Raw genomic sequence first — 144,179 nt, forward strand, 5'->3', positions numbered from 1 at the left:
CATGGCAAAAGGAAAAGTACTGAGGAAGTCAAGAAAGACTGCTAAACTTCAGAACAAGTCTGATATCACCATATCTGTCTGGGAAGTAAACTGCCCAGCCCATCCAAATAACCAACTCAGATACCTGGGAGAGACAAGACTCTACCAAAAGTACCAGTTAGTCTAAAATTGTTCTACTGGAGCAGTACCTACCTCTGACTACAAGTGCTTTGATACATAGGTGCTATCAGTAAAGCTTACTTCCCTTCCCACATGGGATGAACAACCTGCTGCAAATGAGTCCCCACCATCATGCTCACTGTTGCAGACGGGCAGCCTGCGGATGTTCCCAGATGGGAGATCATGGTCCCAGAAAGTGTTCTAATAGTTACAGGGTTGCTGCTGTTTACCACATCCAAGTCATCTGGAGGTACTGGAAGCAGGTGCATTTGTTTTTTAAATCATAAAACCTTGCTTTCTCACCATGGGTTCATTCTCAGAGAATACTCCTCCTTACGGTTTCTAGCCCCTGCAGACCAGATGGTGAAACTCTGCTCCTGAGAGTGTTTTCTGAACCGTGAAACCAGAGGAGGACCATACCCCAATCACCCCATTTGCTCCAAGCAGTGTCTTACATCACAAGACACTGTAATGAAGTCATTAGGCCTACTGGAAGAGAAAAGAGCTATTTAAAGTAGATCTAGCACCAGAACTGGACTGAAATGGAATTTTCCATTTTATATATATGAAAGATTAGGCTGCAACTGCACCTCCCTGCTGCAGAATAAGCCATGGATCCAATTATGGCTCTTCAGCTTCCTTTCTGAATTCACAGTCAGCAAGAAAGCAGTCAATATTTATCTAAATGCTATAATGCTTCCTTCTCCCTTGTGCTCCTTGTCAGTTTGTCTTTAAATCGCAAGAAAATCTGTTGTTTATTTGCCCTAGAAACATTTTCCAGCTGTCTGGGGAAGACCTTCACACATACCAGGTGCCATTTTTAATGACTAAGGGGTTTAACATTTTCAACTATAGTGTGACTACAAGCAGTGCTGCAGGCTTTCGTTTAAGAGTAAAAAATATCACAATAATAAAAAACACTAACAAGAGTGTCGGCTCAGCACACAGCCTCTCCCTTCCCTGGGCTATCATAGAGCGTAAGTCCTCTGAAGGTTACTTCTCTGCCAGTTTCAAATATCGACCTTGATGTCCTGTCCCTTACAATATTCTTTAAAATCCATCATCTGCAAACTAAGTTTAAATCAGAAAATCTAATTAGTACCAGAGACAATGAATAACAAGCTTAAGAGGAAGGAGAAGAGAACCTCTTGCAGGTGGCCAGCTCTTAGCTGAATAATTCTCTGTGCAACGGTCATGCTTCACAAATTTAATTCTCAGTAATTTCATTTAGGATGAGGAAAACAAAACAAAATGAGTGAAGTGATACAGAATTTCATTTATATTCTGACAGGTACATTCATACAAAGTTTACCTATAACAGCTGCAGTTACTGTACCTTTCTACCAAAGCATTTAATGGTGTGAAACGAGTGGCAATAACAATAAGAAAAAATAAATGCTGAAACACAGGACCTACTTGGCGTTGCTATTTGCTATTTTTATACCAAAAAAAGAAGCCTCCCCACTGTCAGGCTGATTGTATTAATCTGAGATTCCTAAGGTCCTTCAGACTTGATTGCTTTTTGATTCTTGCTTAGTAGAAGTGCTGATAAAGACAGTGAAATCATAATTCCTATTTAGAAGGCAATGGGGAGGCCACTTCAGTTCTATGGTGAGTGGCACATTTTGTTGCTTCAATTAAAAAGTTGTTCTGAGAAGCTTCTGCACTATTCATGCCACAAAAAGGATGGTATTTATGAGACACTCTGTGGATCACCCTTGCAATTTTTCTGAGCTATGTTGACGTTGTTGCTTAAGCATATTAAGGCACAGAAGCAGTCATCAAATTTGAAATATTCCTTTTGTCTCGAAAAAATAAACCAGTTCTCCCAGTGATGGAAATATATTTCCTTTATGTAGTTCTTAAAGTGCTCTCCATATCTATCAAGGCTCCTAAAAGGATGTTTTCAGCAAAAGAGCACCCTCTAAACTAAAAAACACCAAACAAACTTGTAAGTATCAAGCAGTAATTGATGGCATTTAGTCCAGGACTGCAGTGATTTTCAAGTGCCTGCTCCCTTTGAGATGAATGCCCAGAAAACTCTAAGGGCCAAGGTCTTTATTCCCGAAGAGCGAGAATCAATGTGCAACCAACTACCGTTCTTTCCTGAAGACAGCAATGGCTGAGGGATTCATCAGCATAGTATGCAGTTCTCTGAGCTAGTCAGACTCCCTTAGGACTCAATTTTCACCTTTAAAAACCAGTACACTTCACGGATTATTTTAGATTTTCATATAGCAAAAGCATTGAGAAGTAATATTTGACTGAGATTAATAACAGTGCACCAAAGAGCGCATATAAGATTTGGGACCACTTCAGAATGCTGTGAGAGCACTGGTAAGATGCTGTTGGCTTAACAATAGTTCAATCACCTGTAGGAATTTTATGTACTAATACCAGGATACTTCATGTTGACTGGGACTATAAAATCAATTACTCCTTTTGCTCTGGAATCATGACAAAGACTCCTGCTAGCTTTAAATCTGAACTCAATACAAACTACACAGATCTATTTGAGGTGCTGCTATGTACCAGCAGAAATATCTTCCTTATATCGAACAGTAAAATTAGCTGCAGGGGATGTAAATATCCCAACATCCAAAGTTTGTTTCCCAATCTTTGAAACTATTCCTTGATAGAAAACTAAGTTGCATGTTAAACTTGTTCTCACCAAATCTTTTGCAACAGGTTGGAGTTGCTCCAACCTACGGTTTTCACCTGCTGAGACACTGAACAGGAAAGGAAAAACCTCATTCCCACTCAGCTCTTCCCATGGGACCCTCAAGTCCATCTCCTTAAGCAAAAAGGGCAGTAGAAGCTCAGAATCAGTCCTCCTGTCTGCAGATGGCACCTGAGAAGAGGTTAGAGCTGGAGTAACTTCATTTCCTCAAATTACCTAACAAGGGAGGTAATTGGCTTGTAAAAGTTATACCCCTAGGGGTTGGAAAAATCAACACACAGCATATGCAGGCCTTCCGTGAACAAAGCAGCTGATACCTTCCAAAGGAGGACTTCAACTATGAAAGCTTGCTGTGTCCTTGCTACTGAACAAGGGCCCAGCTCTCAAACAATCCACGCAGCACCTTCAGGAGGAACACAGATCTCCATGTTCTGTCAGGCGTGTTCACTCCCCAGTACCCAGCAATGCTTCCAGCTCTCTCCTCTGCTTTTTCAGGGATACTGGTGGTAACTAATGCTAGATAAACGGGACAGCCTGACATCTTTCCATGAGGGGTCTGACCAACTGCTGCTACAGAGGTAGCAAGGATTTGGTTCAAGCTGCCTAGAAGCACAGTAAAAGCTTTGCCCAAGAAGTAGCTTGGTCGCAGGCTCTATAGTCAGCATGGGCACAACTCGGATATGTGCTACCACTCTGTCCTGCTCATGGTAGGCTACCTCCTACCCTTTGGCCATGGTAAGCACACTGAGCGAATGCCTGTGATGTGAGGCAATGACCTTCTAGATATGAACTGAGATCTAGCTTGAAGGGTTTCCCAGCATCTTCAGATGCTAGTTGACCTAGGAGAAGCTGACCCAGTGCTGATTATATTAACTATGTTGGTTATGTCGAACTTTTGCTTTGGAACTCTCTTGTAAAACCTCAACTGAACCCTAGTATATGTGTGCTTTTAAATATCCCCAGCAGCTATCACTTCCCTGAAAACTAACCTTGGCTGAAATTTAGGATCCAGGTTCCTCAGTAAAACACTAGCTGGAAAGGTTGGCAACCTCAGACTGGCACAGGTCTACCTGCACATCCTAAAGCATGTGTGAGGTTACTCCCGCCATACCTGGAACAGGGCAGGAACAGTTCCTCCTTAGGTTTTCAGGTCCCTATAGGCCATGCTCTGTACATTCATGAAGAGGTAAAGGAGACCAAGGTCTCAACAAATCGCCTCTTGTTTTGCTGAGCAGTGAGGGAGTAGTATTATGTCATACTATATGCCGATCTATCAGTGGAAGCCATAAAGGGGAGCTGGATATTTGCTCCCCTCTCCTTGACACATCCTCACTAGCATATCCTATGAAGACCAGGACTGATGCCACAGTAAGCAGGAAAATACACTCCAGCTGGGACCAAGCAGAGCCTTGAAGTGCTGCTGTGGATTTCACTTCCAAGCCATGTCATTCTGCTCCACTCTGTGACACTTGAGACAACATTATTGAATTCCCCATTCTGATACCCTCATTTGAAATAAAGCATCTTCAGCAGCCCTAATGTTTGATCTCAGCCTCACAGCTGGGGAAAACTAACAGCTGTTTTGTGATTCAAAAGGAACAGAACAATAACCCACTGAGGCTACTTCTCCTGTATATGTGGATGGGTGAGTCAGATTAATAATTGGACAATGCAGATCAGTTAAGCTTAATTCACTTAATAGCATTAATTTGCAAATTAGTACACATTAGGTGAATCATCTACAATTCATTTTGACAGCCATGTTGAAAAATATTAAAGTACTTACAATGAAACATAGATAAATATTGCTGCTGAAGAGGTTCTGAAACAGGCAGTTGCTATGTTGACGTTTTTGTCTGTAAAGGTTTGGGATGCATAGGTCTGGGTATTATAAAATCAGTAGAAAGCATATTTTCTTCCAGGCTTGTACAGCTTTTATCACCCTGACAAATCTCAGTGGAGCTTAAATAATCATCAGAGACAGCCTGAAAAAGTTCTGACTGGGATCCAGGCATCGATGTTGCTGGGACTGATGTAGGGGTCTGGTGCAAGGAAAAAAAAACGTTTTCAATCTGAAATCTGGTCTAAGAAAATTAGCTGGTAAAATAATCTGGCCTTCTCACACTCTTCCTAGGAAGGCTTGGAAATACATCTGGGCTATTGTTATTAAGTGGCACACAGGGCAGATGAGCATCTGACATTTGAGCCAGCTTGGTGATGAACACTGGGAGGAAAATGCCAGTATTATTACTATGATATTATTAAAAGGCTGAAAAATTCTTTGGTCAGGTACAGTTAATAGGATCTCCTAAGATCTTACTGCAAAAGTGCTGCAGCTACTGGATCACTAACCTGGTTTAGGAAGATGCTGAGCTCTGAGTTGTATGTGATCAGAGCAAACTGAAGAGACACAGTGAACACAGGAGAACAAATGTGCTACCCCCTCTTTGCTAAAGAAGAAACCCTCCATCACCGTCTTGATTGTGCAATGATGGTAAAACCTCGTGTTGAATATACATTTCTGGAGAAAGATTGAATCACAGCAGCAGCAGTTTAGCAGTTTCATCTCACACCTCCCTGAAACCAACTAGCACCAGAAACACATACTGCTGCAGTGCTCAGTTGCTTCACATTATCAGACCTTTTTCCTTTTGAGCTACAAATACAGGGCTTGCTCCTTAACAGGTATAAATCATGCTCTCTGTAGATTTCAGTACATATCTAGCAGCTTGCACTTGCTCTGGATCTCACTAATCAACACCATGTACACAGGATCTCCTCAGTAGTGCAAAATGGGTAACAGTTTTAATCAATTATTTATTTCTTTTAGTGATGGTCCTTTACACTCTGTTTTACTGACACTTTCCTTCACGGCAAGCATTCACAGGTTTAGAAAACAACTTCGCTGCAATCAATTTGACTTCACATGAAAGCCATGGAGCTGCCAGAAAAGCTAACCTGCTTAAATAAACTATTACCTATAAAACATTTATTCTGTGTGCAAAACTTCAGAGGCATGCTATCGTACATTTTTGGAAGGGTTTAAAGCAGTGAAACAGCTGTAACAGTTACATTGCCCAGCTGCTGAATTATACATTGAGAAAATTGACCTAGCGCTACTTCATGTCTATCAAAGTTAGAGCCTCCCCACTCACAGGCATGGCTTGTCGGGTTTGATGGGGAGCTGGTTAAACACTATGTCAGAAGAGGTTACCTAGGGCAGTGCACAGAAGGCTGCTTGCCAGTCAGCTGGCAGCCCTGTGGTATTTATCAGATCCAGAAAAATACTGGGAAGCAGCTAATGATGTAGATTTCCAGTGAGTGAGTCACGGGTTCTGCTTTTCCATGTTAATGCTTTATAACCATGAATGAGAAACCAGCCACCCTTCCCCAGCTCTGCAAGCTCTTCACAACCTCCTGCTCCTCGGACACAAGCTACGAATCACAGACTGAACACAGTCACAGCTGAAAGCCCCCCAGGTCCAGGCCTCAGACACCACAGCAGCTCACCAGGCTGGCCAGCCCTCATTGTCACTGCTTCTATTACCTGACCCACACCATTGGCTAAATGGCTCTCATGCGATCAAGATTCATACCCCATGGAAAGCATATAGACTGCAGTCCTGCTGAAGAGTCACAGCAAAATGGAACAAGGAAAAGCACTGGATGAACGTCTCACAGAGCTGTGTGCCACTGTGGGAACAGCACTGGAACCTCTTCTGCAGAGCCTGTTCCAGGACAGGCTTAACAAAGACTAAACAGCCTTGAGCTCTGGTAAGCTACATCCAGCTGGAAAGAAGGCCCTGCAGGCCAGAGTTCAGAGAGATCTTTGGGCCCAGAATGTTCATTAGTCCTAGAGCACATTGTTATCATAGCATGGAAAACAGCCAGAAAAATGACTATGTTTTTAGGGCCTTTAACCTGCCACAGCTCTAATGAGATGTTAGAGAAATGTTATGTATAAGATAAGGCATGTATGTGGATAGTAACCAATGTGCTGCAAAAGCCCTTTGTTTGTGTGATCCTGTGTGTAGCTCAGACAGGGGCTTTCTCAATAGGCAGCAGGGAAGCACTGCCAGGCTCCCAGCGCAGAGGTTACCCTCGCTTCCAGGACACCAATTACACAATCCAGCAGTATGGCACACCATAGCCACTGTGGGGTTTTAACCATCTCTTCACCCCAAGTGCCCTGTGCTGTTGAAAATGTCTTAGATCAACACACAGTGAATTGATTCTTTTACTAGGTCAGGCTCGGTAACAGGCACTGATTTAAGCAGCTTACTGCAACAGATGCCTAAACGTTGTTCTTAAACAGCAGCTTTCAATGATCAGATGGGGAATGGTTTCTGCTCCTGGTGACACATCTCCAGACACGTAGCCAGGCTGGGTGCACAGCAGAGCAGGAAAACTGGCCTCTGCTATTTGGTAGCTTTTTCAGGGAACACCAAACGTTGTTTACTTCCCAATCTTCCTACAGAATATAAATTGTTGCTCTGGGCTATTTCAGAGAGATAATATGGGTGACTCACTTGAGTTGTATATTGACCTCCGGCACTGTGAAGATATTAATGCAGATTTCTGTACTTCTGCATATGCCTAGAGTGCACTCAAGAGACTTTCATGAGGTGTTAAACTACACATACCTGGACAAGCCCCCTGTTTTATGTTATTGGTAGTCAAAATATCCCTAATCATTGTTCATGCAATCTTCCAGGCTGCATTCTCTACATCATTTTTGTTCTTTCTTTCCCTTAGCCAGTCAAAAGCTGGAGAAAGAAAATGTTACCCTCATTACCACCATGACAATCTGGGAAGAAGCTGTCCCTTATCAATTCATGCAGGTCTGTGCAATCTCAATTCAGCATGGCAAAAATGAGTGCCTGAAATACTGAGAAATTACAATCTGGTGGATCTCTTAATACTCTTCATATGAAGACATAAAAGTTTTCCAGAAACTAAAAAACTTTGCCGCTCACCTCAAGCAAATACAAGCAAAATTACTTACAATTAAATAGCTTATAATGCATCTTAGATTTTCTTTTGGATATACTGGTCCATACTAAGCTTAGACTCTATTAATGTGTGTATCTGAGAAGGAAGGAAAGCCAAATCAGTTTGTCTCCACTGAAAACACAGAGAGGGGCATCTTTTAAGCAAACTAGCATGTTTTACTGTCATCTGGTTGGCTAGTTAGTTTTGGGGGTGTTGGGGTGTTTTGGTTTGGTTTTAAGACATAATGATACTTCAATGGCCTATCTGCAAACATATGCATTTTTTCTTTAGTAAATGCACTGAGGAAATACTGACCCTTCAAAACAACTAAGCATACTTTACAGATATGCCTTTTCACTTCCATGCCATCAGGGAGGAAAAACATTGATTCTGAGAGTGGTAGTAAAGACTAGGAATTTAATAGCATTCTAGTACACAACTTAAATGTGGGTTTGTTATTCTTCTAATCAGCGCACTACAGGAAAAAATACAGAAAATGCAACTGTGATTGCACAGATTTAAGTATTAATTACAAGAGGTGGTAAATCGTGGTAAATCACGGTCTCTCACAATTTTATATAAAATCCACTGACTTGAGTCTCCTTAGATTCTAATCAGCTTTGGCTGAGTCTCTTAATGATATTAAAATCAATCTGTTATTAAACATCATGCTTAATACAACAGTACGAGAATGCTTTGATTCATAAATATCATTATGAAAAAGTTTAGGTCTAATCACATTCCTCTTGAAGTTTGCAATATAAGTTCTGTAGACATCAAGAATAGGTGTGGGATATCCATTTTTAATTGCACCATTTACAAGTATTGACAGAAGAATACAATACAGTAGTCACAAAATTAAAGAGGCTTCTATGAAACCTACAAAGAAGAGCAGCACGGAATCAATGGAGTAAGTAAAAGCAATATTTCAAAAAATAATAAATCAGACTTGGCAGTTTTGGAAAACAGTACTGAAGAAAAGACAAACAAATCAGCACAGTTTAACAACCTAATTTCTAAGTGCACTTTATAATAACTCTCCTTACAAGCTGCTGTTTTCCCAGAAGATGATGACAAAAAGTCTCATTAGAAGATCACGGTTTTATAGTGACAGGTTTTATTGCATTGCCAGCTGTGAATCTAAAAAAAAGACATACCCCCACAAAAAAAAATCCTCCTATAAAGATTCCTAAAACCCCTGTTTTCTTTTATCATCAAAAAATAGCAACAGAGCACTTCCGTGTTTGTGAATACCCACAATTCTATTAAAAAAAAAGTTAAAGAAAAGTGATTGTTGTCTTAGCTTCAAAAATAATATAAAGAAACATTTCAGAACAAGATATCTTAGTGATCAGATATGTACAATGTGATAGATTTAAGTCCAATGCTGCAAATACATGTTCATGAATGCAGATTTAAGAACCTGTTGATCCTAAGTAAAATCAAAGATTGGCAGGATCAGGCTCTTAGCTTCATCCATTATAAGCTTTTCCACAGTATTTCCTAGGCTAAAAAGTATAGATACAGTATATACTCTGTATACTGATTTATACAAATGGTCTTTTACAGCTCTACCCCTGTTATTGCTTGGCTAAAAGTGAACATTTGGAACAAATTACATGAATCATAAAGGATAAAACTGAGATGCAGCTTCTGACGACTGAATTTCTACTTGAGCCATTTTAAATTGGGTACACTGTAGCCACTTGCGGAGCACAGATGAGCTATTGTTCATTTGTCCTGACCCCTGTAACATCCTTAGGCTGTGATGGTTGACATTGCTCTGGATAGCTTGGAGGCGAAGCTGGAGTCCGGCAGATAAATGCTGTTAAAATAATGCAAAATATTCAGTTTCTTTCCTTCACTACATGAATACAGCAGTCTGAAAGGTACTGGTTGATGGCCAGGGAAAGTTCCTCCACTGCTCCAGTGTCACATTTCATTCTTCAACATCCTGCACTGCAGCATTGCCATGAAAGGTAAATGTGCTTACAGAAACCAGACCAACTCAGAGACCAACTCCAAAGCTTTTATTCTCATCACCAAAATCCTCTTGACTGGCGAACAACACTCATCACCTTGTTCTCTCTTACAAACAGGGCCAGCTGGCACAGTTTTACCCAAGCAAGCAGGCCCAAAATATCGACCTGCTGTAGAAGCCAAATCCACTTCCTAAGTCAAGAGTCCTAATCCTGACTTGACTGGACTCTCAAGCCTAAGACAGCAAGAAAACCACAGCTCAGGGAACAATCAATCTCAATGAACAGGGAGGAAAGGCCCTGCCACAGAACCAGGGTAGGAAAAAGTGTTTCAGAAGGAAAAGCAGTACTGATCCCAGGATAAATATCTTAGCTGATGGTGTTCGTATACGCTCACATTTCAGACTTTTATCTGGATACACTGATATGGTCTGTTTTCAGAGTCTGGAAAGTCTGGATCTTATTTCCACGAATTAGAGAAACGTGTAATACTAAGAATAAAAAGATAAGGTACTAGAAACAACTTACCTTTAGATTTGACTGGATCATTGGCAGCCACATTGGTATGAGCTATAAGAAGAGAGGTACATTTTATTGTTATACAAGCGACTGTAAACATGCTGTGAGACAGAAAAACATTACTGTGAGACAGAAAAGGGTGTATCTAACACATTTAGCTGTCCAAATGGACAAAGCCTGAACCACAAACCTGGAAATGTGGTTATTTTAAAATTATATCCTCTGATGGGGCAGATAACTCTGAGGTAAAGAAGCCAGCTTCCCTTGTGCGTAGCTTGATGAATCACCAATAGTAATTACTGATATCTTGTTTAAAGCAACATTGAAGGTACAACACAAAAACTTACTACAGAAATAACTTCTTATTTTCCTTGTGAGGGTGTTTCTGTATGTGCAGGTAAAAATACTGGAATAAATACAGTGAACATTTTGCATGGTAAAGTATACATCAAGAACTGAAAAAAACCTCCAGTAGAAGCTGCTAAAAATAGAAATAGCCCAGATTTTTAAATGATAACCAGCATTTATAAGCCACTAATCACAACAGTGCTTCACTACAGGCCTGTAGGCCTGGGAGCACAGGTGAAAACTATCTAGAATGACAAGGTGAGGAGGTCTGTGAATCTGTCAACTATGACTGGATTGATATGTATTTCAGTCCTTCAGAGAACCTTTATTTCTGCGTAAGTACAAGCTCATGCCTTACAGAGAGGCATTTCTAGCAGAAGTATTCATGTTCTCCAATACTAATTTAACCACTGATGTTATTGTTCTAAAATGTTCTTCCAAATGGCATTAAAATTTGCAATTTGCCAATTACACTACCAGGAGCTGCAAGTTAAACCTAATCACTATTGACAACATTAGATAAAGTGCTATTTCCCTTGTGCAAGGAATGATAGTTACTTCAATTTCAGTGCCCTTTTGCTGGAGAAGCATATGCAGCCCTGTCAGGACTGATTACTTAGTCTACCACATGAAGAATCATATTCAAACCTCAGCATTTACAGACAGATGAATGCTAAAACAGCTGGAATGCAGCCAGATGCAGCAGATGTGCGAGTTCTTGTACATCCTTCCATAAGCTCTCACACCAAGTGCTTAATAAGACCAGTGACCGCAAGTTCTCATGCTCTTTTTGGAGGAGGGAACAGGTAAGCATATTGAGAAGCCATGTTCCAAGCCCCACTGTTACCAACAAAATGTCACTGAAAATTTCATCCATCAGTAATGAAGTTCCTTTGGAGCTAGGCAGTGATGACAGGACTGGCGTCAGAAGTATGTTAAGCAAGGAAGGAAGCTAGGCAGAAAATTCAGAGTACCTCTCTGCAACTGAATCAACTCAGTAGACATCTTTTACAGTCAGCTGAGAAAATTAAGCACTTCTCACAGCCAGTTCATCTCGCCCCATAGCAGGTATCTAAAATAGATCAAGATGAATCACGTCCAAAAACACCTGTTTCTTTCCACTGACTATAAAGGGCACTCATGGAAACTAGGTCATATTGATATTTATGTTGTAGAGGTCTAAGGTTAGATACAGAGCATTGTCCTCCAGCACCACTTCTGTCTTCCAGGGTGTGGACACATTTAGGGAAATGAAACCTGCTGCAGGAACAAGCAAGCAAACCCTCCACTCTGACATCTGCCAGTTAGATAAATGAGACAAGAAATTTTTATTGAAGCATTTGAGTTTTATTGCCTAACCTCCAGACAGTCTTTTCTTCACAAAGTAAGAATACATACAGCTAGTTGGAAAAAAAACAGCTGGAAGAACAGAACGCCATCACACACTGTTGATAGTTTATATTTTCAACAGAATTATGTTGATTCCAGTGCAAGTTCTGATGGAAATCAGGTGGAGAACAGGTTGAGCACTGTGCTCTTCTGGCTTCCCAACTCTGCTGCCTGCCCAATTCCCTAGAGATCTACCCAGCAGCTGCTGGATCTGCCTAACCCCTTGGCTCTCTGGAAAAAACACTGTGGTTGCTGAGCTGCTCCGTTCTCTGTTCTAGGCTTCCAAATTCCTCAGACATACATCTGATGGTCAGATGGAGAGCTGGAATCAGCAAGGAGCTGGTCTCCATTATCAGTGGCTGTCCTGGGATGGCTAGTTTCCCAGTTCCTTCGATACAGAAAAGCCCAAGGAAAGCTGAACACTTTCATTTCAGCCCTCTTAAAGCAGAATGCTTTTCCTCAAAGGAAAATATAATGAATCAAATATATATGTGGGTTTGTGTGCGTCTGTGAATGTATATACATGTTACTCCAAATTAGAAAAAAATAAATACATAACAGTTGAAATAAACTTTGTTTTCATCACCAAACTGGTAAAGATAATATAACGTAAGATACAAAAAATATCCTCTGAGAAAACAGACTATAGGAAGCAATCAAGACATGTTTCAATGCTATCAACATGAGTTTAATATAATAGCAAAGCCAAACACAGTAACAGGAGGAGGAAAACTCACAGCACTAACACAAGGAGGAGATGAAGGAGTATTTAGGCATAAAGAAAGCTCTTCTTTCAGTGAAGGACAGTTGAATTGTTTACATCTCTTTCTCTTTTGTTTTAGGATCTGTTTTCCCCTCAGTTGTCGTACAGAAAATGGCCACCTAAGATAGCTATCCCATAATCCACTTAGCTACATGTCACATGCAGCACCTTCACATTGTGGTATATTAAAAATATGTGTGTCCTCAGCCATACTATTTCATCAACAAAAGAAGTTTTTGCAACACCTGATTCCTTAGGTGGAATAAAAGGCACTACATTAAGTACAATTCTATAAATGTCAAATGATCAGGCTTTATAAGGCTACTGTGCTCAGTTCCAAGAGGAAGTCATTGGGAATTAATAATTTTGCCAAATTAATTTCTGATAAGAGTATTGAGAATGTTCTGCTAAAAAAAAAGCTCTCTCACTACACTGTCAATGAAAACTAAACCTTGTTTGAAAGGCTTATATCTAAAATAAAATTTAGAAAAAAAAGTTAATGCACAAGATAAAATTGTTTCATTATCAAGGGCAGGCCAACAAAGGTCTAGAACAGAACAAGCTACCCCAAAAACTGTCCAGTCAACTAAATATTCAAAGAATTGTCTTCCTTGCAGACTTCCAAAACAGGAGGAAGAAAGTCCAGATCATCTTCACAGCTACTGAAGAAGAGAGTCTCTCAAAATTGATCTTTTTTGAATCACAGAAATGCTACCCACTTCCTGGTTCCTTCTGCCTCTTTGAGGGACTTTATACATACAGTAAGTCTTTCCCAAAACCAAGACACTTTTCAGCTCTACAATAAATATTCTTACAATTAGTTTTGAAAAAAAAAAATCATAACCTGGGACTAGAAATCCTATAATGCCATCAATGCTATCATGTATGCATATTGTTCTTGCAGGATTTCACATTAAGGCTAAATAGAGGAGATTTTGCTACTCTTCCATGTCCCATCCACTGCACATGAAAGAAAGCTCAACACCTTAACTTTGAATTTCACAGGTTAATGAGCTTGATTTTGTACTATGTTCTTTGATTTAGCATATTATTGATATATAGTAACAAATGTAACTCCCTGAAAGTATTCATTTGAATCATGACAGGAATCTGGCACTAAAGGCCTCTCTTTTCACAGCTTTAAAAACATTCTCTATCCTTGTCAAATTCTGGGCATTCTGGACTGGCTGAAAGAGAAGCCCTGTCTTCCAGGGACGGGCATGATCACTTTAACATCCCTTAGTACCCAAGCTTCTGTAGTGAATCAAGTCATTACTGACTCTAAATCTGTATTTTCACAATGAGCATGAATACTTTCACGCTAGTTGACGCCAAGACCTTCAGTTTTAGCTACTTTATTTTCAATTCCTGCTTGACCATAAAAGACTGTAGTAAAAGGACTCAGAATTTTCCTTCATACCAGCAGCAGAAATAAAACCCAACATATTTCTGTTAGATTCACAGTGTGTTTAACTGCCTGATTTGTTCATATTTTATGTGAAAACTCCCTTCAGAATAATGCAGTGGGAAAACATGTAAAAAAGTCAATGACTGGTCTTTTCACTAGAGAGTTTATTTTTTGTATGCTCTACCAGGTTTTATTTCTGCAACAGCAATCGACCTCAACTTCCTCCACTTAATTTTTTTTCTTTTGAGTGGGAGGGGAAGCAGAGGACAATATGCCTGGAAATCATGACAGACAGGCAACATCATTAACTAAATACTCATGGTGTGGTATGCCTACCTTTACAAAGATAGTAGAGTTGCATTCCTGTAAAGCCTCCATTAAACTGATCACATGCAGGCACACCATTTCCACCATCTGGGAGGGGAAAGGGAAAAATCAAGCATAAAACCAAATTAGTGTCCAGCATAATAGTGTTGCAAGCTAAGCCAACAGTGTCTAAAAAGAATCTCCCTGTATTTGCTTAGCACTTATACTGAATCACTAGATGTGCATTTCTTAGCCACTGGCATATAAAGTTAAATATTACATGAGTACACAAGGGACATTTTTCTTTACTTATTTTCTCCTTGATGCAGCACCTATCTGTTAAATATTCCAAAGTGCTTGAGGTATTTCAATTCAGATCACACATCAAAACAAGTTGCCTTCAGCTTTGTTTTTTTCAGACATCATAAATCCTTTGACGTGCCTTTCTGTGTAGTTCTCATCAATCAGTGTGTAAGAAACAGATATTTTTATTTGCTGAATCTTTGAAAATTAACATATCCACAAAACCCATCTTTTTCCCCCATCAAAAGACAATTTATTGTTCTGAACTGGCAGCAAATCCATAATTCTTCCATTTTGTACCATGAATTATGACAGATGCAAATATTAGTTATTTGGTAGTAGACAGATTTTGTTTTATATTGTGTTAATTCATAGGTGCAATGAATACTTAGACGGCAGTGATATTTACAGCGTCTGTCTGAACTATGTGTAAATTCCCCTTGATAATAATAAACTTGGCTTTTATGTAGTGCATTTCATCTTCAAAGTGCTTTACAAACATGAGCTAATTAACCTTACAATGCCCATGTGAGACAGGCAAGTATTATTATCTACATTACACAGAGCAATAGCTGTGGCAGAGAGTTTAATAACTTGCACTAAGGCCACATCATGAGATACTTTCAGAAAAAAAGAACTGGAACTTGGGACTTCCAGGTCATATTCTTGTCCTAAGGCTTGACAAGAAGCCTTTGTGTCTGACTAAACTACTGCCTAGTTAGAAACGTTATGTACATTTCCTTTTCATTCAAATGGTGCTTCCATGAACTACTGTTCATAAGAGTGGTTTGTCAATCACAGAGACATCCCTAGATATTAGAGGCTAAAATACTATTTAATTACAACTTGGGGAGTCCCTGTCTGATAAGGACAAGACGTAAGGAAACAGTAACAGGTTAAATGACTTCCAAATGCAGCATGCAATTACAGTTCAAAGGGTCCCTACCTGGCTGGGGTGAAAGATGTTTCATGTGGGGAAAGGGGAATTACAGAAAAAAAAAATCCATGTAGGTAGAAAGTCTCCATTTGAAAGAGTAAAACAAAGAATGAAAATCCCAAACCTTAAGAGCACTCAGAGGATTGGGCCATATATAAAGAATCTTTCTCCCTCAAACTAGTATCAGGTTCTCCAGAGTCAGAGCTACTATCTACCATCTCAGTTAAAGTTAAAAAGTTTTGACAAGTCATGACAGAAGTGCCATGGCTTTCTGGGAGTTGGGAATCACAATATGTCTTGCCTATCAGAAACAAGCTCTCAACTTGGGAATCATTTGTCAATGGGAAGCAAAGGTAGCACCTATGAGAAGGGTGCTGGAACTCCTCTGGGTTCTTATGTTATTATGCTGCTCCAACAATAGTGAGTAGTTGAGATATAAGCATTTGTTTATTTCCAGAAAATGGTCTGGACAATTTCTGAACAAACACTTCCTTTTCAAACCTTACCTCCAGAAATACCTCCTTCAAGTCGTTCATTACCCAAAAATCTTTCCAGAGATATTTATATAGACTATTTTTCATGAGTAACCAAGGGGTTATGAATAGTCAAGTGTCAGCATTTGCATATTTTTTCACCATTACATAGTTAAAAAAATATTTAGATAGATATTTACAGAATTATCCTAAAACAGTTGCTCCTGTTAGGCAGAGTCAGATGAAAGAATAGGACCACTGTGACGGGTAGGAAGATATATAAAATGAGACCTTACGCAGGGAGCCTTTAGTACAACAAGCGGTGATCCTAGCTTTTGATTCTGTTTCAGACACATTCTGGCTAGATCCTGTTTCAGACCCATGGCAAGGTTAACCACTATTAATTAGCTTTCCTTGTAATTTCTCAAAAGTATTGAAGTTACTTTATGATGTTATTCATAGTCTGATGTATTCCACTGAAACACTGCCAAGCCCTCTGAGTTTAATCTGTACTAAATCTGTACACAGCACCTAACTCACCACTTTGTTATGTGCCATTAGCTGTAGGATGCTAGGTGTCACTCGGCTCCAGAACTCCAGGGCTGTAAGGATTGCTGTAAAGCTAAATTCGTTCTGATTCTGGACTGTTGGAGCTACCGCTGTTTGTTCACAATACACTGTCCAGAGCTGAGCAAATATAAATGCATGGAAGAGGGAACACATGTGCAGAACAGATGTCTGTAGAAATAGAAAATAGAGGAAAATGTTTATTTAAATAAGTGTATTGCAATACAGTGCACAGGCTTCCATCAAAGCACTGTGCAGTCTTGCCTGTCACTTTCCCACATATTTCCTTCTCGTTAGGAACGGGTAAGTCAAGTGCACTTGATAGTATCTTCCCTATGTTTAAAACCTCTTTTTATGTTTCCAGATTAAAAAATGCATTTGTAAACACACATCCCCGGTAATCTTAGTGTATGGCATTAAAGGGGAGCTGCTTTAAAGGGAAGGTTAGTTTTGCAAAACAGCTAATCAAGACTAGTTCCGAGACTTTATTGATGAAAAACTCCACCACAGCCTGTGGAAAGCCTGGAGGCTCTAGCACATAAGACTCCATGTCAAAACTGTTGCTGGGGTAAGTCATTCAGATCACCTGAAAGAAATGACATTATACACAAAACATCATCTTACATATCTTCTGTTAATCTGTCACCCATTTCTACCTTGCTGGGACAGAACTCTTCACAGTCAAGGGAAGTAAGTTTTGAAAAGCTAACAGAGAATTCATTTTGTGTACTCAAGCATGGCTCTTTGCTAACAAGTGTTATATATAACAGTGTCTGAGCTTCCAGGAGTGCTGGATGTTAACTAATTCATTACAAGAAAGATGTTCCTGGTCCAAGATGTTTTCTCAGTTTACAAATGCAACAGTGATTTATGCTCTGTGGCAGTATGACAGCACCAAACATTGCAAGGGTTGCTTGGTAACTGGGAAGGGGCATTTGAAAGAAGGCCAAATAAATGAATGGGAAGCACCACTGTCTTGGCTGGGTGGGGGGAAAGAAAGGGGGATTTTATGTAGATGATAAATGAGTGATCATTCTGCTTCTGTTGCTAATAAAAACCTGGTTATTGTCAAAGAGTGCTGCTGTATCTGTGTTAAACTACTGTCACAGATGGCTTATGATGTGCAGTAACTCTTGAACCATCACTGCTTGTAATTAACTTTTGATTATAACATTATTTATAGGTTATCCAATTCTACTATACAACTAGAATAAATAATATTCTGAGACATCTGACCCAGAGATGTCCATTGCTAAATCTTCAATTTGGAATTCAGTTTTTTCTTCCTTATTCCTGAGATATTTTGAAATTGTTGAATCTCAAACTTAATTGTAGTTAGTTTTATCACCAGTTTTCTATGCACGAAGCGGCAGCTATGCAAGAAAAAACAGATTTCCTAAATCCTAGGTTTCAATGATGTTTTACCCCTTCTCTTTTCCTTACAAAGACATAAATGTTTGCAATAATAAGGCCAATATATAACACATCTCCGCTTAAAACACAGAATCCCTTACCTTTGATTGCTCTGGAAACCCAATCAGAATGACAATAAGGTGGTCAGCAATTTGTGAACCCGCATCCAGTGGAATAGGCATGCAAGATGATGGAGAATTTGGACAGACAACATTGTGTGTCAGAGACCCCAGAAGTAACCAGGACAGCAAACGAATGTGTGATACACATTCTATGAACTCTTTGGGCCTGTCAAGAAAGAGCGGATTTTACAACGATGCTAAGGTTTTTGGTTTTCCGCAAAATATGGAGAATCCTTGTGCACTCCAGGCAGTCTCAGTGTGCTAGAGGCACAGATCATTGGTACAGCTTGTGGGGAGACTAGAACCACATAGAACTTAAGGCACTTGACATACCACTAGCAAGTCCAACAGAACATATTTGGAGGGTCTAAAACACAGTCTCTATGCAAGCCTAAAACATTCAGATTCAGTGGTTCACTACAAAGTGATTTTTAAGACAAAAATCATCAGATGGGAAGTTTTTTGAAGTGGAGTGCTCCTCTCTGCTTCCCTGGACAGCACATGGCTGACAGCACAAGGGCAGGGAATTCATTCCACAGGAAGCTCCAAGGCAGGCACCATACCATACCTTACTTCCACAGTGTTCCACTTATTCATCAGTAGAGTTAATTTCTCTTTTTCTTAACCTCTCCTTGGAGATTCAGACTGCATGTTTTTTGAGGGCAGGGACTACGTTCTTTTGTGACACTTACATATTCATCCACTATCTAGTAAAATCTCAAATTGTAAAGCAATGCAGTTATATAATCTAAAAAGGAGTAACATTTCTCTGGTGTCATCTTGACTGTCCCCTTGCTACTACCAAGTTCAGATTACACACTTCTGAATTCACAAGCACAGGAAAAAAAAAAGGGTTTCAGTCAATAAATCATTATTTCCTAGGCAACTCTCACTACTGTTTTTAATTCTGAATTTGATGTCATTGTCAAGGACTCATAGAAGCAGAGGCATTAAATTAATTTATTTTTTTTAATAGACTGACACGATGCTTTTCCTCAAGTACCTGTAGGGTCTTAAAGGAATTCACTACCTTCAACTCAGAACACGTAGTCATTTTTTTTTACACATAAGAAACTAAAGCACAAGGAGGTAACAACTCCGTATTTCCAAAGCCAGGTATGCTCTACATGAAAGTACGCAGATGTATTTTGGACTTGATAATCTTAAAAGTCTTCTCCAACCTAGTTGATTCTATGTATCTACAGGACTGAAGCCTAAGCAACTTAGTCCCCAGAATCCTGGTCTGGGCAGGTAGTCTAGGACAAAACCTGAACAAGAATACAGGCTTGTTGAAACACAGTCCAATGATGTACACTCAAAACATCTAACTTGTTGTCATTGCAAGACAAGGAAAAGTATCTCCCCTTTTTTTGAAGATAAAACTGCATATTGGGGCTTCTCATAGTGAAAAGGGACAAAAAAAAAAAACTTGTCTTGAAGAACTGGATTTCTCTCATCTAACTTCAACCAGATGAAGTTAGTAATTTTACCATCATATCAATAGGCTGACACAGTTCTCGCTCATCTGTACTCCATAATTTCAAAGGACTTTTCCCATTGTATTCTTGATAATTCCCAACATATTTTCTATAATTCTAGGACTGATCTAGCACCTGTGTGCTTTTCACTGTCTTCACCTAGATTGAGAATCATGTTAATTTCCAGGGTAACTTCAGTCAAGAAAGTGAAGTTATCGTCACAGTCCCTTTAGCATGTTCTTTAAGTAGTGCATTGATGGATCAAGAAGCTGCTGAACAGCTGTTACAACATTCCACAGCCACCATTCCCTACTGCATGACTTATCTATGGAATCTGACAATAAATGCAGAATTTTGTGAAGTTTTCTAACTAATTTAGTATTCCTTTTTTGTGGAAAAACCATTCTCACCCTTGTTGCATTGCAGAAGGAGGATGGTAAAGCCAAGGCAAATATCGGATCACAGCTTTGTTGTCTCTGTGGTTTCCCCGGGTGATTTCCATAGCAGCAATCTGAGCTAAACCAACTTTCAGATGTCCACCAAATGTGTCTTCATGCAGTGGCTGTGAACAAGTCTTCATGTGGCTCTGCAAAACAAAGATCTGATTTGCTACCCAAAAAGAGCATTTTACTTGAACTAAGTTCTTTGAAGTAACAAGGTGTTCTATTCCATTTCCCTTTTATTACTTTCTCAGGGTCTCTGAGTCTACAAAATTACAGAATAAAGCTCAGAAATATTTTTTTTTTAAATTCCCCAGTCCCTACATAGTGGCAGCAGCTTTATGATGCAAATCTTTCCACAGAGGGACACATTTTCAAGAGCCCACACAAAATACGAATTGTGCAAAGTGTATAGGCATCTTCCGCATCAGCAAACTCAACAGCTGACAAATGTAAACTAAAGGTTTTATATCCAGGCAGCTTAAGTGAACATAAAAGAATCTAACCATTTAACTAGATAGCATCTGGGCAGGAAATGCCTTCCCTGTGCAATATTCCATTTACATGTACAGAAATTAGAAAATTCACCAGCAGTATGACTTTGTTGCATTATTCAGCTACAAATGCCTTTAAGCCCTGGAAATGAAAAGGCCAAACCTTTTACCAAGAAACACACAGATATTTATGCCTGGAAAGATACTTTATTTTCCTGCTTTGTCAGTTCTAATTAATGTGTCATTGGTGCTTCTTGTGATACTTATATATTTCTCATTAAGCTAATTTTACATTACTTTCTTTTACTAGATTAACAGAACACATGCTGAGTGTATTTGCTTGGTTAAAGGAGAGCCATATGGTTTGCACAAGAAAATCCAGGTCATCAGCTATTAAATTACAACAACAGGATAAAAACCGGTGGACCAATAATATCTTATACTTGGTAAGTATCTGACCCCAGAAACTTAAACTCTGAAAAAACACCTACTTGAAGTTTCTTTAAGAGAAAAGGTTATGTACCAGCATGAATATCTAATGACTTTGTCATAGAGCCAGGTAAAAAGGATAGACAGGTATGTAGGCAGATACATTATACATCTTCCAAAATGGGAGAATTTTCTAAGTAGAGCCTTGCTGAGCTTTACCAATTAAAATGCTATCCCAACGGGAAAAGAAATAATAAACTGAAAAAGAAACAATAAACTGGAATGTGATTATCTTGCAAATTAACATTTATACCTTCTTTATAATGCAGTTGCTAATACGCAAGGCTGAAAATACTTAACCTCTTTCAAAGAAGCTATTTTCAGACATGAAAATAAGATTGGAAATGAATAAACAACTTTAACTATTTCTGTTCACTGAATTTCTACAGAGAAGGCATTTCAAAATTTGAAAACCAAAATTAAACTTTCACTGTTGGGATTGTTATTGGTCATATAAATCATACAGTATTCTTTGTGTTGGTTTAGTAGGCCAGATGCTGTTGATAATACATACTTGTAATAAGAAACTGTACAACTGGATAATCTTAAAACTCACTTCCTAGGACACCTCTGTTAAAAAAACCCATGCAACATGAGTAAATATATTAAATGAACTTAAAGGATTGGAATTCAGGTGTTGCAAATTTGTTTAAAGTTCTGACTATCTGTAAAGTGAGAAACACAAACATTTTAAACTATGTTGGAACCACAGAGTAAGTTTATCTGGTCTGATTAAACAAGAACTGCCTTTTCATTTTCCCAAGGCAGGCAAAGCTTATGCTTTACAATGCATAAAATTAGGGTTATATTTGACTCTCTTATTGCATTAATCTTACATGCTCTCAGATTCCTCAGTATTACATGGCTAAATCAAAACAACATAACATTTTAAACCACGTGGTTCTGACTTAATTTTAAATGCCCAGACTACACATTTGGGAAGCTTCTTGTCTAACTTCAAACATAAAACAGAAGAACTGGATAAAGTTTTAGTTCATGTCCCACCTCTATCTGTATATAAAAATTTAAAAAAATAGTCCTACTGAGCATAACAAATTATCACCTTATCAGACTTGAGCATTTTAAGAGCATTTCTAAAGATCTGACTACACTTCAAGGGAGAAGAGGCAGAATAAAAAAATGGAAATGGCAGAGAACTCTATATAGAAGCATTTTGCAAAGACCAGCATATACCTGCAAGTATTTATCAATAAATTTTCCCCATTCCTGGTTTCAGGTAAGTTCATGTTTTATTGTGGAACTGGCAAACCAGATGTATCTCCCTCATTTATGTTTCATTTGCCTACCTGTTCCAAAAGCAGTTCTGAACTGTAAGAGAAATGGGTGAATAACTTTAAAGGATAGAGTGGGAAGGCAATCCAATTCAGCTGAAAATGATTAATTAAGTTTGTGCTTTGAAGTCAATTTCTACTCTGGTACAACAAGCTGCTTCCCTTATTAAAGTATTTTTTTTAAACTCATTGGGATTCAAGGCATATGGCCAACAGGGAAAGAACCTAACAGAAGGTATATTTTGTCCAGTAAAACAAGGTTACAGTGAGTTTCAAAAGACATGAGTTTCAGTTTAGTTGAGATTCTTCTTCCTTTGTGGTATTATTAACTTGCAACAAGGTGTCCCCTCCTGGGGATGAGGTAGGGTGGAGGGTACAGAGGAACAGTGCACAAGAGAGTGTGTGAGAAAATAGTAGGGTAAAAGTTCTCCTTTCATTGCTTCGTAAGTGAACTCCAGTACCTAAATCCATTACACATTATCTTTTTTTCTGTCTTGATTGCCACAGAATGCTTGCATGTACTCCAGTGCATTTCCAGTAACTTTCAGCAGAGGATTGGTGCAGTAGTAGAGAAGCCCTTTCAAGGAAATACTGTACTGACTTATCATGAAAACAGACCAGTACCACCCTTTATTAGCAGATGCACTCTGTTCCAGAAGTACAACGGCTCTTGATGTTAGAAACAAACACAAGACCTTATTCAAAGACCTTCCCTAGAAGCTCACATGCATCAAAGCCCAGGCATGTAAGCAATGTCAATGTGATTCACACTAGTCAGAATAGGACAGCTGTTTTTCTGTATCCAGCAACTGAGCTTTTGATCACATAAAAGCAGCTTAGCAGCTACGTGACTATACCCAGTGACAAAATGACCTCTTTCAGTTGACAAACTTCCCCTTGAATCATCGAGTTGCTGGTTCACAAGGACTAAAACTCTACTGCTAGACTGCAGGATTGCCTGCATCTTTGACAGCAGAGACTCTCCTCTGTAACAGTCCCTCTGCTGCACTCCCACACCATTCTACCTGTCTTGACAGCTCTGCAGAAGAGGCATCAAGAGCAGTCACACCAGTTCCTCCGTTTTATGTGCTGAAGGAAATTCACCCTTGTGCAGGGTACCAGTATCTAGCTAAAAAGACTATGCTCTAACTTTGCCTGATATTGAGAAGTGACAGATGGTTCCACTATAAGACAGGTGTCTTCCCTCTACAAAAACAAGGATTTTAACCAAAGTTTCACCTCCAGCTCACTGCTCACTTAGTATTCAGCTTCAGATGGTACAACAGAACTATCTCATGGGTTGGTGTCATGCTAAATTGAATAAATATTGCCTCTCCACAGCATTATGACTATTACTGTCATATTAGCCGAAATACTACATTCTTCATTTAAGCTATTAACAGTAGATGCTATTTTGCTAGCAACTGAAACAGCAACACTTCTATTATTTCCTATTATACAACAGCAATGTCACTTAGCCTAGTTCTTTTCTGAAACACATTAAAGAATTTCCATTTTGTAGGAAATTTAATAGATACAGACTTCCACTGTGAAACAGAAATTCCAGGTTTTGACCAGCTATGAATGTTTTCATGAAATTCATTCCTAAATAAATTATTTTATGTTGACAGAAGTTATTGTCCTATATTTCCTCTTACAATTTGGCATTGAACTAATGTACAGAAACCAAAAACCAGTTTGGACCACAGAGGTAAGAACTACTCAGTTTCCCCAGCCTGGACAGACTATAACCTGACAATGAAAACAACAGTGTCCATAAGAAAAAGGGCACCATACCCACCAGCCTTTTTTTTTATGTCAATTACTGTATTTTGATAATCTCTGAATTTTCAATTAACTGAAGTATCTGTTTGTGTATATAAGAGGCACACAATTCCCCCAGAGGAGTCTAATTAGTTGTACAGGCAAAGGGGTTTATGTTTCCATGGGTTATATTCAACACAGCTACTTCTTACAGCGATTTCAGGATGACATTAGCATACCCTTAACATTTCAGAAAAACCAAGCACGCATTTTTACTGTATGTTCACGACGTTTGGATCAGCCTGCATTTCAACACTGCATAAGGTACTTTTTACTGATCCCCCAGAAGTATCTAATCTGTAACAATACTAACTTTTTTTTGAAAGAAAAAAAAAAAAACCTGTCAGTCATTCTCAAAGACTTCCTACATTTCTCCCAGGCAGATTCATGTCAGAAAGCATATTTTTTATGAAAAGCACATATACTTTAGATTAATGTATGCACAGAACCAACCTTTAATTTGGTTAAGGTATGCATATCTGCAATGAAATCCAGCACTTCCCCAATATACTGCCTCATGCATTCCATTGCTGCTGTTCCGCACTAGAACATAAAAGAAATAAGTTTAAGTAGCAGGTTTTGAATATGTTCATGTCTTTATCTCAATTTTTTGTTCATCAGAACACAATTTGTATGTATCAAGTTCTTTATTTCACTTTTACTTAGATTACTTCAGCTGGGAATAGGTATTCTTTGATGTTTTCCTTCTCGCTGTAATATGCCCTTCTTATCTGATGATAACATAAAAAGAGCCCAGTCACTGTAGCTTCTTCATGCATCATAAAATATTCTGTGACAGCAAAATAAGATTGACTGATGAAACTCTCACCAGTTGACAAGTCATTCCAGAAAACAAAATTCAGTCATAGGCATAGATGCCCTTATGTTCACATTAATTATGATGTAAAAAGAGATTAAATGACTGGCTTCATGCATGTTATGTGTAAAGCATCAATTAAATAAACATCAATGAAATTCAAGTGTTACCTTTTTTTTTCTGGGATATTTCTGAAGCAAAAGTGTTCAAAATACAGCATTCTAAAAGCATTTAAGCTAGTTACAATTTTCAAAATGGAAAACAAGGACTATAAGGGATAAATTGATTGCTTCATGAACTGCTCCAGTTTGATCAGAAAGGTGTAAGCATTGAGAACCAACCTGTGCCAGGGCAAGAACAACCTCAATAGGGAAACAAAAAGAAATCTGGTACTTCCTGTATTCCCACAGTACTAGTTTTCATAATCCTTTACCTAGTGAGAAATGCAAATCTGGCCTTCAGCTAGTACGGTGTGCAAAGCACTCAACAGAACAAAGCTGTCAGATTAAATGAAGGCTTCAAACAGACAAGAGAACCCTGGAGAGAAGCTTTCAGAAGGTGATATGACTGACCCACTAGGTATCATATAAACTTCTGTTGATGTATTAATAATCTGAAGATAATGCTAGCTAAATTCAAGGAGAACTATAAATGCCTCATTCTGAGGGGCCAAGTAAAAGCAATGCTTAATTTCTGAGGCTAAATGATAGAATCATCTAATTAGGTATCTTTCTGAAGTCACCAAAAGCTACTGCACCTAAAGTCACAGGTTCAGGGCAAAATACAGCAGTAAAGTTTACAGGGAAAAACTACTCTTCTTTGACCTCTATTTAATTACCTGCACTTTGACCCGATTACCCTATCTGACTATACAAAAGAACCAGATTTAGTTTTGATCACAAAATTATTAAGCCATAATTGAGCTTTAGTGGCTGAAATTTGAGAAACTGCTAGCATTCTATTTTTAAGCAACTGACCTGGGCACTTCTCATTATGTATGTTAATATCAATCTACATAGTGCTGAACTATGCCACCTCCTGGCTTTTCAAATGCTATGCCTGTCAGTTCCCTTGACAAAATAACAAACAGTAAAAGAAGGTCATTGACAGCATATGCTCCATCCACTTTATGTGGGCTAAGGGACCTAAAATACTGAATAACAATTATAAAAGATACTATACTCAAACCTCTGAAAATAATGCTCAGTTGCAAAAGAATTTTCACCAACCAAGATTTCCCTCCATCTACTCTGTTTCACTCAAGCAGCAGGCAGCCTGGTTCTCTTTTTCTTCTAAAATGATCACTTTCCTAACGTATCTTCTAACACCAAGGTTAGCCCATCTACTTAAAGCAAGTGTAAATCAAAATATTCTCTCAGGAAAAAAGATATTATTAAAATTTGCACTAAGGAAATCACACACTTCAGAAGATATATGGGAAAGATCCTATTAGGTCACTCCTAAAGCTGACAGACATACATATAGGGAAATAAGTATTCCCCAGCTTGTGAAACAGACCCGGGTTAACCTTCATCCATCCGTTTGGGTACTCAGTCATGTGTGTCATGGAACAAGACCTCCTATTGTGTTACTTTTTAACACATTCACCAGGTGCATATTCTGTGCCTATGTAATTATGAGTACTGGTAATTCAGCTACACTCATCAGCAGGATATAGATGAATGCCTTATACATTATCAGAAAAATATCATTGAACTCCCTTCTTTAACCAGATAGTCTTTTGTGAGATTGAAGGCAATAGCTTGTGGCTTTCTTCCCCCCTGCCATTTTTTGAGGCTTCAGCTGGTCTGTTCCCTACACAGAACCATAGATCTGCAGTTGCTGTCTTGAGCACAGACACTTGGCATTCCATCTAAGTCAGTTACATGGATAAAGATTATCAGTGAAAGCAAAGGAAGCAAAATGAAGTTCAGAACTTTTCCAATGATAATAAAAAGGAAGAAGTATCTCAACCTCTGCTTGAAATACAACTTGCCAATCAGAAAAGAAATGAAAAGGAACAAACATTAGAATGAAGCAAATAGAGCTGAATAAGATACATTGTTTAAGAAACAGAACCAGGGGGTGGAGTTTGATTTAGTACTTACTCCAGGCATAGAAGCAATCATCTGTTTATGCAAGATTGTCGACTCAGCTAGCTTTGTTCCTGCATCTGCACAAACAAACTAAGAAGAAATTAAAGACAAGTTATTTTTAAATTATTTTTGGAGGAACCTGAAGACACTAATAAGTTATTAATTACCTTATTAAAATCAGATCTCTTCTTGCTTTTATTCATGGTAATTTGCCTTTGGAGCTCTCTTTCTTTATAAACAACCTAGTTAACTCATCATTATAAATGAACTAATTTTAATTAAAAAAAAATCTGACTTCAATGTGCTTACTTAACACATATATGCTGTGCAGAAGCAATCTGAAGGATATTATGTAATAAATCAGACTTTCTTTATGAGCAAAAATACGTATCTTTGCTATTGCTTGTATATCAAATGGTCTTCATTCATTATAGAGTAAAACATGACAGAGGATGATGAAGGCAGCATGCCATGTCCTTCACTGATACTACAACATTTTCACTGAAGTTCTATACAAACAATTTTGAAGTATTTGTATTTGAAATACTGGTATTGTGTAGTATAACTTCTGCATAATACAGGTCATAATACTACAGAAATACAAGCTTTTCCTGACAGAAGGTCAGTATCATTCTTTGCTAGTAAAATACGTCTATTTGTTTTTCTTATTTTCCTTGCCTTTTTCTTTTTTCCTTATTTCCAGATCCCTTGACCCAAAATCTCTGATGTCCACATCATGAATATGTTAGACCTACTAATACAGTTACTAAATCATTATAAGCTTCAATAGTGCATCAGACATGCTGCAGACGATTTGCTTGTTCCTGAAACTTGTCCTGATACTCTTATCTTTACTTGAGAAATTTCTGCCCATAGTGATGCAAAGTAACTTTCTGAGAAAGAGCAGACAAGAAGGAACGGTAAAACGAAGGTCTAAGTCTTAATTAATACATGAAAATTAATACAATGGTACCTTCACTGAGACAGACACTGATTACACAGTTTGTTTTACAGTTGTCCAATGCATGTGTGTGTTAGCAGTCCTCTCATTGACTGACTGCTGCTCTTGAAAATATTTCTAAATATCCTTTAGAGAACTAAAATCTACCTTCAAACTTCCACAAGCTTTACTGTTTAATGACAGATTCAATCTCAACTCAGACTGCCTACCAAGACTTGAAAACTACTCAACCTGTGCCTTGACAAAGTGTCTCCTCTTTGAGATAAATATCAGAAAGACATACATGAGTTTAGATTAATAATCTAATTAGGTATCGTCAAGTATAGGCTTGGCTCCAATTGACTCTCTTCTGGTTAGAATTTATTTTACACCAGAATAAGCCAAATTGAAACAAAACAGGAATCTAACCCATTTCAGTTGAGAGATGGCCTGGTCCTCTTTTGTACTGCAGCTCTAATTACATGGGAAGTAGAAGAAAGCCATAGAGTTATGGGCTCTATCAATCCAGTGGACAGCTGAGTCTTAACTCAAAAAACAACCATGACTCTCTACTTCTTTAAAAAGAAGGACCATCAATGGACTGAGGCAAATAGATGACAGATTTTCTCCTAATGCACCCTTTCTCAGGAAGAACGCTTATGATACTGGGTCTGCTGGACAATAGATGTTGTTTTCCTGTGTGATGGATCTCTCAGTTACCGTTCTCTTGTACTACATTAGCTGCAAAAAAGGACCATAATTTTCTGAAGAATCTGGATGAGTTTATTTAGTATCCACCAGTAAGTTCAGTGCACTGCTACAGACATTGTACAGCACTCACTATGTAAGTCAACAAAAACCCTTGCCAAAGAGAAATGTCATTTATTTCAGACAACACTTTCTTTTAAGGCAATAATACGAAGCAGCAGCAGAGCAACCTTTACTGGTCTCCTATAAGCTTTCTACATCTTTTTCACAAAGGAGTTTGGGTTAAATAACAGATATTAATTTGTAGGTGAAAAACAGCTGACAAATCCTACTCCTTTTCTAATTAACAATTACACCTTGTTTAGCTTATCTCTCTCATCATCAAACTGCCAGTTCCAAGTATCCTTCATAAAGTTGCAATACAGTCAAAAAAGAATGAAGAAACCAAACTCAAAATTAAAAATTTCCTACATTTCCAGTCTAATTCACAGTCATTCATGTTGTCTTCCTCTGCAAATACCACAATACATTAAGACGTCACTGGCAACAGATTAAAAATTCTAGCCATACGTAAAAAACAAAAGGAAAAATATCCCCCTAATGCAAAAAGATGAGAAATGGGCAAATAATTGCCATGCCTCTTACTAGTATTTTCTGCTGAGATACAGCTCCAAAATAACATCTAAATGGGAATGTCTGCTAACTGTAGTGAATTATCTAGATACCATAAACTGTAATTATACCTCCATTCATAAACAGTTTTTAAACATCATCTTATAAAATCTTTTATCTTATTAAATATGTTACTTTAATTCCTCCTATTCAGTAATTTATGAATCTGATCTGCACAGAAACATAAAGTGGAACCACTAGATATACCACTGCTTTACAGTGGCTGAAAGTCCAGCCCAGAATAGGAGTCACCTAAACAAAACAGATGAGATACGCTGAACCTTCGAGCCTGAAGGAATAAGCAAATCCTAATGAGACACTAATATAATCTGAAGTCAGTGGAAATCCTGAAGATGTGCGCTGGTGAAAAATGAGTGGGAGAAAAGTACTGGGAAACAAAATGTTGGGTGAAGAAGCAGTTCCTATGGAAACCCATGAACAGCAGCATGTATATCATGACTTTCATTTGCCAGGACAAATCAAGGAGACAGACTTTCTGTGCCCTTTATCATCCAAGTCACCTATGCAAAGATTGGGGTGATCTAGTTAAAATTCTCATTCTTCATAAAGTGGTTAAAATTCGCTCTCATATTAGCACTGATGTCAACAGTGACACTGATCGCACCATGTAACCTGGATGAATGTGGGTGTCAAATGTACATTCCTAGGAACTCCTTTGTTAATCAGCCCACGACTAATCTATCATTAAAGTGCTCCTACCTCCTTTGTTATCCTGAACATTTTTACTGCATCTCTGTTCTCTGTGCGCTGTCTATATAGAATCTTGTACACAGGCCAACATGTCCAGGCGGATGTAATTGTCTTGCAAGTTAAAACCACTTTTGTTTGGTGCTATGTTAACTCTGCTATAGCTTTATGGATTCCTGTTAAATTAACAGCCAGTGTACGCACACTGTCTTTGATGCATACCTCCAAGTTTGCGTACAGGTTTGTACAGGTTTGCAGACCTGTAAGAGGAACTGTCACTATTAAACTTCAAGGCAATCTGAAAAATGAAGATTTGCTTCTGAAATGGCTCACTGTGGGTGCAGAGGCAGAACATAGTGGGGTGAGCAGGATGAAGGCTTTGTACGGAAGATGGGTTCAATGGAAGAACAGGCACCACCTTTAACTTCCCAGTCTTCCTTTGCTTGCCCCATCACTAGTGTCCCCTGACATTCTGTTGCTCTGTATTGATGAGGTGTGTAAAATGCAATAGGGCAGCTATGTGCACAAGAAGTAATAACATAATTCTCTTTTCTTAAGGAGAAAAATTGATAAGAAAGAACTTGGGGGATATTTTTCAAGCACAAAATGATGCTGACAAACTGTTAGCTGAAAGGGAGAGACAGAACAAGGCCGGATTGGGCAAAGCTTTGAGCAGCCTGGTCTAATTGAAGGTGTCTCTGCCCATGGCAGGGGGGTTGGAACTAGATGATCTTTAAGGTCCCTTCCAACCCAAAACATTCTGTAATTCCGTGATTCAAAACCATACAATTTGAATTAACATTGTAGCAGCTTTGTGTGGTAGAGGTAAACCATTCCCTTCATTCTATTCATGATACCAGAAAAAAATAAAATAATCAGATACATATGCGGTTTTTATTACTAGGTTTCTTATATTACAATGGTGCTTAAGATGGGCTTAGTGGTTACTATGGTATTTAAATTCAAGAGGCTTTTGAATGATTCAGACCACACACTACTGAGGGCTGCCAATGTGCACAGTCAATGGGAGATGTACTCATCATGCCTCCAGTCAGCACCATGGCAGATGGTTTGAATACAGCCCCTATTCTTTACCACTGACTGTATAAAACCAGAAGCTGGCTGCTTTGGATAGCAGGAAATATGAATCACTTCAGCCTCTGAAAAAGAGACATCATAAAAGGCATTCAATCCACATTAGATACTGTTGTGTAAGGTACAAATATATCTCAACGTGAATACAGCATATGGGAACAGTGCTAGGAGGAAAACCCAGGCAATTATCGTTTCATCTTTATCCCATAAAGATAATGTAAGAAAGAGTTTTGCTTACTGTGTCTATCAGGCAATTGACTCAATGTGAAGCACAAGTGTTTACCACTTAAATCCCACTACCAAAACTGACGTGGTGTGTTTGTATTTTCAAATGAGGAATTCAGAATTGACTAGACTATGGGATTGTCACCCTTTAGGGTAGCCATAGGACTGAACAATACAGTGGAGCAATGCAGAAAAATTGGTTAATTCTGTAACACAGAATATGTCAGTTCAAGTTAGTTAACACTGATGCACATAGTATCAAGCTGCATCACTGCACCCCTAGGACAGAAAGAGGTTGGTGGTTATTAAGTTATTTGACAGTCATGGATGGGACTGAAAAAAAGAAGTCTGGGCATTAAAAAGAAAAAAATAAAAAAACCAGGCAAATTACTGCTTTTTAGATTAAAATGGATCTAACAAAATCATAATTTACCACCAGAAGAAAATAATCCAAGTGTTATTCTTCCCTGTCCCAACTTCTTCCACTAATACTGATGGCATAATAAATATTTTCAGAGTTATCCTAATTGCTATATAATTTCACTTGTCAGTATTATTTCTCTGTCAAGAGGCAACCACTCACTTACTATGAGTAAACCATGAGTACTCAAAAGAAAATGAGCCCACAGTAAGCTATATGAAGCTTTGACCCCATAATGGGAGGGGAAAGAGTAAATGAAGCTGTGGTGCTGGGAGCATTATGAATATTCAACATAACTAACATATTCCTTGAACCTTATGGAGTTCCCTTATGCTGGTCCCCTACCCTTTAAAGTTACTAAATGCATATAATGGTTAGCTCATCATGAACAAGGAGAACAGACTACTTATGAACAAAATTGATGGACTTCAGTAAATCGTTTTTATGGAACAGATGCCAAACAGTGCCACACTTGGCATTTTGGAGGCAGAAAGCTTTTTCACGGGTTTGTATCTTACTTCCTCAGATTCTCCTATGAAAAAGCTATCTTAACTCCTACCTTCATTACATAGAATCAAAGGTATAGAAATATTGTCTATGTATTCTTTGCTGGAAAACTCCATTTTAAAAGAGAATGGCCGTCAGGGATTGAAGACAGCTTACTCCCTGCCTGAAAAGGCAGAAATTGAGTTTTGTCCCATGATAAACTAGCACCCACTCCCACACAGACTGCTCACTTGTTTTGGGGTAATGATATGAAGACAAGGAAGCAGCTGCCTCACTGGTATAGCTGCTGCCTTATAGAATCATAGAATAGTTCGTGTTGGAAAGGACCTTAAGATCATCTAGTTCCAACCCCCCTGCCATGGGCAGGGACACCTCACACTAAACCATATCACCCAAGGCTTCATCCAACCTGGTCTTGAAAACTGCCAGGGATGGAGCATTCACAACCTCCCTGGGCAACCCATTCCAGTACCTCACCACCCTCACAGGAAAGAATTTCTTCCTTATATCCAATCTAAACCTCTGCTGCTTAAGTTTCAACCCATTACCCCTTGTCCTATCACTACAGTCCCTAACGAATAGTCCCTCACCAGCATCCCTGTAGGCCCCCTTCAGATACTGGAAGGCTGCTATGAGGTCTCCATGCAGCCTTCTCTTCTCCAGGCTGAACAGCCCCAACTCAGCCTGTCAATGGACTTAATAATCCTTATGGGTCCCAACTTAAGATACATTCTGTGATCCTCAAAACATCAGCAACAATGCACAGCCAGGTCAGTATTGCCCTGGGAAATGTAGATTCCAAATTTAGTTTCTGTCCTGGTTTTAGATAGGCTTAAGTTAATTTTCCTCCCAGTAGCTGGTACAGAGCTGTGTTTTGGCTTTAGTCTGAGAATTAGTCTGAGAATAATGTTGACACACTGTTGTTTTAGTTGTTGCTAAGTAGCACTTACCCTGATCAAGGACTTTTCAGTCTTTCATTGTCTGCAGTGAGAAGGGGCACAAGAAGCAAAGAGGGAGCACAGCCAGGGTGCTGACCTGGACTAGCCAAAGGGATGTTCCATATCACAGATCATCATACTTGGTATATAAACTGGGGGGAGTTAGCCAGAAGGATGGTGGGGAGGGGCCAGAGTTTATTCCTTCCTCCTTTTCTGTCTTTATTTCCTATTATTATTATCATTATTGTTGCTGCATTCTTATATTTTACTTTTATTTCTATTATTAAGTTGTTCTTGACCCACGGGCTTTTATGTTTTTTTCCCAGTTTTCCTCCCCATTCCGCTGGGGAGTGGAGGGGAGCGAGCAAGCAACTGTGTAGTACTTAGTTGCTGGCTGGGCTTAAACCAGGACAACTTCATAAATTCTAGTGTTTCCATGTCTAAATGTATGCACCTATGGTTAAAAATATAACTGGATTTTGATTCAAAACATCCTTGCTTCCCTGACATTGCTGATATTTCCTGTAACCGTGGTGGACTTGCTCCTCAACACCCACCCCACTGCCCCCCCTCCCCCGAATTTGGGCCAAGACAGGATCAGTATGAGAATTACATGTAAATCTTCTGTACCTGCACCAACAGCAGCAGATTCATGTCTGGTAATGGTGACTTCAACTTGAGTGCCTGCAATAACTCCAGTATGACACTGCGTGTCAAGTAGAATTTATCCCTTTCCTACAAGAGAAAAACACAGAATTATGAATGTCCTGAAATTCACTGACACCCACCAGTAAACTATAAAGATAGTTTTTATCTAAGTTTGAGAACAAAAAAGTTACAAAAGTGTACTGGTTTCTCCTACCTTACAAAAAAGCACACATCGTTCATCATTTATGTAATTCTACAGACTTGACTGAACAGACATCAATCAGGGTGATTTTCCTTTGATGTACCAGGCACTATATCCAAGATTTTAATATTTCACATGTGAAAAATAGATTTTTATAAAGCAGTTATAAAGCCTAGGCATGCAGCATAGCTTTCACTAAATAAAAAGCAAAAGAGGAAAGCAGTAAGGATTGACACAAGAACAAAACTAGCAATAGTACTTAGCATTACTCTTTCATGAAACCTGCCAGAAATGGTTTATATTTTACTGTACTTTTTTTCTGTTGTCATTCCCCTTAAAATAAGAGTGCCTGCACTAAGGCAGCTTGGCCATCTATTTTCATTTATTAGACTAGTAGTACTTTTCCACTTACACAAAAAAAATCCCTCTTAGCTACAGCTACTACAACAGAAACATTTTAAAGCATAGGGGAAAATCAGTCAGTGGAGATTAGAACTTATATGGACACTTACGTGTCCACTGACCTCTTGGACACATGTCAACTTTTAGCACCCACAGTACTTGGCAAAGAGTCACACACTGTTGAAGAACCACTTCCCTTCATTTGTTTTGACACTAGTTCCTATAAACTTGATACATCCTTGTTCTTTTACTGGAAAGGTATGAAATTATCCATCCCTCTCTGAGTCACTTGTGACCTTACAGACCCCTCACACTCTTACTAGTTTTTGTTTTTTTCAGATTGAAGAGCCATGAATTAGTTGCTCTGTATATGGAACTTCTCCCACTGTTTGATCATTCTTGTTACCATTATCTGAACTTTCTCCAATTCTACTATATTCTGATTGGGAATGGGGAACCAGAATGGTGCACAATACCCAAGGTCCAAACAGAACTGGTTACTTGCTAGAATTCATCAGCAAGACTGATCCTTACCACCATCATACATCTTCACCGTCCTCAGACATGTACATAATGCAGTGCCATGCCCAAACATCTGACTATTACATCCCCCAAAACAATGCACAGAAGTTCTACCAGTAACCCAGTGCAGTCCCCTACACATACTGGAAAAGAAGAGAGGCAAAATACTTTCAAGAGCATGCAGCTATTTTATAGACTAACACCTGTGTTACATCAGATAGGAAGAACAGGCTTCAGGAATCCCAGCTTTCCCTGGCTCTAAGAATAATATGACCCTGAACTAACTCTTTCTCAAAGAAGTCTCCTAGTCTAAATTCTTAATGTTTGTTAAACACATGCAGTGCCAAGAGATGAAGCAAATTCAAGCAAAATGTTTAATTTTGACATCTGACCTCTTGCTTCCTGCACTGTGAATCAAGAGCAATGACACTGAAGTCAATAGCCCAGAGTACCCTTCCTACTGAAGTCTACTTATTCCTATCATTCTGCTGGATATACATATGTATAAACATAGTTTAAACACAAATATGTATAAACATTCTTTAAGAACTTTATACTCTGCCACAGAGCTATCCATGCAAATAACACCCAGGGGAGCCACATGTGTAAACCTGGTAACAAAGAGTCAGGAATACAACTCCTTCAGCCTCTGTTCAGCCAAATTAATCCTCTCAAATGTCTATGCATTCCTAAGAAAAAATGCCTTGCAACCTTCAAACTGTGACTTGCCAGAGGACTATGTGTAGAATATGAAACTACTCAAGTTTTTTTTCTGGCAGTATCTCAGGGCCCAAACTCGGTAATAAGAATAATAAATCTAGTTCTTTAATGGAGTGGTATGCTATGCTCCAAGGAAGCCAGTGTAAAGCAAATTCTTTATTTATCTCTGTTACTACTAGAGTAATTACAAATACCAAAGATCACCCATTTCAAAAAATACAATAGCAAAATCATGTCATGTCCAATTCAGCGATGTTCTGCATTTACGTACTAAGGATAGCAGAATACTAGCAAATGGCTAAGTTTAGGTTCAAGCTTCTACAGCTGCAAGAGATCAGGAAGCCCAAACCGGTCCATTTAGGAACTTAAGATGCTTGAAAAGAAAACTAAAGCTAAGATTACAATCCACAGAAGAGATGCCTCAACTTCCAAAGGCATTGAAAAATCGAATTGCTGACCTGGAACAGACACTCAGACAGGGAAATATCAGATTGACTTGAGTCTTCTGGCTCCAAGACAACAGAAACTGAGATATTCCTGCTGCAGGGTATTAGGAGAATGTTGAATATAAAAAAAAAGATTTGGAATGGTTGTACAGCACTGACCTCTACAGAGTACACGTCAGAGTAACTTGCCTTCAAAAACATAAGAAATCTCCACAGCTTAGATGAAAGTTGTTCTTTGGTTCCAGCCAGAACATTCAAAGTTGCAAAACAAGTAATTAAATTTGAATAGTTTCAATGTTCATAAATTATGTTCCTTCTGGAATTCATTTTTATGTGGTACTCTATCACAAACAACGCTCTTATTTGGCTACAGTGATTTCCACTGTAGAGAAACAGACATCACAACTGATATGCGTTTTTTTCTAACAGCAGTCATTCATTTAATAGTTCTAATGTGAAACCACAGTTAGCTTTCAGAAATAAGATAACATGGTATGGAATTCCACTAAATCAAGCATTTTGTGGCTATAAATTGCAGGAGACCATTCACTTATGATTCCACTTCTGGATTACCAGGTTGCATTAAACTAAATCAAGAAAGAAATTTTACCAAGCGCTATAACCCAAGTTTCCTGCATACAATTAAGTACTCAATAGAACATTAAACCAGGAGGCGTGCAAGAAACACATGGGAGTTTTTAATACCATAATTTTAATAAAATTCTTATTAAATAACTAAAACTGCAAAGCATGAGAGGAGTGAAACACCTCCTGTATTTCACAATTTGCTTTAGCCAGCATACAGGAAACAGCCTTGTCAGACCACAAATGCAAGAGGAATGTCTTTGCTTCAGTTTTATATGGGGCTTTTTTTGTTTCAATGAAAAAAAGCCAGCCAAACCAAACACTGTTGGCCTTCAAGTTAACATTTTTCTCAGTTTACCTTGCTCAAACCCTTAAACATAGATCTAAGTCAAATTACTTCCAAAAGCCAGTCTCTTCTGTATTCATGACTTTTTTCTTTTATAAACTCTTCTCTTTCAAACTAGACAAAAAACCTACTGTTTGCTTACTGTAATTAAACATACTGTTAGCTTCTATTTAACACTTCAAACCATTACAACTAGTAGAAGTTTTTCTTATTTTCTTGTGAGTGTCACTGCTTTTAGAATTTCTTTTTCATGTTTTGTCCAGTGATATTTTAAGTCTTATTAAGACTGAAGCAACACATGTTCAGTTGCACATTATCAATATAGAAATTCTCATAGCTATTTTTGAGAGAATGATTCCTGAGGATTAATTGCTGTTTTGACAAACATATTGAAGATGGAAAACTATGCAGTTAGTAGCTGAAGCAACATTATTGCTTAGTACCTCAACAGTCTACATAATGGAGCATATAGAGCTCCATAGAGAGTAAAAGATTTGATTAGTTTTTCTGGATTTTGTTGTTGTTCAGCTTCTCACTGAAAGATGCAAAATTGAACTTGAATAATAGCTATTATTTGTATAATATACAAGTACCTTTCATCCAGGAATCCTAAAAACTTTTTAAAGGTGCACACATACTGTTCTATTTTCTACACATCTTAGAGTCATACACGCCAAAGTAAGATACTTAATACAGAATGTAATAGGATCCAAGCTGGGAAGTTTCTAACTTTGAGTCTCCCATTTTACTTAGCTATGTTTTGCCTCCCCTCACAGCTGTGCTCTCAAATGGCACTACCAAGAATAAGTTTTATTGCACAAGGTATGCGGCTAAACTTGTGGACTAGGAATGATATAATTGTAAAGATATGTTAAGTCATGCATGAATACCAGTTATCATCTCTATAAGAGGAAAAAAAAAAAATCTCCAAGTCATGAAATCACACCAAGATATTTTTCTGAGCAATGTTTTAAGCAGGTTCCCTTTACCTGTGTTTACACTGTGAGTGTGAAACTTGATATTGTTAAAAGGCACTGAATCATGATCACTGCTTGATTAGCTAAGCTACAATAAAACTGTTGATATGTCTGAAACTTAATTTAATCTTCACAAAACTGATATGTCTGAAACTTGATACTGATTTAAGCTTCACTTACAAATATGCTACTTGAGGGAAGTAGGTGTTTGTCTATCCTATTTTCAGTTGTTCCTAAAGGAAGATAAGAGTCTCACTGTTACCTTAGTGAAGGCCCGGTAGCACAGCCCACACAGTTCCACCAGGTAGGCCAGAGTGAAGACAGCATTCTGAATTATAAAGCTTAGTAATTTTGAAAAAGGCTCCAGGAGACTCTGCAATGACATGATTTAGAAAAATCAATAACTGGTTGCTCAGGAAAGAAAAAGCATTCCAACTCTGAAATGCCTGAATGGAACAGCATTAGGTTTAGCTCAGAGGCTATCTTGCTGGGATTTATACTGTTTTGGTCAAATGACCATTCTTTCTAGCATTTGCCTTCATGCTTGTGTGAGAAATTAGAAGTAAAAAGGCAGAAAATAGTTTCACCTCTCACAGAGTCTTATGAGATATAAGACATTCTGTAGTGTTTATGCATGAAATCCTCACTGACCTCAGTGGAATTGTACTGCAGAACTTCTAAGGAACATCAAATCTTTAAGAAGATACACATTCACACCCACAGGAATGTTATGTGACCTGCACTTTACTGTAACCTAGATTCTAAAGCTCTAATTGCTCTCCAAGGAGTATCAGACTTCACAATTTTATGCTTATATATAACATTTTCCTAGCTAGGGGATAAGAACACATTCATAGAACAACACAGGCTGGATACATCTGAGGTAAGTTTTGTCTTCTTAGAACTTACCCTGGTGGCACTAGTGGTAGGTATCTTTAACAAGCAAATCATGATTCTTAAACTAGAATCTAAAGAACACTGTAAACATATTTAAAGGTAGGAAAGAAAGAAAAAAAAGAAAAAGAAAAAAAAACCAGTTAGTACATTTTTAAACACATCTCACTTTTAGTAGTAGCAACTATAAATAAGTTACCAGTGAAGTCTGAAAAAAAATGATCCCTGATGATTTACCATGACTTCCTTTGCCTAAACCGGTCTATTCCTGACCACACAGTCATACTCCTTCATTGGAATGGCCCTTGAGGTGAGAAAATTGCACTAAGGGGCTACTTCAGAAAAGTTAACTTCACCCGTTTTATGACAAAAAAAAATCCAAGAAATCTATTTTCACTGTAATAGAAATGGATTTGCAAAAGAGACAGATTTTGGCTCCCTCAGCTCATACTCAGCAACACTGCTTTGCACAGGAGAAATTACCCTTCAGTTCATTTGCACCACAGACTAAAGTCAGAATAAGGGCATCAGAATCCCATGTCTACTGGAAAGACTTAGAAAAATTTTTACTGTGTTTACTAAAAAGACATCTGGAAATACACACACTAGAATATAAGACCCCTCTGTATGTCCTCTGAGCACTCAGAAATCAGAGCACAAAGGTTCTAGATTTAGTTTTTGCAACTACATTCTGATTGCAGCCAGAACTACAGCCCAGTCAGCCAAACAGGCTAGGCTCAATTCACAGTTGTGTCAGTTCTCTCTGCCTGTCTTGACTATCATGCACTTTTAGCAACTCAATTAGGTGGTGCTGGTCTTCTTGAGACTTTTGGTTTAACAGTTAATAACAGATGGATTTTTATTGCCAGAATGGCAATTCTCAAATGCAGTATTCTAATCTGACAAGCACTGGGTATGGAAATTATACAGAAAAAAGCCAACTAAGAGGTGAAAAGTACTCTTGTCAGAGTTGCTATTGTTACCCACAGAAAATATAATTAAAGTCATAGATCAAATATACAATATATCCAGTCCTTTGGAGACATTAGTTGAATCGTTAGAATATATTCACAACATCCTGCTCCGATTTCTCATCCACAGCTTTCCCACTCTTTTGGTACATCCTGAGCAATGGTAGTATAGCTCATTTCAGATGTCCATACATCATACCTTAAGTGGCAAAACACAGGGGAGTTTAGTAAGGAAGGTCTGAAACTGATTACTAATTGTGGTCCAGAGGTTGCTGGGTGAATCCATAGGCAAGGCTTCCATGAAGGTAGCAATATTTTCCAAACAGCGTAGCATTGCACCCCCTGCTGGCAGATTCTTTTTGTTGTTTAAACCCTGGGAAGAAAACAATCTTTAAACAAGCGTACACATGCAGAAATGGCCCCTTAGACAGTATTTGGAAATGCAAAGATAAATTTGCCCAGACCAAATACTACATATCTCTTCTACAGTACTAACCATAATACGTTGATTCTGAACTGTGTATGTGACAGTTAAGTCTAGTTTAGTTCCTAAAGTACTGACCAAGCAATTTTGAGCCAAAATGTTATAAGTGGGGTTTTTACTCATAACTTGCTTAGACTGGCATGGCAGTAAAAAAAAAAAAAAAAGGGGCAGAACTCCTAAAAGATTCACCAGCTGACTGTCATTTTCCTTTGGACAATTTCAAAAGAGATATGTTCATTAATGTTTTGGCTTATGCACTAAGGTCAGGCCTGGAAAGACATAAGTAGTTTTAAAGTGATGTCAAAATCTCTGTATAGAGCAACTGCCATGTTTTTGGAAGAGCAGGATACATACAAGTGACTAGTGCTAGTGGGAGAATAAAAGTTACAGTAGAAACAAGCCAAGTGCACAGGATATAATCAGTGAAAGGCAGGAAACAAATCTTTGGTCTACTTGGAGAAGCTGCCACCAGATACAGGGGAGAGGGAGAACTGAGATTTATGAGCAGACATATTCCTTGAAAACACAAACTGCTGGGGGAAGGGATGTCCCACACTACCAATGTGTAGTTTCATGTTTCATTTTCTCCAGCTCCAGGAGCTGAAGAAAATGAATTTTCTGAGAAAATGAAAACAAAAAAAAAAAAACAACCAAAAAAACAAGCAAACAAAACCAACCAAACAAAAAAAGACCCTACATCAGTGACAGCAGAACCCAGAAGGAAAATACCAAAGACAGCCTAGTCCTGCTTCCAGGGACAAAAATTCACATTGCTTTTGGTGATGCGAGTTTGAACTCTTAATGAATGAGGATAAGTGATTCAATATACCTGATAATGCTAATAAAACTATCACCATTAACAGAGCCAACTGCCAACATACCTCTAACAGCTGGCTCAGAGCAGCAATGGAACTCAGCTCACTGAAGTCCATAAGAGACATGGCCAAGGTCCGTAAAAAACTTCCATCTGAAATTCAGATTACATTTTTGCACTGGCTGTCCATACAGATGGAACTGAAATAGTCATAAGTGCACTCAGGTACTGCACATTACCTTTAATATTGCTCTGGAAGAGCTGGGGGAAGATACCATTGGGAGCCAGCTGATGGAACACACAACGGAGGAACTGCTTGGCCACACCTGCAGCATTTCCAGGGATCATCATACTGAAATGAAGGGAAGGAAATGGAAGGGAAAAGAAATTGACTGCAGATGAAAGACTTCTCAAAGCTGACTACAAGGAAAAAATAAAGATGATCCTATTCAATTATGGAAGCGTTCAGCTACGAGTGAGAGAATCAAAAGCAGAACTGTCTTGATCCCAGAACACAATTCAGCATGTTGATTTTATGACTTCAGCTCAACTGTGTAGAGCTGCAAAAGCTGTGTACGCATGCCTAAAGTATTTATGTCTCAATAAATAGTTGCATTTTCTCTGATCTTCCAGACAGTTTTATTTGTGAGTCATCTAAGTTTGAAATATAAACCTGCTCTCATCCTGTGTATTTCAATAATGTAGGATGAGGCTCTTGGCGTTACCATAAAACACATGAAAAACAGGTAAACACACACATTATATTTTTTGCCTCTTGCAGCTTCCTTTAAGAGATGATGTACTTCCTAATTACTTGTAAAATGAATGGTTAAATTAAAAAAGCTAAAGTATTAGCTATTTACTCATAAACTGCACATCTTAACAAGTTTCACAGCTTCTCAAAATGAATTTATCCTATTCAGCATCTGATTTACATAATGAGACATCACTACCAGGAGTTTTCCATGGCCAAGTATGATTCACTTGCTTGAATGCATGGAAATAATTTATCAAGACAAATACTGAACAAAGAACAAGCTAGAAAAATCTGCACTAAAATTGTGGAATCCAGAAGGCATCTTTAAATTTTGCCTGAATCTGAGTTTTATCAAGTTCAACACATATGAATATGGGTTCCTGTTCATCATCAGAACACAAAAGATACTTGAAACAAGTGAAAAAGACAGGTTTTCCCTCTTACTCACAAACCTTTATAAAGTTTTAAGAAGATAAATTTAGGTGATTTCTGTGCCAGAAAGGAGGATACTTCAGATTAATTGTTTCATTTTGCCCAAGGTATCTTTTGCTACCATACCTTTCTGCTTGATTAGAAAAACTGGTACTTGATGCCAACCTGGAATAAAAACATAAAAATGTGAAGCTCACATGTGGGTTTTTTTGGTATTTAATTTCTAAGTAAGCCAATAAAGTATCTTTTTTTTAATAATAAACAAGAACTTCAGAGAACATTCAAAATGTCATCAGAAAGGTCTTCTGAAGAGATCTTCTAAATTCAGTCAAATCATATTTGCACAACATATACACTCTATACAGTCTTGCAGTCTCACAAATATTTAACAGCTTTAAAGACAAATCTACTTGCCTAGCTAGCATGAAGATAATGAAGTAAAGCTATTGCCTTACATAGACATCATGGATAATTACTAACCTGGAGGGATTCGGAGGAAAAACGCATTTGCCAGAAGCTGCCTACTGACTGAATTGTTTCTGATTAACACAGCAACACTTAATTACTTAGAGATTAAGCCAAAATTCTCTACTTGGCAGTCTGAAGTAAGGCTTCCAGTTCCAGATATTGGCACCTAAATAACTGGCTTAATTTCAGAAACATGAAGTACCTATGAGCTCTTACAAGGTCAGATGAGAAATACTGGTTTCTCAAAAAATCAGGTCATTTATTTTAGTACCTAAACATAGACTTTAAAGCCAAATATGGGCATTCAGTGATGAAGATACTGAACACAATCTTAAAGGAAAAACATGCATTTCAATATCCAGGACATGTAAATGAATAGAATCAGGCCTTATATCAAAGCAACACAACTTTAATACTAAAAGTCATTAAAAGCAATTATAAAGACATACACTGGTAGCATCTGTTACACACGAAAGACCACGCAATTTTTTATTTCACCTGCAGCGCATCTCTATTTCAGCTGGTATCAGTTGGTAAGTCTAAATGGAAAGTTCATAGAGCTACACTAATTCAAATCTGCTGATGATCTGCCTTCAACATTTAGCTTTGATTCATGATCCTTTTAGGCTGGATTTAGCTGTTGCTCAATCCTCTGTCAGCCTGTTCTGAAGACAGTTTCCTCTCTAGTCACCACTGCAAAATCCAATAAGGGCCCTAAGGCAGCTCAGCTGAATGCATCAGTATAAACCAAAATGCATGGTGATTTTCATTATGATGCATGACAAGCTAGGGTCACAGTGCAATAATCTCAGGGTGGATTGTGCAGGGGACTGAAAATCACATTATCCTCAGCTGTCCCAGTAAAAAATCGAAAAAAACAATTAGAGTCCCTGACTCCACTGTTTTTAAGAGGAGTCCAAACTAAAATACAACATATTAATTCTGGTATGCAAAGCTAATTTTGGGTGAAAGTAGGTCTGAAGCTACCTTCGAAGAATACAAACCTTGATTCTGGAATAACTATAGCAACATATATACATTAAAGTACATGAGACTTTCTCCAGAATGCAACCACTTATTTTCAAAAAAAATCAATTAAAGCATACAAATAGAACAGCATAAAATATTTCTTCTAAAAGAAATCAAAGTCCTAAGCAATGTTTTTAATCCTTGTGAATACAATAAGGCAAGTGGTGGTTCTATGATAAACAAAAAATTTGATTTCTAACCAGAAAAAAACTTCACGAGATAAGAACTACATTAAATACTTAGGAACATCTGAAATTTGTTGAAATGTCTAGCTTGTATGTATTTATCATTACTACTCTAAATATTTTGTTGCACAAAGGCCATGAACCCCCATCAGTACCTCCACCTGCAGACCACAAAGTAGAACAGTAAATGGACAGTAGACAATAAATGGATGTGTTCAAATTTGTACATGTTAAGAACAGAAGTTAAGCTTTTCAAAGATCCTTACTAACTAAAGAATCTAAATGCCTAAATGGCTTTGAAGCTCTGAAACCTATATCTCATTGTAAATCAATGAAATAGGAACAAATGAGTCAAAAAATATATTCAGGAACTAGAACATAAAGTTAAGTGCATGCCAAAATCTTCTAAAATGTCAAGTTGTCAGGAACTTGAATCCAGAACTTTTTCTGTTCTGAAAACAGATGCCTCTCTGTACCTGTGGGTACCCAAATAACTTAAAAATCTTTCTATGCCTTGTTTAGGTATTCTGAAACACTCTTCCTAACTCCTTGTTTCCTCTTCTAAGCATGAAAGCAGTAGTTCTTTTTCTAAGAATAAAAATGCAGGTCTAATTCATTTTCACCTCTGCTGTCATATTGGTATTCAGATGTAATGATATAGCACTGCTGAATGAAAAACAATGACTTAAGATACACAGATGAAGTTCCTGAATGCCTTTCTGTTTGTATATGCTACTTATTTTGCATATATTCAAAATAATTCCTTTGTGAGGATCCTCTTGTTGGATTTAGAAGTAGGAAAACCACAGGACATTTACCAGGAATATCCCATGTTGAATGCGATCTGCTGCTCTAAAACAATCAGCTGTCTCACTCCAAAGACGCAGCACTCCTTCCTCAAAGCCCAGGACAAGGTAGCCCACTTGACCCTCATCCCTTGATAATTTATCTTCCAAATTATTTCCCCTCTGTGGCTGTAGCACTGTTGTACTTAAAAGAATAACACAGAATGGACAGCAAGTGTCTAGATTAGAAACTTTGCTTCCATCAGAGTTCATTAGCAGTGACAGCAGGGAACTGCAGCCTTGCAACTAATGGAAATGGAGGACCTGGATACCTGCTGTGTTTAAATAGAAGTGGAAGGTAGTGAAGAGGCAGAGCTGTGAAGAGCTGCACTCCTGCAAAAGGTACAGTTAAGCAATTTTACCTTTAGTCATTGAAAAGAACACGAAAAAGGAGAGCAGTATATCATTTCTGCACTACCAGCGCTGTTCAGAAGTTTATTCTGAAATACCCAAAGCATCCATCCCACCTCATACACACAGAATCACACACACCATTAGGGTTGGAAGGGACCTCTAAAGATCAGCTGCCTTTTAGGCAGGAGGTTGTGAAAGTGGCCAAGGCAGCAGTGATAAGTTAATACAGTAGCAATGGTGCACTTCTATTACCCCATGCACACTGAGGAAAGGTCACAAGAGAAAAAGAATAGACACCAAATGTTTAAGACCTGGTCAGAGACTATCTTGTGCAGCAGCTGGTTAGGAAGCCCTCATAAGGAGATGCGACCCTTTACTTAGTCTTAATTAGCATACAAAATATGGTTGAAAAGTCTGAAAAGCTTCGTGTCTGCTAATGAATGATCATACCCAGGAGTCAACAGTCCTCCAGGAGCAACAGAACTCAGAAAAGCTGGCCACATTTCTGCATAACTTTTAAAGCAGGAACTACATAAAAGTGAAAAATTCTGTCAAAGCAGCAAAAAAGGGGTAGCTGAGAGAATTCAGTCTTTACCAGAAGCACAGAGGCTGTTTAAGAACATTACATTGGAAGCACAGGGCCAAGGTACCCCACTTGTAAGAAAAGACTTTAAGAGAACAGAAGAAAGAAGGTGAGGAAGGTTATTAATAAAAAGGAAAACTTGTTCCAAGAAGCTTAAGTTATGTCTCAACTAAAAGCTGAAAAGAGCATGAATTCCAAGAGATCCAATGTAAAAACCACAAGGCGGCAAGCCAAAAAAGGGTTCAAGGAGCAACTAGAAGGAGGAATGAAAACTAAGAGTAATTTTTTCTTCAAATAAAACAGGATCAGAAAGCACACCAATTGCTGCACCAGTTGCTGTTCAGGTAATACACAGGTAACTCAAGTAATATAAGGATACTGCAGAAGACTGAGTTAATTCTTTACATCACTGCTTACAGTGGGACAAGCCAGGAAGAATCTCAAAATGGAACCTCCCTTTGGAGGGTAAAAAGGGGGGACATCAAAGGAGCTGTCCAAAATTGAAGTGACAGGAGAATAAGTTACATAACAAATTAATAAAATGGTGAGTAACAAAGCAAGAGACATAACCGTATGTTATTCACTTAAGGGTTCTAAAATATAGAACTTCATACAGTGATATAAATCCAGTTCAAGGCACAAAATTCTTTCAATCTTATGGGAGAGAGGAAAGTCCTGGATTTACCTTCCTACAGACTGCATGATGTCCAGCAGCAGAGGAGCAGCCAAGTCTGGACTAAGGTGAATGAAGGTTGACAGCACAACTATGGCCAGGCCTAGTGTTTCTTCATCATATTCTTCAAGAATAGCCCCACAGTCATGACACCTGCAAATAACAGTTTTGAAAACTGACATTAACAAATTTTAAATAAAGTGTTACTGTACATACATATATGTATAATTATGTCTTTAAAAAAAAGTATTACTTAGTACATTGTATTCAAAACATGTTTAGAAAAATAACGTAACTGTGATCTTTCTATGATTAATGACAGTCCATGGCTTTCAAACATTAATAAAGCTTCTCAGTAGCTGCACTGGTTTGTTTCTTCACTGTCAAATTAAGCAGGGCCACATGGTTCCCTCACAGTATTGCACTGCTTCAGTTTGCACCATCGAAGAGAAATCTGCAGCAGTGGGGATTAGCCCTCAGCAATGTGAACACCAGCCAATTCATGTGACTTGGGCTCAGGCGAGGACTCAAGTCCCTGGTACTCCTCTATTTAGCACCACAGACATAATGACAATCATAGATGATCTTGGAGATGGAACAATTTCACACTGTCCTTCATGTCAGTCATGAATTATGAACAACAAATTATACAGTCAGGAAACAGTGATCTGACTGGTTCCCACAGCAGTTACAGCTATTAAGAAAGAATTTAAAGGACCTCTCAGGGGTACAGAACCTAAGGTTTCAGAGAAATAGCCTTTCCCAGGGCAGATTTGCTGCTGAGTCACTTGTCCTTCCTGAAATGTTCAGAGACAACTGACTAAGCTCTGAAAGGACTCCATAATGTCTAATTATAAAGGGGATGTCAGATACAAGAGAGATGAGACAGGCTTTCACAATGTATGAAAACTTCAAACCAATGTGGGAAACTTTGTCCAGTAGGAAGGCTTTCTTAGGTTGATCAATTGGTTGCTAATGACTCCAACAGATTGTGGTATTTGAACTCAATGGAATTGTACAGGCAATTTTCTTGCCTTTGTCACTGAACAGAAAGAAAATATGACACCAAAGTCACGAAAGTCAAGCTCAGCTGGTCTGTGTGTTAGGTGGTGTCAGAGTTTTGGTGATCAGCCTGGCGTGTCTGTCTACTAGACGGAGCACAGAAGCACAAACAAGAACTTCTGGTTTCTCTTCACGATTTTTTATCAAATCAATGCATGGCTCCCTGCTGACTGCTCTACTCCTCTACTAAATGAGTACACTTACACTTCGTTTAGAGGCTTTTTAACCAATCAGTTAAGGTTTGCAAAAGTTTGGTACAAGCAAGTATCAGCATTAAAAATGCTGTGCTAATTACACATCAATGGTTACCTATTTCAACAGAAATCCAAAAGAATTTTTTAAAAGGTTTTGGGTTTGGGTTTTTTTCCCTAAGGTGAAAGCAGTTTCTGACGGATCACAATGAACCCTTGATTTAAAATACATATAGAAAGTGCTCCCCATGCTTTCTGTGCACAATTAATAGCCTGAGTCATAATTTTGCCTGTGCAAATTCACATCGGTCCTATTGAATTACAAGCACATCTTGTGGGCAGTGTTTAGAAAATGTTTACCTTGGTGTAAAAAAAAAAAAATTTGAAAACTTAGCATAGAGATAAGGGATAGAATGGAGTTCATTTCCATAAGTTATATCTATACTTTAACCTGTTTGAAGTTCAACTACTTCTTCCAAAGGAACAGAAAAAGAACTTACTTGTCAGTCATCATAATGGGCTGGTCATCAGCAAATTCTTCTGGCGCAGGTACAAACATACTAACTATACTGGGTGCTGACAGCAAGCTAGATTTTGTGGCACCTTAAGGCAATTAGGGGGGGAAAAAGAAAGAAAGAAAATCACTAAAGAGAAATCCAAACTGTTTGAAAAGCAGACTTCTAAAGAGGAGCCATAATGGTTTTACTGTGCATAGGAGTAAGAAATAAAGCATATCTACAAAAGGATATATAGCACATTCTTTGTTTCTGCTAGATTATTCCAACTACCTAGAACTATCAATTAAAAAAAATCCTTAAAGAAAAAGATAAGAGAGAACAAAATTTCCAGTAAGGCAGATGGAATTGTATCTATTCATTTTTTAGGGAGAGAGAATGATTCTATAGTTGCTGTGAGATTGGACACATGAAGATTTTCAGTCTTCCCCTGTACTTCTAGGGAATTACCTTCCCACAGTTCTCACTGACACAGAGAAGGAAACAAGTTCATATGTTTCAAGACCAGGCCATCAATCAATTCGTGCCATCCTTATTAGAGGCATAGCAGAGAAATCGGGAAAGGACAGCTAGAAGTAATTCATATGGAGTTGAGAAACATTAAGAACATTGGACGGATGATGATTAGAAATGCTTTCCACTGAATGTCTTCACAAGTGTCTTTATTCTCCAAACCTGAGTTTTTCAGTTGGTGGCATGCCCACTGTGATCATGCCAACACATGGGGCTCCTTTGCTTCTGGCATATTTGTGCACCTAATTTCTGATAGAGGCTTGTTTTAAGATGCAAAGATGTGTATCATGGAAGAGGCAAACTCTTGGCTTCTCTGAGTGCTGCTTTCCAGAATTACAGCAATATAGGGTAGTCTGACAGTCTAACATCTCTTTAGTATGGTGAAACCTCAAGAATAATCAGACTCCCTCATGAGCCACCAGAAACTTGGATCAAAGCTACTGTGATGTATGACCTATGTCATTCATCTGAGATGCCTTGTGATGATCATTTAAATATTGTTAGCAGTTTTATTCTCCAGGTCATTAAAACAGAAAGAGAGATTCAATTCTTAAAGTATCTCAGTTTTTGTTGCCACATGTAGCCGACATGACAGAGACAGCATTACTCCTGTTCCCATACAGTTCAGCTCCAACACTGAATCCAAGGAGCTCTGCTGGTAGACACTGTCACTGTGTAAGCTGTCCCTAAGGCATCTCATTCAAAAGACCCATCAATGAAAAGCTCCTTTTGGTTTTAGGAGAGCATTAAAGCCCTTTTGATGCCAACTCAACTTCAGATTAAGTAATCCTTTATTCACTGTCTTGCTAGTTGCTTCAATTTACAGATTATTTGTTATCATTTGTTCTGATAAAATTTGGCTATGCAAACAGGAGAAAGCTTCTCCACCTAAGCTAGATGAATTTCTGATGAGATAATACCAGTTATTGCAGAAAAATCAAATTTAATATCAGATCTCAGGCAAAAGAATCTAACATGCTCCACATATTTTATGTGGAGAGATGATGGGTTTGCTTCACAAGAATGAGACAGGTCTTAAACCATCACTTAGTACTAGGTATGAAAGGAAATATTTTTTACATACAGAGTTCAGTACTTCATAATCGTCTGCTGAGATTTTGTTGGATATAAGCAGACACTCCAGGAAATCCAGGATATTCTTCAGTAATGTAGAAATCCATACAGAATGAAAATCTATCAGAGTAGATTTTCACACATTTCTAGCCATTTCTCCTCCACACACAAATGGATAACAATCCTTCTGCAATATCTTTGGAAGTTTCACTGTCATGTTCTCTAGATACAAGACCCGCTGCAGCACACAAATGCTAAAACAGTCATAATGCAGGTTACATTGTTGGAATAAGACTTCACTACTCAAAAATGTCCTCTCTCCTGCACTGAACAGCAGGAAAAAAAGTCATGATTTATGCAAAGAATGTAGGTCAACTGGCCCACTACAAGGCAGTAAGAAAGTCTGGATGTACTTTGGCCATGAGGGAAAAGAGTTCATAAAGAAACGAGATTCAACCACACTGTATCCAGAATCTTTTCTTTCCAGGTTGACAGGCAAAACAAATAGTAGCAAAGCCAGCACTCCTTATCAGTTGCCCCTGTCTTAAATGTGTTGTCTAATAATTTTTCAACAACCTACATTCCGCAGGACTGTTGAGGGGTTTAATACAGCTGAATGGAACATAAAATTCAGCACCATTTGGTACTAAACAAAAAACCTCCTGGCACTCTTAGCAGAGAGATCAGGTCAAATGGGCACTGAACTAACCTCTGATTCTTAGTGGCGGTCCCTCCAAGTCGGGGTTTAGGCAAACAGGGACATTGCACAGCCGCTTTCCATGCTGTGTCTGCTCTGTGAATAAATACAGAACTTCAGTCTCCAGAACTATGAATCCAGCATCTGTCACAAGCACCACAAGTCTTAAACAGTTAAAACAAGAGAAAGACAAACACAACAGGTATTAGAAAAAAAACCTGAAGAGTTAACTTTTTAAATATTGGGAAGGGGGAAGGAGGGTGAGGGAAAGATGAAGTAAGTCCACAAAGGAAAAAGGACATAGATAGCCTAACATCAAAGATGCCATTTTAGAAAAGTGTCATTAAACAAGAAAGGAAGTTGTAGCAGTTAAGATTCAACAAGATATGGAATATAAACCACAAAAAGACAGTGTTTATAAATACCAGCAGACTAGAAGTCAGGTATAGCTTGTGCTGACATAAGCTAGACACAAAATGGTTTTATTTTACAGTTAGCAAGCTTGGGAAGAAGTGGTTTGAAATAATAAATGAAAAAGACACATGCTGCTTACCAATGTTTAAAAAAAAAATCATGCATGAACCAAGCACACATCATATTTATGGGGGATAATGGGGAATAAGACTATTTGCTAGTTGTTATACCTGAGTCTAATGACTCAAATTCTGGTATGACACTGAAATGACAAATTAGTCACACTAACCATTTGTCTTCAAAAAACCTTTTTTCTGTCCAAATATTTTAACTTTGAAGCTAGTGTTTGAAAAGGAGACTCAGAAATGCAAAGCTTTCCAGAAAAAAATGTTTTACTTTGTATCCCCATGCTTGGAGGCCTTTAGCAGGAATGAATGCTGAAGGGAAAAGTCACAGATGTGAGGAACGCTAAAGGTCTTGGAACAAGATTAACAAGACAGAGTTCCTAAGTGGTTTTGAGTACTGACTTGTTCCTCTTGAATAGAGGCTAACTACTTCTTGCAGAATGAAAGCAGTAACTTTTTCATATCTCAACCCCTGCCTAAGAAACTAAGTTCAATAAACAAACTTACCTGCTGATAGGACAAAAAAAACCCCTCACTGTTATCATTGACAAATTTTGACCTTTATGATTTAAGCATTTCATGCTGAGCACATTACTCAGCAGACTGGAGTAGACAGGATAATCCTAAACTATATACCATACCTTTAGCCATTCTTTCACTACAGATGGAACTCAATGCTGAAGACTGAATTAAGCAAAAGTTTTAACAGCTGTCCAGAACTGGTGGCAAAAGATTCATTGAGTGTGCTAAGTTTCATATAACTTTTTAAGCATTCCTTTCCCTGGATGCATCTATATCTGCTGCCAGATTCCTAAGAAGCACAATTCTGTAATGTCACTCACATCAAGATGGGCAATAAAATATCTAGCATTTATGATAAACCAGAATGTATTCATTGTTTAATCACATCTGCAATAAATTTGGTCATAAATTAAAATATTTTCTAGACGAAAAAATACAAATAAAACACTTGAGTAATGAGGAAATTATGTGCTTAATTCAGTTTTCATTGCTTTGCATTCATTTTAAAGGGAGAAAAAAAAACATGTCAATGTGCAAACAGAAACTTCAGGTGTTCAGTCTGAGCTGGCAGAAACTTCTCTAAAGAGAAACAAAACTGTCTGGTATAAGGTACAAGTCCTTGGTGTACCAACACCATTATAAACATACATGCAGATAAATGACTCCATGCACAGCGATGAAACTCTATACCTAATGAAATCAACAGTGATACTTCCATTTCATTCAATGAGGCCAGGAAATAATCCAAGTGATATGCAATACTGTAGGTGCATCATTGATCCAGAGGGACTACCTCCCAAATACATGTAATTATTCCAATTCATACTAGGTGACAATCTGGTACTCACTATAAAATTTTACTTTAGACTTGAGATTGATTACTCATCTGTAATGGTAGAATAGAAATACTCAGTTTTTTAATTAACTGGTACAGAAAATAATTGATTTAGGAGACAGAAATAAAGAGCAATAAACGCAGCTCACCAGTATCCCAAGTGCTGATATTGTGGGGAGCACTAGACTGGTGTTCCAGCTGCCTCTTCATTAGCTGGTTCATTGTCAGAGCTCCCAAAGAGCCTCTTTTCATTTGTCTGAACTGAGCTGCAAGTCAGAAATGCAAAAGGATTTCAGGGGCTCAGACAACACTTAAAACTACTCTTATTTCCTGATCTTATACACCAGCATGAGATACATACTGAAAGGACAATGACTGCTTGCTCTAAGGATCTTGTTCAAGTCAATATGCATTTTCCACACAGTTACACTGGGAGCAATTCTGGCCCCGCTGCTATCAGTTATAAGTGACTTGGATTCAAGATCTTATCTTCTGTATCAACTGTCAGTGTCTTTTTGTCTCCAAATACCATTAAAGCTCTTTAAAACATGTGGTATCTGTGAAGTGTAAGGTACTACCCAAAATTCCCATGCTGACGGATGACAAAGGCATACTTGAATCTCACTTATGTGCAATGTGTGAGGAAGGAACCTCAGTCTCCTCCCAGCAAAATATGAAGGACTGCTCTGTTGATGTTCACTGTAGGAAAACAAATCCACTGTCTGTATTCCACCAGCTCCCTTAATGGGTGACAACAAAAACAGACCTCCTAAATACCAGCCACTCAGGCACAGCACCTGCACATTCTTCCCAAGTGTGAAGCCAGCATGCCTTTGAAGATGGGTCCCTTTTGTAACTTGACTGCCATTCTTCTTACACAAACCTATCAGGCAACAAGCATTTGCTTTTTCTTCATCTGACTATTTACAAACCCTAATGCATATATCATATTATTGTTTGCTTACCGAATAATGCTCACCAAAAAAAAAAAGAAAAATAATTGTGAATTTCAATTTTAAGTCTTTTTGGCCATGTATTTTATAAGTGCTTAAACGGAGGAAGAAACGGATCATATATAACTCCTGCCTTTCTTCCTTTTTTCTCCATTCATAAGAAAATTCAAATTAAATGAGCAAAATACATTCACTTTGACAGCAGAATCTGAGCAAAAATCATGAAAAATCACTGAAACAAAAAAATATGGTTTACAGTATGAAGACAGTTTTAAGACTGCCTGCACAAGGCATGTGAAACTGCTGAAACGCATCTCCATGCAGGAAAGCTTCTAAAAGTTTGCCTTACATGTATGTTTAAGTATTTTCTTCAACAGGGCCTTAAAACGAGGGCAACAAAGCAGTGTCTTCTCCTAATGATTATTTTCATCTACAACTAACATTCAACATCTTAAAAAGAGTATTAACATAGTATCATGCAGTTTTATTCTAAAATTTCAAACAGTACCCAGCTAGACTCTGAAAATAAACCTAATATTTCACATTATTAACTGTGATGAAGAAGTACAGACAAACCGTAAGTTTCAGAAAGCTCTCAGAGGCTGAGTGCCTTTTCCTAAAATGGCTCTGCTCAGTTTCTATCTGAGAGTTTTAAATTCAGAGAAAGCAGAGTAACACCTAACAAAACAAATACAGGCCCTGACTAATACTAAGCACGATGACAACTTCAGTGGGAATCTGCACACTGAAATGATTTTATTAAGTAAAGTATTTCAAGTTTTCCTTCATTATATCCTTTCAATGTACCAGAGTGCATATAAACTCTATTTTGGTCCGAGTACAAACTTCTCCAGCATTGCTACAATGCAGCCATTGTATAACTGAACTTCTGGAGCTGAACCAGACCAAGAGACCATTCCATGCTTCACTTTCAAAAGCTATATTGCAGCTGCCTTTCACAGCAAATTAGGAGAAAAATAGAATTTCCATCGTTCCCAGGGCAAGGATTTTAAACAGATGCTTTATCACTTTATCAAGCATAGAATTTCTTGATGAAAAAGCAGCAATTAACATTAGAACTGACAAGACTGCTTGGAGTGCAGATGACTGTCAAAATACAGAAAATTATCTCTTTGAATTTTCTTAATGGCTTTTGCAATTGTAATTAAAAGAATTCATGCATATTTCACATAATTGGGCTATTACTGAGCATGTTTGGATTTCCAGGGTTATTTACCTGGTTTCACAAGGACAGCTATGATTTCAAGTATTGGTAAGTGAAGAATAAAATCTAAAAACCAAAAAAACCGAGAGAACTATCAGCCTTTGAACAGTGCTGGAGCCAGGCTATTTGCTGTGGACCAGCATATGACTTTTCATGCCTATGACTGTCTAGTGGGATAAGGATGGAAGTTTTCCTTGACTGGGTGTTCTACAACAAACCTAACAATCATGAGATCAGTAACCTTCATGTAATAGCTGGTGCACCTTTCATATGCTAGCTTGTGATCTGGTCAATCATCCCTCCATCACTTTAGACTGCTCTACTCAAGAAAAGAAGTCCAAAGGCAGTATCTTCCTATCACAGTTAATGATGCATGCTTTCTACAGCCAGGCACTGGCTGTACAAGTAATGTTATCTACATTATCTATTTGTGTTACAGAAATGCCTTATGCTAACATTCCTGATAAATACTCACTATACACAGCACTTGTAAAGACAGTAGAAGGTCAAAAATATTTCAGTCTAAATGGATGAAAGACACAATGGAATCATTCATGTCCCTTTTTGCAGCTGGAATCTGAGGCTCACAGAAAGAGGAAAGAAATATTTACAAAAGGGAAAGAAATAATTACAAAGGAAAGTAGGCTCAATCTCACACAGACACTATTCCCAGTTTCATATACTGGAATTTACAGGGACAACTAGCACTCAGTGAAACCACAGACAGACCTTAAGTGGCAGCTTTTTAGCTGCTTTACTAAGTGAAATCTGTATCATTAGGTGGTCAACAAATGTACACTGACTACACAATGCACATGACACAAAATGCTTGTGGCAAAACTGGAGAGGAAACCTGTCACTCAGAGTACTCATCTAGCATGTCTAAAAGAATAGAATCATAGAACAGTTAGGTTTGGAAAGGACCTTAAGATCATACAGTTCCAACCCCCCTGCTATGGGCAGGGACACCTCACACTAAACCATATCACACAAGGCTCTGTCCAACCTGGCCTTGAACACTGCCAGGGGTGGAGCATTCACAACCTCCCTGGGCAAACCCATTCCAGTACCTCACCACCCTCACAGGAAAGAATTTCTTCCTTATATCAAATCTAAACCTCTACTGTTTAAGTTTCAACCTGTTACCCCTTGTCCTATCACTACAGTCCCTAACGAATAGTCCATCCCCAACATCCCTATAGCCCCCATTCAGATACTGGAAGGCTGCTATGAGGTCTCCATGCAGCCTTCTCTTCTCCAGACTGAACAGCCCCAACTTTCTCAGCCTGTCTTCATATGGGAGGTGCTCCAGTCCCCTGATCATCCTCGTGGCCCTCCTCTGGACTTGTTCCAACAGTTCCATGTCCTTTTTATGCTGAGGACACCAGAACTGCACACAATACTCCAAGTGAGGGCTCATGAGAGCAGAGTAGAGGGGCAGGATCACCTCCTTTGACCTGCTGGTCACGCTCCTTTTGATGCAGCCCAGGATACAGTTGGCTTTCTGGGCTGAGAGCGCACACCGCTGGCTCATGTTCATTTTCTCATTGACTAACACCCCCAAGTCCTTCTCTGCAGGGCTGCACCAAATTTCCTTTTTGCCCAACCTGTAGCTGTGCCTGGGATTGCTCCCACCCAGGTGTAGGACCTTGCACTTGGCATGGTTAAACTTCATGAGGTTGCCATCAGCCCACCTCACAAGTGTGTCAGGGTCCCTCTAGATGGCATTCCTTCCCTCTAGCGTATCAACCAAACCACACAGCTTGGTGTCATCAGCAAACTTGCTGAGGGCGCACTCAATACCACTGTCCATGTCAGCAACAAAGATGTTGAATAAGACCAGTCGCAGTACCAATCCCTGAGGGACACCACTCGTTACTGGTCTCCAGCTAGACATTGAGCCGTTGACCACAACTCTTTGCATGCTGCCATCCAGCCAGTTCTTTATTTCATTATCCACCAAGTGGTCCACCTATCAAATTGATGTCTCTCCAATTTAGAGATAAGGATGTCATGTGGGACAGTGTCAAATGCTTTGCACAAGTCCAGGTAGATGACATCAACTGCTCTACCCCTGTCCATCAGTTCTGTACCCCCTTCATGGAAGGCCACCAAATTGGTCAGCCAGGATTTCCCCTTCTCCTTAGTAATGCCATGCTGGCTTCCCTTACTAGGCCAAACACCCCTTCCAATCAAATCAGCAGATGCTGAATTTCAGAAATTAAAATTCAATTTTTCTACAGCAATTTGAAATTGCAGCTTAGCAAGTCAGTTAAGCTGATCTAGCAACTCACTGGAATAATAGCAGGTCATCATTTTGTCGTGGTTTAAACCAAGCTGCACAGCTTGTGCACTCACTCCCCCCCTTGCTACCCCAACTCCCTGAGAGTTAGGAAGAAGAAGCCAAAGAATGTAGTTCCCATGGGTTGAGATAAGAACAGTTTAATAACTAAGGTATAACATAAATCACTACTGCTACTACTACTACTAATAATAATAATAATGATAAAAGAAATAGCAAGTGAAAGTGAAGAGAATACAACACCTCACCAGCCACCGACCCATAACTCACCCCACCCTGCCCAACTGAGCACCGACCGATACCTCCTCCATCCCCCAGAGCCTAGCCCTTCTGGGTAACTCTCGGTTACATGCTGGGCATGACGTGCTGTGGTATGAATACCTCTTTGGCTAGCCTGGGTCAGATGTCCTGCCTCTGCTTCCTCCTGGCCTCCCCTCCTCCCTGGGAGAGCATGAGGCTCAGAAAGTCTTTGGACAAACCAAACATTTGAGCAGAAACTAACAACATACATGCTATCAGCACCGTTCCCAGCCTGAAAGTCAAAACACAGCACTGCACCAGCTACCAAGAAGGAGAAAAAATGACTGCTACTGCTGAACCCAGGACACATTTCCCCTCACTTTTCTACCAATCAGAATCCTGCCCCATTAGCTTTTGGCTTTGTTGTGTGTTACTTAACATTACCTAGAAGGACATGCTAGTCTGGATTTTGTTAGTGTTCTAAGATGTCACTACCTTCCAGTATTATCTACATCTGCTCTGTTAAGCCATGTGCCACTATCTACTTAAACCAACCCAGTTCACTTTCCACTGAAAGTCTCAGACTGATAGTTACCACATTTCAGCAAGCAGCTGAGGAAGTGGCATTTCAAGGCATTTTACAAAAACTGCAAGAGATTTTTTTCTGAAAGTACAGCAAGAAATGTGCTGAAGATCATAGTAAAAGCCCTGTGGAGCTTTCTTCTGCTTCTGTGCACTGACAGTTGGCAACGCTTTCTCTCAGTAGAAAATGAACATCTCACTTTAGAGAAATACTGCTTTTAGCTACCTACACTAATTCAAGAGGGCCACATTTGTCAAATTTGCAAATGTCTTGCAGCCACTAACCACTAAAATCCTGATGATCAAGAGAGATCTAACAGATATGATATTCAACACATCTGTACTTCCAAGAATCAATGAAACTCGGGAAGGCATTTACTATACATAATATGCATCTGACACACAAATACAGCAACCTAGATCTAATTCTCAAACCAAAGGTAAACTTACTTGATATGGAGGAGTGACTACTTGTCTCTGGGACTCCTGCTTCAAGGGTCGGTGCAGATGATGACTCTCTTGGCATTTCCAGTGTTGAAAGTCCCTTGGCAGCAGGGTCTACATGTGAAAATTGTGCTTAAACTCTCAGCATATAGAATCAATAAATATTTTCCATCCACTTTCTCCCCAGATGCCTTTTTCACATCTTTTCAGACATCTGTTCACCATCTGGAATTCCCAGCAGTTTTAAAAAGATTCAGTGTGTGTGTTGTAAGAATTCTTACAGATGCACACAGATCTATGCTTAAAATCACTTTTTAAAGGTGGCTTCTGCCTATGATCTTTAGAGCTCAGACCTAATAAACACACATACAGTTTGATTTTGATCCCACTCAAGAGTGAGTAACAGAATCACCACAAATAAAAGAGGTACCACTGATGTAAAGCTATGTTATGTGATCACTTGGCATCTTTCAAAAGCCTTGTCTCCACTGTTACAAGTATTCATTCAAATACTGCTAATCCAACAGATGATCTTAAATTTTCAAAGAGTTTAAGATTATATCTTTAAAAAGAAAATTAAGCTATTAAAACTATATATTTTTTAATAATATCCAATAATATGGGAGAACAAAGCAAAGAAAGTTTCAAGTGTTGATGGTTGGTTTCAGCATATCTTATAAAAATGAGTACGTATCTGTGTAGTAGAAAGTCTCAGGCAGGAAACTGTAGACCAGCATCATGCACGTGAAGAAACACTCATTTGGATATTTAATTTAGAGATCAGTTACATCAAAAACCTTTTGAAAACATATGGAAGTATAACAAGCTGAAAAACCTTGAGTAAGACTTTGAAATTATAATGAGCCCATTATGATGGCAATACTAAGTCTACTAAATTGAATTATAACACACATGTTCTCAAGTAAACAAATTAATAAGGCTAAACAAAGCAAAATATAATGAGATGTATTAAACTATCAAAGTCACTACATTCCCTAGGTAACTGAATAGCCAGTATCAACCTGTAAGGTAAATAAGTACTTCATGAGTCACTGTGAATGTTTTATGCTCCCCATGGATGACATACCTAGAGGTATTCAGCCAAATGACCACTATGTATGCTATAAGCCTAGGCTCCACATGGTGTTTCAGAACTCGGACAGCTCTTCCTAGCAGTTTCAAGGATGACAGTGTTAAGATACTGAATGAAAACTGCCCCTTACTAATGGTTAACAAAGCACTTCAGACTAATTATGCAATTCTTTCATTGGCAACAAAGAAGATTCTTAAGCTTTAACTTAAAACGTTTAACAAATACAAGCCATATAGATTTTGTGGATACACAACACAAAGAAGGCTACAAAACATTTTAGTGTATAAAAATAAAATACTTGCATATGTCTGATCCTAAATTCAAACTGTGGTTAATTCCAATTGCCCTTATTTCTGAAGTCTATAATCTCCTCAGCTTTACCCTTTGTGACTCAGTCTGTCTGCCACTGCCTTACACTTGCAGAAGAAACAAAGGCCAAAAATCACTACACACAAAAGAGCATCAGTGTAGGTAGGATGGATTGGACTAGCAGGATAGAAGGCATAAAAGTATAACAGTCTTTCTGACTCCCCACATAAAGAGGCCATGGATTTTCACTCCCTAACCTGGATACCAGATCCAGCGTTTCTGTCACTGAGCTCCACCTCCTTTTCAAATGGGCCCTTGCACATACTAACCTGTATGGTTAGCACATTCATTGCAGGAAACACACAACTGAAAGCATTCAGCTAGCTCAGATCACGTCAGATGTTATATATATACATCTCTCCCTATACATATATTTACACATCTCTCTTTACACTGGTCTGCTACTTAAACCTTCACACAGTAATAAGCTTTTTAACTGGGTCAGTAATTGAGCTCACCTGCCTCCTTCTGCTCTCCCAGCTTGTCAAGGATGTTGAAAGAAATGTCCAGGTATTCTCTCTGAATAGCACTCACAGCAATCTTCCTCTGTTTCCTCTGGCGAGGAACAATCTGAATCTTGAATTCTGACTCTTCGATCTCCTCTTCTTGTTTCTGCTCCATGTTTTGTTCAGTGTCAGACTCTGTGTTGGCATCAAGTTTACCACTTTCTGTTTGGTTTTCAGAATCTTCGGGGACTTTAATAAGGACTGTCTTTACATTTGGGCTTGGAATTGCTCCACTAGATCTAATTTCCTCTATGCTGAGCTCAGAGTTATCATCAAGGGACATTTCTGGAAGGGCAAATGACTTCTGCAGCAGGTCTCTTTTCTGTTTCAGTGTTAGTGGGCTCCCACAGGACATGTCCTGAAGTTCTTCTGGCTTAGCTAACTCTGATGAGTCCTTTTGATCTTTAGGAGAAACAGAAAGGATGTCCTCTATTCCTGCTGAAGTACTGTTGCTTGTATCCTTAGAACTAAAGTCTTTGGAGCAATCTTCAATGCTGAACTGGACTAGCGGTGTTGTGCTGAGGCTGAGTGCAGAGACATTGATTGGAGTTGAGGGAAATGATGCAGTAGTTTTCCCAGAGATCTCATCATTCAGCTGGTTTGTTGTTTCTTCTTCATCACTCTCCACTATTCTAAGGGGAGGAAGTGGTTCAAAGACCAAAGAGTCACTGTCTGAAGTGGAGAGTACTGAATGTTTTTCAGGACCTGATGTTGAGTCAGAGGACAAATCTATCAGATCTAAATCTTCCTTAGGACTACCAGATTTAACCGGAGAGTCCACTTTCACTTCATAGGTTTCCATACAGTTTAGCCTAACTTCTGGTATGACAGGTCGTCTTGTTTCCTGGAAACTCTCCGTGCGAGGAAGATTTTCTTGTGTTTCTGTATTTTCAGGTTTAGTAGAAGAATTCTGTCCAGATTGTCCATAATCACTCTGCCGGTGTATGGCGTAAGCAGCAGGGACAGGAGGTTTTTCTAAGTCACACCGGTCTATGCAGGACTTCCTGCGATGTTCATCTAATGAAAACAACAGGGAGTCTGCATTCCCTATATCAAGAGATTTTTGTTTTAGAGAGCGCAGTTTTTTTTTCTGAATGCTTTCTTCTCTCACACAGCGTAGAATACTGTCTTGTAAGGCCCCCGTCTCTCTATATTCAGCCAGCTCTATTTCACCTGATTAAAACAGAAAGAGCTAATACTACCTCAGTTGTAGACTTCTGGCATATATCTTCATCTTTATCTCACAATTCAATATGATAACTTCAGAGCCACTTTACATAGAGTTTTACAACGAACAAGAACAAAAGCTACTATTTGGGTAATAGGGTTTATCTAAATTCTATCCAAATTCTACTTATCCCAGACGGACGCACCCTGAAGATAGACTGTTTAATGTTATGCATTGAAAAGAAAATGTCACAGACAAGTAGTTTCTACAGACACTTGGGACAGCTGCATTAGGCATGAGAGATGAAAGGAGAAATGAACTATGCAGACCACTCTGAAAAGGTTTCAAAATAATTTTGGACTAGAGCACATAATTTTTACATCAGTATATATCAGAATACACCTATGTGTTGTTATTTTCTTCAGCAAACAGGGCTATTTTAAACCATTTTAGGTTTTTGGCATTTTAGGGTGCTTCTAATTCAAGAAGCAAAGGTAGCAATAGCAGTGAGGATGTGGCAGCACAAGCCTGAGATCAGACAGGTGATCACAGAATTTTTCCCCTAGTGATCCTAGATCCCAGCAGAGTCTAGAAACTATCACACTGCAAAGTCATGCCTCCCTGTCCTAGGGAGGAGTAAAGTGCATACAGTTATACCTGCTGGCACTGCCACTGCACTGGCATTTTGCCCTGTTAACACATTAATTGAAAACATTTCAAAAGGTTATCACAGTTGTTATTATGAATTATGTATATTCACATAAAACAGAATATTCCTGGTCATTATTATTGCCATATTTCAAAATGCTCCACATGTGAATCACCATGCAAAAAAAAAGCAGTGAGAAAAGTTAAAGTAGACATTTGCCCTAGTCAGAATCATTATTCCCTCACTCTCCCACCTGCTGAACTGGTGCATATACCTGAAACAAAAAAAGGCAGGTGGGTGGTGGTGGAAATCTGTTCAATTTTTTAGGGTATTCATTTCAGAAACAAAATCCTTCCTATTTTTTGAACTACAAAAATTGACCCTTTTTACCAGTGGAAATCATAATATTTGCAGCAGCAAATCAGCTTGCCCTACAGTCCCACCTCAGCCAAAGAAGAAAATCAATTTCTGGGAAAAAATAAATTTGAGTAAAAATCTTCAGCCCAATGGTGGAAGAAAATTGCAAGAAACCCTCTTAAACATTTTTATATTCAAAGGAGCTTAAAGTTTTAGAAAACAACTGCTGGTTTTAGATATTTTTTAATATGGAGTGCCTACTTTCCTGTAAGAGACTTCATCCAGGGATACCGGCTCTCAAAAGCCAGACAGAGCATTTGGATTCAAATTGGGCAATGAAACAAACTCTACAAAGAAAGGTGGTAGCTTGAAACCAAGAGTGAGAAATTGTATTTCTGCATGAGTTTATACCGACAAAACAATTCATACTTCTCTGAGCATTCATCTCAACTGGTTGATATTTCACCATTTTGCTGCCACCAATTCTTTTCAGTCTTGCAAAGAAAGTTTGAGATTCTTTATTGCAAGGTCCAGTTGGTGTATCATGAATATCAGATTCATCAAAAACACTGTCTTCCTCTGCTGGAGAAAGAAAAATCTTTATTACTCTTTAGAGAGTGCAATTCCTTGAATGAAAAGCTGTCTATGTAACAAAACCTCAGCTAGTTTCAATTAAACTTGAATTGGAAAATGAAGAATCATCTGAAGTTTACAAGAAAACTTATATCCCAGGTATAACTTTGCCATTTTTGCTAAATCTTGAATTAAAGTCAAAAAGGAAAGAGATAAATGAAAAACTGGTTACAATGCAACAAAAGTATACCAAAGCTTTTACCATTCTAAGCTGATCTTTTCTTCTGGTAATAATACAGATTTTTTAGATAGAAGAAATACAATAGATTTGAACATTGACTTGAGTAAATAACTTCTATAGTGCTAAGTGAGAAATGGTTAATTGAAGAATATTGAAATTAGTACAAGAACTGCATAGTCGGGAATAAACCAGCAAAACAGGAAGGTGAAAAAGGAAGAAATCAAACATCTCAGAAACCTGGTAATAGTAACGGAATAAGAACTGAGAGTATGAATCACGAAAATATTGATTGAAGTAGAAATAGTAAAACTTCATGCTCTAATTTGAGCCCTTCTGGCCAAAAATGACAAAGAGAAAGATCCAAATCTATTTATCCATCAAAAAATAACATCACCTGTATGAAAATGACATAAAAAAATTTAAAAAGGAAAAATCCATATCTATCATGTGTAGTGATTCATCTCCAATGAAATCAGAAACACTACTGAGGCAATAAAGAAAATGGAGCACTCAAGAGAAAAAAAAAAGAAGTTTGCTTTGTTTATTCTAGTAAGCAAACATGGAAAGGAAATGTGTTTGGTGTCTAGGAGGCAACTAAGCCAAAGAGTTAGAATGGCCAAAATTGAAGACTTAAACTGGATGTTTGTATCTTTAGCTTTGAACTTGCTGGAAATTCTCTGGGCAAGAAGTTATGAAACTGCAACCTAAAAGCATCAGGGATAAGACAACTTACTGACATGAATCCAGAAAAATCAAAGTTGATAGCATGAATTTCTACAGGGACTGGGTTCAATAAATTAGAAGATCACTTTTAACATCATGTCCTATGTGCCTAACTTCTTCCCTTTGGCAAAAAATGCTTTTTCACGCAAGATTTATCAGCTCTACACCAGCCTGTACACTTGCCATGATCGTCACAGAAGTCTGGCAGAAAAATAAGGAAAAAGTTTCCATAATGGAAAAATCCATCTTCAGCATGGAGTTTTTTGTTGCTTGACAATGAAATCCTCATATGTCCATCATCTAAACACCACCTTTGATGATGACAGCAGTATGCACACTACCTGATCAGAGACTAAAGAAGCCTCCTTAGTAAAGGTGGGAAAGGCTTCAACTTTCCAGGTCCCTCCAGAATTACAATGACTGCTTCTTGCAGGTGGAACAAAACTTTTCTACATCCTCTTTTTTCTGCAGCACTTCAGCAAAGAAGGAGAATTACCGTACAATTAAGTCAGCATCTACAGAATAAAATCAGACCATTTACGGTCCTTTGCCTTTGAGCAGCCCCAAGCACTTCATAACAGCTTTGGAAAGCAAGTAAATATTATTCTCCTTAGTTTAAACATAGTGAAACTATGATGTGAAACACAAGGCCACCCAGGGAATCGATGTTACACATTGGCTATGAACACCAAGTATTCTAAACCTAACTTTGCACTTACTGTGAAGAGCAAGCTGGGTATTTAGGCACCCCACTTTGTCTTAGAAACATCTCAGCATCAATCCAGAAACTGAATGCATTTTATAAATGAGATATTATTACTACCCTCAGCATTACTAAGTCATAAATTAAGTCATTAACTCAGCCCAAAACACAGAAATTCACATTAAGTTCAGTTATCTGAACCCTCTAAGCCCTCCTCTAGCATTACAAAACTTCCAAATGAGTGAGAATATTCAATACATCATTTATATCCATTTTAAGCCTGTTTTAGTTTGCTGAAGCTGAGTAATAGGGTGTTCAAGTAAACAAAGTTTTGTGTCCTTGTTCTGCTGGATTTCTTTTCATGAGCAACAAGCAGCAAAAGAGAAAAAGGTAAGCACACATAAAAAGTGCTTCTTGTATTCTTCTTCAGGAAGACTAGGAAAACTGTTTTAAGAAGGATGTAAATGGGAAATGAGCAGCTAAAAGGCAAAATAGCTGAAAGGTACTACAGATTAATATCAAAAGAACCTGTTAAACTTTGGTCATAAATACTTATAATAAACTTCACAATTGTAAGGAACTACACCCAGCAACATGGTGTCATTTCACACCCCAACCTTACACTAGCTCACACCATCACAGTACCTCCGATACAGCTAGCAGCACATACAGAGTTAGGAATTGGACACAGACTCTAAAGGTAAAACCTTTCTCTTCCAGCTTTAGACATCCACATCATTGCTACTGTGCCATGTTATTATAAAGTATAATCAGAATGCCGTGGCAGGCTTGTTGAAAGTCTTGTCTATGGGCATGGCTGGATAATATTGTCATAGAAGAGGCTAAGGACTATCCAGGCATGATAACAGAACTGCTCAGTCTAAAGTACACTCCCTTGAGATGTTAGACTGCTGTGATATACTTCACCTACAGAAATTGTGAATTTCTTTTATTAGAGATGGCTATAGCCAGTCAGATAAGTCACACCTTGGACTTAATTTTGAGTATTATGTTCTAAAATTCAGACCATTATTTACCAGTTTCTACAACAGCTGCAAGACCTAATGAATTAAATCAATGACAATGACAAAAACGAGAGGATTAAAAGTACCTTTCTCCTTTTCACTGTATCGGCTTATGTTACTGTTGTCACTATACAAAGGACCAGCAGTTGCGTGGGGCTTGCAGCTGTGATATTGAGCGTTGAGGGTATTGACTGTGATGTGGATTAGGTGAAGTACAATCTTGCTGATTTCACAGTCTCTGTAGGGGTACTGTTCAGTGAAAGAGAAGAACTTCAGCTTAAAAACTAACTTTTCTCCTCGGATAAACATTTAGGCAGTAAAACAGAAAAATGACAAGAATACTGTCAGCTGGATGCCCTTTGCCTTCCTTTGATCATACACTTCTAAATATATCATGAGGAGGATTTTTTCAGCTTTGTATATTTTTTACATGGAATTGTTTAAAGATATTAAAAAAATCCTATTACTAACATTTAATATATTGTTCTCTTGACTTTCATATGATAAAACCAACTATTAATAATGTAAAAGATCCCTCATAAGAACTGTTCACCAAATACTCTATTTTAATCAGCACATTATCATTCATTTTAGTATCTCTACTTTCTTGTGTGCCCTACAGAACTGCTAGAAATCTGTTAAGTATAAAGGTATTCTCAGTTCCATTTTAGTGCATGAACATATTACATTTTAACACTACTCTCTAAAAACCATCACTCAACAAAATACAAGTGTTAAACTGACACCCCCTCTTATTTAAAGTCTTTTTTTTTTAACTAATTCCAAGTTACTTGAAATACTCTTCTTTGGAACTTTACATAGCATTTTCCTATTTCCAAAACCATGTTTTTCTTTCTCAGATAGCTATGTAAAAGACAATGTAGACAACAGAAGCAAAGGGTCAGTAGCACAGATGAGAGGCTAACTACTTCGGCCGTTGATATTAAATACAGTAAGCGAACCAGAGAAAAGTATTCTTTACAGTTCCTCTCACTTGCAGTGCAGCTAGGTTTTCCTTGTTATAAATTTCAAATTGAAGTGTAAATTTTCACTATTCACAAAAAAGGTGAGGACACTCACCTTATAGAGAATGACAAGCAGAGCCTTTAGCCACATCTGCCGAATGTGAGGTTTGAGAGACCAGAGGGAGCAGCGAGGAGGCTGCTGAAAGTAATGCCTTAGCTGAGGACAAGTGCAATATTTCAACACCTGCACCACCAAGGGAAGAAGGTGTTTTCCCAGGTTGATGTTATAGTCCATCACCTGAAAAGAATATTAACACAAGAGTTAGCTCACCAAAATCAAATCCAATGATGCTGAAAAGCAGAATAACTAATACAGTTGAGGTATTAGTTAAGTGAAATGAAATAAATGTTTTCAAGGAAGCCTCACTAACAGAAAATTTCTGCCAGCTTGCCATGTTCTCATTTTAGCTGGATAGGTAAAATGAAATTAAATAAGATGGGTTCTGAAAGCCTTTCATCCTACATAGTCAAAATTTTAACATACATTGGCAGGTTCATACAATTAAGTTGGGATAGCCTTGTATTGCAGCCCAAGTTGATCATGCTTCAACTTCAACAATGATCAAAGCCATACTAGGTATATCCCATGTTTAACAGACAGGATGTGATTGAGAGAGGGAGGTGTATTTTGGTTATTTGGAGGGAAGGGGGAATATTAACACTGCGTTACAAATTTTCATTATTCTCTCATCAGGCTTGCAACATTAGCTGTTGGGTTTTTTTTAAGCTCCATGTCTGGAATCAGGTAATGAGACATGAATCCCACTTCTCATTATAGTAAAGGTAAGACTGGGTCTGCCATGCTACACAGAAAGTCTAAGCATGCAAATCTTAAAGGATCTCAGAATAAAGGTAATGAATAATACCTTGATAAAAATAAAATGCTTCTCAATTTTTAGTGGTGGTTTTGCTGTTACTACTGCTTGTCATAAGCCTTGCCTCCACCATGACCTTTGAAAAGCATCATGCTATTTGGTGCTTATCCTAGAGGCTTAAATCCCAGTGGTTAGGTTCAGGGTGGCTATGTATTCCAAATACCCTGAAACAACCATGTTTTCAATTGAAGCTACGCTGCTATTTTTTATTACCTTCCCATCAGCCTTGCAACATTAGCTATTTTTATTTAAATCCATATGTCCTGAAATCAGCAGCTAAACTAGATGATAACAAGGATCCACAAAGTCTTTGCCTCTGATGCTAACATATACTGGTTGACACCTAGAAAAGTAGAATAGCAGGCCAAGCAAAATCCAGCACAGCCCTCAAAATCTAACATGTCCCTGCAGTTCTAGTGTACTTAGTGCACTTTATCAGGAGTCTTGTGCATTTAAACAGAAACAAACATTAGTTTCACCCACATCATCCATTTTCTTCAGACCTGTATTTCTTTTCAGTTTTGTTTTAATTAGAACAAGGGGATGGGCTCAATTTACAAACACAAAACTCATCTCTCAAGTTCCCTCCATGAACAAGCTGACTAGAATTTTTTCCCTGTAAAACTCTCTGGTTTGATACTCAGCTGTCTCAAATTTTTGTGCCCAATGCATATAGCTAAATAGATGAATCCCATGTCTATCCATGTAGGGTTATCCTGTTGGACAGATGATATATAATCACCAAATGCAGTTCTACTGTACAGTGCCTTGTCTTGTCAGGGTGTGATAAAGTTATATAGCATGGTTAGGAAAAATTCATCTGTACAAGAAAGACAAAAGCCCTGCCTTAACACAGCACATGCTGTAATGGAGACATGTCTTAAGCTGAGCAGACCCGTTTTTTAAGTTGTCACAGGAAGGTCTGGAATAAATGATTGTCCTGGTTGGGTTAAAATCCCTGGCTGGGGTTTAAACTACGACAAGGATGTCAAAAATCCTGAGCAGAGCTCAGCCTGGGATGCTGAACAGAGCCCGGCACTGGTGATGTCCTCACTCAGACAGGCTTGTGCAACACTGCCACCATGCGGGTAATACAACAGTAACTGCAAACACCAAAACTCGACCGCTTCTTCTGCTAAGGAGAGAAAAAGGCATTTTATGTTTTCAAGAATTCCAAACACTCATATTTTATAATGCAAAATACAAAGAGGTATTTGATTTGGTTTTAATTTGAACCGGCCATTCCAATCAAGCTCGGCTGATGGGGAAAAGCAAGTATTTATGGCTGGAGAAGTAAGAGATCTCAAATAGATCTCTCAAGAGCTCCATACTAAGTTTTCACTCTGTAAATGCATCTTTGGATTTCAGATAGCATTTATCCTGCAGCAAAGCCAATTCTCAACACAAAGCAACCCCACTGCTTCACAGAAAAATACCCACAAATATGGGGATGTCTGCTACATGGACAAAAATCCTGGCCTAGTGATGTTCTCAGAATCTATTTGACATCAGGGGAGCCAGAATTCAGCTACAAAGCTTTTTAAACACGAATGGTGAATTCAGCCATCATGAGACATTTTAGAGGCAGAATAAAGGCAGGGGCTGCTACTTAGAATTGCAGTAACTGGTACTTCTGAAAATCAGGTCTCTTATGACCACTTAAGTTTGGGAATTCAAACTTGGAAAACATCCAGAAAAACAGGGAAGATGCTGCCCTGTGATATAAACTGCCACTTCCACACTCTCAGTACAATAGTAACAAGCCTGAATCTCCTTTTACATGGTTCAGCTTATAACTGCACAAATGAAAGAATTATTAAAAACACACAGCAGTGGTGCTTTGAGACCATGGATCAGGATGCATTTGCAACTACCCAGCTTGCATTAACCCTTCTGAAACATGAAACATGGATGACTTCTCCATGACTGTGAAGTATCTATATTACAATTGACTTAAAAAAAAAAACCACCCAACATAAACACTGATTCCAGTGTACGAACCAGACAATCTTGACGAGAATTCAGATACAGAAGAGGCCAAGATAGCTTTGCGCAACGCCTGAAGGTTACAGTGGGCATTTTAAGAGCTGGGGCAGGTGGAGTTCTGAAATAACAACATTCTCTCCTGTCAAAGGTAATTCTTTGTGAGAGACTGTGATAAGAAGGAAGTGTGGAAGCGATGATGATGCTTCATTGCAAATAAGACCACTCTGCAAGTGTGAAATGTTTTTCAGCCTAGCACCACCAACTGTTTTATTACTAAGAATTAACTACACGTTTAGAAGAGCCTTGCCAGGTAGGAAATTATGGCTCTCCTTACAAGACGGAGAAAGAAGGCACAAGACAAGGATGTGTTCAGTCATTTATCATAGCAATAGAGGCAGAAGAGCATCACTCCCTAGGAAAGGGAAATCAGGAAATCCTGGCACCTTCTAAGGAAGAAGAGAAAGTCTCCTGCAAAGTAAAGAATGCCAAAGCATTTATGGACCATTCATTCAGGGAAACAAGCAAGAGCATGTGGATCCCAGTTCTTCCAGAATGGGAAAGGAGGGAAGTAATGCATTTACAGACTAGAGGATGAGAGGGCAAAGAGGTTTGGAGCAGTCTCTAATTTTTCATACAGTGGTAATATTTGTGTGTCTCCACGCACATTATTTCCTCCATTATTTCTATTTCAGTTACAGTAGTCGTGAAAAGCTCTAAGTTAGCTTATTTAACTTATTTACTTTTTAACTGCAAAGGAAAAACCTACAGAAAGCAATTGATTAGGCTACACTGAGCCTTCTAAGAGTAAACAACAAGTAGCCATTCTTGTTCCCATTTTTTTATCAACTGAAGAGGTGTTAAGAAGTTTTAAGTAGCATTACCATACTCAGCCATTATTTTGATACAAAGGCAGCTCTGCTACCATTTTAACAACAAGCAATGAGAAACAGCTGCAAGAAGTAGTAAGTGCTTTCACCTACTTGTGCTATTCCAGCAATAAAGGCATTAAAGCATGTTGAAACACGCATTTTTTGTGGTGCAATCATAAAGCATCCTTCCTGCTGATCATAACCAAGCAGCACGTATAGATGGCGCTTGACTGTGTTGAAAGCTTTAGCGCTACTGATGTCCGACTCGGCACTGCTCTCATCCTTTGCCATAAACTTCATTAGCACAGTAATGAGCTGGTGTACTGTTTGGTGATCAATCCCAGCATCCTCTGGCAGCAGGTCTTTTATTGTGTTATCATTCTCTGGGGAGGGTTGTCCTATTGGTACAAGAGACACTGGTTATCAGACACTGGGTAAAGACTGCAATAAGGTACAGAATACACCAGAATCTTTCTCCAAAGTTAATTGAACAATTTCTGCCCAAATACACATGGTGGTCACAGGAGATAAATCTGCATTTCTGAAGGCATTGGTCCTGTTGCCTCAGGTTCAACAGCACAGTAACACCCCATGTACACTAAACACCATTTCTCAGCTTTGCTGTGTTTAATGGACCTGCTTAGCTTTCCATCCCAGTGCATTTCTTCCAAATTGAGTGTCATTATTCCTTCACATCTATGTGTTAAAGAAGAATCAAATAGCACTGTCACCAAATTCTCATCTGGCTTAGTTTTCAGTCTTTCCTCAGCAAACATTAGTGGATAACAAAGGTAGGAGACAGAGAAAATTCTAACAAGTAACAATGAAAGAATGAATGAAGACTTCCCCTTTTAGCATTGAGTCCATATTTCTCTCAAAAACCCTGGGCCAAAATGTAGGCACTATTTTTTGGACACTATGTATTATGTCAAAATTTTGATGACCTTTTTCAGAAAAGAAACCTAAGACTTGGTTGATAAACACTGAATGGGCACAATCAATCACTAAAATTTTGCATGAGAATATGACCATGTGAAAGATGAGAGGCTACTTAAAAAGCACAAGGAAGCCTGGGTGCTGGCTATCACTATCCAAGCAAAACAAACACACTACACTGTTTTTTTTTTTAATACAGTATTTCCAGTTACTTTTAAGACCATTTATCATTTCTAGAATTTTCTGGTAGTTGCCTTTAGAGTTAGTCTCTTTCATTTCACCCTATATGTAAGGCCTTTTTTAGTGCTTAGCAGTTCCTAAAGTTCTATGTTAGGCTAAGAGCAGAAGCTGAATTAATGAAAAGCAAAAGCTACTTCACACATCAGTGTATCAGATTCTTTTTATTAAATAATTCTGAATAAATGCATAGGTAAAGCACAGTAAGTATATTATTCCAACATGTTCTATTTGAAAACAATAGTTTGTTAAATGCTTCTGTAAAAATAAAATGCATTATATATGTATTATACACAAACTAAATTAAAAAATGTCAAAAAATCAAAAAAAAGGAGCAGAAAATATTCTGACAGCATCAAAACAGAGAGATGCTTGAAAACTTTTTATTACACCACACGACAACTGTTAACAAATATTAATAGAATGTATTCAGATGCATCTGATCCATGGTTAAAAATCTGTTTAATAGGGAATAAATGAGATAAAACAAGCTGGTATGAAGCTGAATTACAGAACTATCTAGTTGTTTTCATTTAAAGGATAAATCCTTCCAACTACTGGACACAGTCCTTACACCTTTGCAAGAACACCTGAGGCTGAAGTTTACAGGACAGACCCTACAAGCAATATCAGCTCAAGTATAATAGCAAAATTGTTCTGGCATGTCTGTGTAAGGGTATCTAGTCAGCCATCAATATCCACTTAGTCTGTTAGTTACTTACATACCCTGCAGTCTATGTAAATTCATAGTTATGTATTTATAGCAAATGCTAAAAATTATTTTAATATTATAATTTACCCATATTCTCAATGTAAAATGCTATTCTGACAAGAAACTCCTTTGCTGGTACAACTGCATCTGTCTTAGGTTCTTCACCAGCAAAACTACAGCATTCGTAATCTTTAAAATTTTTAAACATTTCAGGTTTTATTGGTGGGTGAGCAAAGGGTTTTGTTTGCTTGGTTGCTTTGATGAGCATAGGAGAGAGTTGGGTTCTATGACAGGTGAAAATGAAAACTAGAGGCAGAAATTTTCAGAATCACCTCTGTTAAGAATAACTTTAAGTAATAATAATTCTGTTAAGAATGACTGGTCTCATGCTGGTAAAAAGAAATAATGGATTTCACATTACATAGTACTTTTTATTCCCAACTGTTTTCACTGGGATTTTTTATTTACAAAAATATTCCATCAGAATGAAACTTTTGCTAGACCAAGATTTGCAGATGCATAAAAGAAACAATGCATTCTTAAATAATAAGAATCAGAAATACTGCAAGTACCATTTTCAGACGCACATTTAAAGTATATAGAAAATAAGCTTTCTGGACATCAACCGAGAAATCATCTTTACACGTTATACACGCTTAAAACTTTCCATGAAATTGTATCAAAAAGACACCATTTTCATAAAGATGATACTAAACTATCTTCCTCAGCCTACTTATTTTCATCTCCATTATATGTTGTGAGATTTTCAGCAAAACAAAAAAAGACATATGATAAAATGAGTCAAAGCAGCAAGGGGATCTAAAATTCAGGTTCTCCAAATAGATTTCCATAAGTAAATAAACTGAAAAGATTAATTTAATTTACTTTACTTGCTGATCAATATAATTTAGAAGCTCAGTGACAAAATGCTCAGTTTTGCCAAATTTCATAATACTAACACTAGTTAACAGACATTTCACAGGACATTTCCAAGACAGCTCTGTCTTTACAGTGGCTATGGTAGCTTTTAACCCTCAAAATGTGTGTGCAGACATATACAATTCATGCATGTGTATGCCTACATACAAGGTAGGTACACACATACATTCATAATCCCTGCCCAGAAAAACCTTTTTGCATCACCAGACACACAGCCTGCTAGTTAATATACAGCTACTATTCCTGAATTCAGTCTAGTCTTATGCCCACAGATTCATCTATTCATGTGTCACTTCTATCAGACCCATTTAATTTCAAATTACTTTAAGGTATATCACAATATAACATAAAACATCAGATCACAATTTTATCATGCATCATCCCAATTATGATCCCTGTGCCTATCAATTAAACTAAGTGACTCTCCAGGGTACTGCAGAGGATACATGAACAAATCGTGATCCTGGTATTAAATCCATACAGAATGCACATTGGATTCAGCTTGTATTTGTACTGTGCAAGGACTATGGTTTTAGATCTAGAAAGAATGAATGAGCACCAGGACTGGCTCATTTGAGTGGTGTGTATAAAGCAAATGTACAACCTATGTCTAGGAGTCAGCTAGTTCCTTAAATGAATCAGATATGCTCAGTACTGCCAATGCAAAGTGTCAAAGATGAGTCAAACATTAAGAAAAAAAAAACAACTATTTTACAAAGAATTAATATTTTAGAAAGAAATAATCAAAACTGGGCAGGAAGAGAGGGACAGTTATTTGTCTCCTAGTATCCAAAGCATTTGTGATTATTTTGAATCATATTATTGGATTTTTCTTTGTACCAGTGGCTACTAGCTACATGCCATTTTTACATACACATTTTTTGTGGAAACTTAATTTGAAGCTTAGATTAATTACCTGAGCCTGGAAACTGAAGCCTTGAAATACCAAAATACATCTACTAAAATCACAATGGCTAGAAATTCCTACTGTGAGACTGACTCTCCTTAAGTTACAAGTTTCTCACAGCTTAGTATAGGTGAGTGGTGCCATTAAATGATGATCAATCACAGAATGACTGAGGTTGGAAGGGACCACTGGAGGTCATCTAGTCCAACCTCCCTGCTCAAGCAGGGTCACCTAGAGGACATTGCTCAGGATTGTGTCCAGACAGTTCTTGAGCATCTCCAGGGAAGGAGACTCCACAGCCTCTCTGGGCAACCTATTCCAGTGCTCAGTCACCCTCACAGTAAAGTTCTTCCTTGTGTTCAAGTAGAACTTTCTGTGGTTTAGTTTATGCCCATTGCCTTTTGTTCTGTCACCACCAAGAACAGTCTGGACCCACCCTCTTGACACCCTCCCTTCAGATACTTACACCCTTTCATCAGTCCTGTCATTCTTCCTTCTTCCCCACCCCAAGTCTTCTCCAGGCTGAACAGGCCCAGCTTCCTCAGCTTTTCCTCACACAAGGGATGCTCCAGACCCTAAATCATTCCAACCCTTCGTTGGACTTGCTGCAGAAGCTCCATCATTCAGTGACATGTCTGTTCACTGAATCCTTATTTCACTTTTTCCCTCTATGAGCCCGTGACAACCCACACACACATTCTGTATGGAACTTGCTGATCTTCAGCTCTCACTGGGGTAATATGACAGGGCTATATACTGCTTATTCAGCTCTCCTGGTTCATTTCACAGCTTAGTCAGCATTCACGCTGGCAAGGTATTCTCTTTTCTACTGATCACCCAGTAAGTTGATCTGCTCTAATTCTGAATTGTGTCTGATGGTAATATTCCAAGTCATAGAGAAGGAATGTGAAAAAATCTGAATCTGAGATTTTTCACCCTCAAATGTTCAGTCTACACAGGATTCAGCATAAGCACTGTCAGTAGTGACAATTATTTAGAAACTGCTTAGACCCTGATTTGGCTATTCTAAAAATGCCTGACAAAAGAGTGACATCTTCACAAAACTTCAGTAAATACAAAATAAGTGACTTAAGACATCTATAAGCATACAGAAAAGACAAGCATAATTTACAGTACTGACAATCAAAAGCATTCTGTCTCATGTCTCTAAAACCTGAAGGTCAAAGATCAGGCTGAACAGAGGTGACCCATGGAGCCAGCCTACTGAAAAAGTTTACTTGTTCCTGTGAGCAATGAAACACAGGAGGCTGAGGCACCACCAGCATAGCTGAATGCCTCTGAATAACCTCCTCCCAGCCCTGAAGCAGTATTTAGAACTGGAGACAGGTTTCAGTACAGATCAAGAGCAAATCTTCAAATTACACCTTTTGGAACCATGCTGAGATGTGGCTCACCATGCATTTTAGATAAATTCTATCTTGTGCAAGTTCCTTTCTTGAGTCAACAAGAAAGCCAGTGCCTGCCTTCTCCTGTTTATCAAAACACTCCCCCTTGTCAAACCTACCTGGTGTTTGCTCTGGTGTTCCTCCAAGTGCTGGAGCAGACTGCTCATGTCTGGTCAAGCTCAAAGCTTAAAAAATAAACCAAAACAAACAAAAGAAACAAAAAACCAAACAAACAAACACCACAGAAACAAGAGCAACTCTGTTTAATAAGGCAGTACTGACACCTTATACTTCAGCATATATTCAGTGCTAGCATATTTATGTTCGTTTATTCATACGCTCTTGTCAGGCAGCAAGTCTCACATTTAAAACAGGTCACTTGTGTGCCCTACAGATTTCGTGCACCATGTTCTATAACTCTAGTTTTCTCCACTGGTCAGTTTCACTGGTACACATTAGTACCACACAGGACCCCCTATGCAGGATCAGAAAATGGTCAAGAAGGATTAAGAGTCCCCAGATATGGTGATGTTTGTTTTGGAGAAAATACCTTTTAACTTAACAGTTCACGAGCACCCAGGTTTGCACATTTTATCAGTTCTTATTATATGGGTAGGAGCAATGTGTGAGGTCCATTTTGAATATAAAGACTAATCTGCATTTCTGAAACTCTCTAAATGAAGATGGGGATTTCTGCTCTTTCTGCTTGGAAAGATATCTGTTCTGCTCTCCATACAAGCCTATGGTTTTCCAGCACCATGGTCCTCCTATACAAGCTGTCAGGAAGGATGTGTTGCATGGACATCATTTCCCTAAAAAAGGAATTCTGAAGATATCCTAAAGTTCATTTGAGGCATTAACAGTTGTTTTTAATATGCCTAACGTATGCTGCATACACTGATTAATAATTACAATTAATAAATTAGTAACAGGAATTTTTCTGTAAATACTATCTATTTTAGACTAAACCACTACGTATTAGCCACAGATAAAAACCTATCCACAAACTCATCTTGGAGCATTTTGTTCTGGCATTTTAAACAAACACAGCAAAGGCATAATGTTTGCTTATGTTCTCTGTCAAACTCACTAACTTGTCATTATCTAAATAATGCCCAAATCAGACAGAAACCTATTGCTATCCCAACTGGATAAATACTGACAATTCTGATGTGTACCCAACAATAGGATATGATTCTAAGGAAGAAGATACAGGTGTGTCACGAAAACATAAACAGATACTCAACGAATTTTGGTGGTTAAGGTTTCTGGAAGGGAGAGCGCTCTCTTTGACTCCACTGGTCCCTTCACACTGTCCCTCAGGGAACGCACACTCTTCTGACGATTACGTGCGAAACGAGCCCTCTTGATCTTCCACATTGCTGCATCACTGAGGTTGGCGACATTTGTCCGGACAGCAGTGATAGCTTTGCAAATGCAATTGACCAAGTTAGGATTCATTCCACAGCATGGTGAGGCCCTAATGCTGTTAAGTGCCAAATGCACCTGGGCCCCAGGTCCCACTCATGCCAAGAAAGCTCCACATGGGCTCAAGGGTCCATCTGCAAGGTACTCATCTGCATGCTATAATTCTGAAATCCATAAAACCCCAAATGGCAAAACCTTATGCTGTTATTCCTTTCTTTAAAGATAGGACAAAAAGAGGTTCTTGAAACCAAAACCTGAATTTCAGCTTAATCTCACAAGTATGGATCATGTTCAGTGCACTCATACCCAAATGTGGCCTCTAGTTTTGCCTCACTGACCTCCTGTCCTGCCTATACCTACCACCCTGAATTTGAACAGTGCCTCGAAGATCTGTGAGTGTGATTATGCTTTTACAGGGGTGTGACGAGCAGTATCACTGCACAGCTTAATAAAGTCACCAATACTTTCCTATATTCATGTCTATAGTGCATTCAAACCCTTTGAGTTTAATTATGTGACTAACGCTGGTGAGCCCATTCCTTTGCAACACTTATGTTTTTGAAAAGGCAAAGAGAAAGGTTAGAAATGAACATGGAAAATACCTTTTGCATCTTTTAAATTTTAAATCACTCCCAAATACTCAAATGTACGGTCATATCTTTAAATAAGAATATTTGGGAGTGACCTACATCTCTTTCAGACCCTTGCAGGCAACTGAAATTCCAGAAGCTGAAAAAAGGCAATCAGATTGATTTAGACTCTGCTTACTTGTTGGGAAAGGGAATTCTTTGTTGCAGTCCAGATGAAGCTGTGCTTCCAGAGACAAGGTCTCAAAGCGATTCACAAAGAACTCCCAGCTCAAAGCTGGAATATCTGCTTTTAGAAAATGAAGTAGCAAAAGCTTACTAAGAATCGTGGGCCTGTCCTTGACAACTGTGTCAAACTGGAAATCAAGGCAGAGGCAGAGACCCTAGACAAAAAAAAAAAAAAAAAGTGAAAATTTAAAGCATTTTTTTAAAGCAAGGGGAGGTCAAAGCTCCCTTTGTTAATTCTATTAATTAGTACAGGATTAAGGTTTAGGATAAAGATTCAGGATTTAAGATAAAGGTTTAGCTCATTTTTCTTGCCAAGGCCTTTAAATTAGAACTAATGCTACTGAAATGCCTAGAGCAAAAGTGTTATGAGAAACAGACAAGGGAACTGAGGTTGTTTAGTGTGAGGAAGTGAAGGCTCAGAGGGGAGATCATATCGCTCTCTATAACTACCCGAAAGGAGGTTGCAGTGAGGTGAGGGTCAGTCTCTTCTCCCAGGTAACAACTGACAGGATGAGAGGTAACGGCCGCAAGCTGCCCTAGGGGAGGTTTAGATTGGATATTAGGAAAAATTCCTTCACAAAAAGAGTTGTCAAGCATTGGAACAGGCTGCCCAGGGAAGTGGTGGAATCCCTGTCCCTGGAAGTGTCCAAAAAAACATGTAGACAACACCCTCAGTTACATTGTTTAGTGGTGGACTTGGTAGTCCTGTGGTAATGGTTGGAGTTGTTCATCTTAAAGGTCTTCTCCAACCTAGTTAATCCTATTATATCAATGAAGAAGTAAGGCAATTAAGGAGGTAAACAAACATCATATTTAGAATGTACAATGTGCTAAGATTTTGAGGAACACAAAGGTATACATGCAAAGTTCTGTCCTACTGCACATTTGGTACACAAAATCAAAGTATCCTCTTCACAAACCCCTGCCTGAGAAAAAGTTTACATTTGGGCAACTGAATCAAACTCTTTATTACAAAATGAATGAATCACCAAGCCCAAACAGAGGAAGAAAGATTATGTGGCGAAGCGTATCAGAAGTGCTTTGTGTCAAAATGCTTCTGTACTTTATTTACACTAGAATTTTGGGTGCACTGTCAAGACCTATGTTTCAGAAAACCTGCACATTAAATATATAAATGCCATATACTGGTAACAGCTTCAATGAATTCAAGTTCTTGGGAAACTATTTTGAAAAGGCACTCTATGGAATAAAGCTAGCAGGTATTAACAGCTTTTTACAGGCAGTAACACTGAACTTTTTAAAATATATATTTATTCTGATCTCCAGAGAACAAGAACTGGAGTTGTGTACTACCAGAATATTTTTTTCTTCAGTCTTGCTTGTATGCATAGGCTCTGATCCACTTTCATATCTGCTTAGTTTTAGTCATGAGAATTCTGATTAGCAGGGTCTCTGGCATGCTTAAAATTACATGCCTGAGTAAATCTTGAAAAGATAATGACCACGTTTGAAATACATTTTCTCACTATCAGCTCAGCAAGGCATCATAAGACTTTTTTTCTTTTTTTTTATTGAAAAATGTCAATAAATTTTAACATCATAAAAAAACATTTACAGCTTTCTATGATAGCAGTTCAAAGGCAATAGTAATCTTTTTCAGCCATCAAAATTTTTACAGTTGGACTCAATGATCTTAAAGGTCTTTTCCAACCTAAATAATTCTGCGATTCTAAGTTGGGGCTAGGAGAGTACCATTTCCCTTAGCTATTCTGCGAATATGTCAATTACCAAGAACCATATGGCTTGTCTAAAGAAATGTCAACAGTGGCCATGATGCTGTACAGCTGAAAAGCTTTGAACTTTGGGTGAAAACCCAGATTCCTGTTTGAATGTATTTTTTCCCCATATAATGAACTTACCTGTAAAGCTGGCCTCTTTATAGTGTCAAGTAACAGCCCAGCTCTTGTGGCTACTGCTGGGTTGACATCTTCCACAGCAGTCAAGAAACAGCAGAATGCGTGAGCCAAAGAGTACTTCAGTAGGTGGTTTTTTGTCACGGAGTGAATATCCAAAAATCTGCACAATACAGCCACCTTCTCCACTGTAGCAGCCATGTCCCCGACAAAGAAAATATGCATATTAATTTAGGCAGTGGCTTCTTTATGTCCTGATAAATACACCTTGCTTCGAAATACGGACATCTGAGAAAGTACCAACAAAAAAGTTGGCAAGTGTTGTAACTTTGATTTTGATTATCCAAAACGCCTCATGTTCTCTATTTTACTGCACTGTTGTGAATTGTTTTGCAGCAGACTATCTCCAAAACACCCTAAAGCAGCAAAAAGGTAATAATTTATTATGGGTCTCCTCAGTTACAGGAGAGAACTCTCTACCTCTCTAGCAAAGCAACAAAGAGCAAACAGTATACATTTCTCAGGCCTACCTGCTTCAAATCTCATCTTCCAATCTTTGCTGTTGAAATTGCTGTTTATTATTGTCCAGAAAATGTCAGCTCCATGGGGAAGTGAAAGTGCATGGAGAAGAAGGGGGACTGCCAAAGAAGAAAGCTGAGAGAATTCAGACTTCACAACTCCCCATAAGCTAGAAAGACCAAAAGAGCAAAGCTGCTTATAAAAACACCTGACATCCTTTCTTCTAAATATCTACACTGTATTGTTGGTGGGAATATACTTTTCATTAAAATCTGCATGAGCTGTCTCAAGCCTTTATGGGAATATCACTGGGTTGCTGGTAGGAGAACAGAGCTACTTGCACATTTCAAACTACAGCAGTTTTTCTTGAAAATCCAGGTTGAAATATTCCAGATTTTACAAGAGTTGGCCTAATTCAAGGCACAACTGTCATGGAACATAATCTGTGCTGTGATTTAACAATTTTAGTACAACAAGCTTCAGTACATAAGCTACATGAACTGACTTGGCACCATGAATCATGTGCATCCACAAATGACTAAGATGTCGGGTGTTCACAATTTGCTGGTATTTAGCTTCAGGACAGATTCTCCAGTTTGCTAAAACCCTACAGTCTCAGGAGATGTTCAGTGAAATTGATACAGAGCAGATGTAAGCACTGATGAACACCATAGGCTGATGTTAATTCAGTGAGTTTTCTGCAAAAGCCGCTTTCTCCAAAAAGAATCTGAAACAAAAATTTTAATCCAATTCACTCTGATTCTAAATAAAAAAACTTTTACCTCCTAAAAATAAGGTTCAGTACTGTTCTCTCAGCTGTAATGCTAAAGCCCTATAAACAGTGTGCCTGTCTCTACACCACCCTTTCTTATATTTTGTAGAGTCAGGGAAGATACTTCAGTTCCAGCCAATGCTATTTCTCAATATGAGAAACTCTGACACACTACAAAGAGCGGTGCATGACAGAGTAGCCATGATGGACAATGCATGGTACCCTGGTTTCACATGCAACTTCTTAATTAGCCTGTGCAATGTGCCCTTATACAGTTATTTAACCTTTTCACACTTCCCTAGCACCCTTTGTTAATTTTCCATATTAAACCTGCAAATTCTTTGATGCCAACAATGAATGTATAGTTGCAGAACCAACAAAGCATGAAGATAACATGTGTGGTAAAAACCTACCTTGCAATCAGCATGTGATCTTGAATATAGGCAAGAAATTGTGGATGGTCCTTTCTTGCTATATAGAGGCATTCCCCATGAAGACACAGGATCTTCAGACAGTTCAGCATATTAAAAAGAATGTCTGGTTCTTCAAACCTTGACATTTCCTGTGTAAGCAGATGTACTATTCTCAACACAATGACACCACAACAAAAAATTCAAACTAAGGAAACACGAAATCAACGTTACCTGTAATATTGTATATATGAGCTTCAAGGTAACTGGAAGCTGCTGATAACAAAATTTCCTTTCTGTGTCATTCTTTATCGCTGTTAAAAATGTAAGTTACATGAAATGTTGTTAAAAGTCTCTCATTTGTGGATTCAGAAGAAAACAAAAGAATGCTACAGTGATGAGAAAGAAATTAATTCTAGCCACAGTAACCCTGCAGTCAGTAAAGTTACAATAGTACCGAATTTAGCATGTAATGGTTTTGTTACTTTAGATAGGGTGGTGAGGTACTGGAATGGGATGCCCAGGGAGGTAGTGAATGCTCCACCCCTGGCAGTGTTCAAGACCAGGTTGGATGAAGCCTTGGGTGATATGGTTTAGTGTGAGGTGTCCCTGCCCATGGCAGGGGGGTTGGAACTAGATGATCTTGAGGTCCTTTCCAATCCTAACTATTCTATGTTAAAAATGCCAAGATAGCTAATGCCTTTTTGAGAGAGAGTCACAGTTGCCATCAACAAAAATACAGCCTTCCTATTTGAGTAATATGTCAAAAGATTTAAATGCATTAGAAAAAAGTGGCCATGCACTGTTGGACTTGAAAGACTGATCAGAACCTTGTATTCTATATTGAGTAGAATAAAAAATTCATATAAAGCCTTCCTGAAATACCCAACCTCCTCACCCTCCACCTACCAGCATTTTCTGCTGTCTCTGTGTGATTTCCTGGGTTTTCTCCATGCTTTGGTGCTGATTTGTCTTCCTCTTCTCCTTCAGTTCCTATAATAAACTCAGGTCTAGTATACAGAAGACTATCCTCGAGGTTATCTGTGGGCTCCTTTAAGAATATAATAAGTTAAATTTGTTTCTTGATGTTATCTAAATACATAAGGCCACATCCTGCAGTATAAGTTACATCTGGTGTAGTAACCTGAGCTCAAATGAGGCAGAAACTGTCTAGTTCCATGTGCACTTGTGCATTCAAACCAGATGCATATCTAAATTCTGCATCAGCAAATGTATACTGACAAGACTATGTTTCAAACGTGGATCACTTAACAGAAACTATAACCATATTGGAGCAGAGGTGGACCCAATCACAGGGCCATGGTTTCGTGAAACTCAGCATCCTTGCCTCAAAGGAGTAACAGACAGGAGCAGGGCACGTTTCCTACATTACAGGCTTAGATGGAGGAACTATGTCAATCACTTTTACACACTGAAAAAGGGACCAGGCTGGAGTTACTTCTGCCTGTGGCCAGAAGCTCAAGCTTGCAGGTTGACATTGTGGCCTTCATGCTATAAATCACAAGGTGGATCTTAGAAATGGTACCACACCCCAGCACTCAAAAGACTACATCACTTGCACCTCACCTGGCACCACCAAGGCAATAAGATGAGTGGCAATGGGCATACTCAACCATGGGAAGTTCCACCTGAACATGAGGGAGAACTTCACTGTGAGGGTGACTGAGCATTGGAAGAGGTTGCCCAAAGAGGCTGTGGAGTCTCTTTCCCTGGGGATATTCAAGAGCCATCTGGACACAGTCCTGACCAATGTGCTCTCCAGTGACCCAGCTAGAGCAGGAAGGTTGGACTAGATGACCTCCAGCAGTCCCTTCCAACCTCAACCTTTCTGGGATACCTACTATTAGTATACACATTCAAATGGAATTCTGAAACCTTTACACATCAAAAGACATCACTATGCCCCCAGAGAAAAAAAAATTACTAATAAACATCCTGCTATTACCATGCCACAGCAAACGAGCACTCGGAATAAGGGTAACAATGCTGTCGTCAGAACCATCAGATAGCACAGCTATGTAAAACAGACATACAGCTTAAAATAAATTCTTCACACCACAGGTAATGTTTCAATTCCTCTGCAAAGCTACAGAGGATTTCAATTATGACTACTGATTGGAAAGTACATATCTGTGCCTAAGAAAGCTGGATTTTCAACCTGAAGTATATTGTTTGTCAGCAATGCTCAGCATTTTCAACCATCAAGCACCAATCAAGGCTTACTCATTTGACAACTCACTCAAAATCATTAATAATTTCAAAATATCTACACTTAGCTTTTAAGAGGAAAAGCACTAAGTATTATCATTTCCCGTTTGTCTAAGACACAGTCATAGCAGTGTCCTTTCAAAGTGAAACAGCACTTCAGCATTGATGGGGGAAGAGTTCATGCTGTATGAACGCCGTCATCTTCCCTGTGTCCTTTGTATCAATTCAAACTTAGGAAATTATACAATTCAGTTGCATTTTGCTTTACCCTCCTAAATCCTCCACACCAAAAGATCAGCACAGCTTTGCCCCCTTGCGCACAATGTAACAAGAACAATGAAGTAGAGTTTCAGCACACATAATATAGGCCCTTTCCTACTCACCACAAGCCTGATTTCTTCTTTTGGAGCAAGTTGTTCTAGCAGCTCAAAACCCAGCTGGTAACAGAGAATGCTGGACTGACACAGACAACATTCAACTGCTTTTTCATCTTTCTGACAGGTATGAGAACCACCCCAGGGTGCCTGGAACACATTGTTTATGATGGATATTATATCTTTTGAAATGCTGTTCTCTAAGCCCAAAGTGACACCATCATCCTGGAGTTCCATCTGAAACAGAGTGAAAAGAATAAGGATCTACTATTTATTTAAGAGCCAGAGCACTAAGTATTTTGCCCCTGCTAGTGTTATATTACAGGACTGGGAAGAATTTGAGTAAAACTGGAACTCACAATTTTTAACTGCCCCTGGTGTTGAGGCACTAGCTTGAACAGATAAAGCAGACAGACAATTTCAAGTACAGGATCCATGAATTTTACCTGGAGACAGTTATCCAAAATACTTGACCTTAGATTCACAATGTACAATATAGCTATCCAAATATTATGCATCTAACCTAAGCCTATCAACAAGCCTCTGCTTCTAGTCTGTTGTAATAAATGTATCTCCAAGAACAAGTTCCTTTCACTCATACGAGCTATCTAGCATGAAGGTATCCAACCTCTTTTCATTGAACATGGGCCTGTAACTCCTATACAGGTAAAGGCAGGTGACAGTTGTACTGGGATTTAAATGTCTTATACTTCATGACAGTCCCTTAACAGAAAGGGACTCAATACAGGATTAAAGAAAAAAAAAGTGACTACAGAACTTCAGTGCCTGTCTTAATGTGGGTGTTATTCTTCTGCAAGTACCTGCTTCAAGATGAGGTCAAACATCAGAATGAAGCAATTAAGATTCATTTCATCATCTTCACAGTCAAAATCAATTGTCTTTCCACTGGGGTGTCCAAAATTCTTGAAAGGGCTGTGAAAAGGACTACGTATTGGACTCCGAAATGGGCTCTGGAAAGGGCTTGGGAAAGGACTCAGCATGGTGTGCTGAACTCTGCGCCCAGGATCAGAAGCAATGCTTACCTGAAGACATAAAGAATTAAAATGTCAAAAATTACTGTTATGCATTTAAGTAATCTCATTCTATACAAAACTGCAGAAAATGGCAAGAACTTTGACAGCCTTTCTATTCACTTGTGGTTTTTTTGCCAAATCTACATGTATCCCTTAATGCCATTAAATGATAAAACATGATAGAAGCACAGGAATCATATTCTGTACAGTTGTATACATTCTCTTAAGCTAAGTGGCTGACATCAATCATCTTACTCCTACTATGGAGGAATTTTAACATCATAAATTAAGCATACAATTGGTGCAAGCAATAAAGCAGTCATAAAGTTATAATGATCCACTCCATGATGCAGGGACACAAACTTCGATAGTAGGAGGCTAATAAAGGAGGCTACCTCTAGAGAACAGTGTAACTAAGGCTATACCAAGGATTCAAGTATCTGGAAATGAACTAGACACAATGGTAACAAAATGTGCATGTCTGCATTGATTTATGTCCACACCATAACAGGCCCCCTAAAACACCTTGAAAACCTCTCAGTATTGCAGGGAGATACACAGATAGATGACACATGAGGTCTACTTTCAGGACAGCTATGATCTGCAAGACCAGAGAGTGAATTTTCCATTTTTTTTCCTGCTTATTTTAGAAGTAGTCATGAGCTAGGTGTGGGAGTGCTCTTCAGAGAACTACATCATAGAACAAGCAGACTATACATAAAGAATCATCAACTGCTTAGACAGTAGTTTCTTAAATTTAATCTGACCTTTCAAGCACGCTTGTTCCTGCTGTCCTTGAACCAGTTCATCCAAGACTACTGGGAAGTTAGTCTCATCAGCCCAAGTATGTGTAGTGCCTACAGATTTGTACACATTTTCTCCCAGACCATAAGCCTTTGACAGGCAACTTCAGATCAGTTTTTGCATCTCTTGGATGGGAAAAAAATCAGGCAAGGAAACAGAAATAGATTCCGCTTTTTCACCTTCCCAAAACATACCTCAGCTCACCAAATAGAATACAAAAGCTCAGAGTGACCAGTTATCCATACAACTTGTTGTTTATGGTTACTAATAGAAGGTGAAGAGAATGAAAATGGGTGGAAAAGATACCAAGAACTCTCTATACATATCCCAAACAAACCAGTTCACTAAGGAACTGCAGCTCCTATCTGAATTATCTTTACACTGACCACGTGGTAGAATGGTATAAATTGAAGAAGTCATGGCAATTTTCTTCCATTTTCAAAGTTTAGGGTGTTTCCAGCCAAATGCCAATGTCATATTGAAAGATGACTTTTTAATTTTTCGCATGCATTCTATTAGGAAGTCTGTTCTAAGCAAAACAAAAACCAAACCAAAACCAAAAACAAACCAACCAGGATAAATAATAGTTACCCTCCGAGCTGCAATGTTTCCCACGAGTTCACTAACTCTGGATTTTCTTTGATTTGCTAATTCTTTTACAGAATTAACTCCATCAGAAAACATGCTGATTAGTAACTGAAGAGGAACAACAATGTCTAGTTCAGATAACACCTGAGGAAAAACGATAAATAAAAAAGCATGAATTTCAAGTTTAATCAAAAATGGCCATCTACTTTATAAGCATCTTTGTCATCTGATCTTCAATTTCATCAAGTTCAATGAATTTAATGTTGGGATTCAATAAGATCAGCTGCAAGTTTTGATTTCTGTTAGAATCAGGGCAAAAGAGAACTGGCAATAAAAGATATTTTCAAGATACTTCTGGCATCTGCTTGGTGCACCTTGAGATCAATTTTATGTACAAACACATGGGGATATGAGGTTGTTGCACAAAAGTATTTCTGTAAACTAAAACTACCAACACTTGAATGAGTATCTATTTACTGTATTTATTATTAGCTAAAAACTAATGCCTGTATTTGTTCTAAGAATCCAGTCAGAATCACCAGTACTAACATAGGGACAGTATGGTTATCTGCAAATCACTGAGGGAGTGTTCGTCACCCATTTTGTCACCAACACTCAGACAAATATGAGCTCATTTGTATTTGTCTTTAACTGTTAGTAGGTCAAGAAAAACCTAAAAAACTCAGACTTTACTTGAAAACTCTGCAAACCTGAAAATTGCTACAGTCATCACGTAAACTGGTCTTTGCAGAGGCTCAGCCAAAATAATCCTCAGCAGAAAAGAAGTGATACTGAAGAACACTTCAGTGGTGAAGAAGGTATTATTCTGAGGTGCTGTAGAAAATTTCAAACCCTTTTGAATTCACTGCCCCCAGCTGACATGAATGTCCCTGTAGCTTTTGAATATGAACGCTGGGTGAATGCCAGCTCTGTGAGCAAATATAGCACAAAAGGACCAGAGCAGCAAACCTTGGTGTATAGAGAGCTAGTCTAAATCCAGTTCTTCGCATGTGGGAACAACTACAGCTGCTTCTGGCGTCTGGAATTAATTTTGGAATCTACAGACCAAATTCTGTGGAGACTGCTGCTGGCAAAAAGTCAGACAGCCAAATGGTCCTAAAGACACAACTCACATTTAAAGGCAAAAGGAATTTCCAGGCTTCCATTATATTGCCATGATGGGCTAAAAACATAAAACTTCCTGGGATTTGTCTACCAACCATCCTTATGCTGGGGCTAAGTAAAAGGCAGAAAGGGTCCATGATGATTGGAAAAGTGGCTTCCCCGCTCTTCTGAAACCAGGACACACACACCTTTTCTTTTTTCTAAAATCATAAGCTGCTTCAGCATGACTTGTGAACAGAGGACACTTACGTGCAGCCAAAGCAATGCTTGCTCTTGCACAGAGGATGGATACCCTGTGAATCGACAGCTAATGAAGCCAAACATCTCCTCCATAGAGAATGGGAGAGGGCAAAGTTCAGTGTCAAACATTTTGCTGAAAAGCAGAACAGAAATACATCACTGAGTTACCATGGCATACTTTGTGGGAGATATCACACAAAAGTGGTAGCAATCTCTCTACCAGAACTGATGATGCTTCTGTAATCTTACTTGCAGCCTCACTCTCCATAGGAGTTGAGCTAGGCTGCTGATACCACCTGTCCTAACTACACAAGGTCATCTCTGTATTTGGTGATGCACCTAAAGAATTTACCTCACATATTATGCTCAGTTTCATTTGACAGCAGTATCTTTTTCAACATCCAATGTAAAAATTAGAAAATTTCTCATCTTACCACTCTTCCACTATTCCATGTTTACACTAAAAAAGTTTACATCAATACCTACAAATATAAATTTATAAGACAGTGTGAAGTTTTACTGTCAAAGCCATACAGTAGAAATGAAATTATGACTCAGACAGCCACCACTCTTATTCTGGTGTTTGCTTTTCTCAGTGGGGAAAGATATTAACTAAAGCAATACAAATAATCGCTCTTTCAGTGCCAGCTCTATTAAACCTCACCATTTCTCATCAACAGCTGGCCAGGAGAAGAAAGATGCTTCTTCTACCATGTTGCAGAAAACCACTGAAAATATGCCTTGCTCACAGCAAAAAAGCCTGCACGTAGTTGGGTCTTGATACAGATTTGAATATGTCGGGAGCAATAAAAGGAAGCCTCCCCAAAGCTTCAGTGTTTTAGTCTAAATATGTTATAAAAATTTCAGAATCATTCACTCATTGCTGTCTACATTTTTGTTGTCACAATCTTATCAGGCTAAAACTCTCAACAACCAACATATTGAATGACAGAATGGTTCCTACACATGTTTACATACCTCAACACTTCCCGGAACTCTTTCAGTTGATTATCAGGCACTTCCATCCTTATAGCTTCCAACCACTCTGGCATGATACATTCCCACACCGGCTGGTTTATCACATTGTATGGAATCAAGCAAAGGATTCGATTCAGCCCTTCTTTTAATTGGGTCACAGCACTACATGATTTGTCCCAGTATCCGCCAACCTGTGGGCATTTCCAGGAATCATATTGATGAATGATACTTCTAGTCCCTGTAACTTGCTCAGCACCATAAATTCACTCAGTATGTTGTAGCCAGAAAATTAGGGGGAATTTAGAATTCAGCCATGGGGACTGTGTTGGTGTCTTCCTCTCTTAACTGACCCAGAGTACACAAAAGCACTGTCCAAGATTTAGATAAAGTTTGCTCATTTCCAGGCCATAATGCAGTGTAATCTCTCATTACTTACAGTTCTCAACACAGGACAGATCTGTTTGGTCAAACTTGCACCTTCAATTATCTGCTCTGGGCAACCTGTTACAGTGCTGGGTCTTTATTTTGAAAAACTTGGTTTGCACCAGGTGTTCTTTTGTGCTTGCTTGTTTGGGGTTTTTTGAAGGAAGGTTTTAAGGGATGGAAGCCAAAAAATATATTTTTAAGTAAATAAGTAACTGTCCTACGGAGATTAATTATTCTAACTGACCTCAGCTCATCTCTGCTGTTCCTGACTAATGGCTGTAGAGATGTCTGCTGTTTTGGCAACAACTGGCAATCTCAGCCAACAAACTTTTTCTCCATTCATCACAGCTAATTTCATGGTTGTTAGTCTTCATGTTCTAGTGAACCCTTGCACACCTGGCAAGTTGCCAGTCTAGTCTTAAGTATTGCAGTGGGGATAATAAAACTCAAAAAAGGGGATGGACCCAAGACAAGAAAAAGATCCTTAACAGTATACAGCATGAGGTTCAATTCTTCTTTCTTCCTATAGCCTCAAAGCCCTGGTCTCTATTCTTCAGTTCTAATATTCAATGCATCTATCCACCTATCAAATTCCTTTAGCTGCCCTCCAGTCTCCTAGAGCCAGATGCATCTTCAGAGCAATGATAGTTTAGAGTATGACACATACACATACTGGTCTGTACACATACAGCAAATCCCATATATTAGGTCATGAAAGATCCATGGACGCATACTTCATATCTGATGATGTAATGTACAACATTAAGGCTCTACTGCCCTTCCTTGTCTAGTCACTTAATTTTAGGAAGCAAAACTAACATGTCCTCTGGACATCTGACATAAGAGGGTCACAAAATCAAAGTCTCAGAAAAGCACATGTGGTGTACTTGGCAGTAACAAATGAGGAAGAAGTCTTAAATCCCTCACAACTACAAAGTTCCTATTTTCATGATGATGTTTCATTTTCTATAGAGGCACATTCATATGCCTGACTTTACTACCCAGGTTAAGTGATGAGTTCTACTTCACGATTAATGAACAGAAAGAAGGACTCGTTCTAGAAGTGAGTGCAGCAATGGTCTCACCTAGGCACCCTGAATGACCTTCCAGATAAAACTTTTTCTTTCCATCAGCAATAAGGCGAACCATGGCAGACTAGTCTCTTCACCAAGACAGTTAAATTAGGTATCTGAAGGTATCTACAGGTATCTGTAGGGCATCAGTATGCCCAGAGTTTCTTTCAATTAAAACTGGGTAATTTCATAAACGTTAATTCACAGATGCAGAGATAAAAGCATGCAAAGAACAGAGAAACATTAGTAAAGCAGACTAGTAAAGGACAGGTTTATATCTGGGAGCAGACAAATGATACCTTTTACTAAAGAAAAGCTTAGGTGCTTCAATGGCGTATTGGAAATGTGTAGTTAGCAAAAATGTATGGTGTCTTTCAATACCTATAATGTTCTTTCAACCCATATTCACATTACCGTAAATAATTCCTAAGATCTTAACACAGTAAAACTAGAAAAGCTATGAAGAGGAAAAATTCCTGAACTCTACTGCTCCCTCAAACACTGAGATTCCTTTTGCCTTGACACAGCTGAGGGAGAAACAGTCTTTACACTTGAGACTTTAATCGCTATGTCAAAGGAACATTCAGATAAATTATTCTTACCCTGGCAAACTCCATTGGTTTAGGAAGGAGGCACATAACCATGACATCAAACCGGACATCACAAACAGTCTTTAACCACTTCGTAACAAACTGGGGTTTGAGCTTTTCAACCAGGCTACCAACTTCATCGTCCATCATGTAAGCTGTAGAGTGAAACCACTGGAACACCATGCTAACCAGCCTTGCTAAACTCTCCGTGGGTGTATTCTCACTAGGAGTGCAAAGGCTCACCTGGAACACAGAAATACAAATCCAGTTTCATTTCTAGAATTAAAGGCCCCAAATTGGTTGTGTACTGTACTTTGCACATTCTCAGAGATACAAGGATGCAGATTAGATAGAAGTCAAATGAGCTGAGCAGTTTTAAGTAGAGTTTGGCACAGGATAATTGGCAAAACACTTCCAAACCAGAAAATAGCAATAGTGGAGGAAAAAAGCAAGCACTGAACTCTTTGCTTCTTAGTTTCAACACTGTTAACATACCAATACAGAATGCTTTGACAAACTGAAGCATTTTTGTTTGAACTTCAGAATTCCTTTTCATTTGAAAAGTTATTGTAAAGGCTGGTAATGTACATGATATATATATACATATATATAGAGGCATTTGTAGGCAGAAGATGATGGCATACAGGAAGTCAATTAAAAAAAAAACTCAGAGTGAATAATTCTGTTATATGCTCTAACAGGACTTGGAGGTCGTCAGCAACTCCATCCAAACTAGTTCTGAAATCTTGAAGTCTGACAGCTTCACAGAACTCCTTGTGGGGGGTGCAGTGCAGAGAAGGGAGAAAAAATTGAGGCTTCAGAAAGAAAAGGGAAGGGAAGCAAGAGGAGCAAGAATTTCTCACCAAGAACCAGATTCCAAACTGGCTCAGGAGGCGCTGATCATGCTTGTCATCATCTTTGTTATCAAAGTCTGTGTTGTCCAGGGAGTGATGGGAAGAGGAGAGGCCCATCTGTCTCCTGCGGTTGAGCTCATGCTCCCTCTGCTCAGCATGAAACTCTGCTTCCTTCAGCAAGCTACAAAACAAGCTTGTGGTCAGTGAATGCAGCTTTCCTGCCCTGAATAGTTATCTGATCAAGAACAACCAGAGGTTAAGGCATCAGATGTCATCATTTTCCTAACAGTAATAATGCAACATCAAATGTTAGGAACTGAGGCTCTTGATAAAGCAGCACAGGTTTATCGTCTCTGCTCTGAATTCATCCTGGTGAAACTAGAATTAACTAGCACAAGATCTGCAGGCAACATTTACATGAAAGCCTGACCCTGCTTTACATGTTGATGCCTCACAGTCTGCCATATTACCTGATCACAGCTTCCACAGTACACACAAGTTCCTCTGCCCCACACTCCCGGGTATTGATAGGGGGTGGTGAGGTCTGATAAAGATGGGTTTCTGCAGCTGCCCCAACTTCACTGCTATGATGATTCGAATGGCATCTTTTGCAATAGCGCACTGGCCTGTTGCCATGGCGGCCACAGCAGCCCGCTGAGAAGCATGTGACAACAGCTCTTCTGACATGTGAACTACAGTTCTGGAAAACACAAAAGATTTTATCAGGCCACAGGTATCAGGAACTGAAAACAGGGATGAGTCAGCACTGGGGAACTGGCTCAAATGTGGGTCAACTCCAAAATCGCTATAAAGAAGCACGCTGCATACAAACTCCTGATGCTAAGTGTCACTGAACCTCCAGAAAGATGAGCTCAGCCCCAAATGCTGGCCTGGACTTCAGTGTCATGACTGCTCTTCTTTCAGAGAAGAACAAACAAACATTTAAGTCATCAACCTCAGCTTTCTGGCTTGGAACAATCTTTAAAATTTAAAGTATTCTCTTACCCCCTTCTTACACCTCAGAATGCCTTTTTACATTATGTTAAGAAACGGGCAGATTCTTAGGAATGCAGTTAATGGTACCACATCCATTTACACTACGTAAGGATCTACCTTATCATCCAAGAATGATAATCCAAGCCTCCAAAATATGCACTACCCTTATTTTTGACACGTGATAATCCAGCCCAACATAAAAGCTTTCTTTATCACATAAGATCTAGAATATGTTATTAAAACATACTAGCTGGTATGTATGGCAAGCAGATTCTTTTTGTCAGCAATCTTTTTAGACCCAAGCACCAAAGATTTTGAGTCCATATTTTATAAAAAGCATAGTTTACAGTAGGATTTTTGTCCAATTTAGGAGCAATCTAAGACTTCAAGGAGAGGAGAAAATATAAACACTTAGATTTTAAATTAACCTCTTGCTCTATCCTCTTTATAACCAGAGTTACAGAATAAAAACCAAGCTGGACTACATAATTGAATTGCTTTACCAATTGCCACTTCAACAAAAGCCTACAACTTAAATCAAACAGCAGTTTTAACAAAAAGAAACCTTGCTGCTGAATTATTCTCATCCACCAACAAACGCATTCATGGATCAATTGTGAAAATCTGGAATGGCACAAAAAAGAATGCACAACATAGTAATGGAATGACACTACACACAACATCAAATCATGCCCCATCACACAAATGACTGAATCTTACCTTCTTCTGACATATAGCAGAAATTTCAGCTGTAAGGGGAAGGCATACAAAACATCAACACAGAATGACGATCCTTCCATTTTACTATGGCAGCCATAGGATAATGGAATTGCTGCAAGGAAGTCTCTGAGGCTCAAGTTGTGCTCCCAAATATTATGGAAACCTCTGAGCTTGTTGGACTGCATGAGGTAGGACACTGTATACTTAGGCCTACTTGCTATTTCTACACTGAAATATAAAAACAGCCTTGGTGCATTAAGCGTGGTGTGCTCTGCACTACAACCACTTTCTGCCTATGATTCTGCCTCACAACCAAGCACAATACTGTGGCACAATTGTAGGAGACATGGCTCAGATGTGTCTACACTTCCTGTGAAGGCTCTCAGGTGGAAAGATTAGTGAACATAGATGAACAATGTAAAAGCAGCCACTAGGTCTGTGGCCCATAACTCCACAGTAAAATGTCTGCAGATTCAACCTTTAAGCAGTAGTTATTCAGTCTGTTGCCCTGGCAACACCTGATTTGATAAATACAAGTGGTTGAATAAAAAGAAGCATTTTCTTTAAGTAAATAAAACATTCTCAATATGGGTAAGATTTCAATTAAAAGGAGACAGAAAAAAAAATCTCCACTGCTTAAGAATGTTCAGATGACAGAACAAAGCAAAAAGTATCTCTGTTCTGTCCTTGAAAGAGTTACTTTAGAGAATATGCGACTGTCCTTGTAAACCCAGGAAACTTTGATCTGTCTGTCAACAGGCTTTGTCAGCATTCTGTAGATAATAAAATACCACACTCTCTCACTGGCCAAAGGATAACGACCAGATCAATGACTGGATCATTGAAAAATATCTTGTGTCCTTTTCTGGTATCCTTCACAGCCTTCTGCTCATAGAATACATTTTCAGAAGCTTTAAGAGTTTTTGAATCACTCAGGTTACTGGAAGAACTCGCCCTTTTCTTTGAACATCAGTGTAGACACAAATACTTTTTAAAAATTTGGTCCCAAATGTGGATGCTTCAAAATTTGAAAATCTGCTCAATTGCTTTTAACATAAAGACTTGCACACTACTTTAGATAATTATTCAGGTTTTCACAGTACTTAAGGACATAAGCAATGTTAAGTACAAACTAGTTTAAAGCACAAATACTTCAAAAATCTAAAAAAATCCCTTAGAACAGAACATAGCATTTTAAGTAATACAGTAAGCAGGAACATCAGTAAGCATGGGGTTGTACAATTATGATTAGATTGTACCTACCCTTAAAACACCTCTTACCTTGTGGTAGAAGAACATCAATCAACCATTCACTGTGATCCCTACAAAAATCATATATCTAATTAGTTTTCCATTTCTTATTTATATATGCTTTTGTTTTTGCACAAAGGGAATTTATCTAAACTAATGTGGTAAGACTGGCATTATTTTGAAGCTGCTTTTTTACAAATGTAGTTTTATAAACTGCAGGCTGCTTTATATTACCTCTCTTTATTGTGCTTATCTTATTACAAAGGCCCACTTCACTGATGTTGATCCACCAAGTCCAAGGCTTTAAAAAATTACTTTTAAGGCATAAGTTTATCCAACTAAAACAGCATGTGCTCCTGAAGTCTGATGGCTAAGAAATTACAGTGAAGAATAACACATGAAAATAGAAAATAAAATGTACCAGTATCATTTTCTCTGAGTCCGCTTAGAAGCTATGTTTCTACCAAATTAAATTACATTTTTTCTGCAGCTTTAAATCAATGCAACTTAAAAATCTAAGGTGAAATGTAATTGCTTTTCCTACAGCTGGTGTGATATAAAGGCATCAAACTGGGGCCAAAAAAAGCCCCATGTAGTTTCTGAACTATCTGTAATCTTGTCCATTTGAACTCATTATTGGAACTTCCCATAAGTATTAGGAAGTCTTCTAACGTAATGCAAATCAAATCAGCATTTTTTAAATAAAAAAAAAAGAATGTGAGCTTAATTCATCTCAGGCTGGACAAGCTTAGACCAATTTCAATTCTTTACTCTGCTGCTTCACAATATACCCTAGAGAATAATCTGAAATACAGGTAACAGAAAAGTTATGAAGTTTCTGTGAAAGAACATTCATTATAACATCCTGCTTTTAGTGACAACTAAAGGATGAGGACACAAAATGTTTCATAAGAAAAAGCTTGTATGTTAGTGAGGTTCCCATATCATAGTCAATGCATCCCACAGTATCCATTCCTTCAGATACCTTAAAACTCATTGCTGCTAACTAGATGCAAATGCTGATCATGTGGGGTAAATTTCCACAATCCTCATTCATACTGTATGGCAGTGTGCTCCATATATTTCAACAGGATTATCTATGTAGATTATATGCTAATCATACTGAAATAAAGCCTAATTCCAAAGTTCTCAACTCTGGAGTCCAACTTACTTGATCATTTTCCAGCTCTTAATTTACCTACCCTGCAATTCTCTGGCTGCATTCTTCACAAAGATATAGGGGAGGTGGCTTATCACCCAAAGCCACAGACAAGGATGGATCAATGCACATCTGGAACATACAGAAAATAAAGAATTATAATATCTTGCTATTGAAGCTTGCTGAAAACACTCAACACATGCTAGGACAATACAACACAGCGTTGATGTGTTGAGAACATTTAGTATTCTCAAAGATGGCACTCAGGACCTGGCAGTACAGGATCTCATATCATTTCTAACAAAGAGAGGGATGTAACAAATTGAGAGCCTAGAGGAAGGGAACAGCACATATTTCAATAACAAGCATTATCACTCTGAAATTTTGTTATACATTTACATGCATAGTCATGACAAACTTTCACTTTTTTCTGTTTTTTCCAAAGTGATAGTCACACGATCTGTTGCTTATGACAAGGTAATGTAAGTCTGTATTTTTCTCTCTCAATAACACCTCTTTCAGTAAAATCTAATTTTCAGTCATCATAGTTGTTAACTACACAGCTTAATTCCACTGACAGAATGAAGACTATGGACCTACAGTTCTCTTGGCTACATAGGCCCAAACTTTGTCTTTCATTAGCTTTTACCCTTCCACATTAGCCAGTTACAGAAAACAGTTACAGTTATCAGCCACCAGTTTAAGTGTTTTGTACTATTTAAGGAAAAGCCGAGAAGTAGTATGCATAGACAATATCTTAACCACTTAAAGTGTTTCTTTCTCCATTCAAGTGCAAAATTTTACTTAGAGAGACAAATGCCTCTTCAAATGTTTCTCATTTTTATAACCAAATTTACATTCATCTATCCAAAAAACAAGAGGCAGCACCTGCCGAAGTTAAGCTACAAGATCATTGAAAAATATTCAGGTATTTCATCTGCAAAGCTTGGAACTGTAAATTTCATTGATGTTTTGCTCTACTCTGTGATTAGTCTGAATCTAGTGATCACTACAGCATGAAGGAACACCTTCCAGCTCTTTTTTCCTATGAAAAAGGATCATGGAGAATGACTGGAGCAGGCAAGAAAGTGGTCCCTTGCAGGACTTCTGAGATTCGTGTCACCATTATGCCCTGTTAGTGGCTTGTGGAAAAGGCTTACTGAAGAACTGTTCAACTAACCTAATTATGTTAGTATATGAATTGATGCCAGGAGATCTGGTTTTATCTATGTATTTAACTCAAAACAAATCTAATTAGTCTGTACTCCTAACTGTAGTATGCTCTGGACTTGGCATGTTGTTCTTGCCTCTGCCATCAAATTGCGCTATGATCCCACTCAAGCCATTTTACTTTGTTACCCTTTGTACAAACAGGAAAGATACCATTCACCTCCCTCAAAGAAGGGTGAAGAAGAGGCAAACCAAGATTTGCTATTTACTTTAGGACACATTCCAAGCGAAGAAAGGATCAGCCAGAGCAGGTGCATCATTGTATGACCTCACTCAAGATATTAAGGTGACCATGTACCCACGTAACTGACACGTTTCTTGTATATAGTAATACTTGTGCACATAATTACACACATAGGTGTTCAGGATAATATTTACACAAATTAGCCAGAAGCTAGCTTACAATTTTTTAAAGTATTCTGCAATCATGCTCAAGTTTAATAACAAGAATTGGCTCACAATAGTTGGAGGAAACATCCCACTTTGCTTTAGGCAGCCAAAGAACACATTCGTAAAGTTCTGGCTAGGTCTCAGCAGGCTTTACTATTTCCTTAGCTCCTGCTCTTGGTCACCTGTACACAACCAGAGCATATGGCTGGGGTCAAAGTGCAACCCCCTATCCCCAAGATAGTGGGTTTGACCCCTGAAGAGATAGCAGTACCTTCACAGCTGGTTTGTTAATTGCATTATGGCACTCAATGTGCTGGCAATGAATAGGATTCCAGGCTGCAAAAACCAAAACACAGCTGATTAATATATGGAGAAAATATATTGTGTCTAGTAATATCAACTGAGAACAAAGATCCTCAGTACTAAGTACCATACAAATACAAGAGAAGATATAGCCATCCCTCAGAAAGCCTAATAATAAACAACCTAGAGTATACATATCTACTGACTTGTTTGGGATATAATCATGAAATGAACCATGAACTCCACAAAGAAATGGAAAAAGTAAGATGCAGACACCCCCATTGCAGACCCTTCCTGATCTCCTTGACACCCTGAATTAACTATCCTTCCACTCTAAGAGCAGTATGGGAGGAGTAGCTGAGTAAATTCAGTAACATTCCAGTCAAAATGAAAACCAGCTATGGTAAAGGAAAACTAATCCAGCTACAGAGGGAGCCTTATCTTTATAATTACAAGAAATGCACAACAAAGGTATGCTAAGGTGGCATCATATATGGGATGTCCCCAGGTCAAAATGCCAAGCAACTGCAGATAATATTCATCCCATTCTGGGATAAATTAACAGAAAATTTACATATAGGAAAATTATTCCAGTCTATCCCGTGCTAGGCTAGTAACAATGCAGGTGGAATACCATACTTAGTTTACAGGCCTGCTTGCATGAAAGCAGTGACGCAGTCCAGTAGAAGGAAAACTATTTAAAAAATTAAAAAAAAAAAATCAAGAAAATGTATCAACCCTTCAAGGGAAAACTTTAGAACAGATCAGACAAACATGTACCAGGAACATTCAGATATACTTGGGTACTTGGGTTAGTCTTGGGGATCTTGTGAAGTCTATTCCAATCCTTCATTTTTATTATTTAAAATGACACATTCTGGTCCACAAATTTTAAAAGAGAACAAAACATATCCCATATGACAGAAATTATTTGAAACAGGCTGAAACAGGCAAAGAGGAAGAACAAGTTATCATAGAAGCCAAATCCCCTCAGTATCACTGGGGAGTCTAGTAGACAGAGGACTCTACCACTCGCCTACTCAGTTCCAGCTGCACTGATGCCTTTGTCTCTCATTTTCACCCTATAATCAGTCTTGAGAACTCATCCATTATACTGACTGCACCTGATCTTTTTTGACAGTAACATCCAGATAAGGAGCCTTAGCAACAGCAGCAGTAATAGCTGCTGGCACAACAAAGGCAATCAAAGGAATAATTGAAAGGAACACAGGCCAGAACCCTTGTGAGGCCAAGGCGGCAGTTTAACAGCCCATTTGGAACACTGTATTTATTTATTCTCCTGTTCTGGTTTAGCTACTATCAGGAGTAACATAACATGTTTACTAGCCACAATCACAGTTTTTATTTGTCATAACATCTTTTGAAATTACAGAGAAATAGATTTTCTATATACTTATGAAAATACTAACTAAAATACATTTTCATAAGAATAAGCTTGTATGTTAGTGAGGTACTACAATGTATCAATACATTGTAGAACTGTAAACATGTGAAATTGACACACTTCTCATCACTTCCTTTATATTTATTTTGGCCTACACAAAACAGTTGCACTGACCTGTGTACTGCAGTCCTCTGTATTCACTGATTGCCCCAGGAGGTTTTAAATTGGGCCAATAGTGAAATAACATTTGTACTGCTGGAGGTTTAACTTGAGACGGCCCGTAAGCTATAACGTATAACAAATCCTAAGGAAAGACACATAAAACTTGTTTATTTTGCAAGGTAACAAAACATAACTCAATACATATTGTGTCCAAAGATACCCAAACACACAAAATATATACATTTCATACTCTGCCAAACATCCTTCATATGCTCTTACAAGCAGACCAGATGACTAACTTCAACAATATGTTCACAATTGGCTTCAGTGTTGGTTACCACCCACCCTGCAAAGCGTACTAATACAGAGCAAATGAAGCCCCTGTGTAGCCATGAAGCAAAGAGGTGTGATAGAGATAAATAACTGGATCCAGATCAGATTCAGGCTAAGACAACACAAACAATCCTTGTAAAAGTTCAGTCCCACATGAACTGAGTGGTCATTATTAAAATTTCTGCTAACTGGGTCACAACCACATGGTATTCAGGAAACAGAGCTCTGTTCTACAAAACCTGGCACTGCTTCTGTAAACTAAAAATCAGAGGGACCTTCCCCTCCATAATCTAGAAGGAGGATTGGGTAAAGAGATAATTTGTAACTTCTTGGCACACAGTCAGTTCAATTTTCAAGCCATCTGGTTTTCATTACTAACCAAATACAGTTATTTCCACAAAGTATATATGATCATAAACTTACTTTCCACACTTCTTGCTTATATTTCATGAGGCATTCCAATAACTGGCAGTGATACACTGAGAGAGAAAAGACAGTATAGACTGAAATGGAAAATGAAGTTACAGAAGTGATGTAATTCGCTGATTGGCTTTGTTTGCCCATCCAAAACTCTATACCTAATCTAATTTTTTTTTTTTAATTTTTAAAGGGTTTGGTGAAGAATTGTTGCCTTGAGAGTCATCACAAAATATCAGAAATTAGATATTCATAACTTGTTTCTGTCAAGGAATGCAGTAAGATAATGAGCATTATCAGCACACAGCTTTTTGCACAGCAATAGAGATTTTTTTCCCAACACATCTAGTTTAAGAATACCTGCTAAATCACCTAAACTTTGTCCCTCTGGCACAATGTAAAAGTAACATAACATAATGATACATGACAATGTAGCTTGTCTTGTATAACAAAGGCTTGTATATCAAATTCATTATTGTTCTGTTGAGCCTGTAGCCAGCATTACCAGCCTTCTTTTAAAAAACAGTATCAGTTGTGAACTGGGTGGGAAATTAATCATAGTATAAGACAATCTGTTACTATGAATTTCTGTAGTCACAATTAGTGGGGATTTCTCTCCAACACTGATGTTATATATCATCGGATGTTTTGGGTTGGAAGGGACCTTAAAGATCATCCAGTTCCAGCCCTCCCACCATGGGTAGGGACACCTTCTGCAAGACCAGTGTAACTTTCCAACCAACTTTCCCAGCTTTGCTCTAAGCCCCATCAAACCTGGCCTTGAACACTGGCCAGGGATGGGGCAGCCAGAGTTTATCTGGACAACCTGTGTCAGCACCTTATCACCCTCGCAGGGAAGAACTTTTTTCCTAATGTCTGATCTGAATCTACACTCTTTCAATTTAAAGCCATTCCCCCTTGTCATTACTACACAAAAAGTCCCTCTCCAGCTTTCTTGTAGATTCCCTTTAGGCACTGGAAGGCTGGTCTAAGGTCTTGCGGAGCCTTCTCTTCTCCAGGCTAAACAAGCCCAGTTCTCTCAGCCTGTCCTCATAGGAGAGGTGCTCCAGCCCTCTGAGCATCTTCATGGCCTCCTCTGGACTTGCTCCAACAAATATCAACCCTATTTTCCGATGTCAAGCAATAGTAAACCAGAATCTCCAATCCTGGACCACATGCTGTTTCTTCCTCACAATGAGATCTCTTATCTATATAATGATGATCTGAAATTCCAGTTTTGACTAAAATAACTTATTTTTCATTCTATGCTGCATAGTGAGGCAGATTTTTCCCATTAGCTGAACTTTTCTGATTGCATTTCATGACTCATGGTTTTAGAGAGAATGATGCACATTTACACATACCCGGGTTTGATGTATACTGCATTGCAATCATTAGCATTGATGATGCAGACAGATTGACATGTGCTGGAACACCTTCTCTTTTTGAGGATCCCACTTAAAAGAAAGGAAGAAAAATTGTATTGTATAACAAGGAAAATTAGGCAAGAATAACATACAACTGATTCCAACTGATGCAAATAAAAATTCCTAAGGTACCATGTCGTTAAAAAAAAAACAAACACAATCCTAGATTGGAGAGGTGAAACCTTTTTTCTACTGGAAGAGAAAGACGTCTAAGAATACGGCGTTGCTTCACAGAACATACACCTGGTAATCTCAGGCCCTCTCCTCCAGAACCCACAGACTAGTCAAAATAATGCCACTTGTATAGTCAAGTGCACCTAGGGCTTCAATTGTAGGAAAGGTGAGGAGGGAGGTGGAAGCTAAAGTAACAAGATAAATGGAAAGCCTGCTGTTGAGGCATACTGATAAAGGGTTGGGGCTGGTGGTAGCTGCTGGCTGTTGTATGGTACAGATTACTTCTTAGGCAGCACATGGTATCAATTCAAGTTACAGCTACATACCAGAAAAACTAGACCCCCTTGTTATGTGAACTGTTCCAAGACAATGATAAACACTGGTACTGAAATGCAGCTAAGCTGTAACTTTGATCTCACACATAAAGTTCCTTCTGGTCTCCTATGTAGCAGTTACCACCAAATGGTGTACTTGGAAAGATGCTGCAGTGTAGGTGTTTATTTGCTGAACTATAACATGGCAATATGGCTTTGAAGGCAACCTCCTACACAGAGACGTGGCATGTGTCTTCCCATCCAAGCTCACAGAACTTTCCCAGGCCTGGCTGCCAGGACCCAAATACCAAGCATCTGGAATAGCAGCACAGAACTGTAGCTACCAGTTTAGTGAGATGATTTCATCCCTATCTGGCTCTCCAGCTGCTTACACAATCTCTTACATCCTCCCATTCAGTTTGACTCAGAGCTGAACATGATGGGAAGGAAAAGTTCTGCACTCATTTTGTAAAGGGGCATACCGTTCCTGGTGAGGAAAGACTGGGATACCAATTAAAAGAGCACTTTACTGGAAAAGAAGGGAAGGGGAAATGGAAAATTTCTCTCTTCTATCCTGTACTTCTTCACATGACACAACATTATCCTGGCTGTCCTTGCTGCACTTCATTCATTCTTTTTCAAGTCTCAGCCACAAACATAAGAGTCCCCAAATTATTCCAGCAAAGTCTACTTGTATGGATTTAAAATTGCAAAATACTCATCACCTCTGACTTGATAGTTAAAATGTGGCCATCAACAGACAAGTAGGACATGGTGTTAGAAACCAAATATAAAGAGCAGCAGACTGGTTTTATATAGAAATCCAACCAAAAATGTTGGCGGAAAAAGACAGCATGACAAAGGTTGCTCCTATGATCTATCTACACGGATGCAATCTCTGCCAAGGGCAGTTTAGGAATAGTATCTACTTAAGTAAACCAATGATTTGCTCAACCAGTTGTTTTGGAGAATACTTTCACAGTTCTGAAGACAGACAGAACAGCGTAAGTCACCTACATCTGCTTTTTTAAAAAGTAACAGTGATGGAAGAAAAAGGAGTTAAATACAATATTCTATTCTTAACCCAAAGAGAACCTAATGCACAGAGATATGAAATATTTCTTAGTAATTTTAATTTGCATACTGTTATTAGACCTGCCAAAGGTAGCAAACAAAACATCACTGTAATGTCTTACAAGGGACTATTTACATGGGGAAACTGATGTACACAAGAGTAATTTCTCCAAGATCACTGAATGGTAGAGCCAGAAAACATAGGTGATAAATTTCCATAAAATCTTAATCTCAGAACACTGGACCATGCTTCTTTCCATGTTCTAAGCATCCTATACATGCTTAAATGACATGAGTGTTAATCTCTGTACAAAAGTTATTCATGTTTTTCCATGAAGGTCTGGAATACAGATAAGGAGAAAACATTCTCACAAAATCATGGGATGGTTGATGCTGGAAGGAAACTATGGACATCATATCTTTCCAACCCCTATGCTCAAAGAAAGTCAACTAGAGCAGGTACTCAGGACCATTCATCTTTTCAGCATCTGCTAAGACGGAGAATCTGCAACCTCTCTGGCAAACTCTTCCAGTGTTTCATCACCCACAGAGTAAAAGGCTTGTTGGTTAAAAGTGACTTTTAATATTGATCCTAATGCTTACATCTGCTAAGTGTCTTGCTGTTACTGAAATCTTATCAAGCTTTTTTATCTTTATCTTATTTTTATCTGTACGCAGACAAGCATTCAGAACACATCTCAGGATTCACATTGTGCAGGGATTATCAAATTACAGAACCATGTGACAACCTCAAGGGGGGGGAAGGAAAAAAGAAAAAGGAAAAAAAAGCAGGCACTGTCAGATTCAGTCTTAACACTTATGGATAGGAGACATTACAGGCACAGCTATTTAATACAGAACTCAAAGAAAAAATGCCAAAAAGAGAGGGAGAAAGAAGAATCAGAAATTCATCACAGCACGATTACATTGAGAAGAGTAATTATTTTACATCCAGATATAGCCCAGACCATAAAATCATAGAACAGTTTGGGTCAGAAGGGACCTTAAAATCATCTAATTTCCAGCCCCCCTGCCATGGGGCAAGGAAACCCTTCAGGAGGCCAGGTTGCTAAAAGCCCCACCTAACCTGGCCTTGAATGTAGATGAAAAAATTATGTATGTTTCTATTACAGCTATCATTTCAGTTAACAGTTTGCACACTGATTCTGTATTAAAAACTCCTACTGCTGGCACTGAAAGTTCTATGAGTCTGAAAACAGCATATTTCTTAAATAAGCTGAACTTTTACCTTTAAGTCAAGCAAGAATTCATACAGTAACACAGCATAATAAATCAATATTATAGAATTATTTCCCACATGGAATTATTTTATATATATGCATACATACAGTAGATTGATGTCCCATTATAATTCTATGACAGATCAAACATTTACTCCTACAGTCTGATAGCAATGCACCATGTTTTCTCAGACATAACAACACTAGAATGAGTTCTACTTACATATAGCCATAGGCAGAAAAGATGTGCTGAGATACTCTATAATATCCTTGTGCAGAAATGGAGGAAAGGTAGCTAGTGTTGAAATCATTGTATAGGGTAAAGTACTCAAAATATCATCATTGAGAAAAGGAAGTAAGCACGTAGTAGTGTAAAAAATTGACTGCCCAAGATCTGTTGAATAAAATGACATAAATACAGAATCATTACAGTAGAAAAATAATTACGACTGTGTACTTTTTAGCTTAGAAACTATTGAAAAATTTAATTTTAATTCAAGTTTTCCCCTCAAAGTAATTAGAGAAGCTAATCACTACAGACAAGAGACTCCACCCACCATTTTTAAGCCCCTCCTAGAATGGAGGGAAACAACTGTTCAATACTGAGAGGAGTAAATGGAATATTAATACTACAGCTAGTAAAATAATTTATTAAAATCAATGTTGACTTTAATTACATAGTGATTAACATACAATGGTCTGCATTTAAGCAGAGGTGTTAGAGTCAGAATTTGATGTGTACTTTGGTACTGAAAGGCCTGCTTTTGCAAAAAAAACATTTTAGTCTTTACCAGTTATAGACAAATACAATTTTTATCTTAATTACCCTCAGGAGAGCTGCAAAGTACCCTTCACAGAGAGACTACAGGAAATGTCCTTGTATGTTTCAAACAGCATGTAATTAAACTATGGATCTTGTTTTCCTGGCAAGCCACTGAGGTCAAAAATGGCCAAAGCTTAAAAGGAAAGAAATATTTACCAAGAATGTACATAATTATTCTAACTAATTCTACCGTAACTCTTTGGAAGGAATACTTAAAAATAGGGCTGACATTTCAAGATCCGAAGGGAAGGGATATGTTCTTGTGTATCTGAGCACTGTGGAATATATACCCTCTCCCAAATGAGGAGTTGATCTGGGGCCAACAGCCCACTGAGAAAGGTTACAGCACTTACTGAACCCCACATCTGAACCTGTACGATGATCCCAATACATCAGAAGGCCTTTCCCTTTCATGAGAAATTCCTTTTGCAACTTTGTGTTGTGGTTTAACCCTAAGTATGTCACACAGGCCTTCGGCCTCATCTGTGCAGCTAGTATGATTCAAAACTGGCCCTGTAGTGCTCAGAGATCTGTAGCTGTACACATCATGAATCACACTAAGAATTAAAATTAGCACTCCATTCCAGTGGTTCTAGTAAGTCTACGCAGGGCCCTGTCCAGATGCTTAATGCTAAGAAGTGTTGCTCTCTTGCAATACATATTTACCAGTTAAGCATTGAGAGCATTGCATGAAAGCTCAGGACCATCTGGCACACCATTTGTACTTACCCAAACAACACTGCTTGTTCTGATTAAAAAATATATATACTTCCTTTAGTCAAATGCTACGCTGAGGGAGAAATAAATGACAAGTTGTATTGCAAAATTCTCCATACACAGAACCATGAAACTCAGCAAGTGACTTCTCCTTTCCCCAAGCATGAGTCAACCAACAATTCCTGGCAGATATGTATCTAAACTGTTCCTAGAATTCCGCAGGACAGTTCACTTCTCCTGGCAATTCATTCTGGTGCTTAGCCGTCTTTAGAATAAAAAGACCTTTTTTTTAATTTATTTCCATTACTGCAATTTAAGCTTATAATGTCTTATCCTGATCACCTGCAACCACAAATAGTTTCGGTTACTTTATTTCTTATTGCCATATTTGTATATGATAATCACGTCTCACTTTCATTTTTCTCTAAGCCAGACAAACCATGTTCTTTCCATTTTCCCCTCACTGTTCACACCTTCTAGACCTCAAATCATGCTTGTTTATTTTTCCTGGACTCCTCACAAATGGTTCATGTCTTTCTCTAAGCCAGATGGATAAACATGAGAATTTTACTCCAGCTGAGGCCTTGCTTGGGCTGTTACACAAAGCACCTGTTTATATATTGCTAGAAGAATATTAATATATGTTAGTGACTTATGATCTGCCTCTGATCTACTGTAACACCCAGATCCTTCTGCAGTACAGCTCTCAAGCTAGTACTTCCCCCATTTCATTTCTGCCTTTGATTTCTCCTGCTTAAACACAGTATTTTACATTTCTCCTTTGAAGAAGCTTCAAAACAGAACACTATTTGCCAAGACTGTTTTGAATCACGTATCTTTCACACAAAGGATGTGATATTTGCCATCTTGATAAGCCCTGCAAATCAAAGTGCTGTCTCATTTCTATTAGCCAAGTAAAAAACAAAGTATTTGGTAACACTAGATCCAGCACAGACTCCTGTAAGACCCCCCACCTGACATACCCTTCCAGCTGATAAGAGCTGCTGGCAATTACTCTTGGAGTGTTTCCCTCCTTCAAATGGGGAAACGTATGTCCCATATTGCCTATTAGGATGTTAAGTGGCACAGCAACAGAAGCCTGACCAAGGACAGGAAAACCCCACCAACAGAGCAATTGTGTTGCCATAAAAAAAAATTATGTTTGCTCACTGTTATTTGCTCTTTACAAGTCTGCATTGGTTGTTAATTATCATCATGTTATCTATTTAGAAAAATATTGGTTTGATAACTAAATTCCCCATTTCTAGAAATTGAAGTCCATAAGTCTATAATTTGCCAGAAGCCTCCTTTGCAAGGTAATACCATTTCCTAGTGCAGTAGACTTTGATTCAAAACATGCTGTTGCCAACTCAAAAACAATTCAGTATTTAACAAAAACAACTTTCCTCAAAGAATTTCAGTAGTGTACCAGATCAACAACCTTTCCATACTGAACGACATAAGTAATAAATTTTCACTGACAACATGGTGAAAATTAATATTTGGCTAATGAAACACAGGGAGAATACTGGGCTCCTGAATCCCATTATACAAAAGCCACAGACTAACACAAGCCAGTCACAAAAAAAATCTTGCAATTAACTGATTCAAAACATAAGGAAATACAGCTTTTCTGTAAATAAGACAGAAATAATGCTATCTTCTTACTCAATACTATTTTAAATCCATCTCAAATCACCATTACCATTTCTTCCTCAAACAAATGGATACTATGTTCTATTCAGAGATGGACCTTCACCAAAACACTCAATCTGCATATTTATTATAGGCCAGATACACATCTGCAAGCAATGTGCCTGTTTAAGAGAGACACCCCAAAAGAACCAGTCTGAAGATATCACAACAGATTAAAATTCAAAATCCATTTTTTTATACATCTGTATTTTTTGTTACATACCATTGTATTTTAGTTACATACCACCAATACACCACTAAAAATCAGATAACCTAAGAATTCAAAGCCAAATCCACACTTAGCAAAAAAACATCTTTTATTTAAGAAAGTCAAACCAAACACTTGGATATAATGTATCCCAGAAGATTTGAATTCCAGATCCAGGTCAGTTTAGGCCCATCTCTTCTACTGCATTTATGTATCACTCATGGATTCACAGCACTGAAGTTAAGTGTACTGGAAGGGTTCAAGGGCCTGCTTACCATGTTGACCATGTTGTAGCAAGGGAACTAGATCCAGCAGTGTCACCAGTGTCACGTAAAGTCCTTGATAGTCCAAAGATGGGTAGTCTGATAACTGAGCATCACGACTTTGCTGGCCACGTTCAGATGGAGCATCTCGCAGGACGCTGTAAAGGAGGGAGCGAGTAACAGTAGGGTTGATGGAACTGACCTGTGGTCTTAGAGATGGGGTGAGTGGGAATGGCACAGGAAAAAGACACATGGTCATGGGCACTGTCAAATTGGAGGCATCTTGATTCTCCTTCTTCCCTGTGCGGGACAAAATGCTGTTGGGGGGACAAAGAAAAAAAAGAGACAACAAAGACACAAAGAACAGCACATTACATTGAAATGACACTATAAAACAAATAATAAAAGACCAGATACATCCCACATAAGATGCAATCATTACCAAAACCAGTGTGTCTACAAATCTAGCAACTATTCACTTTCATGCTTCAAGGTAAGAGAATTAAAAATTAACATCTAGGAAAATTTCATTGCATCTCATGTGTTATCTGGTTCATAAGGAGCAAAAATATAAAAATGCATGTTTCAGTGCCCTACCCATGTTTCACAGTTAAGAAAAAATCTGAGCATTTTAAGTGTTTGCTATGGAAAAATAGCTGTGTCAAAATAGGCTGGTATTTTGCTCCAAGATTGAGAGATTTATTTCCTCCTCCTCCCATAACCCCTTAATCTTTTGAACCGACTGACTGAAAACATGCAAAATATAGGTGTGGCACTTGCAGAAACATGTTTTAGCAAAGAATAAACATGTGTGTTTATTAAGATAGTCTTAAAAATCACATGTTTATTGCATTAAAATAATGTCTGTATGTATTTTATGATACTGTTTCATGACCACTCACTCAGTATCATTTGAGATAATGAAGTTTAAACAGGCACATGGATTTAGAAATAATATAATATTTCTAAAATGTTAACTAAACTACATTTGTAAAAGTTATAAAATAATATATAGTAGATGGTCTTTAGCATATGTTTGTGAGCTAATGATAATGGTTGTTTATGTGTGTTTTTCATTTTTCCCATGTTTAGGGAGGAAACATTTTACTTTATGAATACAAACACTCCTTGGGTAAATAGTTACCTTCTTAAAATCTAAGGGCTAAGCAAGCAAAACCAATTATGTAACTGCAGATCAGACAGTATGTTACCATACATTCCTGCTGTTACTTACGTTATTATTCAACAAAACTCACTATAAACTAAAGGAGAGATAATTTCAAAAAAATACAAAGGATTTAGTGGGAATCAAAATAGAAGCTATACGACAACCAGCTTGTTATGTTGCTTTAAGAAAATTGTAAACATGGTTGTAAACACGTTAATTTGATTTATGTTAAAAAAAATAAACCCCACTATTTCAAATAGAAATGAATTGGCACTTAAGCAGTGTTATATTTTAGTTATCAGGTAATTATAGGATGAGTTCATAATCTTATGTGCCTATAAAGCATAATAGACCTTCTAAATATATCAAACCACACACAATGCTGCTCTTTTTTGGGTTTTTTTTCACCTCTCAGTGGTTGTGATTTCCAAAAGCACCTGCTGTTGGTTTAACTCTGTCCCCAGAGTTCGTTAGAACTTATAAAAGACAAGTCAATGGCATGAAAATTTTGACAGAGTAATGAAGAGCAGAGTTAAGTCAAGAGGGAGCACTTCTGGAAACCTCTGTCCTCTTTAACAGTACAGAAATCCCTGTCACATCATCACCTTAGCAAAGATATCTCTTACCTCACAAGTCAATTCAACAATTTACACAAGCAAGTTAAATACTTGCTAAGGTGCTTGTAAGAGCAGCTTAGAAGAAGTGTCATTCATTTGCCATATAAATAAAACACTTTCACAAGAACAGTCCTAGGCCAAGTGCCTACTATCACATCACGCTTGCAGTCAGAGATGACAGACATGTGTTAAGAAACTACATACTTATTCTTTTTTCCTTTTTTATTGTGCCTTCGATATTTGGTAGGTTATTTTGGTTTCTGTTACCCAATGTCCAGTACAAGAAGTGTGGTGACTGTTATGACAGTATTTATGGAACTGTATCAGAAAATCATCTAAGATCTAGTACGACTTTAAAAACAAATGGTCAGAGTGCTGATTCTTTTTAATTTGCTTGATGTTCATTTGCTGTACTTTGCAGCTCATGTTTAGAGATACGAAGACACTAAATTGTATCCCTTCCCTGTCTAGCCACAGATGATATCAATTATCCATTCCTTCACTTCCCAACACATGACTTCAAGTGAACCTATTTCCAGAAAGGATATTACTGTATTAATTAATCCTTGATTTGGAAAGCTTAAGGCAGTGATGGAGAGCTTACTATATAGGCTTCCCTTCCTTTTAACATGGAGCTGTGGCCCATCTATGGATTAGAGGCCACACCATCTTGTATCTTGATCCGGGCATCCTTCCTTCACCAAAAGGGTGGTTAAGCATTGGAAGAGGCTTCCCAGGACAGCAGTGGAATCACTGTTCCTGGAAGTGCTCAAAACCATGCAGATGAGGCTCTCAGTTACACGGTTTAGTGGTGGTCTTGGCAGTCTAGGAGTAATGGCTGGAATTGATGATCTAAAGGTTTCTTCCAACCTGGTTGATTCCGTGATTCTGTTCACTTCAGGAACAGCAATAAGTCTGTATTTAAATCCCAGCTACAACCACACCAAATTTAGGAGAAACAAAAACTCACAACCAACCACCAAAAACTTTCAGACCCAGTTATATAAGTAATAAACAGAATTCTGAGTCAAAATTATGAGTCAATACTGAAAATCAAGGAAGCTCCCCAAGATCAAGATACAATGATCGCAGTCTGTTTCTGCCTCTGTTCAAGCCAAGTACTGAGAAATTTGAGTGTCTGCAGATCAAACCTCCATATTGAACTTGCTCCATGTCAAGTGATAAAGCTACCAGGGCTTCTTTCAACGTTTGTACATCTTTGCTGCAAATCTATCGCCAAATTATTGCCTTCCAGGAAAGGTTTCCTAAAATGTGTACAAGCAAATTGCATCTCACCAAGGCAGCAAAACAAGCTTGAGCATTAATTAGACACTGGGCATTTATAACTCTTCCTTATGTAAAACATTTTACTTAGAAATATATAGAGAGAATTTTCTCCAAGAAGATGTGAAAGAATGAGCTGTTCTGCAAGATGTTTATTAAGTCTTAGATAATTCCTCAAATGAGGGAGAAAACACTGAAAATGAGCAGGGCATGAAACAAATTCATGCTGTAATGTAAAGAAATGCTTTTCCCAAAGAGAAAATTAACAAGGAACTAAATGGATCAATGTGCTATGCATTGTGTATGGTGATTTTATGTGATGCTTGCTCATAGAAATAAGGATTTTATTTATTTTCAACCATTCCACATCTGTTCCCCCCACCCCTAAGCTTGTGATTTAGCGAGGCTGTATAGAGAGCAAAGGAGCAAGTTAACCCTTTGTGCATTCCAACTATGGCTAACAGAATGACACCAGATATGAATGTGATCCAAAACAGTGGGAATGCCCCACTGAAAAGAACACACTCAATGTGTCCATGACACAGAAAGGTGAAAAGTATAATAAACAGTAAAAGCTACATCTGCATAACTCAATCATCATATGAAATTTCTCTGAGTAATCTCTACCCCTATGACTACCTATGTTAACCAAAAAATGTTTGTCCTAAAAATTTCAGCTGCAAGGAGAGTACACATCATACTGGGAAATATTTTTAAAAGTTGTTTTAAAATAGTAGCTGACCCCAAGCAATTTATTCTGAAGGCCAGACCTGAAATCTCCAGAAATCAATGGGAATTTTTGCTACTGTTTGATCAGTATTCTCTAACAGCCCAAATTCATTGCACGTGCTCTGTCTCAAGCCAGGAAGATTATTCTCCACCATGTACTTCTATGTTAAGCCTTGCACAATGGAGTCTCAATGTAGGAGGCAGAAAGAAGACTCAGCATGCAGAATATTCAAAGAAATTTCTGAACACACTCTTCAGAAAAGTTCTTAACCAGTCTGCTTAGTTTCAGGGTAAATCTTGCAGAGATCTGCACACAGTGGGTGGGAAGTTTCCTTCTTTCCATCTGCCACACTAAATACAGGGTGTGTTTTGTTTTGCTTTTTTATCCAGCTTTTTTCTTAATATCAGCAAGTCTTTAAACTCACAGTGGTTCAACCACAGCACTCAGGCTTTGACCCACAGTTCAAATTCCCCAGTTACGGGAATTCAGAATGTGGATTTGACCTTGCTGAGTATGAGAACTCAGTTCACTTAAACCTACATCCAAGTCCTCGCTTCTGTTTCTGGTACCCTTCTAGCTCTGAGACTGACCAGATCCCAGATCTTGAAGGACAAAGTCTTTTGTGTAGACCTGCATCTTAAATATGATTATCACTTCTGCTGCAGGAGGTTCAACATTATCAGCAACAGGATTTTGGTTCAGTCCCAATCTTAACATGAAATAAAGAAACTGAGTTGCTCAGTTGTGCAGTTGGTACCCTGATTTCTGATCTGCTCTCACGGTCACTATAAAATTTTTTCAGTAAGCCCAGGAACATCACTGCTCATGGATTGTGAAGAATTTGTCACACCAGATATGTCAGCTGTATGGCTTAGAAAAATGAAGACAACAGAGTGGTATAAAAACACTTTCTTTAAGCAGCAGACTCTAAATCCATGCTGTCAACATACTTCTGCCCAAGAAGAAAAAGATCTCATTATAGCATTTGGTAGTTACTGCTAAGGGAGAAAAATGTCAAGTTCAACTATCTTGCTTAAAGGCCCACTGCATTTAAGCAGATGGTATTCTGTCATATAGAAACTTACCTAATGCTTATGTTGTACAAATAATGTATCAAAACAGCCTGATATGGGAACAGAGCCACATTTTAGAGGTAACTTCAGTGACTCTTTGAACATTTTTTTTCCCACTGCTGCAATATAATGACACAAAATTTAATTTATTCATCTTAAAAAAGTAAAAGCCCTACTGGTTGAGGGAAACCAATTTCACAGTGCTTAAACACTTCTACTCTTGGAATTTTCAAAAGTAAACAGGAAGCTACCTGTTTGCAGTGAACAGGTGTTCCATTAATAATGAGTATTTTTGTCCATGTATTCATATAAAGAGGGTCAAGAATTTTTATATACCCCATGTGCTTTTAAATAAATGTTAGAATGAGCTATGGTTATTCTTGCAAGTTTAAATTCTTGCTTCTCAACTTGCACGCATTATAGGGTGTACAAATATATGGGTTGATTGTATTTTGTTAATATTTCCTCATCATATAAGGCAAATAATTGTATTTCCAAACTAGCTTCTGACAAAAAGGACAAACTTTCCAGTATAAACCAGGAAGCAATGCACAGGAATGCATCTTTTAACTGCTTTTTACTGGATGTGAAAACTAGCCAAAACCTGCACAGACAAAAATCACCTCCTCACTATCAAAAGCTATTTTTAAAACAATTTGAAAGTATGACTCCACTAGGTAGCACCATGGAATGTATGCCATTCCTAATTAAATCTTTCAATTTTTCACATCTTTTTAGCAAGACAAGAGGCAGTATTTCCTATTCAAAATATGTTCTGTAATCATATGGTACTTAGTACTAGATACTATTACAAAATACTGGAATAAATCAAAACCCCAGGTCAGAACAATCCTGACCTGGTTTTGTCATGCAGCTCCAGATCTGTATACAAACTTTGTGTCTATTTGTATCGTTAATAGGGACTGAACCAGAACCCAAGCCTGACAGCCAGCTGAACTACAGCACAGTAAGAAGCTAGTTTTGCTCATCTGCCACTGCTCTAGAATCCTGAGGTACCAAGACTGTTAAGGAAATCATGAGTTTAACACACCTAAAATTTTATAGGTCACAAGTTCCTTTCTTCACAAGTTCAGCACTTTTGGGCATTCAACTAAGTCTTAAAAGGGCCAAGCAAATGTGTAATCAACCAAGTTTATTTTAGAATCAGCCACTCAGTAAGCAGCTCAACTGGGCAAATTGGGCAACAGCCACTGAAGAAATTAATTCATATCATTCTTTTCTTAAATTATGCTCTGACTCTCTTTTGCTGAGCATTGACCCATTAAATCTTGCAACAAATTATAAGTCAATCAATACACCCCTACAATTCTTTAGCTCTTTATTCTTCAAGAGCATTAGTTAAAACTTACCTCAATAACGTCTGAGAAAAGTATTTCAGAGTATTTGCAATGTCAGTTCCAGAGGGCACAGGGTAAATGTTGTGGAGGACCCGATTGTGGTATTCCTGAAGGTATCGGATTTTGGAAGCAACTACATAAAAAACAAAGAACAAACACAGAAACTTTCATTTAGTCTTTTCGCTGACTGACAGAATCACATCTGTTCCTACTACTGCTGATTTTCTTTTTTTAATTTAAGAATTAAACTGAAAACCAGAAAAGTCTACCCCTGTTCCTTCTGTTTTGACTGAATAAATTGAACACGCTAATGCAAGTGTGCCAAGGGGAAAACATGGAAGTGAATGTCTGCATCTGTATTAGTGCTAGAAATTTTAAATAAAAAATAGAAAATAAAAAAAAAGTTAAAAAATAAAAAAACCACACTTCTTCCATGTCTCCAAGCATCCCAAGATTCATTTACAATGAATGAGTCATTGGATCACAGGAGGTTCATGTGTGACAGATAAATATTTCTACAGCTAAAACAGAGACATAACACTGAGACAGAGAGAGCTTATGTCATTTACTTCAGGCCATGCATTTACTTTTTGCGATTAACTAAGTTATTAAAAGATCTGTGCTGTTTATTTTAGTGTCTTAGGAAGTCTGATCAAGCAGGTGAGGGGATTCCAAAGAGCAGTAGCTCTACACCTTTACTAAAACTGTTTTTGTGTTGTTTTAAAAATAATAGTGGGCTTACTTTCTAATACATATCATTGTTCACTACAAGACAAAAGGGACTACCCACTGTAACTGCAATGCCTTACATTGTCTATGTGGCTCAAGACAGTCTCGCACAGAGACACCTTAGCACAGTCACCTCTTTTTTTTGCTCTACTCAGACTAATCTGCTGAGAAACAGTGTACTGGCTGTGGCAGAGGCTGCACCAGCTCAGCAGCTGTTCATAGCATCACCCTGTGCAGACACAGCCCCAGTGAAAGCAGAGAACTTTATTATATTAAAAGTGCACCAAGACTGTGTAATAGGCAGTTAAAAGGCAACATATTTCTGAATTACTTTGGCCCTTGAGCATATGGATTATGAGTCCTTCCCTACACCATGATATATCCTTCTTCCTCTACAGGGCTCCTTCAGTGTGGTAGATAAATTGTGCTTCCTAAATGAGCAATTAGTCAATACTTCATTTTATTTTCATTGTCAAATAACATTCATTAAAGAAGGAATATCATTAAGCCCTCTGCTGAACAGAAGGGCACTAACATCCTGAGAGACACTGCTACGAGAGAGACACTGCTATGACCCTCCTGCTGCTGTACCTCAACATCTCATGAGCATTCAGATTCATTTCTGTACCACTGGCAGTTAAATGAGAAGGGGCGACATTATACACATATCACAGAAAAAGACTGAAGGACAGACACCAAGAGTGAAGCATCTGCAACTGCTGTTGGATGTTTCACATCCAGAAAACAAAAGCATCTGTGAGTACTTGCTCACAAAACAAATGAGGTTTGACAATTTCAAGTCACTTACCCATACACTGAGGAAGATTTAAATAATCACCAAATGAAGAATAACATCTGATTGAACTGCTTGACAACAAACTGTCTTTCAGCACCCAACTGCCCCCATCATGATCATCCTTTCTCCTGTTTCCAACTGTACCAACTGTCCCCTCCCAGTTTCTGTACAAGTGAACCTTCTACAGACAAAAGTCTCCCTCATAGTATCACCCTGCTTCATGACAGGGAGAAAACACACTATGCAACCGTATAGGGCTGGGGGGGTCTATGAGAAAACAGAAAGTAAAAATGCAATTAGGGAGACTGTCATAACGCATATGCAAAAGGAATAAATGATGCATAAGCAACTTATATTTCCTCACTTTTAAGTGTTTCACTTTACAAATCTATTTTAAGGTGACCTTAATGGATAATTAAAATCAATCAGTATTTCCCCACACCCCCACCCCGAACAACTGCAAATAGTTTTTTTTCACATGGACTCAGTATAGCTAGGAGCAGGATTAGAGCCTTTCAGGCGACCACATGAGCCTGTGGTGCATGAACAGCACTGTGGCAGGAAGTTATCCCTGTCTCTGTGAGACCAGCCACAGCTAGCGTAGACACCCCCAAAACCAGAGGGGCAGTAACACTGGCTCATGATGTGTTTCACTCCACATTACAAAAGTTTATTTGCATAGTCCAAGACCTGCTTTCCCTTCCTCACCCCACATCTCATTTGTTCCGCCCAGTGTCTCCGTTTTAGATCCTCATTTGCAGGTCAGTTTACCAGATTACTTTGATAGACACTTCTTTTAAACGCCATGAAGACCCCAAAAAAACTGATCTAGATTAGGTTAGATTAAGAAAGGTATTACTTCATAAATACATTTTGTGCTGCTATTTTCTCTTGCTGGGGAAAAAAAGAAGTATGAACCCAGGCATATGTCACAGTACCCAACAAAGAACAACTCATAGCAAAATGCAGTTTACTATGGCTACCATGGGTTGCTGTCAGATATCTGTAAGTGAACTGGATTAACAAAATGCCAGAGATGTTGTCAGAATTCAGTTCTAGATGTGTTTCAGAGAACTATCTGCCTTTCTACAGGTACTTAATTTCAAGAATGTACATGTGGTATCTAGAATCTTTGCTTTTTTTTTTAATAAAAAGGCAAATGTATTTATTTCTCTTAATCAGCATTGACAGGCAATTGTATCAGACAAAATACCAAAATCCAAGAAAACTTATTTATAACGCCTACATATTAATGTTAGCTTTAGGCAAAAGGTTTTAACCTCACCTCTCAGTTCCACTTCCCAGAACACTTACAATTTCAACACAGCCTCCCAGAACCCTCTGAAGAAAAGCCCTAGAGCAAAATTTTGCCAACTTTCAAGATACATAAATGTGTGAATGATCCAATATTCTAAGCACCCAGAGGTACACTTCAAAAACTCATGTCCCTCCATGGAAGTACTTAGCCATTGTAATAGGGTCATTGCATTAAAAAAATAATATAGTAAAAAACAAGAAAAAAGTTATTCCAGGACACTTTGCTGGGTTATCTCTCTAGGATCTACACAAACCTAACTGAACTCCCTAGCCCCCTTGTAAAAATCTAGAGTTGAAACCATTAGGAGTCTTTAAAGATGGTCTTGGTTGTCCCATCATCCTGAAGAACAGAGTGGGCACCAGGCATTCCCAAGACATTACTTACCACAACTAAACATCACTTACTGCTATTTAGGGTGAAAAAGACCTAGTTTTCTTTGACTACAATAGAACACCGAAGGCATGCCATAAGTCAAATGATGTCACCATCAATACTGCTGGTATGAGATACAAGATGCATGTGGTCACAAAAAAGGGAGGCTTCGAGACAACTTCCCAGACTGCCACAATTTTACCTGTTGTTCATACAACCTGCCAAAGAGCTCTGGGGTGGCCAAAGATTCACGTTTAGACCAGCACCTCTTCTGTTCTGATCAGTCTGTTTCCTCATTCGTAGTGTTTTGCTGCTGCTCTTGGTAAACTGAGATTCATTATGACTTGTGACTTGTCTCCTTCCCAAAACATTCTGGTTCTTGACTGTCAGTCAATGAGGGCAGAAGCAACAACAGCAACAGCTGGGGTTTGAAGGTTTGCCTGGTAGTGATGTATGCACATCAACATAATCTGTGTAGGAATCCATCACCATTTGTAAAGAATTGCAGGTAAGGCAATCTTGAAGTTACGTAGAGACAAAGACATTTGGTAATGATGTAAGAATTAGACGGGGGAACAGCCTTGGTAAACAAAATGCATTCAGTAGGTTATAAAACACAGGATCTGTCCATTAACCAAATACTCTACCTGGAGCACCACAAAAAGGAACATTAGGAGTTTGAAAGATCTGGAACCTGGACCCCAAATAAGTCTTAAAACAGCAGCAGGGACACAGCAGGCCAAGATGCACTGTCTTGAACAGTACAAGGGGATGAAAAGAAAAAACAGCCAAGGATAAAATATGAAAGAGAAGCTCAAACAGAGCAGACCAAAAGCATTAGGAATGGAGAAAAAGAGAAGGCAGAATAGAAAACAAAATGCCAAAGGCAGTGTAGGGACAAAAGGTGTCAGAAATTCTTCCACATGCCGGTGTCAAAGAGGCATAATTAATGTATAAATATCACAAGAAGGAAGAAACAATTACAGAACTCAGGAGGGGGATGAGGAAGGCAGAACAGAACAGTACATATCCGAACACTGCATACTTCAGAGCTGCTGCATAGTCAGAACATTATGTCTCTATTTATGAGGCCAGAAATGTATCCCTACGGCAATAAATTAGCATCCACATAATATTTTAATGGCAACATCATTCATCACTGTAAATAAGCAGTAAACCCTAAAGGAAAAAAAAAATGCAAGTATCCTTTTCCTTAGATCAGTTCAGCACAGGCACATATAAATACAAGGATCCTTCCCAGTGACCTGGAGGAAGAAGACTGCAAGTCACAGCATGCAAGGTGTCAGATTGTATTATGTCACCATGACAAACATCGATCCAACCTACTGGTCACAAGCTGCCTGGCTCACAACCATGACAGTGTATCAGGAGAGAAAGTGTCTTTGATAGAGGTGACAAGCTTGACCACCCTAGTATTTTTCTTTAAGCCTCCCACCAGGCTTCTTGCAGACATACCAGATGTTAGCAGCAGCAACCACAGTGGGGAACACTTGCATGGCCCTGCTGGTGACATCCCAACCACCATGTCATCTGCTCTCGCTGGGATCAGATCTAGCCATCTTGGTGGTGAAACATCAGTGGCTGTGAGGCGGCTTGTTAGGCCCCGGGCAGGGGCTGTCAGCACCAGGGGGGCTCCTGCTGAGAGGCTCTGGGGTCTATGGCAGGCAGCGTGCCAGTGAGACAGTAACACCCTGCCTACACTCACCCAGAAGGTGAACAGTACAGCAAGAATGACAGCACACCTCCCTTCTCACTCACAGCAAGACCACCTGCAAGATGACAATGAATAGGTCATCTCTGGTCTCCACGGTCGGCTCTCCAGTCTCTCGGGGGGCTACATCCTTTGCGACATGGCACAGCACCAGCCGAGAAGGCAGGCTGGAGGGTTCCCTCCGTGGGGTGGAGGGCCAAGCCGGCCGCCTCAGTCTTAACTCTCACCCCTCGATCCCTCATTTGTACCCTCAGGCCCCCGGAGCTGCTTCTGCACCAAGACGCGGGCCGCCCGGAAGGGCTGCCCGGCCAGCGAGGAGCGGGGCGGGAGGCGAGATGCTCCACGGGCCGGCGCCACCAAGCACTCGGCGGCGGCAGAGACAGAAAGAGCCAGAACGAAGGCAGCCCCCACCCTTGCACTCGCTGCTCCGTGGTCGCCACATCAGGCGGGATGAGACCGGGCAACGCTGCCCCGCTGGGGTGACCGACAGCCAGGCAGCGCCATCAGCGGGAGGCAACCCCGGCCGGCCGACCCCCGCTCCCCTCGGACAGGCCCCGGCCCTTGCCGCGCCCCCGGCCCCACCACTCACACTGCTCCGCCTTAGTAGACATGCTGCCGCCCCGCTCTGCCCCTCAGCCGCAGAGGAGCGCCCGTCCCCAGCCGCGGTAGCGTCGGCGATAGCGGCAGCCAGCGCGCCGGCTCCTCAGCGCTGCCGCTGCCGCAGGGCTGCGGGCCGGGAGCGCCGGGCGGGCGCGGCTGGGAGGGAGCGTGCTCTTAAAGGGAAAGCGCCTCTGGAGGTTGGGGCTGGCTGCTGCTGGGGGGGCTCGGCAACGGATGGGGCAGTCTGACCGCGCCGGAGCGCCGGGTTTGCCGCAGCGCGAGGCAGGGAGCTGCCGGCCGGGAGGTCCGGGTGACCCCCTCAGGGGTTCGCCGGTGCCTCCGGGGCTTTGCGGGTGTTCTGGGCTGCTGAGGGGACTTTGGCTCTCAGGTCCCGGCCCGACGCCCAGCTCTGCAGGGAGATGCAAGAGGTGGAGCCCAGGGCGAGTCCGGGACGGGGGGATCATTGACAGGGGAGTTCAGTAGGACCGTGAGTCTGTACTCCGTTTATTCTTTGCTTGAAATAGGAATGAATTCCATTGGGTACTCCTGCCCTCGATTCCCTGGGCTCTAGCTGTGACCTCTGGAGAGCATGAAGTCAGGAGCCCCTGGTTGGGTTTGCCCACTTGTTTCCACAGTATCCCAAGAAGCTCTCTTGGGACTGTTCTGCCTTCTCCGATGAGACAGGGCTGAGGTCAGCCCCGACTGTGCCTCCTGTCCATCACTAGATCCCAGCTATGGTAACTGCCACAGGTACCATCAGCGTGGGACAAAGGTGGGGTGTAAAGACCAGTTGTGGTGGGAGTACAGTAATAGCAACATAATTCATTTGCTCCAAGAGAAATTATTTCACCAGTGTGTGTCTTGTCAGCTTCCACAGTATCTGGACTTGGCGTCGCCAGATCTCAGAAGTGAACAGCTAGCTATGAGTTTCTTCTCTGAAACCTTCCAAAACAGTTTTTCACATCCTCACACCTCTGAGAAAGGTATGTGCAAATAGCAATATTTCACCAGCCAGGGCATATGAGCCAGATGTTTATAGATAAAAAGTCAGTTGCAACATACTCTCCTCAAAACACTGGGCTACTGCATAAGATGAGCAGGCCTGTGAGAGCCAGAGAACTGTGTTGCAAAGGTGGAGGGAAATAGGTACATTTTATTACTCAACATGCAAGGCAAAGCATCCAAATTACTGCTGCCCAGATCTGGGGATGATGCACGTTCTGTGCCAGGAACAAATAAAAAAGGGGCTGTTGCTGTTTGCTGGCATTTAACAGGCTGGGTTTTTTCTCAAAGCAATCTCATAAAAGATTGCTTGGTGCATTGTATGTGCAATCTCTTTTCAACACCACTTACTTAGGTCAAAAATTAACTCTTTTTGCATTTCTTTAAGGCCATAGTTCTTCCCACACTCCCTGCTGCTTGTGAGAAAGTGGAGCCAACTTAAAACACCACTGCTGGCTTGTGTGAACAAGCTGCAAGAGCTATAGTGGGACTGATCCTCAACTAAAGGCATGAGTTAAATGGGAAAAGAGTCACCTCCATTTCCCTGAACAGTACTTCATGAAAGCAAATACACTGGTCCATTCCCATATGTGGTTTGGTCCTTCTTCCTGTTGAGCTTGCTGCAAGATCACGTAGGCTGCTACCTAAGCAGTTTTCTCTTTTACTTTAAACCTGTAAGAGTAAACATTCACATTTATCCTTTTATTAGAAACTGACACATTAGATCAGATTCTACTGAAGGGAATTAGAGTTTTTCTATTTATTTTTATTTAATTATATGTCCAGGGAGGTCATGTGGTGCTATAAGCCTGCTTACGCAACCCTAGCTCTCATAGCATGGAATGTAAGTGCTGAAAATACAGACAAATGGCTTTCAGACTTTATTGAAATAGGCTCTTGAAGGCAGGTTTCAACTTCAGCTTGAATTTCTGTTGATGTCTGTTGATGCAATAGATTGGTCATCTGAACTGCTTTATTGCTCATTACAAAACCATAGGAAACTCTCTGCACTGAGAGGAACTGAGCTCCCATAGGCATCTCTTGAAATATACCAAGTGTTCACATACCAGTGGTGAGCCTACTGAAACACTCAGGTTGATAAAGCAGGAACACACTGAGAAAACATTAATTCCATTTCTCACGTAAAATTTCTCCTTTGGTTTAAGTGCCTGAAAATTGCAGTTATGCCTGCATTTACTGAACAAGATCCTACACAGTTCAGCATGTAATTCAGGTATATGGAACACGGTTTATTGCTCACAAGTCCCCACATGCCTAAAAAATGCCTAAGCCCCAAATAAATCCTGATACAAGTAATCTGTTATTTTATTAAACAATTTGATAGATTTTTTTCTATTTTTTGAATACAAGCATGGAGTCTCATGCTTTAAATTGTGAACAAATGTCATAAAAGAGCAAATACAGGAATAAGGCACTCTGAGAATTAATTTCTCAAGTCTCTGTGCTGAATAGAACCACCATTTCTCAGCAAGATCCTAACAAAATGGGTACAATGCTCCAATGGAAACATTTTTTGAGCAGCTAAGATTTATGTCCATATATTTCTTACCTTTGCATGCACTCAGTTAAGAGAACACATAAAAGCTGCAGGCATTTGAAAGCTCACAAGCCATCAATGCAAGAACATTCTACCTATAAATGAACAGGGAATGGATACATACCAACTGATGAAAAATAAAGAGAAGAAATTGTACTTTTCTGCATTCATGAGTGGAAATTTCACAAAATCGTAGAATCACTGAGGCTGGAAGGAACCTCTAGAGCTTGTTTACTCCAACTTCTCTGCTCAAAGCAAGGTCAGCTAAAGCAGATTGCTCTAGCAATTGGACTATGTCCAACCAGGTTTTGCGCATCTGCAAGGATGGAGACCCCACAACGTCTCTAAGCAAGCTGTTCCAATGTTTGACCACCCTCACAGTAGGAAAGTTTTTTCTTATGTTTGAGTGGAATTTCCTGTATTTCAGTTTGTGCCTATTGTCTCTGACCCTGTTGCTTAATGCCATTGACAAAACTCTGGTTCTACTTACTCTCTCCCCTCAGGTGTTTATATACATTGACAAGAACACCCTCTCCAAACACCACTATCCCCCCAACCCCACCCCACAAGATTTTTCTCACTGAAGCTAAACAATCCCAGCTGTTGAGAAGAGACATGAGGATGAACATGGGTCCTCCTCTGTCAGGAGATTATCATTGGGATAGGGATATTAAACCTGCAGTAGAGATGGAGAAATATTTGGGATGTCTCAGATTCTTGCTTTAATCACTACAGACCTATCTGCCATGAAACGAAGGAGGCAAGGGAGTGTAGAGTCTGCCTGATGCACCAGTGGTAATCCCAATAGGAAAAGCCAAACATAACAAGTACACTGAAGCAGGGGGGGATAAGTTCTCTGGCATATTCAGGACTTTTCAACCCACATGGTTCTGTCTGAGTATTTACCAGGCTAACCTAGAGCAGGTGCAAGGTGCTTGGCATAGGACTGGAGCCCCTGAACAGCTCCTGTGTAGGGACCAACCTCCCTGTCAGATTCAAACAGCAGATGGAGTCCCTCAGGCTCAGAGGTGTGTTTGACAGCAAAGTTACTTAGACCCCATTAAATTTAATTTGTCCTTAAATCTTTGCTCTCTGTAAGCATTAATCCTCATGAATGATGTTAGCATAGATAATCGCTTGAGGAAAAAGTCTATCTGGCATTAAACTGAACCATTAGGATCCACTCAGATAGGCTGCAGCATGTGTCCTGGTATCCTGGAGCTGCTCCTCAGAGCTCAGACACCTGGGTTAACTGACATCAGACAAAAGGTGGTGAGCAGAAAAGGCACCTCTTCTTGCACACAAAGAATCTTCTCTATGCACAAAAGTAATGTAGCATTACCAACAGCTTGTATAGTTTTGTGCAGGAAAATTTCCTCTGAGGAGGAAATATCTAGCATTCACCTCTGTGCTGGGACTTAGAGGAAGGTATAGAGGAAGGCAGGATAGGAATTAAAATAGAGAATAGAATAGAACAGAACAACAGAAGATGCAGTCATATCAGAAGTGATTGTGATGTGATCAGAACCTTGGCTAAAGGTTCACCTGCCACGTGACAACCGCATTTCAGTCATCACTGGCTTGGGAACTGAGCATTACAGAGCTCTGGGTCTCATTACTAGTACTGTGATCCCAACAGCATAGCCAGGCTGTGACATTAATATTTGTTCTTTCTCACTGCAATTTAGAGCAATTAAGACTTGAGGGGAAAAAAATCATTAGGAAATGTGGTGGTTACTTGGTTGCATTTATAAATCTGTAATTTTGTTCTTATCCTGACAATCACTTCAACTAACCCCACGGATGTTAGCTTGATTATTGTATTTGTCAGTATCTGTCACTGTAAAAAAAAGTCTTTGATAAATGCCCTCAATTTGTCTCCTAGATTAATGTCATTAGCCTCTCAGTGAACAAAACACTTAATTTGTCACCATAGCAGTGGAGTTTTCAGAAATAAATGGTGTTCTGCATAGAGAAGTAGGACAAAACTGAGGAGCATGTATTCGAACCATTATAAAATAAGAGATCGGCTTTACTAGCTCTAAAAAGCAAGGTGTTTCTGACAGCTACTGTGCTGTGTTTGTGAAAATTAGCACCACACTGGGTGGATTAGATCTCATCCCAGTAACTTGAATTATTTTCTTACTTTTAATCTCAGACTCATGCAGAATTGACTATGCCACATACCTACATGGCTAAAGTAAAAACACATTGTAGTGTCTGAAATGCTTTAGGAATTAGAATAACAAGTGTTCAGAAAATGCTTTCTTAAAACCTATCACAGCATCATGGCCCAAAGGCTAAGACATGCACATGGAAAACAAGAATCCTGAAACATAATTTATTTTGCTTTAGAATTTCTACACTGACGTACAAACATTTGGAAAATGCCTCTGTTGGGAAAAAAAATCAGTGTCAGAGCAAAAGAAGGCAGGAGATTTTCCATGAAGATTGTGAGGAGAAAGCATGCAACATTCGACATTGATAAGGCCCGCAGTATTTAGCTGCATGTGTACCATGTACCATGTTTCTGACCCATGCCAAGATGCAGGCCTTGGCTCAGTAACAATTAAACTTGACTTACCTTGCTTGTGTGCTTAAAGGCTACCTTCATAGCACCCCAGTAAGCTAGCTAGTCTCTCCACCAAATTGGTTTGCTCCCCACAGGAGTCCAGGAGTTACGTAAAATGAACTGAAGGGTGGACTATCAGAGACTAGAGACCTGGAGTAAAAACAAGTGAACTAAATTTACAGAACTGGAACACCCTTAGCTTACACAGACTTAAGGCCTTTCCTGCCTCTCACCCCATCCTGCCAGCAAGGGATGAAGGGTTTGGAAAGGACAAACATGGGACAGCTGACCCCAACTGACCCAAGGGGTGTTACATACCATATGGTGTCATGCTCAGCACATAAAGCTGGGGAAAGAAGGAAGAGTGGGATGTTCAGAGTGATGGCGTTTGTCTTCCCAAGTGACGGTTACACATGATGGAGCCCTGCTTTCCTAGAGATGGCTGAACACCTGCCTGCCAATAGGAAGTACTGAACGAATTCCTTGTTTTGCTTTGCTTGCACATGCAGCTCTGTCTTTACCTCAACCCAGGAGTTTTCTCACTTTCACTCTTCTGATTCACTTCCCATCCTGACTTGGAGAGTGAATGAGTAGCTGTGTGGGGCTTGGTTGCCAGCTGGGCTTAAACCACAACACAAGTACAGCGACTGAAATGTCATACCTTACTGATTTATTTAATTATTACCAGGTGAGAGAAGGATGACAAAATCAGATGCAGGAGAAGCAGGCACACTGAAATGTTCAAAACCATTTGTTACAAAAGGTTCAGCAAAATAGCCTTACTGATTTTGGTGAGTGCTCTCACCAGGAGCAGAGTTTCAGAGTACTTGCTCAACTACATCTCAGTTACTGGCACGTGTTTTTCTCTGGATACCAGGAATGTAGGCACCTATCCAAAACTCATCAAAATCTATGGGAAACTTTCCACACATGTAACTAGGCTTCCAGATCAGGCTGTTCAATCCAATGACAAAGCTATAGCTCTTTTGCAAGAAATAAACCACTACTACTTTCTTTAAACAGTCAGGATGCCTCCATTGTCACTCTGAAAACTTCAGTTGTGATCAAAAGACTGAACAGAACACAGACAGTTTGTTTGAAAATCATACTTTAGAAATACAGCAGGAACATACACTTCTGAAAAACCTACTTTCAGAATCTGTTTTGATTGACATTACAAATAAGTTAATGGAATTACAAATCATATTCTACTAATATTTCAGCATCACAACTAATAATTAAACATCACAAAAGGTTATTATTATGAAATTTTTTTTGCAAGACAGACATGAAATCATTACAAGACCTTTATAACACATGTAACATGGCATCACAAGTATAATTTATTTTATTTATTTCAAATACAGTCTAGACTTCAAAGTATTTATCATAGCATTCATTATAAATAGCAACCATGGGAAAACATCTCGAATGTCACAAATTTTTAACTAAAAATTGAAAATAAATTGAAGTATATGACAAACATAACCTGCAGAAGACATTTGTTCTGATGGAAAAGAAGACTGGGTACAGGAACACCCCAAAGAGCACATGTAAAGTTTAATGATAAGCTCCAAGTTTTTGCCTGAGATTACAATAAGAACTATGAAAAATTTTTTTTCTGTATTTTTTCCCATTTATTTAATTTAAAGTTTTGGTGGTACCTGTGTGAGCCAGCACAGGCAGAGTACAGGAACCACCACAGAACCATGGATGAAATGCAGAGAATAAGTTTATTTTCGTTACCTCACCAACCAAGGGATCCCTGAAGTAGCCCCCAGGCAGAGGCACACAACCAGGGACGCAAGCACCACGGAGCTCAGTCCATGCTGGAGGATCATGAACCTGCTGGTCTCACCTTTATTTCAGGGATTCACTCACACAGGCACAGTTTATCACTGTCCTTTGATCTCCCATAGCAGGGCAGGAATCTCAGGCATGTTCAGTAGGGTGCCTCTAAGTGTGTCACAGGCCAGTGTTATCTAAACACAGATGTTTTACTTGTGCACACAGGAGGCCAAACAGCAATTAGTATGATATATGTGTTTTTCAACACCCCAGCTGCAAGTCAGTGGAGCATGTTTACAGTCCTCCTGCCCAATCTTCCATTATTTTCCCACAGTACCTGATGACAGGTTCAAACTGGTCCATGCAGCCTGGTCCCACTGCAGCTGATGGTGGAAGAGTAGGCTTACCATTATGTTGCAGTCACTATACCATTTTATATCTGGGTCCAGTTCTACAACATCTGCAAAAGGTTTATGATTTAGGACCTCTCCCACAGAACTGATGGTTGTGAGCTAGGACTTTAGTTAGCCATATTCTCTATCAGGAGTTTTGTTTTGTCTTTGTTTTGTTGGTTTTTTCATATGGAAGCAATATGACCTTCATAAAACCTGAACTCATTGCTCAATCATTTTATTTAAAACTGACCTGTAAGTCACTGGGTTCTCCCTTTCAAGAGAGTCCAAGTTAGGAGTATTACAGTTTATTGCAGCCTTCAGTTCTTAATTTTGAAGGGATGCTTTCTGTTTCTTTCTATAGCTTGGAAGGTGGCACATGAACCATCCAGCCGGACCAAGGACTGCCAGTGAAAATGCTGAGAATCCAATTATTGTCTCCTAAATTAAAGGAAATATTGTTAAATAAAGCTAAACAAACTGGAATGCTCCCAGGGCAAGCAGTCCATTGCCAACCAAATTATGTGATATGTTGAACGTCTGCAGCTATAAATCCAGACACGTGACAGATTCTAAAGGAAAAATAATCCACAGAAGATTATTTTGCATGTTTGAATTAGAAGCACTAGTAACATATGGCAGTTGGAAAATAATTATCTTAGTCCATGCCACGCACAAACATGCTTATACAAGACACATTCAAAAGCATAAATACACATTAAAAAGATGGCAGATTTCTTATTTTCCTACTGATTCTGTATATTTTATGCCTATTTTTTGAGCTTTTTGTGAATAAAGTCTTTATAGAAACAGTATTATTTACTTAATAGTTGTAGTAACACAGCTTACCTCTAATAATATAGAAGAACTTTGGGTATCTACTAACTGGGACTTGATATAATATGGGAGTCTTCTATAATCACATATTAGAGTACTTTTGCTGGGAAGTATAATTAAAGCTCATGAAAGGAAACCCCACGGAAATGGGATTTTGTAACCCCTGTCTTTGTAGGATGCTGTGACAGCAGTCCCTTCCTCTCAGGAACAAATTTGGTGTTTAGGAGGTGGGAGGAGAGGAACTTCTGCAAGTAAAGGGGAGTTCCTTGAGCAAACTGGCTTCCAAATGGGATGAATGAAACCTATATTGTCTATGCCGAAGAAAACAGAAAGAGGAAGCCAAGAGCTGGGTGAGGAAAGGAGAAGTGAGGGTATAAAGACAGAACTCACCACCAGTCCCACTTTTTCCTCAGGTGGGGAGCTGTGAATGCAGCATCTGGTCCAGCTGGTAGACTTGAAGATAAACAGAAGGGATCTGTGGTGCATTAGAGGGCCCATCATTTTATTCCAGTGAGAGGAAAGCATGGCTGGGGTATCCTGACCAGCCAGTAACTACTGCTGCCAGAAGCTTTCCAGTCCTTTGCTATTTTCTATTGCTCAAAATCCATAGGATGGTGAATTCTTTCCAATGAAGGTAAGGAATCCTTCTACTTGACAGCCAAGTCCCTTCTCTTTTAAGTTGGGTGCAAGAAGCACCAACACAAACCAAAATATGATGTGTAGCTGCTGTTCTTGGGTCAGCAACAGCAGGAGTGTGTGTATGTGCCTGCTCTGTGGAAAAGGAGCACAATGGGACAACGCAGCCACCTCCCACAGGCTCACTAACTTATGCTACCAAGCCCAGCAGATGGGAGGAGTCTGTCTCTGATGATGATGCTGAGATGTAAAATATCTGTCCTCCCATCTCCTAAAGCCTTAACCATCTTTTTCCCCTATATTCATATGCATATGCCTCTCCACACAAGTTAATTGCACCCCAGTTATACACTCTGTGATATTCCCATTTGCCCACACTTGCAGTTAACTTATCACCTTCATCCAAAAAAGATCTGACCCAACCAGTACCTCAAATAAAATACTTCCCTGACCCCACTGCAGAGAATATTTCCTTCCTCCTCATCCTACCCAAACCATCACTAATCCAGGTGTACAAAGAAGCTGTGAAGCAGCCTGCTGGGACAACAGCCATCCACAGCAGGGAAATGTCAAGCTGCCTGCCCTGGTCCAGCACCAAAGCAGAATGTGTGTCAGGACAACAGGCAAAGGCAGAAAAATATTATCAGCCTTACTGGTAAGAGATTATTTAAGAACAGAAGTGACTGGGCAGGCAGAAAGAGCTCTGCATGCAGAGTGCACACATCCCTCTCTGGGGATCTGGAGAGTTACAGTGCCCTGGCACTGAGACCACGCTTAGGAGCTATTAGACCAGGACCAGCACCATACTAATTAAGCAACTCAACTTGCAAACTGGGGCTGGTTCATAGCTAGTCAGCCTTTACTGATAGCAGTCAGACATCCGACAGTCTACACACATCCATATAAAATGTGTTACTTCTGCACTCAGAGGTTAAGAGGCAAGGAAGTAAATAATCCTCCCCTCAGCTACAGACTCTGCCATTTCCAATATTCCATTTCCATATGAACATTTTTGATAGATTAAATCTGTTTGTTATATGCAGACATGAAAATTTTCACTCAGCTGCAGTAAACATGCAGCTAACTGGATTCCCTACTAATTTCTAAATACATTTTATTAATTTCATCTGTTTTCTCCTGCATTTAATTACCAAAACCTGAAGCAAACAACTATAGCATCCTTCTCCTTGAGAGTACATCCACACAGCTCATTTCCAAGACAGCCTGCAATGTGGTGGTGGTGATGAGAGCCTCAGCTTGAGATTTTTTGACAATGTGCAGAATATATATTAGCACTGTGTGAAGAGCAAAAAGTTAGCAGTCTACACAAACAAAGAATAGTGGATTAGTGATTAAACAGTCACGTCTGGCACATAATTTACTGGTGCTGTGGTTTTGTTATCTCAGTAAGTTTACTAAGGAGGAAGAGACAAGTTTTCCTCCTGTAAATCTTCAACCAACAATAAATATCCTGCCTGTCTGTAACAAATACTGAATCTGTCCAGAAATAAGTATGTCTGAGAGGTGTGCCTAAAGTAACTTATGAGCAAAAGACTGATTTGCATTTATCAGCCATGGCAATAAGTAGCTAAGCACATAGTAGACAACCCTAAGCAACCAAACTTCCTGAAAGAAATCCTTTAACACCAAGAGATTGTCCTAGATACATGTTATTTTAAAACAACAGTTTTCAAGTACTAGTACTTGTTTTCCGGTATTTAGCATCTGGGTTTCATACTTTCTACATCGACTTTATTCTCTACAACTTCAAGGACTGGAAACCTAATAATGTTATACTGATATTCTCCTTCCATTTTCTAGCTATCTCCTGCAGAGATCTCACTAGCATTAACTCCTGAATGAAATCCATCAAATTAAATAACACACTCTCCTCCAATAGCAACAGTGGGTCTCATTTATCTTACCACACTTGGCAATTACTTTCCTGCTTTCTGCATATTCACTAGAAAATGAGATGTAACCTTATTTTTCTAGCAAACCTTCCAGCTATTCAGCTGTAAAGTCCAAACCACTCTTCCCCATTTTTACTATAGCCCTATGCTCACAAGAGTGCTTCACCCTGCTGTTTACAACCAGACAATGTATTTTTATATAGCAGTTAACAGTATTTGTCAAAGTCCCCCCCAAAAGGCTCAACACTGCCCCTTTTGCTCCTCACTCAGTCTCATTTAGTGCCCAGCCTCCTCCAGCCTCATCTATGCTTGCATTGCCAGCCCTCCAGACACTACTTAAACACCATTTGTGAACACGAGGATTTTTCTCACATTAAATTCAGATTTGAAAAGCTTTTTGCTGTTCCTAGGTTTGTTATTGGTCCCTTCAGGGTGGCAGGAGGACTTCAAAGCTCTCCTGACACAGTTTATCCAGCAACTTTCTTCTCTGCTACCTGAAAATTACATTCTGTATTTTTCCCAACATACCTGATTCTGCAGGATAGTTCCTTGCTCCTTCTTTCTTTCAGAGCACTGCTTTTAAGAGTAATTTGCTCTGTAGACTGCTACCACTGGAATAATTTTGAGTTGCTAAGGTCCTTTCTTGTACGTTCATCACCCAGTACCATTTCCTCACAGCTTAGCTGAGAGGGCAGATATTTTAGCCACTGCTACAGTGGTACAGGTTATAATATCTCCACCAGTGCCAGAGCAAAGCACTTTCAATTAATGTATACAGAGACAGCACTTAACATCTGAAGTTGTAGTTCATTTCCTCCCTCATCTTCTCCTGGGGGAAGATTGTAGCAACAGTGGAAAGCTGTTTCAAAAGTTTTATTTCAGCGTGTGGCCACTTGTTAGTTTTATTTAGAAAGCTGAAGTGAGTGTGCAGGAAGTTAATGCGGGACTGTATCTTCCATGGTAATTGGTTTCAGAATATCACCTGAGGAAACCTGCTGCACAGAGAATTGCTAAACCTCCCTAGGCACAGACATTGTAATCCTTATTTTAAAGAAGTATGACATTTATTGAAACTTCCCTGAAAATTATCACTCATCAATACTAATCTACAGATCTTAATTTTATTCAGTCCTTATAAAACTTCTGCAATGACACCATTGGAGAAAGAATTTTTAACTGCTCTTTTTTTATCACCCTTGATACCGTCTTTGAAAGACTATTTCTGATTGTCTTTGCGTTTTCACAGAGGAAAACATTTCAGTTGGCATGAACTAGTTTCTGAGCTATCACCATCATAAAAGATTAAAGATGCATCAAGATACAGAGCAATTCAAAATAGGAGCCTTACAGTAATGTAAATTTAGGATAGTTGCACTGATGATAGTAGTAGAGCTACCTGCTTTGAAAACAAAGTAACCACCATTACCTCGTGGTTTTGGAAGACTGTTGTTTTTTTTCTATTACTGAGAAAATTAGAGCAGGGTGTTGTAACTTTCTCACCATAGGCTTTATATTTGTAAGAAAATCAACTCAGTTTCTAATGCTTGGACACATTAAAAAAAAAAACTGTTTTCAATAACATTAAATGCACTTGATATTTATAAATGTGCTGATATCAGGAATATTCTGTTTTTCTATAAAGTTCAGATCAATAACTAGTAGAATATAGAGGATTTGATGGCGATTCTACTCTAAGCTGCTTCTTCAGATACAGAACTTTCCAATCTGCAAATAGAAACTATTCTAATATCTGTTTCTAGGATAGATACAATCTAGATGTATTTTAACATAAATTCATGACCTTTCCATGCTGAACCTTACTGGAATGCTTGTTTAAGCTGCACAGACTTTTAGCAGCACTCTTGGGAAGAAAGGCTGGAGTATGTTTTCTGAATGCAGCAAAGAGGCTAGGCCAAACTGTCTCCCAGGATAACCCTACATACTGGGTAACCTGCCTCTCTTCGAGACACGACCTGGGATTTTTGTGTCTTTCCAGTGCAAACACTGCCACCTGGGGACTGCTTAAGATCGTTCCTATCTTAAAAGTGGAAAAGTTCATTAGCTGCAATGAAGTTATTCCTGATTTACAAGATCTTATCAGAGAAAAGAACCAAACACTGGTATCAGATGCTGCATGTTTCTAATCCAGAATACAAGTTGCTTAAAACTAATGCCAAAGCAGGCTTAATGACACTCAAGTCTCCATTGCATTTTGAATAAACAAACCATTTACAAGCTAATTATAGGTATCATTTTGCCTTAAGCATTTACTCAGTATTCGATATTCTACAGGCTGTTTCTGTGCAGAAGAAAAAATCAAAGCAAATACTTCTTTAACATAACCCTTCATTTAAGAAAAGCAGCTGAATAATCCGTGTGTCCATGAACACGGACACAGTAGATTTCTTGTTTGTAATTCTGCAGCTGGTTTTACTCTGAAAAAAGAAAAACCAAAAAAAAGACCTTAATGTCCTTCCTCTCATATAAGTTAGAAGGTTCGTTCTATTGCTGTTTTTTATGTATTCAATTCTATGGGTCTTCCTGTCTTATTAATGTGCACTGAAGATCCGAATCTACCATGCATATTCCTTTCTTCCTCTACTGATTTTAAGAGTAACTGTGTTTCTAACAAGAACACCTTGGTTAAATACTGGTGTTTGATGGGATGAATTGATGCCTGACTGCTGCCAGGCTCAGGAAACCAACCAGGCTTTCACAATTGGCATGGGCCCTCTGCATGGACCTAGCAATGTCCCTACTAATATGTGAAAACTGGTATTTCAAATTTTTTTAGAATTTACCAGAAAGAGAGGCTGGTGTGTTATATTACTTCAAGTATTGCTTTAGCATTTAATAAGCTTGCTCCACATAGTGTGAATACGCAAGGAGGAAATATGTTCTTGATTTTGTCAGTGCATTACCTTAAGAACAGTAGATATATTATCACTTACATAAGAAAGTTATGGGTCTAATTGTGAAGACTTTTAAATACTGAGGAGGAATACAAAGAAAGAGAGGAGAGAGGAGAGCAGTAAGGAAGGTTGTTAGGGACCTTGAGATCAGAGCCTGCTGTTTCAGTTCCTATTCTCAAATCCATTTAATTTATAAATAACATTAATGGCAAATGGAGAATTCATTCTCAATCAGAGTCTCTCAAGCACTACTGTTAAGAGGTTCTGCTTGGGCACTCAGATATTGCAGGAACTAGGAAGCTGCTTTTGCAATGATTCAGGGCCCAGCAGCCAATTTCTGTAAGAGTTTAGGATGAGTCCACATCCAATTGTCAGAAATTCACTCTCCATCCCAAATTGTATTTATGACATATGAAGGCTGAAGAGCAGCTAGGCTCAGCTTTCTCACTGTGAGACTGTACAAGGGGAGAAAGAAGTGAATTATTTAGTTTATCATCATGTGGGGGAAAAACAAATTAACATACAAAAACCAAACCAAACCTCCCAACTTCTTATTTACTGCTTGAACAGAACACTGAAGAGAAAAGGGAGACAACTTCCTAGATAGACAAGTTAAGGGTAATAAATGTTCTTGTGCTTTGGTCAAGACCACAGCACTTCAAAAAGGGCGACCAGCTTCTAGGTTTTGAATGACTGCTCTAACAAGGAAAACTCCAAAAAATGGAATTTACTTAACAGAGGTCTGATTCTCTTCTCATACCAATGACACCAGAGGACCCAAAGAAGGTTTCATGTGCTGTTGCATAAACCTTATTTAGGATGAGCACCAGGTCATTTTTGTCATTTACTTCAAAGTCAGTTTGATCAATAATAGCAAATATAAACGAGCTGAGAAAAACAATCTCATCATTATGAATGCATTGATCTATTCTGGAATCAAACATATTCAAAAGCACAAATTTTATTAAGCAACATTGTCTTCCTTTGCTATTTTAATACAAAGTTGTTAATAAAATTTCTTCTGACATTTTAACATAACTTTATTTATTTTAAGACCATATGGTAGTTTTGTTGGGGTTTTTTTGCATGCTGTTTTGCTTTGCATGTAATTTAAATTTCTGTCAGCTTTTGGTCTTCCAGACCCATTTCACACTGTAGATGGCACTAAGTCATTGCGTAACACAAAGCAGACTCATAGTTGCCTACATCTGATTGGGTATACAGTCACTTCGCTCTGGGTTTGTTCTCCTGAAGGATAAGATTTTTATCCACCTATGTAAGCAGATGAAATACAACTTAAAACCTTTTTTGCAACCTGGGACAAAATATGTTCTCTGCTATGCTTTTGACTGATGCATACAGTATACATCATTTTTGTTCTGTAAGTTCAAACAATGCAGCCAACTGGTGCAAGAGCTGGAATACAGAGATCATTTGATATGACTCTAGGCTAGGATTCCTCCAGCTGGATTCCTCCAGCTATGGTGGCGACCTGGCAGGCAGTCTAACTAATCAGAGACTGAATATGGCTTCCTGAGCAGTGCTGGGGCAATAGCAGAGGACACCACTTCCTGATTCTGGCCACAGCTGTTTAGTACAAAGCAATTGCTTTTGAGAAAGGCCGAGCATTTTGCAAGTTCTTTTAACAGATATTTCTGTAAATGGCAAAGACCCAACTGGCACTGCCTTTACTTACAGTCACAAAAATAACCAATATATTGCTAACACTGGTAGAAGCAATGAAATGCTGAATTCCTCTGAAAAATTATTCTACTTTCATAAAGGGATTTTATTTTAATTTGAGGATTCATTCTACATCCACCATTCAGTGATAATTTTCCTATTCATTTTAGTGGTATAGCATTAGCTTTTTGCTCTTTTACCTGAGACATCAAAATTTCTATACTTTAAGAATTTTGGACTTTTCCCTTCTGTTTAAATGAAGATGAGACTCCTTATAGGGAGCAGTAGGAGAGCTAAGTACTATTTATATTTTCCCTTGGAATCTGATGAATAAGCAAATGGTAGTCTAGAGACCCAACTGTTTGAGCTGGCACTGTACAGCTGAAGACAGTGACACTGGGCCAACCCAGAAAGAGGTAAGAGATGGCCCATGGTATGATCGTTAAACACATTGTATTTTGAACAATACTTTAAACTGATCCAAATGGCTGGTAATCATTAGCTGGAGGCATTCTTGCAAAAGCAAGCAAGTCATATTACCCTGATTCATCCAATCTGGATAAATGCACTGTGCCTACTTTTAAAATCACTGCACTTACTGCTTCTTTTTTCATCACATCCCAAGAACACATAACCTTTCAGCTTTTTCTTGAGTGGTGGGTGAGCATCACAAAGTAATTGCCACTGGCAGTTCTGGAGGATGACGTAACCCTGGGAACCAGTCCAGAGCCAGGTCATTCATTTCAGTGAATGATCCCTGACATCTTTGTCTTGCAATGCTTGTTTTATGTCCAAAGTTTGCTCAGAGAGAATTACAGACAGAAAGTGAATTCTGCCTATAGAAGTCTAAAGGCATTTCTCTGGTATGCAGCAAAGAAAGCCCAACACTTTGTGAAATACCTGTACTACTCTTGGAGTAAGGTTAATATCCCCAAGCAGTGATGTGTAGATGTAACAACTCGGCTGCACTAGCTCCATTGCTCTGAGGAAAGACTTCTGCTCTCAGTGCCTAATCCTGGATCAGGATTAATTCAGAAGGTTACAGACTGCCAGTACATGTTATGCCACAAGATTATATGCTATCCATATATCTACATACAAACAACTGCATAGTTACACTGTAGTCTAAATGGGCCACATAAAACAGCTCTTTAGAAAGTGAAGTACAGAGAGAAAATTATCAGGATCTCACATAAATTTGTTCCTGTTGTCCAACATCATAAAATGAATTGGTGGAGTCATTGTCCCAACAAAGCCTCAGAGATCTCTTTTTTACCCTGAGACACCACCTTCACAGGCAGCTGCAATGGTCTACAGAAGCAAAGCTGGTCTTACCAAAGTAACACCTTCTGGCACATAAGGCTCCTTTAGTTTTAAAGGGCAGAGGTTGAGCCAAAAATAAATGTACATGTGGTGGGAAAAGCAGAGAGTAACAAGACAAATGCCATATGCAGCACAGCAAACAGTAGCAGCACAAAACTTCACGAAAGATTCATAGCAAAAGTTAATTTTAAGGAGGGATTTGAAAAAAGCTTTTTGCACAGATCTCCTCCCATGTACATGGGATAGCCTGAGGCAGAGGATGAAAGTGCTTGAGAGAAAACACAGATCAGTGTACAATGAATATTAACTTCTAAAGCAAAAAGGGAGGCAGAGTCAAAAGCTTGAAACTTAAATAAAACCAGACTTCTAACAAATTAAGCATTTAAACCAGTGATTTTCTATCCATTCCAATTTACTGCGTTCAGGGTTGACTTTATCTATTGAAACAAGGGGAACAGAAAATCACAAAATGGAATTTATAAACCTTTAGAATTAGTTTCAAGCAATGTTAAGTTCAATGGCTTTGTAACAGTAGCAGTGGAAAAATACTGAGGTGCATAATACATAGAAAAAATAGAGTACAGATAGAGAACATACTGGCACAAGATAAATTGTTATAGTTGATGTGGTCTTAAGAAAAACAGTCTAGAAAAACAGGACACAGGGATAAGGAGTATCTGGGAATAGCAGGTGTCCAGGATAGGCTGTGGGTAAACTAACTGATAAGTAGGAGGATAGGGGGATTATTATGTCTCTGGTGCTAGTGAACCAATTAAACTGGTATGAGCATCTACTGCGCATGCTTCAAAGGCTGCCAGAAGTGATGAAGATTGTTGGAAGAAGTAAACGACCCTCAGAGACCACCACCACAGTTCTGTACACATGCGGGGAGCTTTCTGGAAAATGATGTAATCCATACGTAGCCTCATGAATATGTATGTATGCCCAGGGACTATATAAGGATGGCTTGTGTAGTAATAGGGAGACACACGTTAGGAGGCGTTATCCCCCGTGTCTCCCGGCGCCGCAATAAAGAATACCTGCTTGTCAGCTTGAAAACTTTGTTGGCAAGTTTGTTCCTGGAGTTTTCTCCGAATCACTATGCAGATCTGCACCTATAATCTGTATCCAAAGATCCTTGAATCATTAGTCAACATAGAACTACATCTAATGCAGCTTAAACCTACTTCTAATTAAAAGGGGCTTCCAAGGCAATCCTCTCATTCAGGTAATTGTTGTAAATCCTTCTGTTAGATTGAACATTTTGCATGGGATATATGCATACTGCATATTCTATCTATATGGCAGGCCAGTGCAGCAAATTCTAATCATTGTTTGTGATGACCTGGAGATACAGTTGACTCATCCACAACAGTTATCCTGGGAAAATAATAGGACTTCACTACCAGAGTATAAAAGTTCATACATGACCTCCTCAGGTCTTACCTTAGTATTTAAAAGACTCATCAGAGTGTCAATATATTTGTGATTTTCCGTCCACTTTTTCTCCTTTTTCTCTCCTTGACTAACACTCTGTGTTATCTCAGATCTCACAGGAGGATTCGGAGGTTTTCATTAACTGTTACTTAATAACCAAAATCTGCCAATAACATTTCATTTATCCCTGAAATGCTATGTGGCTCAGTGTGGAATTGCAGATCTCCCTGGCATGATCAGCACCACTACTGTCAGGAAGCAAAACACCTGTCCCAGCTGTGGTATGGCCCACACTGGTCTCTCATGCACCTCACAGAGAAAAAAACTCAGTCAAAGTTTCCTCCTTTCCAGGACTTGAAACATCATGCATAGTCTGAAAGAACTATGTCTCAGGACAGTAGTTTCTAATTAACTTACTAATGGCTTCTCAAACCCCTTATTAAGGTCAACATGCAGAGAAGGAAAGCTGGCCAGCTGGAGTAGTCCAGAAGCATCAGCAGCTAGGGCAAATAAGCTGCTCTTACAGGAAGTCAAATGCTTTTGAAGTCAAAGAGCCAGGGTCCAGGCAGCAAGCAAGGATTTGGCACTGAGGGTGAGTAAGACACATTCCCCAAAAGACCTAAAGCACACAATGTCCATGGATGAAACAAAAAAGTGTTTTCTGAACTCTGTGAACTGCGCAGACCCATACGATATTCTGTCCTGCTGTTCCAAGAAAAGTGTATTCAAACTCCTGGAAAGAGATGAGGAAGTCCTGCCAGCTCAGTGATTATTTCCTCATGCTCTTCATCCATGTGAGTGCCAAGGATCCTGCTAGGAGAGAGCCTGAAGGTATCAGAAGTAAATGCAAGGTGCAAAGAGCAAGGGTAAGGCAGCAGGGGATTCAGCTTGCACTCTTTATATGCTTCTTCCAGTTATAAATTAAGGGCAGGAAAGTGAGACACATCTTGGAAATTATCATTTGTCTGAATAAATGGTAGCAGCAGCAGGACCTGGATTTTCTAAAATACTGTTTTACAAATTACTGGGTAGATGTTCAGTCCACCTGGCCAAGAAGGGGAAGGCGATATCTTTGTTTTGTGTTCATAAAGATCATAAGGTCATGAAGGACAGTGAATCAGTTCCCTGAACAACTTGGTATTTTGATATTAATGCAAGAAACACAGGAAATAAGAAATGCTAGAAATCTGAAATGTAATAACCCAATTACAGCTGAATTTGCACAACCAAGAGTGGGATAATCCATGTTATCATAATGTTAACATATGGATAATGATAAAGAGGGATATCCACAAAGGTGGTGACACAGGGACACTAAATAGGGAGATCATGCAGACAAGACTTTTTGAGAGCAGCGAGCAGAATCACCCGAAGCTCCAAATTTTGAAAGAATGAAGACTGCCATCTGCACATATAGGAGGCAAGAAAGGATATAGAACAAATTGTCCAGCAAACTCTTGGAAGACATTGATGGTGTATTCGTTCACAATATAGGTAGAAGGGAGCTCATTTCCCATTTGATTGCAAGCGGTAGGGAGGAGTTTATTGAGAATGTAGAGCAGAAAGGTAGCTTAGGCTATGAAATACCAGTGTTCCCTGTTTTCATGAAGGATGTGAGGAAGAACAGTAAATTAATATTATGAATTCTGCTTTCTATGAAATTCAGTAAACTCACAGATCGTAAGGAAAATATGCCCATGTGGAAAAAGAGTCTCAGAAAATTGGTATTTCCTTAGAAAAATATGAATGGCACACCTATAAGCTAACCCTTAGTGAAGAACCAGAGATGCATGTAACAAGTCACCAGCTCGACTTGTGTGACTCAGTCACACACAATTCAGTATAAACAAGGATAAATTTAGACAAATAACAAAGGACAGAATATTCTGCAGGATAACCAATAGCACAAAAACACACAAAAATTTGGCTTACTCAAACATTTCACAATGTGAGTGATGCACTAAATGACAAATAAAATCTGGGTCAGCATTACACTGTGGGAAAAAAAATGTGCTTGTATTTGGAAATACATACAAAAGCATTGTCTGTGAAGTATTTGAAGGAGTCCACTACAGCACATGCTACTGGTAAAACCTGTGCTGCAATCTGGCTTCCAGTCCGGGACCTGTACTTCAAGAAAGATGTGAACTAATCACAAAGACAACAAAGAAGTGTGAAAAAAAAATATCAAGAACTACAAAACGCATCTATAGGGAAACACTGAAGAAATTGGAATTGTTCAGTCTAAAAAGAGAAGTTACTCTCTTCCAGGCTTGTCCTATAAAAGTATTTGCAGAGACAAAGAGAATACTCTGTTCCCTGAGTCTGCTGTTGACAGAGCAAAAAGTAGTGAGCCTATATTGCAGCAAAGGAGATTTAGACTTGACACTAGGAAAATTTTGTTGATTGTGAGAAATCCTTTACCGTGCCCAACAATCTTTAGGAGGATTAGGAGATCTCCATCATGTTACTGCTTCTTTCCAGGCTGCTCTCCTTCTGACCACTTCCTACTCTGCCTGCTGCTCTCACTTTGCACTCTGAAACCTTCCAGCATCTGAAGGTGATGTTAGCATTGCTCTTTCACTGACAATGATCAATTGCTTCAATTTGTTTCTAACCTCACCTTTTTCAGAAACCAGACTCACCCAGACATGTCCAGACACTATGCAGCTTGATAACAGCTTCATCGCCCAGGTTTCTTTATTAAGGCAGTAGAACAAGTAGCAGTAATAACTTTGCAAGGTTTGTCCACCATTGATCAATCTCAGGATTGCCAGTTCAGCAACTTGAATGCAAAGAACAGGCTTTATATGCATGTCATCTGTTCTTGTACCATGTATTCTCCCACTGATCATCTACTATCATCTTTCTAGCATCAACTTCCTAACCAGTAAATTAGTTTATCCATACATTAAGCACATAGACAAATTCATGTCAGTACTACGAATTCAGCTGATGCTATGTAACATCAAAAGCTGCATCTAATCAATAACTATTTTTAACATCAGTAACTGCACTTTACAACATCCAGATCCAACTGGGTCTTAGCAGGGTCTTAACAGATAATTTATGGGATGGACCTGTTCTGGGTATAAATCAGGGACGTATATTAAAAATGTGTTGTCCACATGTTGACCTTTGCTCAGCATGCTGCAGAACTTGGAAGGTGCAGATGGCATGAGGCAAGAAATTCCAGGAAAGGACTGTCTCATAGCTAAGTGCTCTCCTAGGAAACCAACCTTGACTCTGCCAAAGAATTACAGTGTAATAATCAGCTATCACTTAAACTTTAAATAAACTGTGGTTAGCTGTTTGTTCTTCATGTTCTGACTGTTTGACTTGAAATCTTGGTGCCAAATTTACAAAAGGGCAGGATCACAGCTGCAACTGAGCAGAACAGGAAGCACACACTGAACACAGCAAGTGCTACAGCACCGGGAAGCACGCAGGAGAACCCGTGTGCCTTAACTGAGCCCCATAACAAGCATTACTTCACCTGAATAATTCTGCGCCTCACATTGTAATCTACAGGGTGGACATGAACATCTGCTTTTTGAGAATTCATTAGTGTTTGTGAAGCATTCAAATGCCACAGACAGGGCATTAGGAAGTTAATAACTCTGCATTTAAAGAAAAGATTGAAGTGTGCAGCAAAGTAGGCATAGTGCCATACCGAACTGTGAGGAGAAATCAATATAATGAGTAACTGCTCATTCAGTGACCATCTTACATTCTGCACATTTCTTACAGAACTGGATCCTGTGGGGGAAAAAAGGGATCATTTGATAAAGTACTAAGTAGGAGAAAAAGACCAGCAATGAAGGTATCTGCAGCCAAGGCAAGTAATTGCCATCATCACTGGTAGTTTGGTTTTGGCATCTTTCTCTACACTGACAAATTAGAAAGAATATTTACCAAGAAAAGCAGCCATATGGTGGGTGATTATACTCTCACCAAAAGCATCAGTAACAGAGTACCATCAGTAACAACAAACAAGCTGTACACATAACAAAACCCTTTAAGGACCCAACTAAAGGTTAATCCAAACGACATTTGGTTTACAATGAGGTAATATCCCTTTTAGGATGTGTTTTGTGATCAGAGTAAGAGATTTTCTCTGTGAGTGGCCAGGAGACACCTTCATAAAGGTCACACAGGCAAAACAACTAATTCTGTTTACTTCAACTTGAGATCTTGATTGTGTCTCCCAATGTAAGTTTGTCTAAATGTAATGGCCATCAGCTGCCCAGCTTTGTCAGCCCATGGACTTCACAGGCCATTAGTTTCATAAGGTTTAACCTCCTGGCATAGAACACCACCAATCTTGTCTCCATTTCTTGAAGTGACGGGCTGTCTCACAAACAGATGTCTGTCCCCAGACCTCCCCACCTTAACATGGGAATCTAATATCACTTCTTTTCCTCATGCTTCTGCAAAGGCCTCTAATGCCCATGTTTTTCTGCCACCTGTCCCAGGCAGGGCTTGTTTAACAACACCTCCTTCAAGGTAATACTTTGCACTTTGTTTCTGCTGGGTGCAACTATTACACCTCACCAAACTTGCCAGACTTCCGGGAAGCTCATGGTGGCTGTGTGTCACTTGGCTTTACTCTGCCTGCTGATGGGGGGTTTTGCTTCATCACAGAACAGGGAGAGATCCCATGGCAGCTAGTTACCTACCAGTCCCCATTCCAGCTGCCCCAAGGCAGCCTTCTTCTCTCCTGCTAGCAGCAAACAAATATCCCTACCCTCACCAGCCTTCCTGTGATCTCTTGCCAGAAAACAGGGATTTCCTCATCTCTGCGTAAAGGTCTGGTGACTCAAGAAATGTGAAAAATCATGGTATAAAGAGCATTATCAGCATTGCTGTGCTTCTATGCCTCTTATTTCACAAAGCAAAACCCATTTCTTGCTCTGCCGTCACTGACTGTAGAAATACAAGTATTGTATTGTATTCATACAATTATGAAGTTGCTTTCATAGCAACTTCAGTCTATTCTTTGAGGGGCTGATGTATTTTGTCACGTGATGTATAACAAGTACTGTGTATATGAGTAAGCTGAAGATCCTTCTACAAAATTTTAAAGTAGGTTTATGTAGTGAGAAAGGCTCAGATAGAAAGACAACACACAAAGAATAAAATTAAAGAGCCAGTAATAGTCCAAATCTTTGTATTTGCAGAATCTCATCATTAAAAATTAAGCCTGTTTAGCATAATAAGCATCCATAATCATAGAATATTTAAGGTTGGAAAGGACCTTAAGATCATCTAGTTTCAACTCCCAGTAGGAGACAAGGAGGTAAAAAAAGCACTAAATATAATCAGTTCTAAGTAATCTGAAGTTTGATAGCTTTGTAATGGAAAATAACTGAGGTGCTTGCAGGTAGTTGACATAATCTTAGGTCCTAACGACCTTAGTACAAAAAGTGCAAGTAAAATAAAACAGGACCTGGAGATGGGGAGTATCTGGGACTAGCAGATGTCCAGGCTGGTATCAATTAAAATAACTGACAAGTAGAAGGACAAGATGATTGCTATGTCTGTAATGTTAATTAAGCTGGTGCTTCAAAGGCTGCAAGAAGTTATGAAGATTGTTGGAAGAAGTAAACGACCCTCAAAGACCACCATCACGTTTTTGTATGCATGCAGGAAACTTTCTGGAAAATTATGTAATTCATGTGTAGTCTTACGAACACATATGTACGATCAGGGACTATATAAGGATGGCCTGCATAGCAATACAGTGACACACGTTAGGAGAAGCTGTCCCCCGTGTCTCCCAGAGCCGCAATAAATACCTGCTTGTAAACTTGAAAACTTTGTTGGCAAATTTGCTCCTGGAGTTTTCTCCAAATCAAATATTGAAATAATATGGGTTAGTTACCAATAAATACCAATTACCAATCCTGGGTTCAGCAGTAGCAGTCATTTTTCTCCTTCTCAGTAGCTGGTGCAGTGCTGTGGTTTTGACTTTCAGCCTGGGAACAGTGCTGATAACACTAATGTTTTTAGTTACTGCCCAGTGATGTTTTGTTTAGACAGGACACCTGACCCAAACTAATCAAAGAGATATTCCATACCA

At 38.9% G+C, this 144,179-nt stretch overlaps 1 protein-coding gene and 1 long non-coding RNA gene across 2 annotated transcripts; both read right to left on the reverse strand.

Annotated features, from left to right (window-relative positions):
- Positions 1–8,283: 8,283 nt before the first annotated feature.
- Positions 8,284–120,169, reverse strand: UNC79 (unc-79 homolog, NALCN channel complex subunit). Its single transcript, XM_031049359.2, has 51 exons — positions 120,034–120,169; positions 114,510–114,630; positions 108,280–108,584; positions 104,785–104,955; positions 101,696–101,788; positions 100,338–100,393; positions 99,594–99,723; positions 97,983–98,047; positions 96,135–96,223; positions 94,963–95,003; positions 93,682–93,710; positions 92,436–92,665; positions 91,975–92,146; positions 91,124–91,354; positions 89,023–89,213; positions 88,054–88,177; positions 86,683–86,823; positions 85,075–85,296; positions 84,263–84,490; positions 82,560–82,701; positions 81,885–81,964; positions 81,654–81,802; positions 80,480–80,637; positions 79,956–80,137; positions 78,029–78,230; positions 77,080–77,259; positions 70,807–71,093; positions 67,021–67,203; positions 66,027–66,189; positions 63,105–63,254; positions 60,454–61,674; positions 58,540–58,647; positions 52,937–53,053; positions 50,904–50,987; positions 48,593–48,695; positions 46,852–46,992; positions 42,829–42,867; positions 41,753–41,865; positions 41,581–41,666; positions 40,415–40,588; positions 39,260–39,328; positions 38,613–38,723; positions 34,133–34,237; positions 27,301–27,378; positions 24,829–24,918; positions 20,247–20,422; positions 18,338–18,524; positions 16,797–16,994; positions 14,574–14,651; positions 10,339–10,380; positions 8,284–9,656 (listed from the first exon to the last, which is right to left on the reverse strand). Exons 1-51 carry the CDS (start codon positions 120,053–120,055, stop codon positions 9,456–9,458), a joined length of 8,058 nt encoding a protein of 2,685 aa, XP_030905219.1. The 5' UTR covers positions 120,056–120,169; the 3' UTR covers positions 8,284–9,455.
- Positions 120,170–126,506: 6,337 nt separating this feature from the next.
- On the reverse strand, positions 126,507–128,979 carry LOC115946581 (uncharacterized). Its single transcript, XR_004080629.1, has 2 exons — positions 128,584–128,979; positions 126,507–127,797 (listed from the first exon to the last, which is right to left on the reverse strand). It is a non-coding gene; the product is annotated as an uncharacterized lncRNA (long non-coding RNA).
- Between the last annotated feature and the right edge of the window lie 15,200 nt (positions 128,980–144,179).

This window comes from Melopsittacus undulatus, chromosome 4, assembly GCF_012275295.1.
Source record: "Melopsittacus undulatus isolate bMelUnd1 chromosome 4, bMelUnd1.mat.Z, whole genome shotgun sequence".
Lineage (NCBI taxonomy): Eukaryota > Metazoa > Chordata > Aves > Psittaciformes > Psittaculidae > Melopsittacus > Melopsittacus undulatus.

Coding starts and splice junctions, on each gene's coding strand:
- UNC79 (XM_031049359.2), bottom strand. CDS start 120,055: ATGTCTACTAAGGCGGAGCAGT. Junction 101,789..104,784: donor TTTTCTGCCTATGGCTATAT/GTAAGTAGAACT, acceptor CTTTCTTTTAAG/TGGGATCCTCAAAAAGAGAA. Junction 18,525..20,246: donor CCTTCTGCAATGCAACAAGG/GTGAGAATGGTT, acceptor CTTTCTTGACAG/GCCCAAAGAGTTCATAGAAT.